Source organism: Varanus komodoensis, unplaced genomic scaffold (genome assembly GCF_004798865.1).
Source record: "Varanus komodoensis strain SLA01 unplaced genomic scaffold, ASM479886v1 scaffold23, whole genome shotgun sequence".
NCBI lineage: Eukaryota > Metazoa > Chordata > Lepidosauria > Squamata > Varanidae > Varanus > Varanus komodoensis.
The window spans coordinates 4,065,770-4,209,948 of record NW_025335627.1 but is presented as its reverse complement, the minus strand read 5'-3'; the positions used below and the strand labels follow the sequence as shown (position 1 = coordinate 4,209,948).

At 43.0% G+C, this 144,179-nt stretch overlaps 3 protein-coding genes across 9 annotated transcripts in view; 2 read left to right on the top strand and 1 right to left on the bottom strand.

Annotated features, from left to right (window-relative positions):
- Positions 1 to 22,451, top strand: part of SPATC1L (spermatogenesis and centriole associated 1 like) — a 22,813-nt gene extending 362 nt beyond the window's left edge. The window contains exons 2-5 of the mRNA XM_044432043.1: positions 10,567 to 10,863; positions 12,892 to 13,218; positions 18,417 to 18,568; positions 22,110 to 22,451. Of these exons, the coding sequence (XP_044287978.1) occupies positions 10,567 to 10,863; positions 12,892 to 13,218; positions 18,417 to 18,568; positions 22,110 to 22,436 (1,103 nt within the window). The 3' untranslated portion in view covers positions 22,437 to 22,451. The remainder of the gene's footprint in view (positions 1 to 10,566; positions 10,864 to 12,891; positions 13,219 to 18,416; positions 18,569 to 22,109) is intronic.
- A 2,608-nt stretch (positions 22,452 to 25,059) lies between these two features.
- On the top strand, positions 25,060 to 54,573 carry FTCD (formimidoyltransferase cyclodeaminase). 2 transcript variants are annotated; one of them, XM_044431911.1, is made up of 14 exons: positions 25,060 to 25,146; positions 26,511 to 26,694; positions 28,063 to 28,191; positions 30,141 to 30,229; positions 31,101 to 31,280; positions 35,971 to 36,108; positions 37,324 to 37,455; positions 41,189 to 41,250; positions 44,188 to 44,317; positions 46,434 to 46,595; positions 47,501 to 47,544; positions 52,187 to 52,325; positions 53,368 to 53,463; positions 54,288 to 54,573. In XM_044431911.1, exons 1-14 carry the CDS (start codon positions 25,093 to 25,095, stop codon positions 54,372 to 54,374), a joined length of 1,626 nt encoding a protein of 541 aa, XP_044287846.1. In that variant the 5' UTR covers positions 25,060 to 25,092; the 3' UTR covers positions 54,375 to 54,573. The 2 variants fall into 2 exon arrangements, with proteins under 2 accessions (XP_044287846.1, XP_044287847.1); XM_044431912.1 differs by lacking the exon at positions 26,511 to 26,694 and having other exon boundaries at positions 25,064 to 25,146.
- Positions 54,574 to 60,356: 5,783 nt separating this feature from the next.
- On the bottom strand, positions 60,357 to 142,634 carry COL6A2 (collagen type VI alpha 2 chain). Of its 6 annotated transcripts, none has more exons than XM_044431938.1 (30): positions 142,622 to 142,634; positions 127,748 to 127,924; positions 126,342 to 126,494; positions 124,349 to 124,472; positions 121,766 to 122,364; positions 118,496 to 118,516; positions 117,912 to 117,977; positions 116,710 to 116,763; positions 115,475 to 115,519; positions 114,198 to 114,224; positions 113,643 to 113,669; positions 113,488 to 113,532; positions 110,684 to 110,737; positions 109,200 to 109,262; positions 106,481 to 106,543; positions 105,761 to 105,850; positions 101,826 to 101,888; positions 98,431 to 98,493; positions 96,882 to 96,944; positions 96,412 to 96,474; positions 95,618 to 95,668; positions 94,446 to 94,481; positions 93,747 to 93,809; positions 86,126 to 86,188; positions 83,064 to 83,099; positions 82,687 to 82,732; positions 80,264 to 80,416; positions 78,315 to 78,767; positions 77,047 to 77,085; positions 60,357 to 61,881 (listed from the first exon to the last, which is right to left on the bottom strand). In XM_044431938.1, the coding sequence occupies exons 4-30, from the start codon at positions 124,449 to 124,451 to the stop codon at positions 61,274 to 61,276; spliced, it is 3,057 nt and encodes a 1,018-aa protein (XP_044287873.1). In that variant the 5' UTR covers positions 124,452 to 124,472; positions 126,342 to 126,494; positions 127,748 to 127,924; positions 142,622 to 142,634; the 3' UTR covers positions 60,357 to 61,273. The 6 variants fall into 6 exon arrangements, with proteins under 6 accessions (XP_044287873.1, XP_044287876.1, XP_044287874.1 ...); XM_044431943.1 differs by lacking the exon at positions 60,357 to 61,881 and adding an exon at positions 69,959 to 72,582; XM_044431941.1 differs by lacking the exon at positions 126,342 to 126,494 and having other exon boundaries at positions 127,744 to 127,924.
- Positions 142,635 to 144,179: the final 1,545 nt, after the last annotated feature.

Sequence of the window (144,179 nt, the reverse complement as noted above, 5' to 3'; positions counted from 1 at the left end):
CAAATAAAAGTTGGCACTTTTTAGCAGACCAGAACTTTGGGAAGTGGGGGGGAGGGGGAGAGCTGGATGCAGGCCCAATCCATCCTTTATTTATTTATTGCATGTCACCCCATAGCCTGAGGGCTCTCTGAGTGGCTCACATCACAAACATTCAGGCATTTTTAATGCAAAATAAGAAAAAAATGTGTACCTTAGGAGGGTTTTATCATCTCAAGTTTAACTTATTTTCTTTACTTACTTTCCTGATATTATGAAAATGAAGCAAATGCAGGTCCTCTTTGCATGCAACACTTTTCAGACCAAAGTAGCGCCCTATCAGGCTAGGCTACTGATGTTCTAATGTGCTGCTGTTGCTGCTGTTTTAATGTGCTTCTGTATTCAAATCATGACTCTGCACATTTAATGTGGTTAAACAGTTTTATACACAGAGCAAGTATAACAAAACAAAAGTCTACACATATAAAAGCTTGTTGAGTTATGCTTCAACACACTTTGCACTATGCTTAAAATTGGCTTCAGTTTTTCTACAATGTGAGCTGAGTGTGAGACCTATTTAGTAGGATGGCACGAAACAGAGAATGTGAGAGTGCAGCCCGGCAGGCAGGCCCCTCATTCCCTTTAAAGGGCTAATGCTGGGAGAGACAATACGGGTGCTTGGACCTCTTGTGTCATTCCCCCTTGTCTGCTCATTCTTCCTTCTCCCCTGCTGCAGTTCTGAGGTAAGGCAGGAGTGCAAGTTATTTCAAGAGATGGGAGGAAGCTGAGTGAGGAGGCATAGTCCAGGAAGGGTTAGTGTGTGTGGTCAGGCCTGGCAACTCCTGCTGCATTGGCACTATTAAAGGTAAGATTAGTTTCGATGCTACAGAAAGATAGGTGGGAGTAGTAGGTATAATTGTGGGAGTGCCACCTTATCAAAATATAGAAGGAAATAAATCAGAAAACAAAACCTAAGATCTCATGATCTGCAAGGCAGCCTTAATAACAGAGGTGCTAGTGGGAGTCCATTAGAACTCCATTTTCTACATGGAAAAGCCATTGCAGCATCAGCACAAGATATTTACAAGCTGGCTGCTGGAGAGGTCCACACATCCACATCGAACATACACAAACATACAAGCCATGTGTTAACTATTGCCTTTAGCTCGTGATAGGGTTCCAAACCCGAATCCAGTTTCCTCTGACTAAAATGAGAAAGGGCCATTCTATTGTTTTGCATCTCCCACAATGCAGTTCTCTCCTAGAAATGTTTTCATACTGTTCAGATGGAATTATGTCCTGTGTAAAGTCCTTCTTGGTAGAGAAAAATCAATCTCCTTGTATTTACAATTGATGCTAAACGAGTAAGCATAAATGGTGGCCCAGTCTTTGTTCCCCTCCTCCCTCCTTCTGCAAAGGGAGTTTTTGCATGCTCCGTGAGATTTTGGTCAGGTTTTGGTTTGTTTTGGTCAGGTTACTAACCTATTGGGTGAAGCCTGTCTCCCAAATTGCAGTTTTGTTGCTACTGCACAATATGCCCATTTTCTCTTTGTGCTTTTGGCAAGGTAAGATCAGGACGTGTGTGGTACCGATATTCTTAGTACAGAATTTAGAATTTATAGTTGTGGTGCCACTGGTGCAGCTCACCTTAGGTTAGGATTCAAAATGTCCCAAAGCAGTACAATGAAGGCTGCAATCTAAACTCTGATTGGGAAATAAGCCATCTGGAACTTCAGTAGAAATGAAGATAACCATGCCAAAGACTGGGCTCTAACAGGCCACTAGCAGGAATGATGCTCTGAAGTGATCCTTAATGCAATCCCTGTCATTTTTTCAATAGACAGCTTCATAACAGGATCTTCGTTTCATATGGTTTTGTATCTGGAAATGCAAGGGGCTCCAGTCTTACACAAATAGATGGAGAACTCCCCTGAGTCTTGCCTGCCTGCCAGCTGGCTTGTGAATTGCAAATAGGGTCCAAGCCCCTGTTGTTTCAGGACACCAAGTTACACCATCCCACTCAGGTGGCTGTACAGTTTCTTTTTGAATGCCTCCAGCATGGGAGAGCCCACCACCTCTCTAGGCAGCTGCTTCCACTGTGCTATTGCTCTGACAGTGAGGAAGCTTTTCCTGATGTCCAGTCTGAATTTGGGTTGCCGCAACTTGAACTGATTATTCCATGTCCTACACTCTGGCATCAGCAAGAAGAGATCTTGACCTTCCTCTTTGTGACAGCCTTTGAGGTGCTTATAGAGGGATATCATCCCCCCACCAGCCTTCTGTTCTCAAGGCTGAACATGCCCAGTTCTCTCAGCATCTCCTCATAGGGCAGTTTTCCAAACCCTGGATCATTTTTGTTGCCCTCCTGTGCACCCTTTCTAATTTTCTGCATCTTTCTTAAATCTTGGTGCCCAGAACTGGACACAGTATTCCAGGTGAGGTCTGACTAGTGAGGAGTATAGAGGAACTACTACTTCTTGTGATTTGGAAGTAGTGCTTCTGTTAATGCATCCCAAAATAGCATTTGCCCCTTTGGCGCCTGCATCGCATCTCTGGCTCTTGTTTAGCCTATTGTCCACACTTACTCCAAGATCTTTTTCTTGTTCAGTTCTGTTGAGCCACGTATTCCCCATCTTGTATCAATGCATTGGTTCCTTTTTCCAAGGTGGAGGACTTGACATTTGTCCTTATTGAATATCATTCTGTTGCCTTCAGCCCAGTGTTCCAATTTTCCTTTTTGTTTTGTTTTTCTTTTTACAGCTAAGAAAAACAATAGAATTAACACATTAACAAAAACTGTAACTAAACATCACTGATCAAACAGCACATCAACATCAGTGCTACCTCCACCAGGACCAACAACTCCAATTACTTAATGTAAGATCATTCATTCATTCAGGTTGCCCTACTTCCCTTCCAGAACTGCACTGACACTTGTGGTGGTTCACACCCCTTTCCTTTTATTAAAACATATTCAATAAAAGGTCTCCAAATATTTTCAAATTTATTTCCACTTGTCAAAGCCCTTTTCCATTTAATATCACAAGTTAACTTCTCATTAACAGCAATGTTCCAGACTCCTCTATACCAGTCAACTATATGATATTCACCTTTTGTGTTGCAATTTCTTGCTATTATTAATCTCACTGCTTTTAATACATTTACCATCATTTCTTTAGTATTTTGTTCTATCTGTTCTCTAAATAATGACAATAATGCTAATCCAGGGTCAACTTCAATATTTAAATTCAATATTTTACCAATTTCTTTAAAAAAAAAACCTTCCCCAGAAGCATTGTGCTGAATCCAATTATGCTTAATTGGTGAAACTTTTACAGTCTGTAAACCAGTCTCTTTAATTTAAACTCTTTCCCCTGATTGTTTTCCAGCATAATCTCCATCTTAGTCCAACACAGTCACAGTCACTCCCCCACAATGAGACTTTTTCGATGAGAGTTTATAAATTGAATTTATTTACAGTCTATAAAACACAGAAAAATAGAACATAGAAACATAGAAACTGAGTGACTCAGAAGGGCTTTCCCGGGCCATCTAGTCTGACCCCTGGCTCCAGCCAGCTCCACTCATGACATGTGGAAGTATTTAATAACAATACCTTCCTATTAAACTCCTCTCCATTGGTGGTTTCCTTCTCCTTCAGATCCCATCTACAATCTTCTGCTATCTCCAGGATTTTCTTGTTATTTGTAACGAGGCAGTGGGAGCTTTCTTTTCAATGGCCTCTCGTGGCCATTGAACAGCCCATCCCCCCAGCCCAGCATTCAAGTTTATCAAGATCACCCTGGACCTTCATTCAGTCTTCTAGGGTGTTTGCTATTCCGCCCAGTTTTGTAACATCTGCATATTAGATTATCTTTCCTTGTACTTCCTCATCTAAATCATTAATAAAGCTGTTGAAGAGCACTGGGTCCAGGACTGAACCCTGTGGTGAGAGGATGAGAGCACAAATATGTCCACTCTCAAGGACATAAAAGAAGATGAAGAGTTTTAGACAGAGCAGTGGAGCAGTACAGAAGCAAGGAGCGCACAAGAAACCTGAGACAGAAGAGGAGGATCTTGTGGGAAGGGAAAATGAGGAGGAAACTCCTTGGATAAGGGTGACAGCTAGGTGCAGTAGAACTAGAAAACATTTCGCACTGGCGGAAGCGGTGGAACTCCAGAACCCCTTTCGGTTACTCAGGATGAGACTGGAGGGCAGCATGCTGAGGAAGAACTGCAAGTCATCCAGTGCAACACTGAGCTGGATGCTAAAGGTCAGCCATGTAGTGGCATTGCTACCAAGGCTTCCAAGAAGAGATGAATGGGGTGGCATAAAAATGTTTTAATAAATAGATAGATAGATAGATAGATAGATAGATAGATAAATGAGTGGGAGTAGTGGGATACTCCCTATTGCATGGGATGGAAACGCATGTATGTCATGAAGACCCATGGACTCCTCAGATATGCGGTTTTCCTGGAGGATAGATTAGAGGCATAACTGAAGGTTTGTCAAGTGACACGTATCCCTATGTGGGAGCAAATGGCACTGCCAAGTGGAACTTTGAATAAATCATGTCAGACTCTGAAGCTTTAGGAAGAAAGACAAGAACTTTGGGGCCCAGATGGTTTTCTCTTCAATCATTGGAAAAGGAATAGACAGGGAAAAAATACTCCAGGTGCATGAAGGTGCTGCTGACATTAAAGATTTGGATTCTGGGACCACAGGCTACACTTCCTGGAAGACAGGCTGCTGGCAAAGAATGGGCTGCACCTTACCAGGGCTGGAAAGAAGGTGTTTGGCCACAGCATGAAGAAGTTTATCAGGAGGGTTTTAAACTGAATCTTACAGGGGAGGGAGAAGTAATAGTAATACTCTTCCAAAATCTGTAGGAAGAAAGCTAGAGTATAAAGCGTGTGGGCTTCAATGTCTATATGAAAGTCCAGAGTATGGGAAACAAACAAAATGAACCTGAAGGCTTAATACAGGAGTCTGAATACAATCTGATAGGAATAATTGAAACTTGGTGGAACAGAATGGATGGTATTGAACAACTGAAGGATATAACCTTTTCAAGAAGAACAGAAGGAACAAAAAGGGAGGCAGAGACACACTATGCATTTAATAGCCCCTGGTGAGAGCATCTGAATTACTGTGAATGGAGCAAGGAATACGGTGGTTGGAGTCTATTACCAACCACCCAGTCTAGGAGAAGATGAGGATGAAACTTTTGAAAAGCAAATTGCCAGTGTTTGAAGGAGGCACTATGATGTCATGATGAGACACTTTAATTCCCTCGGTATCTGTTGGGAGACAAATTCTGCCCCTCCAAGAGATTCCTAACATCTGTTGCTGATAACTTCCTCCAGTGAAGAGCAGAGGAAGGAACAAGAGGAACAGATATCCTTGACTTGATACTAAGCAACAGGGAAGACCTGGTGGACAAAGGGGCAGTTATAGGAACTCTGGGGGAAAGTGACCATGCTATACTTGAATTCTTGATTCTAAAGGAATCAAAAGCCAAACATGTGCCCTGGATTTCAGGAAAGCTAATTTTAATAAACTCGGAACAATGATCAGCAAAGTCCCACGGCAAGTAACTCTAATGAGAAAAGGAGTCCCAAGATAGATGGGAACTTTTTAAAAAGGGATATTGTAAAAGCACAGTTATGAACAATTCCAAGGAAAAAGAGTAGAAGACAACAGAGGAAGCCCAGGTGGCTTCACAAAATGCTTAGAGATGATCTGAAAACAAAAAGGACCTATATAGGAAGTGGAAGGAAGGCCAGGCTGCAAAGGAAGAATACGGGCAGATAACACTGAATTGCAGGGATGGTGTCAGGAAGGCAAAAGCTAGGAACGGACTGAGACTAGCCTTTGAAGGTTGTTTAGAAGATGCACCTTGTGCAAAATGCAGCAGCCAAGTTGATAACAGGGACCAGGCAGTCCAAACACATAACACCAATTCTGACCCACTTGCATTGGCTGCCTATATGCTTCTGGTTCCAATTCAAGGTACTGGTTTTGGTAGGTATATGTAGCATTGCTTTGCATTAGCACTACATGGTTCATTAACCAGAGTGGAGTGGGGGGAGCCATTAATGCCATAGACAAAATGAGGCTGATCTCTCTGCTTGAGCTATGCCCTTTCTGTCTCTTCAGCTCTCCCACCTCACCTGGAAAGGCAAACGTTCACATGACCACCCCACCCACACACACCCCTACCTTCAGAGAAGAAGTATTATTTATTTATTTAGAACATTTCTATGCTGCCCCATTCACAAAAAGCCTCGGGATAACTTACAAAACAAATAAATAAACAATCATACAACTAACCTTAAAAATCCGGAGACATCTCGGCATAAATATAAAAACCAATAAATAAATACAGTTTACAATTAACAATTAAAATAACTTTTAAATAAAAAGGTCATGGCCTGGTGCCGAAAAACAAATAACGACGGCGCCAGGCAGACCTCTCTGGGGAGTGCATTCCAGAGGTGGGGCGCCACCGCAGAGAAGGTGGCGTGGGCTGCTCTCTCCTCTTCCCTTTAAACAAAGGGAAGAGGAGAGAGAGACCTTTAAACGAACCCGTTAACAATGAAGTAAGGTATCCTGAATGAAAATACCAACATCTGGCCTTCATGCAAGTCACATATGGATTGTTTGTAAGTAAATAGACAAATGAATTTTACTTTTGTTAAAAAGCCTCTCAGTGTGGACTTTAATAGATCCAAATGCAAGCAATAGGCTCTTAAATAAGTCTGCTATTTAGTGCTTACCTCTGCTGAACCTGCATATAACTGAAGGACTCAAGGTTGATTGGCATATTTGAATACAAGTGGGTTTTGCACTTCCTGGGAACTTTAGGCAGAAGATTGCTCAATCCTTGGTCATTTGTAAAGCTTGGATTTATGGTGGCAAGGACTGGGACGTTACCAGGCTGCCTGGGCTTAATGTTGGCCAGCCAGATATCTCCTACAATTCTCCCCTTGACTCTAAAGAGTTTCAGCTTCTTCCAAACTCACCTTAAGAGGTATATCCAATTCTGTTGCTACGTTTCTGCATCTCTCTAAAGGAAGGATGGTCTCTGCATCTTGTGGTGTGCACTTTGCACATCCTGTCTAGCAGTGGCAGGCACTGCAATCCACGGCAGGTGATGGCTAGGCATGCCAACACCATCAGGGCTCCCTTGACGCTATGGGCTGCCCAACCATGGTTGAGCAGCCAGGACCACAGCCAAGGCCACCAACCTCCCACTCCTGTGTCTGGGGGAGCCATATGGGGAATGTCTAGGATTTGGTGCCCAATCTGTGTCACTAGCTTGCTGTGGTCTTCTATTTTGTGGCAGTATGCCAATGTCTGTTGGAGAAAGCCACACACATTACCCATCCATTGCAAAAGGTAATTCGGGGCCATCTTATTTTGGAGCACCATTTCATGCATCTGGTCCAGCTGCTGACTCACATACAGGAACCCTTCCCAGTTTCATTCCAAGATTATTTGGTAGTGAAGGCTGAGGATTGATCAGGAGTTCTTTAGGCTACCATACATAGGGATGGAGGAAGTTTGGGTGCTTTTCCATGGTGTATGGCCCAATTTCCTGAATCTTTTTGATGAGCTCCTTGGCACTGTGACTTTTCCTATGGAGAACTGGCATGAGAATGTTTTTGAAGCTGGCATGTATGGAAAAGGGTGGGTACAAGATAGCTAAAGAGCAGAAGCCATGCCATTGTGGGGGAAGATTCTTGTAGGCTTTGTGCCACATACAAAGTAATATCCCATCTTTGCCTCTGCCCCATTGCTGAACCAGCCCTTGTAGGTGGTGGAATCATTGAACAAGTGAGGCTTATCCTCAGCGTAGGGACTAGGAGCCACTGGAGTCAGTTTGGTGATATTTCTGCCCAGGGCGCACCCTACAGCATCAAGGTCAGGGTTGAAGGTTTTTTTGGGCAGCAGTGGCAGTCATTAGCTACCCAGGGGTCAGTGGGGGTCCAAGTATGTTTGCAAGCCAAGGACAAGTATGGTTGCATTATTGCTGCAAACTTCTTCCTTCTCCTGTGGTTGTTTCACTGGCAAAGGGCGCTGGCTGAAGCTACTTGTTGGCAGATCTGGTAGAGTCCTGGGCACATGGGCCATCTGAGAAGGGCATTTCCCATGGCGGTTCCTCCTTGTCAGGTGCTTTGATGCTACTTTTTAGCTTCTACTCTAGCTTTTGGGCCATTCAGCATCCCATCTGGTAGGTGCATCTTCTTTGGTGCACTTGAGTTCTTTGACTTTTTGCTGCTCTTCATTTGAGTAGACAGGCTCTCCCTGGCTGGCTGTTCCGACAATGAGCATGAGGGCTCCCTCCATGGCACATTGGGATGCTGCAACTTTGGATGCCAGGTCTGCCCTTCAGTTGCCTTGGTCTTCCATGCTGGATCCTTTCTGGTGCCCTTTACGCTGGATAATTGCCATCTCTAATGGGAGTAGCACTGTATCTAGGAGCTCCAGCTTCTGAGGTCTGTTCTTGATCTTTGCTCCGATGGGAGGAATCACTACTTCTTCCAGATGGTGCCAAAGGCATGGATGCCCCTGAAGCAATACTTAAAGTTGGTGTAGATGTTGGTTCACTGCCCTTTTGTCAGCTGGAGGGTTCATGTAATGGCAACACGCCTTGCTTGCTGGACCGACAGACTTAGGGGTTGTGCAGAGGTTCTGCTTCGGCAGTCTCATATTCGGTCCTCACTGCATATCCAGTCACTCTGCAGCCATTCAGAATTCTGCTGGACCCATCCTCAAACAGACCTTTGTCAGGGTCTTCCAAAGGAGTGTCACACAGGTCTGCCCTCTGGGTGCAGGCTCAGTCTAGCACTTCAGTGCATGTGTGCTCTGGTGAGTCATCAGGTGTATCGGGCAACAGGGTGGCAGGGTTCAGAGTCCCGCAGGTCTTCCAGCTGATCTCTGGGTTTTCTAGTAGGAGGACTTGGCACTGCCTTATATGGCTCTGGGTCATTCAGTTCCTGCCCAACTGCTGAAGGATGGTTTGGATGGCATGTGGGGCAGAGATCCCCATAGACTGACCCATGGGGAGTTTCAGGTTCTCCTTGCCAGGAGGGCCACACCAGTCACAATCCAGAGGCAAGCCAGCCACCCCTGCACTAGGTTCATTAGCCAGAAGCAGGAGGCCACTGGCCATTGTGCTCGTCCAAAGAGCTGGGTTAGAACTCCCAATGCCGCCCCTCTTTGCTCATGTACATACAGGCAGTGCAGCTTTCACAGGTCTGGGAGACTGAGGGCATCGACTTCTTTTTGCAGAGATAGTCACCTCCCCCTCCCAGTGCTTTAAACTCCTGGTACACTTAAGCCAAAGGGGTCCCTCTTACTGCGACCCTGACCCATCCTGCCAAACAGCTTAGCTTCTTGCCAGACTCAGCCTTACAGAGAGTCCTTCCTGGGTCCCATGGGCACAGCCTTCCCGGCCGCAGCAACCTACTCCTGATGACAGCTATCCCAGCTGTCTTCCAGTTACACTGAGAGCTCTCCTAACTGTCTTTTCTTGCGCCCTCTGCGGGCAGAAGGTGCAGTGCCTCAGCAACTGGTTGTTGAATGGCTAGAACCCTCGATTCTCTCATGCGGTGGGTGTTGTGGCTTAGGGCTGCTTCGGATTGAATCCTCCCCACTCTCAGGAGGGTCCTGACGGGCAAACAGTCTGATGCAAGCTGAGTCAGTGCTGCAGAGGAGGCTCTCATGGTTTTTCCTGGCCGCCAAGATCAAGATCGGCATCCTTAGTCCCTGCATGGTCACCAAATGGAAGGACTCAAGGGATCCAGAACTGGGGCACTCTGCCTAATTAAGCATGACATGAGTGAGAGTGAAAAAACTGCTTTTTTATTCTCAGGAATAAATTTTGATCACAGCAAATTGACAATCAACCCCAAGCACATGGCAGAGCCCCCTTTTATACCCCTGCTGGCCAGGTAGTGATGACAGTTGCTTATTGGGTTGACATTCCTGCTGTGAATGCTGCCTGGCACATTTGAATACAAATGGTTCCCATGCTTACCTCTGAGGCTGGGCTGCCTGGAGGATGGGCTGGGAGCTTTTGCTGGGCAATTTGTAATGCTCCGATTTATGTTGACAATGCTTGGGACATGACCAGCCTGACTGGGCTTACTGCCGGCCATCCAGGTATGTACTATATAATCAAATACGCATCAGGTTCCCAATAGGTTTTAACCCTTTACTAAGTGCTATCTGGCTTGGGACCACTATACCTGATGGAAGCTGCTTCCAACCACAATATATCCAGATCAAGAACTGAGGCCTGCCTCTTGTTGCCCCTCCAACAGAGGTTCAGTATGGGCTGAGACCTGCCTGGTACCACCTTTAATATATTTTTTGACTTGAGGTTAAGACTTGTACCACAGGGCATTTAATAAATAAATTTTGTTGAGCAGTTGCAGGAACTAGGCTGATAATTTTAGGAGACTATCGTACCAAACTAAATGTTAGAATTGCTTCTTAGGCTCCTGTCAAATGCAAACATGCTAGTGGTGTTCCTCAGAGTAGCTGGTAATACTGTATGTTTCTTGTTGCTGCAGCAGGTCCGTACACTGGAAGAGAAGATGCCAGTTATTGTCCACACATCATCCCCAAGGAAACCACAGCTTTGTCCTGCCCCAGTGCCCAGGCACAGGTTAAGCTGCTGCACAAGGATGCACACCCTTTTCAGCCCAGAAGTGGGGAAAAAAAATCCATGCACTTGTCGAGCATGTCATGTTCTACCATTGGAGGAAAACAGCTTGAAGCTACAGATGTCTCTACGCTTAAGAAAACTTGGTTAACAGATGGCCCTTTCCCTGGAGGTGATAAAGCTCAAACTCCATTAGCACTTAACATTGGTGAGAAATGGTCGCCTGATATTATCTATGTGGTGGTGGGGACAGACTGCAATATTCACGTGAAAGAAAGCCCTCAAGAAAGCTCAGAAAGGACCAGAAATACTCATTTCTGTATTAGGACAGGCAAATGGAGCTCTGTTATTTGAGATCTGCTGTCCTGCTTCTTCCAGAAATGAGCATTTCTACTACTTTCTGGTTCTTCCTGGAAACCCTAAATCTTTGTTGTACAAGTGGTTGCACAAAGATTTTCTTGCTAGAAACAGAATCAAGGGGGTGCCACAGAATTGGCAAATGCCCAACACCTCCACTAAATATTGTCCTAAGCTTTTTCTCAGGAGCATTTGATCACATTCAAATTTAATCCTCCGCACACCTGAGAAGAGACATAGGCATACTTTTAATCATCACTGTGCATAAGAACTTATATCTGAGCCAAATGACAGCAAGGTTCTTGTCAGCCTTTTTTCTCCAGTGCCTGAGGAATCTCAGTCATGGTCAGGAGATTTCTTTTGGTTCATGATGTGCAGAAGGTGCCATTTCTGAATGTTGCAACAACTCACATGATTTTTAGTTCTATGCAAACTGAGCAGGTTGAGTTCATGGTGAAGGAGTAATAGCTGACCTATGCCTAACAGTGAATTCTCCATTCCATCCCCTTATTTTCCATCTCTTGTTTGAGTATAAAAGCATGAAGACTTAGTGTTGAGTCAGAGCAAGGCTCTGGGCCAGCAGTTTGCTCTTACAGTGGCCAGCCAGATGCCCAGAAACAGCACTTGAGTGGAGAAGCACTTCCTGCTCATGGCTTTCAGTAATGGGTGTGCATAGGCATACTGCCTTTGGTACCGGAAGTAGTATCAAGAATAATGTCATGATTAACAGCCATTACTGGTTTAAAAACCATACAAATTGGCAGTCATCACTGCATCTTTCAGTACCAAATTGTACAATTTAAAGACATGCTGTGAGAAAAAGCACTTCTAGCTCCCACTAGTCAGCTTCATGGGATGACCTCAGGATCTGGTTTTATGACAGGAGAAAAATACCTCTTTATCTAGCACACACATCCCATTACTTGCCATTTTCCTAAGCAAAAGCCTCAAACTTTGTAACCGCTCTCCTGAAATACAGCCTTCCAAAGTTGTTGCCTCAGATTCTGAATCTGAACTAGAAAAAGAGGTGGGATGGAATTCTTAGCTGAAACATCAAGGCCAGCAGGCCCAGAGATAAACCAAGAAGCTAATAAGAACCATATCACATCTGGTTCTGTGGGTCACTCATAACTTTAGAGCCTAAGAACATGGGAACAGCCAGGCTGGATCAGAGCAAGGGCCCATCTTGTTGTCACTTCTGTTTCAAATATGTGTGAATATGAGATGTCCACATGTCTAAATAAGCATCCATATTAAATCAACTACAGTCAGCTGTACATTCGACTACAGCAAGAACAGTAAGATCTTCATTGCACTGAAGCAACACAACAAACCTATAAACCCATAAAAATAACACTTTTATATTGTTTATTGTGCTGGTTCCTAAGATGGTTTGGCTTAGAAAAAAGATGAATAAAGACAGAGTAAGACAGGGTGGGAGTCCTCAAAATTATGCAATGGGTAGAGAAAGTGGAAAAGGAGACATTTTTCTCCCTAATTCTAAAGCCAGTGGGGTCACCCCATGAAGCTGCTTGGTAGGAGATTCCGGACAGATAAATGGAAGGACTTGACACAGCTCTTAGTTGATCTATGGAATTCACTGCCACAGGAAGTACTGATGACCACCAATTTGGATGGCTTGAAAAGAGTTTGGACAATTTGGAGCATGTTTCTTTGCAACTATTGCGGCTTTCAGAGCCAACTTTTTCTTGTCCATTTGTTAATTCTCACATCATAGAAATATAATTTAAAAATACATGAGTATCTGCAATTATCACACATTTTTCAAGAACAAATGTATGTGGGCAGTAGTTTCTTGACGTGCCTTTTTTTTTTTTAAGTAACCCAGTGTACTTTGTTGTAGCTCCCTATAAGGCAGGAAGACTGCTCAGTTCAAAAGACATGCCAAGTCATTCATCAACATGGCCAGAAGAATTAAATTCCTCAAGCCCTACCAGTGTGTCAAACAAGGAGGAAGTCCAGGCACAGACCACATTTTTGAATGACCACAAAAACCTCAAAGGAAGTTCCTCCTCCCCAGGGATTTCTGAAATGAAGGCCTATCATCTTTTATGCGGTGCCCAGGATTCAAGCACAGACAAAACGCAGCTCGAATTCCAAGAAATGCCTAGGAAGAAGAAAGTCTGGTTTTCAGATGCTCCAGCCGCAGACAAGTTGAGGAAGTTTCATACATTCCACTTAAATGGTAATACTGAGATGTTGCTAGTGATTGGTGCTGAAAATGTTATAAGATGGAAAAAAACCCTCTATGATAAATGTAAATGTTCTCTACTCAGATAAGGGGGTCCTTTGGATCTCTGTGGTATGAAGGAGAATCTGAATGCACTCTGTCCGGTCCTGTATGTGCCTAAAAACATTGGTTTGTAAGAACATAAGTACGGTCCAACCAGATGAGGCATAGCAAATCTTGTGGGGGATTTTGTTTTGCTTTTGTTTGGCTAATCAGAGGCCCAAGGAACTGTTCTGAAGTGATGCTCTGTGCCTTCTAAATACACTAAAAGCAGGGGTGGGGAAGCTCATTCTCAGGTTAAAGCCCCAGTTCTTTAAGATGGTTCTTTAAAGACCACCTTCTCCCATATGTACTTACTTGTGTTCTTCATGCAACCCCTGAGGTCCTATTCCACTAGTTGTAGCCTTAGATATTACAGTCTGAGATAGATTTGCCTGAGGAAGAAGTGGAAAGGCGGAGGAGGCAGGTGACTTGGAAAGTTTCAAGGCTGCCTAGTACAGATCCTCTGAGAACCAGCTTTCCTTGGAAAAGGTGGGAGACATTTCAAAATTGGGTGGGGGAGACTGAGGGGGAGTTCTTAGATCCTGTAAAGAGATGGCAGGTGAAGTGAGCAGTTTGTCAGGATTCGAGCAGCTCCAGGGATTCATTTGGTGGCCAATACCAAAATGGCCACTGTTGTAATTGCAGGATTGAGCCCAGGCTCTGCTGGAGCTCTCAGCTTCTTGATGAATGCCAGCTGGGAAATCTGGGGAAAAGCTATATAAGAAGAAGCTCTTAAGAAGCTCTTCTCTCCAGAGGCTGCCTCAGCAATGCAAATTTTCCTGTTAGCTGTGGTGTAGTTCAGCTCCTGCATCTTGCCTGTAGCATTGTGCCTTGCTCTTTTGCCTCAGCAGCACTGGTCTGCTGTGGTGTATTTCTGTTGCTGCATCTTGCCAGTTTTGGTTCCTGTTCTGTCTTTCTTACTGCATCCTGCCTGGTAGTCTTGCCTTACCTATGCAGGTTGTCCTGCTAGCTGTGGGGTGGTTCAGCTCCTGCATCTTTCCTGACCTTGCTGTATCACTGTGCCTTGCTATCTCACCTCAGCAGTGCAGGTCTTCCTGCTGGCTGCAGTGCATTCCAGCTTCTGTATATTGCCTGATCTAGTTCCTGCCATACCTTGCTCCATTATGCCTTGATGCCTTGTCTTGCCTTGCCGCCTTCCTACCTTGCCTTGGTTTCCCCACCTTCGCTGAATCCTGTCCAGTTATCCTTCCTCAGGTGCCTGCTCCTTGCTCTTATCTTCCTGGTTCTCAGCCACTGACTTGTTCATGGCCATGCCCTTGCTTTGTCCCCTTGGTCCTTGATCAGGCCCGTTTCTTGATGATGACCCTGCTTTGACCACTACTGGCCTTATGTGTTTTGACCCTGTCTTGTCTTGAGCCCTGTTGCCCTGGTCCTAGTGTCTCAGGCTAGGCCAGGGGTCGGCAACCTTTAACACTCAAAGAGCCATTTGGACCCGTTTCCCACACAGAAGAAAACACCGGGAGCCACAAAACCCTTTTGACATCTAAAATGAAGATAACACTGCATATATCGTTTTTTACCTTAATGCTATGTATATCTTCATTATGATTTAGCTGCAGCTCTTGTTCAGTCACTAAAAACTGTTATTTTTAATCTTACGTTATAAACTAGTAGGACTCCTTTCATATATTTTCATTTATTGTTGTAAGCTGCCCCAAGGCTTCGGCGAATGGGACGGCATAAAAATGTCTTAATAAATAAATTAATAAATATTTTGAATAGGAGAACAGCTTCCTGCACAGTCAAAGTCAGTGCTAAAGGGCTGCAGCAAACCCCATAAACAGCAAACCCCATAAGTTCATTAGCAGTAAAAGCAAATGAATCTACCCACTTATCATTAAATGTTTGGTTTTCTTCAGAAACTTTCTTCCATTTATCCATGGTTGGCCTACGGGGTGGGGTGGGGAAGTCGCAGATATAGGTGTGTTTAGTGACTGATTAGCAGACAAACAGTCAAGTGATGTGAATTGTGACAGGTCCCAAGTGCAGCTTTTATTATTCAGAGGAAGGCGATTACATTAGGACAAAGAAAATATTTTCAGCAGCCTTTCATGTAACATGAGAACCTGCAGGAAGCTTGTTCCACTCTTTCCCTCCAATGTCGCAATTTACTTAACCCGCTAGCTAGCGCAGCGCTCCTGAGTGGATGCCTCATCATCACCAATTGGTATTTTGTAACTTGGAGCCTCGGCCGCAGATTGGTGGCTGTGCCAGCGCGTGTTTTGAGCAACGGAGCCACAGCAGAGGAATTCAAGAGCCACGTGTGGCTCCGGAGCTGCAGGTTGCTGGTCCCTGGTCTAGGCCCTTGCTGCCCATGTCTCAGACACTGACATGGACAATTGCAGAGTATCTGGCATTCCTGACATCTAGCCCTCAAGCAGCCAGAGCTTTAGAAGGTTTTCTAAAAAGGAGGGAAGAAGGGGAGGTCTCAGTTTGCATTCAACTCTTTTCATGGGCAGAAACTTCTCCCATATCTCAAGAAGTATGCTACTTTGATTTATACTATTCTTTAACCTGCTGAATTTTAATGAAAGAACTGTGCTTCATTGAATCATCTGGGTCTGCTGGGGAGGAAAATAGGAAGAGACCTGCTCACAACACTGTCTACCCCTGGCTGACATTTGATTGGTAGCTACTAAGAGCAGGGCCTTCTCATTAATAAAAATAGTTCTGAGGAACACCCTTTAGCCAGGTGCTTTCCATCCTGCAGGGTCATATGCTCATGCATGTGCCTGAAACCCGTGAAGTGAAAAATAGCTGCAGGGAGCATTTGGTGTTGCAGAAAAAAATAGCCAGGAGGAAACAGCTCAGCATCCATTTTTGGACAAGTGGTCATTATAATGGAAAGACTCACTATGGAGCATTTGGACTGGCTTCAAGTCTCTGTTCATTTATCCAGATGACAAAGTGACCTTTGGCAGAACACTCTCTCACTCCTTTGCATACAGTTGTGAGGATTTAAAACAAAACTGGTCTAGACAAATAAATTAATCTTGCATACTGCTGTTCAACACCCCAGTCAGTGTTATTATTTATAGGGAATGTGATGCCTTCTACAGCAAGTTCCTTGATCCTTTGTCCTGCTTGTCTTTGATTTATGAGTCCCCGCCCCACCCCACGTATTAGTAGTTCTGTCCCTCAGGCAGATCAAAGGAAATCAAATGATAATAAAAGAGGCCATAAGAAATAAGGGTCAAACAATGCCCTTTTGTGTAATCCTTCTCATGTGTAGTTTCCTCCACACACACATTTGGAGTATGGGGGCACCAATCCAGTTTGGAATCCTAGAGTGAGGAGTCCCCATCGGAGTTGGAAAACCACGTGTGCATTTTGCAACGCGAACAAGGTCCATTGAAACCTGCCCCGACCTTCCTTGTAATTCAAAAAGCAGGCACGGTTCCCTTCGTCTGGACTAGGGTCCGTAGTATGAAAAATGCTCGAAAAATGAGGAACAGAAGCTGCATTTTGCAGGCCTGATCCAACCGTCTGGACTCCACAATTCGGCCCATGGAGCCTGTGGAGTTTCTTCAGGGAGGGAATTCACTCTGCTACAGGGAATGCTCTGTATTGTGTGCTGCCACTGAGAGGGGGTGTGGCTCGCGTGGGAATCCCACTGCCCCTTCTGATCTGACTGCACACGGGACCGTGGGGAGGTGGGTTGCAGAAGACGCGGCCAGCTTTTCTCCTCAGACTGGCAGTTGCGGAGGAGCGCTGGCACCCACACGTTCCTCTGGACCTGGCAGCACGAGGGAAAGCAGCTTCTCTTCTCAGCACTGAAAAAGCCACTGAGCACAGCTCCTCCGTGGGGATACCGTGTCTGTCAGCACAGAGAAAAGCTGACATGGGGCAGAGACAGGTGACCCCAGTGGGCTCAGCCAACCCCACTTGGTCATCTGGCCCACGGAGAGTTGTAGTCCTGAGTCCCACCCCCACCCCCACCGCACCCCATGGAGGTCCCTATCTCGTTTGGGTCTGTCATTCTGGTAAGGGCACAACTACACTCAAAGGAAGATCTGTGCAGTTTAGGACATCAGTTTGGCCCTAAGAATGGCTTTGTAGGCATATAATCTATTAAAATAAAGGTGGGGGAAGACTATACCACACCATAAAGACCAGCCCCAAAGGCTATCCAAAGGATAGTGCTTGTCAAAGGCAGTCTCCTAAATGCCTGTTGGTTAAAGAGGTGCAGCAAAGTTCATTGGGCTGGCTGGATGGGACATGGATGGATCATGCACCTGGAATGGTCTTAGAGTCTGGGGTTTTAGGAATACAAATGGGACCAGCACCCAACTGTCGTGGTACGGAGTGCTCCTGTGTTATGTTCCACCCAGCATGTCAGCCATGCTCTCCTTTGCATTATATTCCTAGTCCCACCCAGTCCTCTATTTTTCGCCTGTCGGCAGTCAGTCCGTTTTTCCTGTCCACTGAGCATCCATTGTCTTTACTGGGCCATTTTGTGTCCATTCCCTGTTTGGGAAAGAATTTTAGGAGCTTCCACAGATCCTGCTGGAGTAATAACTCCCTCTTGTGTGGGTATTGTGCCCTTTTGGCTAAAACTAGGGTTGGGGTGGAACTCAGTGGAATCCATCCCTCTAGCATTTGCAGACTTACCGCTCCTGCCTGGCCCAGTCTTACAAAGAGAGCCTGCAAATATTCATTGAAAAAGGGTTGTGCAACTGGCAACAGGTGCATCAACACAAACAAAGTCTCTTCTCCTGGAAAGTGCTGTGCAGTCACAGGGCACACCCACCAGGAGCTTGGACGCAGGGCTGTGACAAAGCAGATCAGAGTCCAGGGAATTTTCTGGATACCCACCTCAAAGATTCCTCACACATCCCTACCGACCCTTCAAGAAATGAGTTCAGTATTATTTATTCATTTCATTATACTTTTAGGCTGCCCCATAACCCGGGGATTCTCTCTATAAGTAGCCCAAGGGGTGTGTATGTGTGTGTGCGCGTAATGATGCATGGAAATGATTAGCATCTAAACCACCATATATCAGAAGCAACCTCTTTTAATAGAAGTATTCTTAATCTTTCCTAGCTGATATAAAGTATTACATGTTTCTATTTTTCCTTACACTATAGATATAGAGATTGCTCAAAACAGCAAGAGAAATGGGCGCATAGTGGGAGAGATCGCCTTCCAGTTAGACAGGCGTATCCTTGCACATGTGTTTCCTGGAATCACGCGGCTCTATGGATTTACAGTCTCCAACATTCCTGAGAAAATCAAACAGGCAAGTGACTGGCAAGTGTTCTAGCATTTCGAGATAAATTTTATATTCTTATTAAGGTATTAGTCACTTAGGGCAAAAGCATCTGGCTGTTAGATGTCCAAATGGCTTTGGGAAAATTGGGAACCACAGCTCCAGTCTCAGAGAACAGCTCTGAAGCTGGAGCTGGGACCCCAAATCCAGAGTGCCCTCCCTCTAACCTCACAGCAGGAGTGTTCTTTCCGTGCTGGCGCTGGCTTTGCCTTTGAAGTGGCATGTGCGACTCTGGAGCAGGGAGATGAGGAGCAAGACTCTGCCAGACAATGAGGAATCTCAGAGGTGCCTGAGCCCCCTGTGAGATTAGTGGAATGCACTTTCTTAAGTGTTTTGGAGGCCAGGAGGAATGCTGATGTGGCCCTCACATCAGCATTCCTCCCACCTTCCATTAGATGCCCATAATCCTCTGAGCTCAGAAGGTTATGGGCAGCCATGCTGGATAGCACTGTTAGCAGAGCTCTGAAATTCAGGTACAATGCCAGCATTTTACAATGTAAATTCATGCTAAACCAGACAGAGGAAAGCACAAATAAGAGTTTTAACTAAATAATATAAAGATATAAGAAAAGCAGTGGTGGATCAAACCAGGGGCCTCATTCATTCAGCATCCTATGCCAATCATGATTATATAGATGCCTATGAGAAATCTACAAACAGGACATGAATACATCAATACCCTTCCGCCCAAGTTCTTCTCTATGCATAGGCATAGAGCAATCATGACATCACAGATAACTGTCTTTTCCACGAATTTATCTACTCTACCTTTAAAGCCATCCTTATTAGTGGCCATTAGTACATCTTGTCGTAGCAAATTGTATAGTTTGGCACTTTTGTGAAGAAGTAAATGCTTCCTTTTATTGGTCCTGAATCTTCCATTGCTGAGTTTCATGGGATGATCCTGGGTTGTAGTATTAGGATAGAGGGAGAAAAACTTCCTTCATGCCATGTATAATTTTGTACGTATCTATCGTATTTCCCTTTACTTGCCTTTTTAAATTGAAAAATCCCAGATGTTGTAACCTTTATTTCAAGGGCTGTTTGTTCCAGATGCTTGGTCATTTTAGTATCCTTCTGTGTATTTTTCCCAGCTCTACATTTTCCCTTTTTAGGAGTGGTGACTAGAATTGCAACTGTGGTTCCACTATAAATTTGTGTACAGACATTATGATATTTTATTTTAAATTCCTTTCCTAATATTCCTTGACATGGAATTTGCCTTTTTTCATAGCAGCTGCACACTAGACCAACATTATAATTTACCTGTTCATAACAACCATAAGATCCCTTTCTTAGCCAGTTAGAACATCTGCAGTTTGCGAGTTGAACCTGGTGATCTGTTGGTTTTCAGTAAAATTGGAACTTCATCTCTTTCCACAACTGTTGATAATGTCTCACAATCGTGAACTCTGTTGCTCACAAGATAAGATTCTGCTTGTTTGGTTTTAAATTTCAGCCTTGTCCCCCAAAATATGATACTAATAGGCGGATCCAAGAGAGTTACATCATTCATTAATGTGTGTGCACTCATGTGTCTGAACTGGAGTCCAACACACAGTTAATAGCTTGGCCTGTGATATGTGTAATGTGAGATAAGTCTCATTGGGTTTAATGGTGCTTACTCCCGTGAAGGTCAGTATAGATCACTACCTCAGTAGGCTTCTTAAGGACATTGGTTTTGGTCATTTTTCCTTTGAAAACAAACTTCCTTTGAATCAAAGTTAGCCTGATGAAGAAATCTTTTTAACTGGAAAGCCCCAGGGCTTTCTCTTTATTGATAAATCAAGTTTCTGTATATCAACTAGTAAGTTACTTTTTTTACAACACTGAAACTCTATGGTAAACTGAACTTTGCTAAACATTGCTATGCACACCACAATTGACTGAGTGCTGAGATATTTTAGGGGTGTAAATTCACCAGGTTTGTTTTATTTTGGACTGAGGTTGCTTATTAGCATCTTGCTAAGATTTCTAAGTACAAATGTGCTGGCTGAGGTGCAGCTATAACATAAACAATATTGCCCGGTGCTCCCACATTAGTTGTTTGGGGGCAGCCCAAGGAGCTTTCAGAGCCAGCTCAGCTCTGTCTGTTCTCAGTCCGCCTTTCTTCAAACTGTTTTGTCCAAAGACACACACCTCCTGCTGACAAGGGTGTGGGGAGGTAAAGCCGCCTTCTGGAACAGTTCCTAGCTTTGAGGGATGCTTCAGCACTTGGTTTTCTGCTTTGGCAGGGGGTTGGACTAGATGATCTTTGAACTTAGTTCCCCACTCTATGATTCTTTTTCCTCCCAAGCAAAACGCCAGCTCTTGCAAGTTATTGGCAAGTTATTGGTAAGAAAGGGAAGGTGGTGGGCCACCTGGATGGAACTGCCAACAAGTACAAGATTTTGAACAGGATGTTTCAGGCGAGGGACACTGGTAGGATCAAGAGTTTATGTCAAGAATCTGTGAACTGGAACGGATCGCAGGAGATCATACAGCCCTATGCCCAATCCCATAACAATGGAAAGTATGCATGTCACACTAAGTACCCAGTGAATAAGCCACATGGATTGACAGTTCTCTCGACACTCCAGGTACTCTTGGCAGACTATCAGACTTGCTGTGGCTTATTCTCCTCCTTTGTCCTGTTGCTTGTCCCATCAAATATCCCAGCTGCCTTTGCAGAAAACTGCCTGTGCTGGTGTGCACCATTTCCGCAGCTGGTCTGCTGGGGTTGCCGCTTCCTGAAGGAAACTCCACCTGCTCCCTGTACATCAGTTCACCGTACTGAATTAACATTATGAGCCATTACAAACACAGAATCTATGTGCCACTTTGCCCTGCTCTGGGGACTTCACTGTTGTGCAGGTCTGCCTCTCTGATATTTAGCCAAGCATCCCCATACTTACACTGATAGCTAGAAAGCACCCTAAAAAAGCTGCTATATCATGGACTCACTGTCTTCTCTCCGGTAATTCTTGGTTCCCCTCTCCCACGTTCTGCTTGTTGCTTCTCTCCATTGCCAGCCGTGTTACAGAGCAGTGGGCAGGACTGGGAAATACACGCAAAGATTATGGCAAAGCAACAGGTAGCTCAGAAGGGATGAGGAAAGATGCTGCCTCCGTGAACGAGACTGGGAGGACTGACATGGACTTTGGTTGTTCTAGCAATTCCTGGCAACCAAATGCTGAAATCACCCTGCTTGGTTCACAACCATTCGTCCTGGGTATCAATAATCCTAAAACAAGCCTGGGGATTTCAGGGTGGCTTGTTCATGAGAAATAAGCCACAATGCAGAAACTGTCCCGGGACTGCAGGACTGGACAACCCACCATGCCTGATCATTCATCGTGGGCTGTCATGTCATATGGACCAGATCAGTACATAAAATAAATTTCCTCACAAAACGGAAAACACACGCCACGTTTTCAACTAATGCTTTTCTCCTGCTGATGCCAAATGAAAGTCAGGCATATCGACCCTTTCATGATGTACTGACAGTGAATTTATATGTGAAAATACCTAGGTCTCCATGAAATCTCTAGCTGGCTCTGTGGATGAGAAAAAGTACCAAGCCATGACTCAGCGCTACCTTGACTTGACCGTCCGCCTGGAAAAAATGGGCTATCAGACAGAGATCCACCCACTGTTTAGTGAATATCTCATCAATACATATGGCATCCTGAAACAAAGGCCAGATCTTACTTCTAACCCCGTTCACAACAGCCCTGCTGACCTCAGGAAAATAGTGATTGACATTGTCCCGTCCAAGTTCCTCGGAGATACGTTGCTGTTGTTGAACTGTTTGTGCGAACTTTCTAAAGAAGACAACAAGGCCCTGTTTGCCTGGTAGTGCATACTACACCTCTTGCCCTCAAATCTCTAATAGAAAGAACACACCAACACATCTTATATGTAATAAAAGGGTATCTGCTGAAAATGGCCACAGAGTAATGTGTATGTTTTCTGTATTAAGCTACTGCTTACTAATTTGCTGTTTGTTGTGCTAAACTTGTTTTGCTTTTGGCTGTCTATTTTTTTAGCAGTTCCTGTATTTTTGTATTTGAATTGCAGCTGGTAGCAGGTACACACTCTGTATTTTGGTGATAGATTTTAGTATAAATAAAATAATAGAAGTTTAACACTCAGGTCACAAGTGCCAGATGTAGTGTTGCATCTCATTCATAAAGAGATGCCAGCCGGCCCAAGCTCTCATTTCCTCCCTCATTCCACTTATTTTGAAGCTTAAATCCATATTTGAAATGAATCCATTCCCTATACACTGGGAGATGTAGCTTTTGAAGAGCCATATCATATCTATCTATCTATCTATCTATCTATCTATCTATCTATCTATCTGACCTGGAGGACAGAATATGGACCTGTCATTACAGGGCATCCTTGTTTTGTTTTTTTTTCCTTCCTTCCTTCCTTCCTTCCTTCCTTCCTTCCTTCCTTCCTTCCTGAGCAACTGGGCATCTGCTCCAAGGTCAGTGAATGATTATGGCAAAAATGGTAGAGATCTGTGAAATATTTCCTAGCAGGATAATAATCAGAATAGTTTACATATTTGTTGCAAATCTTTGGATTGTCGTGTCCTTTTTGTACCAGAATGCATCTACAGAAACTGCCCTTGAATTAGGCTATAGCTGTCTCCACTTTTATTTCAGCACATATGTGCCACTGAGCAGGTTTTAAGAAGTCAGAATAAGCATGCTGTGGAGCATTCTTGGGCATTGCTCTGGTGGGAGTTTCTGTTCTTTGGTTCCATTTCAAAACTCACGTGGGACTGATGCTTTTTAAATAGAAGAGGACTTTACTTGACTTTGTATGACTGCTTTGGAATTTGTATACTTTAATGCCCGGCTCCTTTAATACCCAGTGTCAATTGTTACAGCTGCTGAAGCAGATCAACACCAGGGATCAGCACTATTGCCGCATTTCAACTAACCTCCAGAGGGCTCTGGCCCTGCTTCGCCTCTTCAGTGTTGCCGCTTACATGCTTCACCCACTCAATGAGCAGCAACAGGAGCAAGACGCAACCAGTTAGCTTTGCTTTGATCTCTTCTTCTGGGCAGTGATGTGGATTCGGCCCAGAGGGAGAGGGAAAGCGAATACCAGGGGATGACAAAAGTGGCAAAGAGGTGTGGCCCACTTAAGGGCCTCCTACACACTGGAGCCAGGGTTGCAACTTACATGCCTGCCCATGCAGGCATAAGTAATCATTAAGCATTTCGTAGTCTACTGCTGGTCTGCGGACAGTGGCCACTTTGGTTGTTCATCGGTACAAGGATGAACAGTCAGGCTTTACAAACTGCCGGTGATTCTATTTGTTCCTTTGTGCCATCTCCCATAAGGAAAAAAATCTGGTGATAAAGCTCCTAAGATAAACAAGTGTAGGAACAACCTGCTTTCTTGCTGAAACTCTGGCTGTCAGAAAAGGCTTGTTCTCTTATGGTGTCCAGATTCCCTCCATGTGAAAGAGCAAACGGGCAAATAAATATAAGACTGAGTCTTGAACTTCATCCTGGATAAGAGAAAGATGAAATAAATACTAGTCCATTCTTCCCACCATATATATCACAAGTATTCATAAGATCACATATGAGCTTACACATTCATAGGTGATAATAAAATGTGCAACAGCTTTCTTTTGATCATAAAATTTGTAACATCAGACGTTCCTGGGGCAACATTTCAACAATTTGTACAGACCTGTTTCTTCAGAATCTAAATTTCTAGATTGTGAGTTCTTAGCAAACTGCACACAATGTTAAATGTGTATTCACAGATCTGCAGGGATGCATGTCCTGAAAGCTGCCATGCAGCTCCTCTGTCTGAATCCGAGTGTGGTTGGAGCTTAAGACTGGCTGCGGTTCCAAAGAAAATCACCCCTTCCAAAGAAGCTATATAAAAAACCCAGGAGGGAAATGCTAAACTCTTTTATAATTAATTTAAGCTGCAATTTTATATGCTTCTGTGAAATGATTTGAGTGATGGTTAGTAAAACTCACTTTTGGTTGTAATGAATGACTTAGTTTTGCCGTAGAACTTGGTTCCATTCTTGGGCAAAACACATGCAGCCAACTATATTCCCTTTCATTCAAACAGCCTACAGTATCGTTGCTGCATACATACTGTATATTCTCTCATTTCAGTCAAACAGTCATTCTGGCATGGTTTTGATGGTTTTAGAATATTTTTGCAGTGCCATTTTACCTTTAAATGCTGCTGTTGCATCACACTGTCATGACAATGATGCACACAGCCAGATCCAGTTTCAGCCTTGAAAAACAGAGGGAAAGTACAGTCCAAAGTACCAAGCTGTTAAGGCAAGCTTGTAGTTGATGTAGTTTGGGGTAGTTAATTAAAAACCCAGAATATTAAGCAAGGCTACTGGCTGTAAGCCACAAAGTCTCCTGATCCTATAGTTACATTTTTCAGCCAGAAGGGTAGAAGGGTTGTAACAGACAGGACTCCAACACATCTAGAAAACCCACAACTGAGCAATGGCAAAATTAGTGGAGTGTGTCCCCAATTTCTCTGAAGGTAACAACAAAGAGGTAAGTTCTGAAGTATTTTCTGTACAAAATAAGTAACTGCCTTAGAGCAGTTACTTATCTCTAGTGGTTCCACTGGAGCAGAGTGCTGGATTTTTCTTCTCCAAACTGTTACTCTTCTCCCAGAGTTTCCTCTTCATAGCGTTTCCTCAAGTCAGCATCCTTCATATGTGCTTCAACCTGCTATTGCTCTTCCATCTCTGGTGTCTCTTGTTGTTCCTGCAGTACCAGTGTTTTCTCCAATAATTTGTCACTTGTTCTTATTTCACCTTTTCTTCTAATAATGCAAATACCTTGCATTTATTGCAGGTACACACCTCTTAGTCTCAGGCAGGAATGCAAGCATTGCCGAACACTTTGTGGGTTACTTCCACTGGAGACTTCTTTCCACTCATTGTGTGCTATAGAGGGATACACAGAGGGAGCTGGGAAAACACAGATTTATCAATTTTCACATGCTGCTAGGTGTGCAGGCTGCTGTCTTGAGTGGGTCAGCTGAAGTCTCTGCTGTTTGCAGTGACTGTATGCAGTGACCTCCCCTCATTTCTCCCTAGACATGCACATGGCAGGCATGTCATGAGCAGAACCGGCTGGAGCCGGGGGTCAGACTAGGTGGCCCAGGAGGTCGCTTCTGACTCACTCTATTTCTGTGGTTCTCTGTTTCCCAAAATTCCTCAGGCTTATGCAGATTATCCCTGCCACTCCCAACGAAGTGGGGTAAAGCAGTGATTTCAGAAACCAGGGAAAAACATTTTTCTCCTGCACTCTAGCTGATGGAGGACAATGTGGGTGCAGTCCTGCTGGCTTTGGGGGGCACACAGGGGCTGGCCATGGGCCACCATTTGTTCTCCCCTGATTTAAACATTGATTTACTCTAAAAAGCAGACAAAAACTCATTTTAACAGAGCTCAAGCCATTTCAAGGAGAGACAGTTCAGGTCTCTGATGTCACAAGCACCTCCAGAACAGCACTGTGAACAAGAGTCCGATTCCCCTGATCTTGGCCTTGGACAAGGAACCGCACTTCTTCTTCATGGTCTCATGGAAGGGCTGGTGTACTTGCACAGGGCACCTCTCTCAACGGTGCTCGAACCCACCTGTGGGATGGCACTTTTTATCAAGTGGCTCTCCAAGTAGTTTGAAGCCGTGCAGGGAAAGGTACATGTCTAAATTTGTCGAGGTAAAATGAATGGTGCCTGAATTTATGTAATTAAAAATTACATTCAGAGTGCCTTTTAAGTAGGAAATATTACAGATGTAGCCGATCACAGGGCCATGTTTTGCACAGAAAAGATGTATTGAGTCTTCTAGTGCAGTGCAGGAGGTGCTGCTGATCCAAGGTCTCTAACAGGGAACACTCTGGCACAGGTGATAGAGGCGATCGGCCAGGCCATCTCTCAGACAAAGGGCTGCGTGCTCCTGGACACAGATGCAGGCCCTTCCACCAATCGGACGGTTTACACTTTTGTGGGGAGTCCCGAAGCTGTTGTAGAGGGCGCCTTGAACGCAGCCAGAACAGCCTTTCAGCTCATTGACATGGCAAAACATAAAGGTAAGGACACGGGAAGTGGAGATCAAGGGAGCTAAACAGAGCTCTTGAGGGTGTCTTGGTGGTAAATAGTGCTGACTTTTTGCTTCCAAAACTATTTGTCTTGTCTTGGATATGGTAAAATGTATTTTTAAGAGCCAATACACACTTGTAAAGGCATAGGATTTGGACTTGTTGCCTCACATTTCAGGTCCTTGTAGTACTGAATTACAAGAGTTCCAAGTACCTTAGCTATAGCACGGTGGCAATAGCCACGGTAAATTGATTTGCTTTCTCTATTTTCTATAAAGCTTTGTGTTAAAAGAAGCTTGCATCACCAAATACAATCGCTACATTTCTAATTCACTATAGTGCAACAGTAACTCGTTGTTGTTAAGTGCTGTCAAGTTGTCTCTGACTTATGGTGACCTTATGAATGAATGCGTCTCTTGTCATCCACCTTCCCACCTCATCGATGCAGGTGCTGGGAATATTGCTGTTGATAGCCCTCCTGTAACTCTAATGCCCACTCTGCTCATAAGAGGTTTTTTTGTTGTCATGTGCTATCAAATACTCTCCAAATTATGGCAACCCTATACATGGATGCTCTCCAAAGTGTCCTGCCTTTCGTAGCCTTGTTCAGCTCTTTTAAATACAAGGTTATGAAACTAACTTGATGGCATGTAACAACAGCTCCTAGACAAGGTTTTTACAAAGCCATTATACCTTCTTGTTAAGAGATACTCCAGAGGGTCCAGATGTTGCCTTCTACACATGAGTTTTGCATATTTTTATACCACTTCTTCCATCTTTTTCCTTAATGCAGAAAATCTATTAAGCAGAGCAATGTGAAAAACTATACAATGCTAGCAGCACTATGTCTGAAAACATTGTAAGCTTGGTTCATTTCTGATACCAGACCTGGGATGCCTGAGGTGAATTAGTCTGGGGAAGTAATAATGTAGGGAAAGATTTAGCTCTCCCAAACCACATTTCACCCTTGTTATAAAAATAGTCCTTATTATCCTAATGTATACATGAATGTGGCAGACATGCAAAAAAATAAAAGAAACTGTTCCCATCAGATTTAACTTGGTGCTGGCTGAATTCGTGTCTTCTGTGCCATTGCTTAATTCCTAACTCATGTTTTCAGGTGTAGTCCTGAACCTGTGGTGTGTTAAGGTTTGTCTGGAGCCAGTGACCCTGAGAACAAATATGTTCATTTTAATCAGATATTTCTTCCAGAGTTTTCAGTGACTCCAGACATCAGGTTAGTCCTCAAAAACAGACTTCTGAAATTTCTGCATTTTCTATATTTTAACTTTATTTTGGCTGCCACATCTCCTTTCTAATTTTACTGCACATTTCTGAAGCCATGCTCTCCTGTTCCAGGTGAACATCCTCGGATGGGAGCCCTGGATGTTTGCCCATTCATCCCAGTGAGGAACGTTGCTATGGAAGAATGTATTCACTCTGCCAATCTCTTTGGAAAGCGGTTAGCAGATGAACTGCATGTGCCTGGTGAGCTGGTCGCAACAACAGAAGGATCCTGAATCAGAAAGTTCACAGCTGTCTGACAAGTGGCACCAAGTGAATTTTCAGCACGCGGATCTCTCTTGATCACCACTTGCCTAACTGCAATCTCACTTCTTCTAGTGGTCTGATTCACACATCACTGTGTTTTGTTATTAGTGCTCTCTCTCCCTCTCCCTCTAGATACAGACATGTACACTTTTATAAATACTCACGGGGATCGTGTCCATAGGTGCTGATCACCAAGGTGTGATCAGCAAGGGCATGCCTGCTCTGTGCCCCAGCATGTCATCTGTACAGACTGCTTGTTCAGACCTCTGTCTGTTGATATGTGTATGCTTAGGCCCCCTTAGAAATAGAGAAACATAGAAAAAAGTGAGTCAGAAGGGGCCTCCTGGGCCATCTGGCTCCAGCCGGCTTCACTCATGTAATTCCCAACATGTGGCTGCCCAGTCTTTCCTTGAACACCCTCACTGATGGGGCCTCAACTGCCTCCCTGGAAGCCTGTTCCATATCCACAGGTGCCTCCTCCAGTGCACAGAGACCATATGTTATACAGGGGGTTGTTACGTTATACTATGAGAATGGTCTGGAAGTCTCAGCTAGTACAGAATTCAGCTGCTAGATGTTGGCTTACCAGGGCTGAGGTTTGGAAACATGTGGCACTCCAGATGTGAATCAACTGCAACTTCTACCACCCTTCGCTGTTGGCTATTCTAGTTAGAGTTAATAGGAGTTCCACTCCAACAATACCTGGAAGGCTACACATTCTTGCGTCCAGTGGAGGGCAACAAAAATGATGCAGGGTTTGGAAACACTGCCCCCTGTGAGGAAAGACTGAGAGAACTGGGCATGTTCAGCCTTGAGAAGAGAAGACTGGGGGCAAGGAGGGGGACACACATGATATCCCTCTGTAAGTACTTCAAAGGCTGTCGTATAGAAGAAGGTCAAGATCTCTTCTTGCTGATGCCAGAGTGTTGGACACGGAATAAACAATTCAAGTTGCAGCAACCCAGATACAGGCTGGACATCAGAAAACGCTTCTTTATGGTCAGAGCAATACAACAGTAGAACCAACTGCCTAGAGAGGTGGTGGGCTCTCCCACACTGGAGACATACAAAAAAAACTTGGCAGCCATCTGAGTGGGATGGTCTAACTTGTGTCCTGCGACAGCAGAGGGTTGAACCCGATGGCCTTCATGGCCCCTTCCAACTCTACTATTCTATGATTCTATGATTTCTAGATTGGGACAGGTCTGCAGAATTTTTGGTTCAGTTACCAGATAGGCAAGAAATTGATGAAAGTGATGCTTTCTTTATAGCTTGGTTATTTTACACTGTGTCTTGATTGCTCTGCAACTTTTCCATTAGGATGGCTCTGCGGAGAAGGGGTAGGCAATGGGACATCATATGCGCCAGTGTGTTTCAGTGTGTTTCTTAGGGCCCACCAAGGTGTTCTATGCCTTCTATTTAAAAGAAATCACACAGTAACTGGGATTGCAGCAAAATTGGTTTCTTCTGAGGTTGAACTCTGGGTTTCAAAGGAATTGTTTAAGTGTGTTGGGGCAGGGACTTCACCTGCGCCTTGTACTTCATCTCTAAAGTACAAGTCTCTCTCTTTTGCTGTGCTTTCCATGGCAGATGCTTTGTGGTGGAGGCCAGGAGAGTTTATCAAATTGCCATAAGTGTCGAAAAAGGTTTCCCACTCTGCTATAGAATTTAAAGGAGTAGAAGCACAAATATTTATGTAAGTTAGGCATGTCATAGATTGCTTTTCAGACGTTCATGCAAAAATAAAATTTATTCATGCACTGAGGAAAGAAACCACAGATGGAATTGTCTGAGTCTTATTATAATTCAATTAATTTTAGTAATGCAGTATGTTTAAATGATGAATGAAGATATTTAAATATACTTCTTCAAATCTTTCTTTGCAGTGTATCTGTATGGCGAAGCAGCACTGAAGGAAAGCAGACGCTCTTTACCAGCCATCCGAGCAGGAGAGTATGAAGGCCTCCCCAAGAAAGTGAGATGTTGTGTTGTTTATAACAGCAGCTGCACTGCAGTGAGAACAAGGATCAGTATCACAGTCTGGGAAATAAGAAGGAACACTCAGCTTTGACTGGAGCTGGTTCCCAGTTACTATCATGGTTCTATCATGGCTGCACCTTCAAGGCCTTGCTGATGGATCTATTAGTTACTTGCGCCAAATTTCACTCAAGGGACTGGCATGGGAGGAGGGTCCCTCTCACTCCTGCCATGAAACTCCCCCAAATGACTCTTTTTATATACATTTCTTCATGAACGTTCTTCCATGAAGAAAAAGAGTCGTGTCAGAATTAACTCACAGTGTCTTTATAAAAGAAATAAAGATAACATCCAAAGCCCACAAAGCCTATCTCTAAAAATGACTTGAACAATTCGGCTTAAAAGCTCAGCTTTTATATAGCTACTAAATTTATCTCCAAAGCAATGCTGCATAAAGCAGCCCCAGGTGCTGATGTCAACAGCTGAACTTGTCCCAAACAATTTCGACTTAGATGATAAGTTTTGAGGACCACGGTGGTCTCCGCTTCATGGTCCCCACCATGGAAGCACACTGTGCAAGGTGCCATCCCTGTTTTTGCCACTGCATTTCCAGTTTTCAGACAGAAATGCGATAGCAGGGTCTTGCTGCACACACTCTCTGGCATACCAAGAAACCAGGCTCCTGACAGAAAGTACAATACTATTTGTTATTAATTGTCAACACAGAGAAGAGAAATTAATCATTTCAGGTGTTTGGCTGATTCAGCATACCAACTACCTGGCTCTGCCTCCCTCTCTTGAACACAGTGAGTATATATTTACGACTGGAATAAAGCCACCCACTTTTTTCTTTGTTTTCCCCCCACAAGCTCAGAGAGGAAGAATGGATTCCTGATTTTGGTCCTGCAACCTTTGTTCCAAGATGGGGAGTGACAGTAACAGGTGCACGGAAATTCCTCATAGCGTATAATGTCAATTTGCTGTGCACAAAGGAGCTGGCACACCGGATAGCACTTAATATTCGGGAGCAGGGCCGTGACAAGGACCAGGTATCCCACTGTTCAGGACAGAAATCACTGGTAGATCTCTCCTGCCCCTCATTCCTTTTGCTATTTGGCCCACTTCCAGGTCAAATAGATTCCTCCTCTAAGGGTTCAAGCATAACCTGGCTTTACGTAGGGATGATGTAGGGATGAGAAAACTAGCAATTTCTGAGCACACCTAAATTCTCTGAAAATCAACTCAAAGCTCATTTTTGCATGCTCCCATTTTTCTTTTCAACTAGCTTTTTGGCCCATTCAAGTGGAAAAGTATGCGTTTCTATGTCTGTGTATTTTGAAAGTACACACTTATCCTCAATTGAGAGCAGCATGAACATTTTTTTAAATGTTGCATTTCAAATTGTGCAAAGCTTGAAAAAATGTACATGTTTCAATCAGGATTACAAATTTTGGGAATATGAAATAATTTCTCCAAAAACAACACAATTTCCAAATTGAGGGTTGTGGATGGGATGTTTTACAAATAGAAATGAAATTCTCAACAACCCCAGTTTTTCTGTATGATCTGCTAGGTGGCATCCCCTGGATCCAATAGGCTTAATCATATAGGTGTGTTCCGTACTTTCTTGCCTATCTCCTTCCCACTTCACAGATGCAGGGCTTGGGAGAATCACTTTTAGTAGATGGCAAAAGAAGAAGGGGATGGCAGAGGATGAGGTGGCTGGATGGAGTCACTGAAGCAGTTGGTGTGAGCTTGAGTGGACTCTGGGGGATGGTGGAGGACAGGAAGGCCTGGAGGAATGTTGTCCATGGGGTCGCGATGGGTCGGAGATGACTTCGTGACTAACAACAACAACAACCTGTAGCTCTATAGCTCATTTTGCTGTTGTTATCTGCTGCCAAATCATCTCTACCTTATGGCAACCCTAGGAATGAATATCCTTCAGGATGCCCTGTCCTTGATAGCCCTGCTCAGCGCTTATAAACTCAAGGCTGTGGGCTCATTTATGGAATTGATCTCTTTCACAGTTGGTCTTCCTTTTTTCCTTCTGTCTTCAACATTCCCTAGCCTTCTCCAGGGAGTCTTGTCTTTCCAACTTGTCTGAAATACAGCAGCTTCAGTTTCATTATTTTTGTTTCCAGGGCAAGGTCTGCTTGTTTGTTTTTCTGCTGGTCCAGGGTATTTGTGAAGCTCTTCACTAGCACCATGTTTTCCACAGATTCGTGTTCTTGTAAACCTTCTTCACTGTCCAACTTTCACACCCATATACGGTGATGGGAATACAATGATGTGGATAATCTTGGCCTTGGTCTTTAGCGAAATGCCCTTACTCTTGATTATCTTTCTTAGTTCATTCATTGCAGCCCTTCCAATTATAATTCTTGGCTGCAGTTTCCTTTGAATTGATGAGTCAATGTATGCCAACTCTTTCCCAATTTCCATTTCTTCATTGTTGACTGTAAAGTTGGGTAATTGTCTGTATTCATGGCTTTTATTTTCTTAATGTTTAGCTGGAGTCCTCCATGAGTGTGAGTGACCACTCTATCCTATGCTTTGAGACCAGGAGAACAGGGATGAGTCAAGTACTAGGAGGTGGGACTTCACAAGAGCCAACTTTGGTCAATTGAAGGCCAGGCTGGGAGGTGTCCTTGGACAGGGCACTGGAAGGCAAGGGAGTTCAAGAGGGGTCAATGGCACTAAAAAGGGAGGACTTGGAGATGCAAGCGTTAATGATACTACTGATTAGCTAGGCAGGGAGGCATAGAGGGCACCACAGTGGATGTGAAGAGAGGGGGTAAGAGGAATAAAAGCAAAAAGGACCTCCACAGGAAATGGACACTGGGGCAAGTGGAAGGTGGCTTGATGCAGAAGGATTCTTCGCAAGGCTAAAGTTGATTATGTGGCGAGACTTGCAGAGAAAGTCAAGAGCAACAGAAGGGGCCTCCATTTTTATGCAACTAGTAAGCAGACAGGGAGACAGGCTGTGGGACTGCTTAAAAGTGAGGGAGGGGATCTATAAAGGAAAAGGCACAAGTGTTAAATGATTAGTTTCCTTCTGTGCTCTCCCCAACACAAGTTGGGGGAGGTCTACCTGGGGGGCCAGATGAGGCTGGGGTTATGGGGGCACAAATTGGAGTCACTGCCCTAGAAGTTGAGGAGCTCCTCAGGGCCTGGATGTTACAAAGGTGCCTGGTCCTGATGGGTTGCACCTGAGGTTGCTTCAGGAATTGGCAGAGGTACTCTTGCATTCCTTGGCTTTCATTTTTGAGGCCTTGTGGAAATCAGGGGGAGTACTAGAGGCTTGGACAATAGTGACAGCAGGCCCAATCTTCAGAAAGGGTAGCAGAGGAGACAAGGGGCTTTACAGGCCAGTTAGCCTAACGTCCATTCTGGGAAAGATGATGGAAAGGCTCATGATTAGGAAGACTCTGGAAACTCTAGACAGGGAAGGGGGTTCAGCAGCCATGCAAGATGGCTTCTCCAAAAATGGGTACTGCCAGATGAACCATATGCAATTCTATGATAAGGTTCCAGTGTGGCTAGAAGGAGGGGACATGGTAGAGGTGGTTTACCGGATTTCAGCAGGAACTTTGACAAGGTGCTCCATGGTAGCCTGGTTGAGAAACTGATGAGCCCCGGAATAGCTCATGCGCTGTCTGATGGATGAGGGCATGGCTGACAGTCCACAAGCAGAGAGTAACTATCAGTGGGGAATCATCAGGACAGCAGCTGAACCCCTGGGGCTCAGTGCTGGGACCAATTCTGTTCATCCTCTTTCTTCATTTATGACCTGGAGAAGGAGGTAACCAGTCTGCTGATCAAGTTCGCAGACAATACCAAAGTGGGGGCAGTGGACAGCAGAGAAGCAGGCACCCCAGATCCAAAAGGATCTGGACAGACTGTGGAAGTGAAGCGGGGAGAACAGGATGGTGTTCGATGTGGGTAAGTGCCCTTGGGACTAAGAAATAGGTGCCATGGGTACAGGATGGGGAACAAGTGTCTGGAGAGAGGTACTTCTGAAAGGGATCTCAGGGTACTTGTTGATAGCAAGCTAAACATGAGCCAGCAGTGTGACGTGGCAGTTAAGAACGTGAACTCCACCTTTAGATGTATAACCAGAAACATGGCTTCCAGATCCAGAGAGGTGCTGGTGCCGCTCTATAACACTCTGGTGCACTCACAACTGGAGAACTGTGCCCAGTTCTGGGCTCCAACTTATAGAAGAGACATAGCTGGGCCAGGATCAGTTCAGTTCAGGCTCACAAGGATGGTAGCTGGATTGGGAGGCATGACATATGTCCTGAGGGAGCTGAGTCTGGAGAAGAGGAGACTCTGAAGGGAGTTGATAATGACATATTGGGTGGGGGGGGGGTGAGGCGGCTTCTGACCTGCCATGTTTCTGTTTTGCATTTTCTTATTTCACTTTCTGAGTTTCTGCCAGCAATATGGCATCAATGGCATATTTAAATTACTGATGTATCTTTTGCCCATTTTTACTCCATCCTGTGAGCCTAATCCAGCTTTCCCTGTGATGTCTTCTGCATATAGAATGAATGGATAGGGAGATGAAATAACCCTATGCCTATGGGAAACCATCGTGTTACTCCATATTCTGTCCCAACTGCAATTTCTTATCCGCAATACAGGACAATCAAGTGCTGAGGCACACCAGGCTCCTTCGGGACCATCTGTACCTTCTCTTTCTATTGTTTTGCACTGGCCGTTCTTTTTATCTCTATGGGATAGTTGTTGAAAGTCACATTGAGAATTCTGACCCTGTGTGTCTCACCTTTTGGTTTTGTTTCTCACCTGTGCTTAGCGACTGTAAGTGCATTTTCCATTATCCAAGTTGTATTTTGGCACTATGCTTTTGTTACTTATCTTTTTCAGCTTTGCTCTGACTTTTGATATTAAGAGCTCAGAGTCACTACTACAAACTGTTCCTTGTCTTCTTTTGGTAGTAAGAATACAGCTTCTCTGTCTCTGACTTGCAGTTACACAGACTACCTGATTTCTGTACTGGCCACCTGGTGATGTCCCTGTGTATGGAGCATGGATTTGCAATAACAGATGGTTGACTTGGCACAATTCTATCATCCTACTTTTGCATCCAGTCAGCTATCTTGTTGGTGTTACCCATTTCCTCTGGGACACTTGCATAAAAGATTTCTTCTTCAGCATCTGTTGGTGGAACATAGAGTTGAATGATGGTTGTGTCGATAGGTTTTCTAAGAATTCTGACTGATATGATTCCGTTTGATTTTGCACGATAGCCCTTTAACTTCCTGTGCTACGTATTGCCTCTGTGTTGTCATTTCCAGAGTAAATTGCATTGCATCTGTCTGACTGTAAATGTCCCATTTTGGTTCACTTTAGTTTGTTCACAGACCTGACCCCTCGTTTCATAGTCTTGTAGGCTCATTCTTTCCAATACCTTTGTCTGCATACTGAGGATAATCAATTAGTGCCTATGTTGCAACAATAGGTGGGTAAGGTATCACAAAATTAATTGTTGCTGTATTGCTATGGTAAACCAACACAGCTATCCTTTTGGTATGTGTTGAAGAAATTGTATGAATTGTCTTAAAAATGAAAGTTCTTGGGAGCATTATAAAACCTTTAAAATCTTGCTTGGCTTTTGCTGGATTGGATTAAGAGAGAAAGGGACAGTGATGTTGGCATTTTAGCTGAGTGCATGTACAATTGAAATAGTTGGTTTCTGTTTATCCTTTTCAGCCTGGGCGATTGAAGCAGGTGCAAGGCATAGGCTGGTATTTGGAGGAGGAAAATATTGCTCAAGTTTCTACAAATGTGTTGGATTTTGAAACTACTCCCCTTTACATGGTTTATGAGGAGGTCTGTAGTGATGCCAAGGTGAGTTGTACAGGAATGCTGAGCAACCTGGTGCTGACATGATGTATTTGGAGTGAAATGCATTGAATACAGGGAGTTACAATCTAAAATGCTCCCTGAAGACTTCCCAAGCTATAACTTTGCTTCACTTTTAGAAACCTGACCTCAGACTTTACAACTGGTGAAGAAATGGGTGCAGTGTGGTGTGGGAAAAGAAGGAGAGTTGTCTGTTGGTCTAGGCAGCTGTGCTAGGAGCAGATTGCCTGGGACATATGTTAATGGACTTTATCTTCCCTGTGCTTCAGAGATTGCAGAACAATGTGGGAAGAAAAGGAAGTATTACCTAAGACAACCTGTAGCCTCCATGCAACATATTCTCTGGGTTCAGACAACACAAGATACCCAAGGGCTGAGTGTGGGTTGCTGTTGAACCATGGGGAGTTGTTGAATTGTGGGTTATCAAGTTATCTGAAGCCAAGCATTCTGGCTCAACGGTATGCTTGGCTTTATTAACCATTAATAAACTATGGTTATTAATCATGAACAACCCTGAGTGCATGCCATGAGCATGCCTCTCCCCCTTTCCCTTCCCAACTTGGAAGCTAATGACTTCTAAAATACAATCCTTCATTAAGTTAGGCTGGCTTGCAATAGAGAATAAACTGTTAACTAGTAGAGCTATCAAAGTAGTGATCCCTCTGGTTGGTGGAGTTAGCATTTGCCCAAGTCAGGAGTTGATTAAAAAATGAATCCCCCGCCCCTTTCTCCTCCAAAATGGGGCTGGCTCCACCATCAAGTTTTGTTTGTGGTTCACCCAGTGACTGTATTCACACATAATGACCAGCTGTGAGAGGAATTATGCGTGAATACCAGAAGCATGGTGTAACATGGCATGTTTGGTTTCCACGAATCACCACAGAGAACTTGTTGCAACCCATTTCAGCTTGTTAGACAGATCATTCTTGCGGATGGCACTGGTAATTGGGGATCCAACTGAATCGTGTTCAAAATTCCTGACAACAGGATTTATTTTCAGAAGGTGCAGTATTGATGTCAAATTATTGCCTCTGAGCTACTTTTCCAACATCAGCATGAGGCACAACCATGTCCCAATTTTGCCAGGGACTCATTGTCCCTAAACAGTTGCTTTAATCCCCAGTAACTCATGTGGGTTTGCTGGTCTCCAGATGAATAGCAATACTTTGACTGTTGTAAAATCCCACTTCTTGTTTCTAGAAATTAAATCTGCCAGTGGTGGGATCTCAGCTTGTGGGTCTAGTTCCCAAGAAGGCCATGTTGGATGCAGCAGAATTTTATATTAAGAAAGAAAATCTATTCATCTTTGAGGAAGATCATAAAGTCAGACTGGTAACTTTTCAGTATTCATATCTGGTATTTTAGAAATTTATTTATTTATTTATTTATTAAAACATTTTTATGCTGCCCCATTCGCCGAAGCCTCGGGGCAGCTTACAACAATAAATTAGAAACCACCTAAATAAAAATTAAAATATATACATTAGAATAATAATAATTTAAAAAATATACATACATATGTGTGTGTGTGTATATATATATACACACACACACACACACACACAATATAAAATAAGCTGCCCTGGCCAGATAAGATTCAATAGTATTAACATTTAAAATGCTGCTTAAATAAAAAGGTCTTCGCCTGGCACCGAAAAACAAATAATGACAGCACCAGGCAGACCTCTCTAGGGAGCGCATTCCATAACTTAGGCGCCACCGCTGAGAAAGCCCTCCTCCGAGTACCCACCCTCCTAATTTCTTTCACGGAGGGCTCCCGGAGAAGGGCCTCTCCCGCCGATCTCAGGGGGCGGCTGGGCATATATGGATGTAAGCGCTCCTTCAGGTAACCAGGACCCAAGCCGTTTAGGGCTTTATAGGTCATCACCAACACCTTGAATTGAAATTAAGAAGGATTGAAATATTTGAATGCCCTATGAATTGTATTCAGAGGATTAATTAATGTAGAATCTAAAAAATTGACTCAGAGGCTGTTTCTTAATTTCTCTCGATAACACAGATACTTCAAAGACCCATTTAAGGACAACCCACATTCCTTTGCAGTCACTTTGATTTTCCCATTGTCTCTGGACATCAATTTTTCTGATAACGTAGAAACATAGAAACATAGAGTGAGTCAGAAGGGGTCTCCTGAGCCATCTAGTCTGACCCCTGGCTCCAGCTGGCTCTGCTCACGACATGCCCACCATGTGCATGTCTAGCCTATCCTTGAACACCCTCACCAGTGGGACCTCAGCCACCTCCCGTGAAAGCCCATTCCATACCCTTGGGGTCCTAACTGTCAGGAAGCACTTCCTGGGATCTAAATTGAACCTTGGTTCCCTGAGCTTCACTCCATTGGAGCGCATCCTGCCCTCCTCTGCAGGGGAGAACAGGTCTCCACCCATCTCCATGTGACACCCCCTCACATACTTGTATGTTGCTAACAGATCCCCCCTGAGTCTCCTCTTCTCCAGGCTGAAAAACCTTTGTTCCCTCAGTCTTGCCTCATATGGCTTTCCCTGCAATCTGGCCATGATCCCTGTGGTCCTATACTGCACTGACTCTAACCTGGCTATATCCTTCTTGTAATGAGGGGCCCAGAGCAGAACACAATACTCCAGTTGTGGGCACACTAGAGTTGTATAGAGTGGTAGTAATACCTCTCTCCATCTAGAAGCCAGGCTTCTGGCTGTGCAACCAAGGGTGGCGTTTTCCCTCTTGACCACCCCATCTCACTGCCGACTCATGTTTAGCCTGTAGTCAACCAGCACCCCGAGGTCCCTTTCACAATGCTGCTCTCCAGCCTTGTCCCCTAACCTGTCCCCTAACCTGTACTTATGACACCCATTCCTATGCCCCAAGTGCAAGACCATGCACTTATCCACATTGAACACCATCCTGTTGTCTCCTGCCCACTTCCATAGTCTGTCCAGATCCTTTTGGATCTGGAGTACCTACTCCTCAGTTGTGATCACTGCCCCCATTTTAGTATCCTCTGCAAATTTAATCAGCAGACTGTTCACCCCTTCTTCCATGTTGTTGATGAAAAGATAAAACAGGATCAGTCCCAGGACTGAGCTCTGGGGGACCCCGCTTGTCACTGACCACCATCCTGATGATTCCCCACTGATGGTTAACTTTTGGTCAGTCAACCATGCTCTAATCCATGGGACAGGGCATATCCTCAGTTTTTCAACCAGGATATCATGGGGCACTTTGTCAAAGGCCTTGCTGAAATCCAGGTAAACTACATCCACTGCATCCCCTCCATCTGGCCATCTCGAAATCTTGTCATAGAATTCCACAAGGTTTGTCTGGCAGGACCTGTTTTTGCGGAAGCTATGCTATGTGGCTGCTGACTTCTCTTCCCTATCTAGCATCACTAGATCTCTTGCTATTATGAGCCTTTCCATTGTTTTTCCTACAATGGATGTAAGGCTAACAGGTCTGTAATTCCCCATGTCCCTTCTACTACCCTTTTTGAAAAATGGTACCACTGACACCACCCTCCAGTCCTCTGGAACTTCACCCATTCTCTATGAGGCCTCAAAAATGGAGGCCAGTGTGTGTGTGAGAGAACTCTTGCCAACTCTTGAAGTATTCTTGGGTGTAACCCGTCATGGCCCGGTGCCTTTGTAACATGCAGTGCCCTGAGGAGCCCCTCGACTTCTGGGGGGGACTCTAATCTGTGCCCTTAAGTCCCCGGCCTCATCTATTCTCCCATGAGGATCTCCCCCGTCCTGCTTTGGGAAGAACACAGAGGCAAAATAGTCATTTAGCCTCTGTGCCTGTTCCCTCTCATCAGTCACTGGATCCCCTTCCTCCTTATTTAGCAGTCCCACTACTTCTCTCCCCTTCCTCTTGTTATTTACATGCTGCTAGAAGCCCTTTTTGTTCCTCTTGATATTCTTTGCAAGTCTCAGCTCGTAATCAGCCTTAGCCTTGCGAAGAATCCTTCTGCAATGGACCTTCTCCCCTCGGTATACCCTTTTGTCTATTTGCCCCAGTGCCCATTTCCCACAGAGGACCCTCTTGTGACTTATCCCTTTTACCACCTCCTTTTGCATCCATGTCGGCACTCTCCTTCACTTCCCCACCTTACTAACTACAGGCATCGTCAAGACTTGCTCCTCTAAAACCTCCCTTTGGAGTGCCATCCACACCTCCTTGCCTTCTGGTAACCTATCCCAGGAGACTTTCCCCAGTCTGGCCTTCAGTTGGCCAAAGTTGGCCCTCGTGAAGCCCCAGCTTCTAGTGCTCGACCTGCTGCACGTCCCCATTCCCCTGATCTCAAGCAAAGAATGGACTGATCACCTGCATCCAGTGCTCCCCTAATCTGTACCTCATCTAGCAGCTCCTCCCTGTTGGTCAAGACCAAGTCAAGGATGTCCCCACCCCCCACATTGCCTCTCAGATCCTCTGCGTGAAAAAACCTCCCTCTGTAGCATCTAGGAAGCAACATGACCTGACTGTCACCACTGAGTGAGTCTCCCAACTAATATCCGGGAGGGTGGGGGATGTTATAGTTGAACTTCAATTCCCATCAGTTTCAGCCAACATAAGCAATGCTGAGGGTTGATTTGGTCCTCATCCCTCTCTTGTGGCTATACTTGGGGAAAGGAAGAGCTATGTTTCTAAATAAATAAATTAAAGCTGTGGGAAGTGGGAGGGCTTGAAAACTCTGTCTAGGTTAACTGTGCAAAGGCTTGCTATGTTTAATGAGGTGCAAGCTTTTGTACAATAAATCAGACATGCGCACACATCCCAACTTGGAAATGAAGCAACAGATAGGGAGATGATCTGCTATGAGCTGTTCCTCCACAAATCATTTTCTTGAGGAAACCTCAAGGTTTGATCACTTAAGTGTTAGGCAGACCTGCTGATCCGCACAACTAGAGGTTGGCCACAGGCCGGGTACCATTCCACAGAGCTGGTCCTGTCATGGCTTGCTGGCCAGTTCAATTTGAATTGAAATTGATCCAGTAAAGGAAAGTCGCCTGTTCCATATTTCAGCTTCTGTTTAATCAAGTTAGCATCTATAACCTTATATTTTTAATCTCAGGTTATCAACCGCTTGGGCCTAGATTCTTTGTCTCCATTCAATCCCAAGGAGCGCATAATTGAGTATGGACATTTTCATTTCCTTTTTGTTCTTTTTTTCCTCTTACTACTGCACATCTGGAGAGTGAGGTTGGGTTACTTACGGGTGGATCTGTAGAGGGCCACTTGTCATAGGATGTGATCCTGAAGTGCTACATGTTTTCCTCACATCTATCTGCACTGCAAGTGCAGTGGGAAGGGCTGCCACACAGTGGCTAAGAGAATAACTATTAGACTGAACTATCTCACTTTTCCTCCACCATTTTGTGAAGTGAGAGAGACCTTCACTAGCCTTCCTGAACCTGGTCCCATCAGTCAGTGGTTAGGAATGCTGGGAGTCACAATCCAAAATTGTGGCACTAGGGTGGGGAGGAATGATGTAAGGCACTCAGTCTATAGACTAATTAGGAGAGATTGGTTTTCTTTGACTTGCAGGGTATTCTCAAATTAATAGCATTTCTTCTTGGCAGAGCATTTCTTTTCGCAGTTGATGGAGCAGGCCGATAGTCTGGGGGACGGTCAGGATGATCTGGCATTAGCTGGATGTGCTCTGTCCAGCAACTGAATGGGGGAGGGGTTTCTTGATGCTGCTGCATTTGCCACTAGGCAAGGCTGGCCGAGAAAGGGATATGATGCACGGGGCCCTCTTGCTACTCAGTTTCAGTCAGAAATGTTTCTGCCACCCGTGCTAATCCTCATCTGGCACCAAAAATGCAGTCTCCCAACTCAGTTTAATTCGAGTGAAAGTGACTGGGCTGCAGGGGAGTAGCTTTGCTCTGTGACTAGAGTTCTTCATTGTGCTATATTCCTCATTGTGCTATAAAGCAGAAGTGAAGAACCTTTTTTAGTCAATGACCAGATTCCTTCCTGGCTAATTTCTCATTTTCAATGAGCAGTGAACAAGGCTGGAGCCAAGGCTGGCTACCACGGAAGCTTCTTTTCCTGTCTCTTTCCACCACCCCACTGCCTCCCCAGACCCTTTCTTCCCAGGCAGAGGGCTGTCAGGGAAGAGGTTAAAGTCTGAATTCACTGCAAGCAGAGAGCTTTTGAAATTAGGTGGTGAGACACTTGAAATTTAGAGTTAAATGCAGCTCTAGGCCTGCAGAGGAGAGACTGAGAGAACTGGGCATGTTCAGCCACGAGAAGAGAAGACTGAAGGCAGACATGATATCCCTCTATACGTACCTCAAAGGCTGTCACAAAGAGGAAGGTCAAGATTTCTTCTTGCTGAGACCAGAGTGCAGGACATGGAATAATCAAGTCAAGTTGCAGCAAGCCAGGTTCAGGTTAGATATCAGGAAAAGTTTCCTCACTGTCAGAGCAATATGATAGTGGAACCAGCTGCCTAGAGAGATTGTGGGCTGTCCCACACTAAAGACATTCAAGAAGAAACTGGGCCACCATTTGAGTGGGATGGTGTAACTTAGTGTCCTGCAACAGCAGAGGGTTGGACCTGAAGGCCTTTTTGGCCCCTTCCAACTCTACTATCTACAGTTCTATGATACTATGACTGTCCAGATGCTTTCTGAATGTCCCCAGTGAGAGAGAGCCCACCACTTCCCCAGGTAATAGTTTCCGTTGTCATACGGAATCTAGTCTAAATGTGGTTTCTTTTAACTTAAGTCCATTATTCTGTCTCCTGTACTCCAGAATGAATGAGAAGAGATCGTGTCCTTCCACTTTGGGACAGTCTTTCAGGTTCCTGTAGAGTGCTCTGTCTTCTGGAGGCTGAACATGCCTGGTTCTCTTAATCTTTCCTCATAGAACCTTGCCTCCAGTCTCCTTGTTGCTCTTCTCTGGAACCTTTCTAGATTTTCTGTACCTTTTTAAAATGGAGTTGCTCAGAACTGGACAAAGTACTCCAGGTGAGGTCTGACTAGTGCTGAGTATAGTGGAACTTCACTATAAACTTCACATGTTTAGGATGTGATGCATCTGTTAAAGCAGCCCAAAATAGCATTTGCCCTCTTTGCAGCTGCATCATGTTGTTGGCTCATATTTAGTTTGTGATCTACAGCAACCCCAAGATCCTTCTCATTTGCAGTATGGTTGAGCCAAGTGTTTCTTGTTCCTAAGTGCAGGACTTGTCATTTGTCTCTAATGATTTGCATAACGTTCTTCTCTTCCCGTGGTTCTAACCCATTGAGCTCACCCTGTATCTTATCTCTGTCCTGCAGGGTATTTGCTATTCCACTCAGTTTTGTGTCATCTGTAAATTTAATTATCTTTCCTTGTACTTCCCCATCTAAATCATTAATAAAAATGTTGAAGAGTGTTGGTCCTAGGACAGGACCCTGTGACACCCCACTTGTCACCCCAGTCTGAGAGGATACAATTGATGAGGACTCCCTGAGTTCAATTTTGCAGCCAATTGTGGATCCACCTAATGGTTGCACTATCAAGCCCACTTTTCCCTAGTTTGGTAATCAGGGTATCTTGGGGAACTTTGTCAAAAGCTTTGCTAAAGTCAAGATGGAGTATGTCCACAGCATTTCCACAGTCCATTGGGGAGGTTACCCAGGCAAAAAATGAAATTAGATTAGTTTGGAAATTAGATTAGATTCTCTCTGTTTAAAGAAGGTATTGTCCCACTCACAACAGAGCGGCAGCTGTGCATTCATCCTCCATTACCTGAAGTTTAACTACATTGACACTGACAACTGAATGTGGAGAGGCAGTGCGGTGTAGTGGTTAAGAGCGTGGGACTGGGACTCAGACAATCTGGGTTCTAGTCCCCGCTCAGCCATGGAGCCGACTGGGTGACTTTGGGGCAGTCACAGACTCTCAGCCCAACCTACCTCACAAGGTTGTTGTTGTGGGGATAAGATGGAGGAGGAAATGTAAGCTGCCTTGAGCCCTTTGTAGGAAAAAGGCAGGATATAAATCGAAAAATAAATAAAATAAAAATAAAAAACTGGACAGGTGGAAGTGATTTGATGTGTCTCCTTTTGTCTTCTGAAGGAACATGATACAGGAGAGCAAAGAGAGTGGAAACCTGTTATTGTTGCCCCTTCACACATTCGTGCAGAAAGTTGGTGCAAGATCAGCTGCTCCTGGAGGAGGATCAGTATCAGCCACAATATCATCTTTGGTATAGTCACTTGGTTTGTTCAGATAAAACAAAGTGCCCTCAACATGACACCCTAAAAACCATATTTCTTTTTGTTATGTCTTGTTTGCTGTTTTCACATGTGAGTCGTTTGCAGTCCTCAAACCCAGTAAGTCATTTAGAATTCAAATGTAAGTTGCATTGATGGTATATTGATACGATACATAGCTGGTACTGGAAATATAATCTGATGGCGAACCTTTTAGAGACCAAGTGCCCAAACTACAACCCAAAACCCACTTATTTATTGCAAAGTGCCAACGCTATACAACCTGGATACTGAGGTTTTAGTTTAGAAAAAACTCCTCACAGCCAGTCCAAGCAAATATATATACACAGTACTTTTTTGTAAAAAAAAAAAAAAAAAGGTGCCGGAACTCACCTCTTGGGGTCAGTCACTCAACACACACATAAACATAATGGTTGCCGCTGGCAGTAAGCACTCAGTGCGCGGCCACACAACTGATCCCAAGCTGAGCAGCGCCCTCACAAGCAGCGCGGACACACACGCAGCCCGCAAGCACTATTTTAATGCTTTTTGCTGCCGACCTGCTACACCCGACAGTGATTCACAATCACAGGGAAAAATCCATTAGAAAAAGGTGCCAGAACGCCGTTCCGGTGCGTTCTATGACAAAAAAGCCCTGTGTGTGTGTGTGTGTGTGTGTGTGTGTGTGTGTGTGTGTATCTCCTTGGCAGCGCAATGACCGGCCATGTGAAAGCTCAGATGAGTCGCTGCTCGTGACATCATCGCCTGGCACCACTACTCCTTTCCGAGCATGCGCATGGCCCCCGTGTGCACTGTTATCCGATGCTCGGCTGCTGGGGCGATGCTGGGGCGACTTGGCTCGAGTGCCGACACAGAGGGCTCTGGGTGCCCACTGCGGCACACGTGCCATCGGTTCGCCACCACTGCACTAGGGTATGGCCGTTCTTGCCTCCATGTCCCTAATCAAAACTTTGCTTTTCCTGGGGCTTCTCTACACAAGGCATTTGTTCGATACTTGTGATCCGTTACGAAGGGACGATTGCAGGGACTCATCATCCTTCAGGGCCTCTCCTGTGTTTCTTGCTTTTTTTTTTTTTTTAAAGAGCAAGGAAAATCAGGTATTAAATTTCAAGCCTTGTAAAGAGTCACAGCCTTGCTATATTACAGCACCACATTGTGGTTGATTGATAGAAAGGCAAAGAAATACAAACCCAGTGGGAAAAAGAACCTGTTTTTCTCCCCACAAGGAAAATGGAAGAAGATGCCTCATTAAAGCAGTGAATTAAATCCATTACATAAAGAAAGCCTCGTTTCTTGCTCAGGTGGAAAGGAAAGATCCCCAGGCTTTGGATTACCTCGAAATGGTCCTTCCCTGTGACTCCACTTGCAGGAGATTTATAGTGATGACACATGAAGCCCTTGTCCCTGTGAAGATGGGGGAGCATAAGCTGGTGGCAAGAAAAAGCAGCTGCTGTCTCTAGTGACTGCTGGGGTGTTTGTTCTTCTGCAGACTTCTAGAACAAGAATTCCAAATTCTGCTTTCACAAACAGTATTCCTCCTTAACAATGCAAGAACCCTGAGCTCCACTGGCAGGGTCTTAATATATGTTTACTCAGGAGTAAGTTGCACTCAGAGAAGGTTAAATGCAGGCTTGTCTCAGCTACTGAAAGCCCTTTAATATGATTATTTGTGGTAAAATGGACTCCTGTCAGTCATTGATGTTTATTAACTAGTTCTTCCCTTGTTTTGTATTGATTATGAATTTTTATTCTTAACTTAGCTTTGTATGTAGCTTTGGACATTTATTAGATCTGGAAAATGAAACTCAGAAATTCTGTACAGAAATGACTTTTCATTAGCTTACTATCTCAAAAGAGATCTCTGTTTAGGCTAGATTTAGGCTTGCGTGTCTGGCTGGAAGCTATGTTGTCTCATCTTAAATATGTGTGAGTAGGCAGTTGTTAATCATGGAGGCTGCTGCTGGGATGGAGAAGAAATTCTGTTTCCACATATTTCTTCCTATGTTCCACAAATGGATCCTGCCATTCTGGGACTCAGCCCAGTGCATATTCTGTACAATTTACTCTTATAATTTGATGATCTTCCAGGGGGCAGCTCTGGGCTGCATGGTGGGGTTGATGACCTATGGAAAGCGTCAGTTTGAGGAACTAGACTCAGTTATGAGGCACCTAATCCCTCCATTCCATCAGGCCATGAATGAACTAGCAGTCATGGTGGACACAGATGCCTTAGCTTTCAGCACTTACATGGTGAGTGAGATTTACAAGTGCTGTGGAATGCCTGCTTCTTTCCTTTTCTCCCTTACTTAACTTTCCTGTTCTGCTTTTCTCTGGTTTGGACGGAAAGGCAGTGGTCATGTTCACACATCACGCTAAGCCACCCAGAGAATAACCAATGGTGGGTCGTTTGATCACAAAACCACCCGGGGTGCAGCTGAAAAAGGACTGGGCTTGCTGTGGGTTGCACCCACCTTCCCCCCCTCCCCAGTCCTCCAGCTGGTATCCCAGGAGACATAATGATTAAAGCTGCCTTGCCTCCTCTGTCTGTTGTGATCACAAGCCCCTTTTGCTCGCTGTGGCCCTTTCTAAATCTTTGGGTTTTTTGCAAGCAGGGTCAATTTTTCTATGCTTGAGCACATGGGAGGGGCTGTCATGGGCTGTCAATAGGAGGTGGAGGTAGGTGGGCTGAAGCAAAGAAGAAAAAAAGGGGGGGAAGGGCTCCCAATCTTAGCAGGGACACTGAGCCAGGGACAATCGCATTGAGGTACCACCCTGACATCAGTTGAGCTAGCTGCTTCTGGAGGGAGCCAACATGAACTTGTGTCGAGATGCAACTGTAGCCAGTTGGCTTGCCCACTATTTCCTTGTACCCCTAAAACACACCATGGGTTGGCAGGGTGGCTTGTCGTTGCAAACGGGCATCCTGCAAGAAGCAGTCTGGGTTCGCACAACATAGCAATCCATGATGGGTTGTTGTGCCATGTGAAACCAGTGACTATGTTAACATTTAATTACGGAGACTTGCAGACTTGGAAAAATACAGTAATGTTATTCTATATCACTCCCCTAAAATAATAATAGGATGGGGCACTGCTCTCCTAGCCTGAGTCAGTCACTGAGCATAACTGACTAAATGTTCTCTTTCTTCTCAACAGGATGCTATGAAGCTTCCTAGGAACACACCTGAGGAAAAAGAGAGGTATGTATGAAGATGTTGCTTGACATTGCAGCCTAAAGCAACATGTGCACAAGGAACGGATCATTTTTATACAATCATCACTGCTGTGGTTTCTCCTGGAGAATCTGAGACATTATTCAATGAAATGAATGGAATTCATTTTCTAGGAATTTTCTGTTATAGCTCTCCCATAAATTCCTTTCCTTGGAAGAGATACTTTATTTTAAGCCTGTCTCAGTGTACATTATTATTATGCCCAAGTGTTCAAGTTGCCCTTGATTAATGAGGTTTGGCTATTGGGTGGTGCAGAAATAAAATTATGAATAAATAATAACAATAAATATCCACAAAAATTGTTGGATTGTATGTCTGTAGGAAAGGAGAATGAGAAATGGGTGCAGACTCATGTCCAACTATTTCAATGAAACATTTAAGTCAGTTTTCTTTCTTTATTTTTTTATTTTTTTAAAATTGAACTTACATAAGCAATTCAATTTAATATAGTAATGAACATAATTAAACACTACTGATTAACATAACTAAACAATACAATAAGAACAGTGCTACCTCCACCAGGACCAACAAATCATACTACTTAATGTAAGGGCATTTATTTATTCAGGTTGCCCCACTCCCACTTCTCTTCCAAAATTGCATTGACTCTTGTGATGGTTCACATTAAGACATGTTCAATAAATGGTCTCAAAATATTTTCAACATTATTTTACTTATCAAACCTTATTTTCCATTTAATATTGCAGGTAAATTTATCATTAATAGCTATATTCCAGACTTGTTTATACCAGTCATCTATTTGATAATCACCTTTTATTTTCCAATTCCTTGCTATAATTAATCTTACTGCTGTTAATAAATTTGTCATCAATTCTTTAGTATTTTGTCCCACTTGTAATAATGCTAATCCAGGGTCTGCTTCAATGTTTAAATTCAATATTTTACTAATTCCTTGAAAACCACTTCCCAATACTCATTTATATATTTGCACTCACACCACATATGGAAATATGTACCCACTTTCCAGTTGCATATTCAACATACTTTGGAATATTCATTATTCATAGAATTCAATTTAACCAGAGTTAAGTTCCATTTCCAAACTAATTTATAAAAATTATCTTTAATTCTTATTGACATACATTTTTAAAATGCTCTTATCCCACATATTATTCCATTTTTCAGTACTAATATTTCTTTTTAAATCTATTTCCCAAGACTCTTTAAGGGGATTATATTGGTCCTTCCCTTCTAGTAACATGTTGTAAATTTTACCTGTCATTTGTCCCATCCACATATTATCTTGTTTTAGTTTCTGTAAAATTACGTCTTCAAATTTAGTATTTTCTCTACATTTACCATCTTTCTTCAATCAATCTCTAGTCCAATGAGCTAACTGAAGTATATTATAGCAAGTTATTTTACCGTGTCCCAGTATTGCTTGTAGCATTTCTTTACGCTTCATTTTCTCTATCTAGTCTTTCAACTTAATATCATGTTTACTCTTCAGTACATCCCTCAAACTCTCTGGGAATCTTTCTAACTTCATAATTGGATATAATGGCAAAACTGATGGGATAAATATGTCCCTGTTCCAAGTTTTGACCATATTCTTAAAAAAGGGATTTCGTATCTTTTTAATAATATTTTTATTATCTTGTTGAAAAAAGATATTGAATAAGGATCCCTCTACATCCTGATATTCTAATTTACACCATAGTATCTTATCTGGCTTCAGTATAATGTCTGGTATGTGCCTCATTTGATTTGCTATATAATAAAATATATTATATAGCTAAACCTTCTCTTCTCTGGTACATATACCATCCTTTTTAATTAATTGCAAAATTTATTAATCATGCTTTGCCATTCTTTCAAATATTTCTCTGTTAAAGTAATCTTCGGTAAAATCTTCATTTTAAATGCAGCTATTCTAACAAACCATGATAAATCAAACTTTCTAAATTCATTCATTTTCTCCTTCATATCAAAATTATCCTCTTTTAAACATTGCTTTTTTGTAATATAAACAACTAAATACTTAATAATTTTACAGTTTACTTGTAAACCTATTATTTCTCCAAATTCTGTTAAATGTATTTTAATCTGATCCAAAACCTTAATAGATCCTTTATTGTTGATAATGTATCATCTGCAAATAAGCTAATTTTAATTTTCAAATCCTATACCATTTATTGAATTATCATTTCTAATACTATTTGCTAGCAGTTCTATAAATAAAGCAAACAATACCAAAGAAATAAGGCAACCTTGTCTAGTACCTTGGCCTAAGAATATTTGGTATGTTATACTATCATTCACTATGACTACTGCTAAGTTTTCTGAGTATAATTGATTTATCATAGTTCAAAATCATGGAACAATCCCAATGACTCTATTAGTATCTTTATTGTTGGCCATTCCACACAGTCAAAAGCTTTGCAAATATTTAATGCTTTTACATTTCTAGTATCTAATGCTTTTAAATACTAACTTTTAAATTTTCGTATATATATGTATATATTCTCAATTATATTTAATATTCTTTAGTCAAATCTGCCATGTGCCTGCCTATTATAAAACCATTTTGATCCACATTGACATAATTACCAATAAAATTATTCATTCACTTTGCAAATATCGCTGTAATTTTTTTTGCATCTTGGTTAATCAAGGATATAGGCTTACAGGCTCTGGGATCAGCCCAATCTTTGTTGGGTTTTAGAATTAAAACTATTGAGAGGTATTTCCAAGATACTGGCATCTTTCCTCCTTCCTATATATTATTAAATACAGATTTTAATTTTGGAAACAACATCTTCTTAAAAGTTTTATAATACTCTGGACCTCAATCATCTATCCCAGGACTTTTAACTTGTTAATATCTTCTATCTCCTCCTCTCCAGAAAGTGCCAGTCTGCATGACTCCAAGTATCTTCTTCCCATTGCCTCTATACCCCTTATCTTAACCAATCCTTTTAAAGATTTTTAATTCTTTAACTCTTTAAATGCTCAATACTATCTTTCCTATTTATACTTCAAATATTCAAAATTCATCTAATAATCATATTTAGCTTATTCAGAGTTAGTACTCTATCTTATTTATAGATTCTTCTATCTTACTTATAAACTAATACTTATAATTTAATCTTATATACTAAACCTTATATAATAATTTCCCCAGACATGAAGTAGAGTGTAAATTGACTTCTACCTCCTAACTATAAAATAAAACACCTTTTCTTCAACTCATGAAATGGTCTAAATTGGAGAAAGACCCCACCCCTTCCCCTTGCCTCTCCTTTTTTTCCTTTTCATCCTGGAGAAGCTTTCAAACTGCCTCAAGATCCACTTCTCCATAGTCAGTAGCCAAGATTGAAGAAACTCCCTAACTGCTCCATTTCCTTCTTTTGAAGGACTTTCTTGATCTTGTCTTCTAGTTTGCTTATCTTTTCAGTTTCTTTCTTGCACTGCTCTTCATCTATAAGGCTCCATTCACGCGCCAATTTTAAACCTTGTTCCAGCGACTGCATTCTATACATTTTCCTTTATGCCAGACTCTCATATACTCTGGGTATACCCAGGTACATTTAATATTGTTCTTCAACAAAATAATCTTAAATCTTTTCAACAAACATGTCAATGAAATAGTCTGGAAACATAAATCTTGAAACACTTGAACAGGTGCATCCTTAAACTTTAGTTCACCCTAATTTTTTCTCAACTTTTTCATCAGATTTTCCTTCTTATAGAAGAATCTTAACAATACATCTCTCAGAATTAGTCTAACCTGGAGTTGAAGGCCATCATGATGTATTCTCTCTATATCGTCCTCTTCCCATTTTTCATTTGGCATCAGTTCTTTAAACCATACAAACACATCACTTCTAACTTGCTTTTCTTCCACGGATGGTCATTTTGGTATGATTCTTAATTGTAAATTCCTTTTACAATATATGTCCTACAAATCAATCACCTTTTTCTCCAACTCTTGTTATTTTTTCAGAATGGCAAATTCTATCCAATATATTAGCTTTAGCTAGCACCTCTGTTTCTTTGAATTTCTTCTCCATCACCATTTTTGTAAAAGCTTTCTGATCTTCAATTTTTATCTGATTAATATCATCTTTCAACTGCTCTCTCATCCAATTCAATTCCTGAGAATTATCTTATTTCCATTCTTTCATACTTAAGTCCAGAATCTTCTTAAAAGCTTTCAAGGTCTTTTCTTCAGCCATATTGCTTCCTGGGGGTAACCTCCAATTACTGTGGGCTTCTTTACAAGAGGTATTTATTGTACTCTCTTGATTCCTCCTAGAAGTTTTCTTATTATCCTCTAGGGCCTCTCCTGGATTTTCCAAGCATTTTTGATTATCTAGTTTAGATTGAAAAAGGTCAGGAATTTTTCTTGGTGGCATCATAATTCGCTACAGAGGCCTAGGGTAGCTTTGCAATTATGCTCTGTATCATTCAGAAAGACAAAGAGGAAAATGCTGGGGAAAAAGATAAAGAAGTGGCTTCTTTAGATGTCTCATGTACATTTTATGATGTAATTTTAAGTCTAGTATATATTATATATATATAATTTTAGATATAATTTTCTGGTTTGTGTCATGTGCTCAGATTTGATATCTTTCTCTCACTTCAGGAGAACAGTAGCCATGCAGCTACAGCTGAAAAATGCAGTTGGCATCCCCTTTTCTGTGGCAGAAAAAGTTGACTCCTTGTGGCCTTTTCTAAAAGGAATGGCTCAGCATGGAAACTTAGCCTGCAAGTCAGATATTCAGGTACGAATATGTATACTGTGTATTTTAGAGATGCACAGGTTAAGAGTATTTTCAGATGGAGCGTTGTGCATCTTTTTCTTCATAATGGATTTCCAGTGGTATGGAAACAGATGTAAGGAGCGATGGGAAAACATGAGAGTTCTATAGGTGGAAGACAATCCCCTCATCAAAATGGACCCCCCCGCCAGCAAATTCTATGAATGAAGCAGCGGGATGGGACAAGAAAGCCCTCATGTGGAAGCATCTTAGCAAGGAATGTCAGCTTTAGATGTTTTGAAGCGTTGTGTAATTCAACTAGTGAGCAGAAAATCAGAACTTGCAGTAATAGTTGTGGTGTTACATGCAAAACAAGGAGATTAAGCACTAAGAGAGAGGGCAGTGTGACTGCACAGGACACAATAGTGTAAGAGTGTACACCTTAAATGTGAAAAATGGGATCAAAAGGCCTGTTCAGTCATGATGTTAGCCGGTGGCCTTGGGCATGACATTGTTATCTCCTAGTCCAATAGATAAGACAGCTGAGAAAGTAGGTGATAAAAGAATTGCAAAACATTTTGCATGCAAAAAGTGCCTTAGAAATGTGAGATAGTTACTTTTTAAAATTGATGCATGTGTTCACTTATCAACATTTTTTAGTAAACACGAAGCCATTGGGCTTTAAATTAGAGCTATCTTTTGCAATTAAAGAGTGCCTGTTGTAGATCAAGATCACTATAATTCCTTGGCTTTCTCAAATCATTTTTTCATTTTAGTTTGCTAAAAAAGATAGCATTCCCAAACTACTGGCCAGGAAAAAAAAAAAAGGCCATGTCTTCACAGATAACCCTAAACCATAAAATAGGTAATTGCAAAACTAAATAAACTTGGATACGATAAAGCCTGCATTATTTTCAATGTAACTTTCAAGAGCTACTGTGATGAGACTAGAATGCTCTCCACTTTTGCTGATTGTGGTGGTTTACAATAGCTTGAAATGAAAGCTTTTCTGATAAAGGAGTTTTAAGTTGTAGTCTAACATTTCCACCTTATACTATGTATGCAGGTGGCAGCTAAAGCTTTAGAAGCTGGTGTGTTTGGTGCTTATTTCAATGTTGTCACCAACCTGAAAGATATAACAGATGAAGGTTTTAAGCAAGAGGTAAGAAATGTTGCTTATATTTAAGTGAACCTCAAGGTGAAGGGCCTCAGGGCTAATATAATGGCATGGTGCACCCCTTCCATCTTTTCTTCCTTAATAGTCTTTCTCGTATAAGCAAAAAGACAGAATAGTGGCTGTGAGTGGAAGATGCAACCTGGATTTCCCTTGGAATTCTGTGACTGAGCCAGGTTGATGGTGCCATAAAGGCTGAGCAGGGTGGTGCAATGTGATGTTCCGCAACAGCAGGGGTTGGACTCAATGGCCTTCATGGCCCCTTCCAACTCTACTCTTCTAAGATTCTTTACTGTTTCACCAGCTATTTTAATCTGCTGCTAAGCGCTGTGCCTATCCTTCTTATTCATAATTACCCCAAGATCTCCTTCCCAAAAAGGCAACTGAGTTGCTTGAGCCACCTGTGTCAACTTGTTCTCTGAAACACCTTAAAGTCTGTGCTATCTATCATGGTTGCTTCTCAAGGATGTGAACCTTTTGGCTGGCTTTGGTCTCCCAGGCTATCTAGTCTGACCCCCCGGCTCCAGCTGGCTGCAAATGAATATACATTTTTAGTGCATATTCAGCTATTGGACTGATAGAGATTTCAGGAGAAGAAAAATGCTTCCAGGTGCCGCTTGCCTGAGGCCAAGTCACACAGCCTGCCCCTCCTGTCTGCACAGACACGAGCCGTCCAAGGCTGAGCACAGGTGCTGCAGTCTGTGTGGAGAAAGGAGCAACTGCCCAGCACCCTGGCCTGACTTTCTGCTTGAGCCGTCTTGGTTCCGGCTCAGGACTAAAGCGTGCAATTTTAATTTTTCTTTTGTGTGCAGGTGCATGGGAAAATCTCCCATTTCTTGGAAGAAGCCAAGAAAAGTACAGCATTTGTGCTGGAGCAGCTGGAGAAGCGGACAATTTGAAACTATTGCTCATCTGACAACAGATCATTATATAAAAGGCATCTGTGCGCTGATGTACTATCAGTATTATGTCGCAGTGATCCTATATATGGTCATCCTATTTTTGCATTGTAATTATAATACTGGTCCTTTGGTGGAATGTAGTCACAACAGTCTTCTTTTGTGGGAGTTGTATTAGCAAGTATCAAATAAAGCTGTAAAGAACTGCTGTTCTGATGCTGTTCCATACCATGGGCTTTTTGTATTTATTTATTATACTTCTAAACCATCCGAAAGCTCATGGGCTGACTGGGCTATTCACAAATTTAAAAACATATAAAAATATATAATCACATTTAAATAAACTATGGAAAATAAAAACAATATAGCAAAAAATGAACAACCCACAGACTCTGTAATAAAATTAATATATGGTATAGCAGCAATAAAAACACAATCCAAACAAATCTTAGCTATTAAACTAAGCTGGAACTAAACTGGAAAATAAAAAGGTTTTCACCTGGTGCAAAAAATAGAACAATGATGGCACCAGGTGCTCCTCCTCAAGAAATACATTCCAAAGATAGCTGCTACTGAAAAGACCCTTCTCTTGGTTTCCACCTCTCTTACATCTTTGGGGGGGTGGGTCCCTTAGAAGCATCTCAAAAGATGATCTTAACGGTCAGGTAGGAACATATGGGGCCATGTGTTACTTTAGATAACTTGCCCCCAAGTTTTATGGCTTCAAATGTTAACACCGGCCCTTTGAATTGGGCCTGGACTTCATCTGGTGGCCAATGCAGTTGAGAGTACTGGCGTTATATGATCATGTGAGCCAGTCCCCGCTAGTAGCTGTGCTGCCCTGTTCTGACTCAATTGGAATTTCTGAACTGTTTTCAAAGACAGTCCCACACAGAGCACATTACAGTAATCCAGGCAAGAGCTTACCAGAACAAGGACAACTGTGGCCAGACTCTGCCTGTTTAGATAGGGTTGTAGTTTGTAAATCAGCCTAGGCTGATAAAAGGGGCTCCTAGTCACTGACTCCACTTGTGACGCAAGTGACAAATCTGCGACCAGGAGCACCCCCAATCTACAAAACTTGTCTTTTAGGGAGAGTGCGACCCTGTGCAGAACAGGCTGAACATTTCCCAAATGGGCAGACAATCAACCCACCAAGAGCACCTCCATCTTGTCTGGACTGAGTCTCAGCTGATTGGCCTTCATCCAGTCCATCACCGAATCCAGTCACTGGATCCACTTAAATGAAGAGTGCTTCTTTCATTACTAGTTTATGAGCAGTGATCTCATAAACTTCACTATGAATAGAATAAATTGTAAGTTAAATTAATCGATTTGGCACCCATGTTGCTTGTAGGAACAGCTAAACAGTGGCCCACATCTCACTTGCTTCTCCCACCTGGCATTTCATTGGGCCACTGCTTTCCCACAGTACACGGGACTGGCAAGGTGCCCCTTCTATCTGGGTAAGAGTGCTGCTGTCAAACGGGAAATGAAAGGCTAGGAAAGACAATGGAAAGGCTCATACTAGCAAGAGATCTAGTAACCCCAGATTGGGAAGGGAGGTTGGTGGACATGCAACATGACTTCCTCAAAAACAGGGCCTTCCAGATGAAGCTTGTGGAATTCTATGACAAGGTTTTGAGGTGGCTACATGGAGGGGACACGGTGGATGTGGTTTGCCTGGATTTCAGCAAGGCCTTTGACAAAGTGCCCCATGATATCCTGGTTGAGAAACTGAGGAGTTTTGGGATGGACTGATGAGTGCATCAGTCCAATGGGCATGATTGACAGAGCATTTGAGAGCTCTCTTTTCTGGCTGGAGAGCAGCATTAGTCAAAAGGATCTTGGGGTGCTGGTTGACTGCAGGCTAAACATGAGTCAGCGGTGTGACGGGGTGGTCAAGAGGGCGAATGCCACCCTTGGATGCCTAGCCAGAACAGCGGCTTCTAGATTTAAAGAGGAGCTGCTGCTACTCTATATGACTCTGGTGTAACCACATCTGGAGTATGGTGCTCCATTCCCTCTTCATAAGAGGGATACAGCCAGGTTGGAATTGGTGCAGCCACAAGGATGGTGGCTGGTTTGCAGGGGAAGCTATATGAGGAGAAACTGGGGGAATTGGGTCTTTTCAGCCTTGAGAAGAGGCGCCTCAGAGGGGATCTGTTAGCAACATATAGGTCTGTGAGGGGGTGTCATGCTGAGGTGGGTTGTGACCTTTTTTCCCCTGTGGATGAGGGCAGGATGTATTCCAATGGAGCAAAGCTCAGGGAACCAAGATTCAAGGTGAATGCCAGGAAGCATTTCCTGATGGTTAGGACCCCCTAGAACCCACCTTGGGGAGAACACAGAAGCCATAAAACTAGTGGTCTGAGGGTCCCAGCTGATGTTTTAGTTCTGGTGCATGCAAGCCAGCATATGGCTGAAATGTTTTTGGCATTAGTTCTTTATATTTGTTTAGCATGCTTGTAATTTAATCTATTTATATTTGCAAATCTCTGCTTATATAAATAAAACTGATCGTTTAGAGTTATGTAACTCTCACCAGTTTGTTTATACAAGTTCTTTTATTTTAAAAATTTTCTCAGTTGGAATTACTGTCCTGTTGATGCAACCTTAGGAGCATAAGCAGAATTCCCCAAGCACTCGATTTTTTATTTTTTAAATCCCTCGATTCCATCCTTGCACAAGACTATAGAGCTCATCTCTCATTTAAACTTTCTGTATGCTATCTCTTTTAAACTGATGAACAGGAACAACCCTTCCCAAAATGGTGCCCTCCAGATGTTTTGAATTACAATTTCGGACCATTGGCCATTCTGGTTAGGGCAGATGGGAGCTGAAAAACAAACATCTGGAGAGCTACAATTATGCCGATTTTCTTTGCATTTGGAAAATGTGATTAACTAAGCTGTTTCAGATATCCCATGCATTTAAAGAAACATTTTTCTGTCTGTTGAGTGCCACCAGGGTGACTTCCAAAGTCCTGCAACAATTATTCTTCTCTTGGTGCTTCTAGATGAAGGGGCCCTAGAATTAACAATCCAAAGGCTTTTTGCATCAATTTCATTTTATCTTCTTTAGTGCATAATCTTAGAGCCTCTCAACATCATCTGCAAGCACATTATGGGGCCCTGTGACTTGCTGGAATTCTGAAGATCAAGTTCACTCTGCCCCTGATTTGACATGGAAAAAATCACAGCAGTTTCTTCTTTGAGGTCATAAATTGAGAATGAAAAGATGCATGCCATTTAATGTGGATGGAATGCTGGTGCAAGATATGGCTGTGTCAGAGTTCTTCACCGCCACACCCTGCTCCATACACTGCATGCATGTAGGACTCCATGCTTGGAGGCTCACCTGTGTTGAGGGTGGGGGACATTGGATTACATCCTTAACAGATATTGAGTTTAAAAATGATGGAAGAAATGGTGGGAAAACACAGGAAGGTGAAAACAGAAGATGTCATCTGGTCATCACGACATTCTGGCAATATGATAACACAATGAAGACATGTCTGAAGCACCCTGTATTGTGCTGACTCCTTCTGCAGAAAGACCATTGAAGCTGACCTGAAAACATTATCCAGTAAAGCATTGGTCCCCAACCATTTTGGCAACAGGGGCCAGTTTTGTGGAACACAATTTTTCCATGGACCGGGGTGCAGGGATGGTTTTGGGATGATTCAAGCACATTACAGTGGTGCCTCATACTTCGAACTTAATTTGTCACAGGAGGCCAGTTGAACTCTGAATCGTTTGAAGTCCAAAGCTATGTTCTCCATTAGAAATAATGGAAAGTGAATTAATTCATTCCCAGATCCTGAACAATACCCATCTCAATAAACTTAAACCATAAATACTCATAATTACAGATAAAAATAACACAATTAAATGGCAAATTTATTAAAACTTGAAAACAATATGTAAATATGTACAGTACTGTATAATAAAATGAAAATTGCATTTACTGTCCAATTTTTTTTTTTTTTTTTTTTAGTGAGGAGTGGTAAAGCGGAAAAGGATTGAGAAGGCAGTGAGAATGAGTGGAAAGGTGGGCAGTTAAAAGGCACTGAAAAGGATCGAGGAGGCAGTGAGAAGAATTGGGAAGACAGGCAACTAAAAGGCACTCAGAACTATCGAAAAGGGCACTCACCTAAAAGGCACTGAGAACAATCAAGAAGGCACTCAAAAGAATTGAAAAGGCATGCAGTGAAATGGCACAGATGCAACAAGAGACGAGAGACTACTTGGGCGCACAACTGATAACATTTATGCAGCAACCACATTTTTTTCTCTGTGCATGTGGTTTGAACTTAGAAGCATTGTTTGAACTTTGAAGACATTTTAAATTTAACGTTTGAACTCTGAATCTTGCCTGCTGCTCACCTCCTGCTGTGCAGCCCAGTTCCTAACAGGCCATGGACTGGTACCAGTCCACAGCCTGGACTTGGGGACCCCCGTGGTAAAGGATGCATGGTTGTATATCCTTTGTAGCTCTATATTAGGTAAGTATAATGAACTAGATCAGAGGAATTTTCTTTTGATGCAGATGATCACAAACTTCGTAGTTACACAGGGATGGAATTTATTAGGGTCAATGAATGATTTAACCTTGCAGGTCTGCTAAGAGGAAGAAGGCAAGTCTATGTGCCTGTATAAACTCTACCTTCATTTTGCTCTCTATCAGGAATGCCTGGTAAGATCCTGCTTCAGCAGCCTTACCCAACTGCTCCTCGGTCATACCCTAAACCAAGCATATAGCCATCCCCAACACCAGGTTACGCTGGTCAGACACATGCACCCTGTGATTTCCTGGGCCACATGGGCCTCCTTTTCATACAGCACCTCACTATGGACATCATATAACACCTGAAATATTCCCTGGGAAATCTGGATGCAACCACTACCACCTGGTTGCTATCCTTCTGGAAGCCATTATGAGCATCACAAAAAGCACAGGCATCATAAACACAAGTCATCATGGTAATAAGGTATGGAATAATTTCACTATTGTTCCAGCAAGTCAAGTTGTAAAAGAAGCTGCATCTTCTGCATCTTTGTAATTCTACTGATATGGGTAGGGCTGGGTTCTTAAAAAAAGGATAGGTCATTTTTCTTGTGATCTTTAAAGTGTTAAGTCAGTGCAAACAGAAATGGATTCTTCAGTTTCCTTTTCTGCATAGTGCCTCATTCATTACTTAAAATATTGACTGCAGAAACAGTAACAACCAGCAGGTAGAGACAAAACTGGAGAGGTGAAATCAAAAAGTGGGTTGAAAGCCATATGTGTATCAGAAACCACACACCAGCTGTCTTATTATACTTAAACTTATTTCTTTTTCAGCATATCCAGCAGCAGCTCAGATTCAGATGGAAGATGAGCATGAATACAGCTCTCCAACACATGAAGTTTCACTTAGAACTCTTCTGAAAGTCCTCTATATGTCTGTTGAGCAGTTGTCTACTTCTTATTCACATGTGCCATTAATTATGCAATATTTTTGTTCAATTCCTTCCAGCAAGTTTTTCTTAGATTTGCCAGGTTTGTATTGCCATGTTGACATTTTCAAATGCTTTGCCATTTTCTGTTAGGCATTCTTTTTATTCTTTAAATCAAGGATGGGCTCTTGAAATATTTTGGTCTATTAACTCCCATTATACTTCACCATTATAACTGGCTATGCTGTCTAGGACTGGTGGCAAAAACTTCTGGAGGGCCTCACATTGCCCATCTTCATTTTAAATAGCATTGATAATTTAGAAGTCCGCTCTTACAAAGCCCAAAGAGATTAGAGAACTTTGAATTTCATGGGGGTAAAATTAATTTGCACTTCTAAAACTTGCACCTCATAAATATTCCAATACACTTTTGCCTTTGATTTAATTGCTGTACCTAGGAGCTAACATATATACTGAAAACCTTCCTTAACCTGCTGGGTTTTAACTTGAAATTATACTGCAAATAATAAAAGACACTATATTTAACAGAGTGTGGAAGAATTTATTTACCAAGAGTGCAATTTTGGCTCAACTAAGGATGTTATTCCAGAAATATCAATCCCAAGAATACATTAAAATTACAAGTTCAGTACTCTTTAGTCAACATGACTTTGCATCCTGCTGACTTCAGGGGAAAGGTGCAAGAGAAATGCAGGAGAAAGGAAAACCACAGTTAAAAGCAGGAAAGGTAACATACTTTCCACAGGAAGGTTGGATACATAAGAATGGCACTGTCTTGTAGGCTGGGAACATCCCAGAAGGGAAATGGCTACCTATAGAACTGTTCAAACCCTAGTCAAGATCAACAGTGTTGCTTCTTGTTACTGAGCAAAGGGAAATAAGAGCCTGAGGTGGCACTGGGGTGCCAACTTACTCTTCTTCTCTTAACCGGATCGTTGGCAAACAACAGGGAAATAAGATGGCGCTGTGGCACAGAGCTTCATGCTCTGGCAGAAGATGCCAGAAGGCAACCCAATATGATAATCACGATACAGGCATCATGGACGAGTGGTTGAAATGGATTGTGTGGCAGCTGGAGATGATCGTTGTTTGTGCTGAATATGAATGCTTTGTTGTTGCTCATTTTAGTACCTACAATATCACAGTACAAACATATTTTGAGGCACACCAAGTTATACTTCGTAGCTCTGGATCCTTCCTCCATCTTGATTTCAGTTAACTAGTTGATTTTAGCACCATAAACATGAGTTTAATCATGAAATATAAAATAAGGCTGCAATTTTTGGCTATAAAATAAATCCCCTGCAGAGTTGTGCTAGCTGCCCTTGGGCAGCTCGCATTTGTTAAAAACCATATAACAATTCAAGAACACTAATATCTTTGGTGTCTTCCCTGCAACTACCTTTGGTACAAATTATCTTTGGTACTTCCCTGTCACTAACAAATCCACTTAATGAATTTATCAAAGAAACCAGGCTGGGAGAGGCTGGTATAGTCTTTCGCCTGGAAAATGGCTGACTGATCTCCTAGGGCAATCTTGTGCAAGACATCCATGTCTAGATCACTGCCTAAGGCTACCACTGTGGACATCACATTCTGCTTTTTCATGGCGTCAATAGCCTCAGCCAGGTTTCTGCTGCCTGTAATACCATCTGTGATGAACACAAAGGAAAGCTCAGCATTGCGCCGGGCTGCCCTCTGCCCGTCACTTTGTTTGGTTACAAGATTGTTCACGGCATAGATGATGGCAGATCCAATGTTAGAAGAGGAGTCCAAGTACTTGATCTGAGCTAAAGAATCTGAGATGTAGGTTAGATTGTGTGTCAGTGGGAAAACGACCACATGCTCATTTTCACTTCCGTACTGCAGGAGGGCGATACGTGCATTCATGTTATCGCCATCACTTCTGGCTAGCGAGAGCGACCGGGCCACGTCTTCCACAAAATGGTGGGCCTTCTGGAAGTTTTGCTCACCAATTCTTTCAGAACCATCCAGGAGGAAGACAATGTCAACTGGGCGCTGTATACACTGGGCAACAGCAAGCTCTACAAGTAAAAACAAAAATAGACAAGTCAGGACGGTAGGACACAACTCTAGATGAGGGATTTTTTGTGTGGGAAGGAGACTGTAAGGTTTTGACAGGCTGCATTCATTTTGCGACCCAGGAAATATATTTCCTGGCACTTTCAATAGCATCTGTGAAGGGCACCCATTTTTCAAACATCGTTTTTAAAATGTACATACTTGGATTTGTATGACATGCACACAGCTTTCTAGCAACTATATTTAGGGTTCAAAAAAGCAGATTGCATATCCAAGTAAGTATCCATTTGAAGTTGGCATCTATTTGCTACCTGTCCATATATCAAAGGTGTAAGGTCCTGAAGCCATTGCATTATAGGAGGTAAGTGTATATTGTGCAATATCAGTCTTTTAGCTGGCACAGAGAACCCATTTCCCCTTTGATCTGTTAAATTCCATGAAACAGGAAATAACTTTTAAAGGGCATGTATATCAGTGAATATTAATGAGTATTTCAGTACGACATCTATCTGTGTAATAATCCCTTCCCAAAAGTAGCAACTATTGGACATTGCTAAAACATATTTTAAGCAGTATTGCACCACAAGTAGTTAAATGAATCAGGCAACCCCTTACATGAAAGAGACATTGTGGTGTCCAACAGACATGAACAAAAAATCTTGCAGAAAAGGACACAGCCCAAGATCCATATAGTGCAACAGCTGGATGCCAAACAGGTAGACAGGCATGTTGTGGGGGTGCCCAAAGCAGTTTCTCAAATTCCAGATTTGAAGATTTGCAGTCCCAAGCTTAAGGATTATGTAACTAGCTAGTTATAGGAATCTAAAAGGTAATCCAACATTTGACAATACTGTAATTAGCAATTACAACGTATGTTTTAAAATGAAATAGGGAAGGTATGATTAAGAAGAGATCTTAGCTAAATTTGCATATTTTCTCTCTAATTAACTTTAGAAAAAATAATGCCTCTTGGTGTCAGCAGGACTTTTTCTTTAATGGAAATTTCCCTGTTTGTGTGTATTTACTTTTCAAAATCACATACGTCTATCTCAAAACTCCTCAATTTCTCAACCGGAATCTCATGGGACACTTTGTTAAAGGCCTTGCTGAAATCCAGGTAAACCACATCCACCACAGGACTTCCGGTATGGCGTCGGAGCACTACAGACTTGATTAACGAATCTCCGTTATCACGCTGGTAACTGCCTGGTGGTGGGCCGTGGGGGCTCAATCTAAGCCCTGTCAGGGCTAAGATAGATTGCTTGGCAAATCTCCTAGATGATGTGGAATGGCAATTCCATATTCACTGGGAGGAAATCAAGCTTTTCTCAGCCGGGTAGCACAGGTGGGAGGAAGTCCTCTACAAGCTCTCGACACATCGGGTTTTTTTAGTTTAGTTTTAGCTATTATAAGCGCATCAGATTTATTGGGAATTATTTTTGTTTCTTTCTTTTTCTTTTTTGTGATGATACCCATGGAATAAACTGCATTCCTTGTTAATTGGTACAAAGGAAAAAGAAAAACCCTTCGGATGGAGAAGGAAAGGAATCTCCCCCCCCCCCCCCCCCCCGGAGTTGAAAAGTGGCGAATTACATAAGAGAGAGACAGAGCTCTTTGTAAGTAAGGAAAAGATTTATCTTCCTTAATCTCTCCAACGGCAAAAAATTAAAATAAATATTTTACTGTGGAATTGAATGATAGAAGGATTCTTCTTGTATGTGTCTACATTGGACTACTGCCAAGAACTAACGGCCATCTTTCTCTTTGTTCCTGGGACCTCTGGACACCTGCCAAACCTTGGTAATTACTGCTACTATGGAAGAAATACAGAAGACACTCTTGGAAAGACAGACTTCTTTAATAGCTGTGCAACTATCTCAGCAGGCGATAATAATAAAACAGAAGATTGTTTTAGAGCGACTTGATGGTATTTTCATTGAACAAAAAAGTGGCTTTGATAAATTAGACACTTCTGTTAATCAGGCTTTGGGCAAGCGATTTGTACCTGAACAGAATATGCAAAATATCCAGCAAGCAGAAGGAAAATCTGAAACTGGAAAGACAACAAGCGTAATGGGAAAATTAACAGAACTAGTGAACTCGATAACTAAATCTTCATGGGATCTGCATGTTATGCTGGAGAAGGAGAAGATAGCTTGGTTACAACTCAAGACACATGATTTATTGCAGACACCACGACATCTTAATGTAATACAATCAGTGAATTTAATAAGCAAGCTTTCATGGGATCTGCATGTTATGTTAGAGAAGGAGAAATTAGCTAATCACTTAAGAGGGGTATTGTTTATGTGGCTGCAATTGAAGACTCCATTACAGATATTACGATGTTTTAATGAAAAAACCCCAGAAAGGTCTGGTAGAGGGGTAAAGAAAAAGAAAAAATAAATATGGCAGAGGTACAAAGGGAAGATAAGGGAACTTTCTTTCTTTTTATTCCAAAAAGGGGTGATTCATATAGGTTGGTATGCTCACATGTGACACAGGAAGGCTAAGCTATTATTGCTAGTGAAACATTAGTAACTTAGCTTAATGAAATTCTGTCTAAAAGGTATTATTGTTAAATGGATATTTCTGACTGTATCTGTAACTGAAAATAAGAGAACTTATTATTTAAAAAATAATTTAAAATGATTTAAATGGGTTGGCAAGTTTTTACGTGATGTGGGAAGGTTAAGCTATTGCTGTTGGTGATATATGTTAAAGACTGTAAACAGCTGGGTTTTTATATGGAGTTAACCATATTTGATTAAATGGTGTTTAAGTTAGATGAAACATTACCAATTTAGCTTAAAGAAAATTGTTTTAAAAGATATTATAAGTATTAGTTACCACCAAGTAGAGTAGTTAAGATAATTGTAGAGATGTTAAATGGATATTTTTGATGTTACTTGTAATTGTGGTAGTGAGGAACTTATTTATTATTAGAAAATTGAACAGATCTTGAATTGTCCAGAAATGTTTAGATCAAACTTTTCACTGAAGAAGAAAGAAGATATTGCAATCTTATTTAACTTGGAGATGCTTCCCTTTGACATTGGTCAAGAGAAACAGGATTTTGCAAGAAATGATGAGACTGATTTCACTGATGAAGAAGAGGAAGATAGTGACTTCTATCAAATCTGGAATTACATTTTTTTTTGGCTGGACAAACGGGACTTGGTTCTGATCTAAAGATGTTTTCAAGTTACTATAAATAGATTTTAGTATGATCATAGAATGTTAAATGATATGTAGTAGGGGGTTGACCCAGTAAATCTGGTGTGTGCGATGATTGAAGTTTGTAGTATTAGTTTTAAAATCTTAATAAAATTTCTTAAAAAAAACACACACACACACATCCACCACATTCCCTCCATCTAGCCACCTCGAAAGCTTGTCATAGAATTCCACAAGTTTTGCCTGGCAGGACCTGTAATTGCGGAAGCCATGATGTGTGGCCACCAGCCTCCCTTCCCTATCCAGCATCACTAGATCTCTCACTATTATGAGCCTTTCCATTGTTTTTCCTACAATGGACGTAAGGCTAACTGGTCTGTAATTCCCCATGGCATTTCTACTGCCCTTTTAGAAAATTGGGACCACTGATGCCACCCTCCATTCCTCTGGAACTTCACCTGTTCTCTACGAGGCCTCAAAAATGGAGGCCAGAAGGCATGAGAGAACCCCTGCCAACTCTTGAAGTACTCGTGTGTAACTCATCAGGGCCCAGTGCCTTTGTAACATTCAGTGCCCTGAGGAGCCCTTGACTTCTAGGGGGATGACTCTAATCTGTGCCCCTAAGTTCCCGGCCTCATCTAAGCTCCCATGCGGATCTCCCCCATCCTGCTTTGGAGAGAACACAGAAGCAAAATAGTCATTTAGCATCTGTGTCTGTTCCCTTGTATGTCACTGGATCCCCTTCCTTCTTATTTAGTGGTCCCGCTACCTGTCTCCCCTTACTCTTGCGTTTCACATGCTGATAGAAGCCCTTTTTGTTGCTCTTGATATTCTCTGCAAGTCTCAGCTCATAATCAGCTTTAGCCTTGCGAAGAATCCTTCTGCAATGGGCCTCTCCCCCGCCCCAGGTATATAATTTTTGTCTATTTGCCCCAGTACCCATTTCCCACTGAGGTTCCCCTTGTGTCTAAATCTCTCTAACCACCTCCTTTCACATCCATGCTGGCACTTTCCTCTGCCTCCCCGCCTTACTAAGTAGAGGTATTGTCAAGGCTTGCACCTCCAAAACCTCCCTTTTGAGTGCCATCCACCCCTCCTCAACTCCCTTGCCTTCCAGTAACCTATCCCAGAAGACTTTCCCCAGTCTGGCCTTCAGTTGGACAAAGTTGGCCCTTGTGAAGTCCCAGCTTCTAGTGCTCAACCTGCTGCACGTCCCCATCCCTCTGATCTCAAGCAAAGGATGGAGTGATCACTCGTATCCAGAGCTCCCCTAATCTGTACTTCATATATCAGCTCCTCCCTGTTGGTCAAGACCAAGTCAAGGTTGTTTCCCCCCTCGTTGCCTCTCAGACCCTCTGCATGAAAAACCATCCCTCTATAATGTCTAGGGAGCAATGTGACCTGGCTGTCACCGCTGAATGAGTCTCCCAACTAATATCCAGGAGACTGAAATCTCCCATAATTACTGTGTCCCTCCCCTGAGATATCCTTAGAATCTAATCTTTCAGGACATCATCCAGGGCCTCCAGGGGCTCAAGATGACCTGGAGGGTGATAACATACCTCCACTGCCAGTCCCTCCCCCTGTCAAAACCCCTTAGTTTCACCCAGACTGCCTCCACCAGATCCCCATCTGTGCTGCATTCTCTCTCACTGCAGCCTGTCCCTTCCTTGTCATATAAAGCTACGCCCCCACCCCTCTTTCCCTTGCTGTCCTTTCTAAACAGGTGATACCCCTCTGTTGCATTGCAGTCTTGCCTTTCATCCCACCAAGTTTCTGTGATCCCCACCAGGTCATACCGTCCTATACCCAGGAGAAATTCAAGCTCTTCCTGCTTATTACCCATGCTCCTACCATTGGTGTACATGCACCTCGACTCCTTGCCACAGCTTCCTTTTTTTGGGATCCCCAGCCTCCTCCTTCCTCCCATCTGCCCTGATACCGGTCCCCTCGTCGTAGGAGTCCTGTCCGCCCCTGAAGTACCTCTAAAACTCTGGTCCCAGAGCCCTGACCCTCTCCCCTCACTTGTCCAATCAAACTTGTCCAATCAGGACAAGTTTCTGGGGGGCCTGAAACACCCCCCCCCCAGCTCAGTTTAAAGTCTTCCAGACAAAGCTTGCTAGAGCATTTCCAAAGGACCTTTTCCCTATCCTTGTGAGGTGCAACCTGTCCCTTGCCAGAAGTCCATTGGCAAGAAACCAGGTGTTGTGGTTGAGGAACCTGAAGCATTCCTTCTGGTACCACACCCCAAGCCAGTCGTTCACCTTGGCAACCCTCCTTTCCCTGGCTGGCCCAAATCCCTGAACCAGTAAGATAGATGAGAAGGCCACTTGGGCCTTTAGGTCCCTGAGTTTCTTCCCTAAAGCGTCAAAGTCCCTGGTCATCCTGACCACACCCTAACTGGCTATGTCATTTGTCCCCACATGGATCATCAGAAGTGGCTGGTGACCCCTAGAGCGAACAAGATGCTCCACTCTATCTATTCCCTGGCCCTCGCCTCTCTTGCAGCAGCCTCCTGGCCGCATGTGGTCCCAGGCTGGGGGTCCTGCTGGTCCCCCAAGGCCTCATCAGCCCCAGCCTCCCCAAGCAGAGAGAACCTGTTTCTCAGCTCCAGATTGGCGCCAGGAGAAGGAGGAGGCCATGCCGTGGGTGACATGCCTCCCTGTCTCCCTGGCTGTTCCTCACGGGTCCCCTCCCTCGACCCTCTGTCTGGAGGGGGGCTGCTCCCGGGGGGCCTGGAGAGCTCTCTCAGCCCTCAGACCCCCTCACCTCCTCCTCTGGGAGGGTCACCAGCTTGCACTGAGGGCAAGTGTATCCCTGCCTCTCGTGAGGGAGAAGGGCGAACATGTCGCAGCTGTCACAGTGGATAGTAACACCTGTGATTCCCGCCAAGGCCATCTCCTAGCCTGACACTGGGAACCCCTCAGAGACCCTACCTTGTTCCCCCACCTTGTCTGTCCTGCACTACTCCTCACTCGCCTAGTTCTCCCAGACAAAACCCACACACAAACAAGGACAAAACAAAAATTTAATTAAAAAAAGAATTTAAAAAAGAATAAAGAGATAGATAAAGATAAAGCCTTGCCCCCAGGGAAGGGAGTCCCCAGGCTGCCCAGGCCACAGCTAAGGAATGCAGACAAGGGACGATGCCTTATAAGCCTCTCAGGCTGGTGTCCCCGCCCCTCTGCTTCCTCCTGGCCTCTCTGGCCTCACCTCCCTTGCTCTCCACTGCTCCTGCCCCCCACTCCTCTGCCCAGCTCCTACCTTGTCCTCACCAGTCCCCTGGCCACCCTCAGCACTCCCCCAGCCTCTGCCTCTGCTGCTCTACCAAGAGGCAAGAGCCAAAAGGGCTTGCAGTGGCTGAGCACAGCCTTATAAGCTTCTCCAATCTTAATCTTACTGTTAAGATTGCATGGAGTTAGGCCTTAGACCAGAGGTGGACAAACTGGAGAGACTATCCCTTGGGGAAGAGTTTCAAAGAAAGTTAACTCAGGGGAAAAGTGATAAGGGAATTTACATATGAATTGAGAGTTTACTTACCTATAGATAAATTAATGTCTGAAAAGGTCCACACCTTCAGAATATTCAACAACTTTCTTGCCCCTGAGTGATATTTTGATGATGGCCAATATCTGCTTAACAGTAGAATGCCAACAGGGCATTTAAGCAGGGTTCCCAACAGCCAGGCTCTGGTTCCCCACCTAGCGTACCTCCAGGGCCACCCTCCTGACCCAACTCTATCACGCTGACTAAGGACGCCATCTAGGCTGCAGTTGTCTCCAGTCCAACTCAGAGCCTGCTTTTGGGTCCTGGAGGCAAACACTGCAGCAGAGTGGGGAGAGGAGTCAAAAAAGAGACTTTGGGCAAGAGACTCAAGGAACTGCCAAATTCAGGTGGGCTTTTCTTTGCTCTGGCTGGTCGGCAGACGTGGGTCAACCAGGGAGAAGAGGGTTGTGGAAACAAATGACTGGCTGTGAGTAATGCTTTAGATTTGTCAAGCACAACAACTGGTTCCTTGCCAAGGGAGTTCTGGTGAAAGACGAGGTGCACCTCACTGGGATGGGGGAAAGGACCATCAGGAATGCCCTAAAACAACGATACATAGTTGCTGGGAAAATTCATTCCCTACCTAATCAATCCAGCAAATTCATTAACTATAAGGACTGCAGTTCACCCAAGAGAGAACAGAATTCTGACTGCTGTGGCAGAGGGTCTTGGTGTTGCCAGCAAGAGAGACGTGTGGCTGCTGCATCGCCACCAGGTGCTGTATTTTTAGGGAGTGTCTTGCTTTTCTGCTTCCTTAACACAGGTACCAGGTAGTTTCTCATGTATGCTTTCTTATAGGAAGCACATCCAGACACAGATGCTGTTCATGATTTTCAAAGGCATACACATTCAGATGCGTGTTTGTCATGTCTCCTCACTCTAGACAGCCTAATAGGCTATGGGGTGCTATATAAATGCAATAAATAAAATAACAAGCCATCCTGTAAGCGTTTGTAAGCTGTCCTGGATGTTTTTTTTCATACAGGACGGGATAGAAGTATTTTAAATGAATGAATGAATGAATGAATGAATGAATAAATAAATAAATAAATAAATAAAATATTTTAAGCCCTTTCCTTCCTTGTGTAAGAATTTGTGTATCCAGATGCTGATAATTTCTTACTTTTCAAAGTAAACCAGATAGAATAAGACAGAAGATGATTTGGGAATAACTGATATCTGTGGACTAGAATATCCAAGAAACTGAATATGCCACATTATGTCAACCTCTTTAATGGATATGCTGGACTGATCATAGGGAACATTATCATTAAAGTTCTACACATGTGGTCTTTTGACACTGTTTTTGACACCAGAGCCATGTGGGAAAATTCCAGCGAAGGGCAGGCACATTTGTCTCTTTACATCAAAGCTTTAATCGGAATACTATTTCATTCATGTATATTATACAATTCAGGGTATGGGATACACTGCCAGCTCTGTCTTTTATATGACTACAGCATTCTGTCCAATATAAATGATATACAACATATGTGCTCAAAGCTTAGAGTGGAGTCACACAAGCAGGTCCATTTTTTGCTAGTGTGGGAAGAAGCCTTTTTAAAAGTCTTCCCTAAGATTCCAGTCTTATGGGTGCGTCCATGTATATTCAGAGCTCAAGGCTACATAGTCCTGCAAACCTCAGAAATCATAAATACAGAATCTGTATTGGCATGTACTCTGAGTTGGTCTAGGCACAAGACCTGCGCCAGTGATATGGACAGACACCTTAAAGCTTAAAGGAAAGGAAGGTCTTTTTGTAGGGTAAAATTGGTGTGACTTCTGTCTTACTGTACTCCTCTGTTTATCTCCATGTAGCTGAAACTGAAGAAGGGAAACCTGCACAAGGCTGGACCTCGGTTTGCTGTGCTAGAATCAGACAGCCAATATGGAATCTTGCAGTTACAAATGGCAAGGACCAGGTGAAACCCAGTTGCCTGAGTGGATCCTTTGCCGACCATCTAGTTCTTACTGCTTCTTATCATTTGTTTACTAAAAATAATAAAACAAATCAATGCTTGGAGAAAATGTCAATATTTTTAGAAGCACCCTGACTCTTTTTCACTGGTCCAGGCCTAACAATGATGAAACAAGATGAAAATCCTAATACTGGATTGGTTAAGTGTCTAAGGCCAAGATTTTTAAAAATGTAGGCTGATGGGTGTGCAACTGCCCCAGCCTCCACAGCAGAAGTATTACAAATCTGATATTTCTTTGTAGAGAATGGTTTAACATCCCCATACCTCCTCTGTTACATCACATACATCTGCAAATATAATATTACACAGAAGCATAGCTTAATTCTCTTGCTAGCATTGTACAGCATATCTAGATCTGATTGTAAACTCTCGATGGATTTTATATAGATCTCAGCTCACAAAAAGTTGGCCGAACATGGAAATAATGATCACAAGGAGAAAAATGTTCCTTTTGCATTAAATATTTTACTCTTTCTCTATAACTGTCCACTTGCTGGGTTATTGGCTTCCATCAACAATTTCCCCCTGGTTCTATGGATATTACTATCTAGGTTAGAAAACAAAAATGTACAAAATTTGAAAATCCCCATGTATGAAACAAACAAAACAGAAGAACAAGACCAAACACAGAGAGTACAAGTCTTAGCGAAGCGAGGCCCTTGCACTAGAGGTGGGCAATTGATTTGGGAAGCTAGAGTCAAAGGCTTATTTTTAAGGGAAGCAAAAGCAGGGGGACTTATGGTGAAGACACACAGAAAATAAATTATTTGGGCAGGGCTTCCCTGAAAAAAAAAAAGAAAAGCCTTTGGAATGTATGGATTATGTGTTTAAAACACTTCCATTTGGGTCCTTTACCTTTAGAATTGAAGAAAGTAAACATTTCTTGGGGATTGTTGTTTCCATGCATTAGCTAGAAAAGCTATTGCAATTAAAAAGACAGACAAAGAGATCAATTTATAGCTAGTCCATAGCTAAATGAACACACATAGCTAACAATATATTAATAAAAGCTAATTTCTGCCAAACACATATGCTGGCAATGCTCTCAATTCAGGACAGAAACAGACTACAGCAGAGCACCCAGACATGTTTCCTGTGGCAACGGTAACTGCGGAGAAACAGTCACCTCTAAGTATGTGCCAAGGAGTTTCTTAGCTTATGGGATGATGAAAGACTAGAACTGCCATGCAGTTAGAGCCAGCATGTGATAGGCTTTTACATGCTATCATATGGCTGTCGTCTACACTTTTCCAGAAAAAACAAGGATAGTGTATTCTCCCTTAGATTTCTTTCGACAACCTTGGGACCACTGACAAGACATATTAGGGTTTGGGCTCTTAAACAGTTGGAGTGCACTAGGTTGGGGAAGATGTGCAATTTCATCAGCTCAGCCTGATGTCTAGGGAAGGGACTTGGGCAGCTCTAGTATTAACATTCAGTGCCTGTGTTCTCTGGAAGCATACTGGCTAGGATTCTCCTCTGCCAAGGGCCACTGCATCGGCTTGGAAGCAAAGCTGAGTATAAGCCTCAGGAGCCCTTGAGGCAGACATTTCAGGATTTTCCTAATCTAGAAGCTTCTTTGAGAGCAGCCTCCTAGCACTGATGAGCGTTCCAGTAAGATTTCTACAACTAAAGTGACTGTTCTGACAAGCTATATGCTTTGCAGGCAGGAGCAAGTCTTATTTTCAGCAGCAGTAGCACGGTTTCAGCAAAGGGCTATTACAGTCTCTGGATCACCCACAATCTCACTGTGCACCATTTTAAAGGTATCAATGAACAAGTCCATCCACTCCTGCCGCTCCTGTCCAGTGGCAAACTTGGCTTTTTCGGCAGTATAGGCCAAGGTGGCCACCAGCTGGGTGTACATGTTGGAGTCCTGGATCTCCCTCGTGGAGTTCAGGAACTGGGCGATCATAGGTTTGGTGCTGGGAAAAGTTATCTTGACTCCCTCTTCCATAGGGCGGAAAATAACTGGGTTTTCGATCCCAGGGTTCCTCCCATCTGCAAGTGAGTGCCAAAAGAATATTTTCAGGGCTTTCTGGTATGGATCTCTTATTTTGATTCAGTTTGGTTTTGTATGAAGCAGGTGTTGGATTGGCAGCATTTGATTTTAGAAATGGTGGTTCCCTGGATGAAGGTAGGGCAAGCCCTGCTAGCATATAGATTTATCCTGGCAGAAGCCACATTTGCTGTCTTTCCAGGCATCAATCCTTATTGCCAAAAGGAAAACAAAAACCAAAAAGTTCACTGATGTGGCAACCTTGTGTCTGAGCTATAGCAATTCAAACTATAGATGGGGGCTCACATGATGGAAGGCTGCTCTGTACAAGGTAAATTTCCTTTATATACAAAATTAGTATGCCAGAGAAAGAGTGAGCCCCTGGCATGCTAGTTCTCAATGAAGAAAGCCTTTCTACATACATAGATAGGCTTTGATCATGTGAAGCTTAGGATTCTTAGATCACTTTATTTCCTGCTGTTATCAGTTTTGCACATATTCATTCACATGTTCATGCTATCCAGTTTCTGTACTAAGGCTGCAAATCTTTTTAAAATAAAAACACATTTCATTTCATATACACTTTCCTTAACAGATACATTTTTACATTCAACTTCTAATATATTTTTGTACATTACCTTGCCTAATATTTGCCATTTTTGCCTACTATTTTTCATAATCCAAAGGATAACTATGTTCCAATCCCCGTATTACTCTGGAAAAGGCAAAATGTGGACCAGATGAAATTCTTCCTTATGTCTACATGAGCCTGGATCTACAGTCTGAATGGCTATAGCTCAGGCCCAGGTTGCCACAACTGTGAGAACTAGGATCTGGTCAGACTGGTAAAATTCTGCACTACATCCTGGACTGCAATGAAAAACACTAACATGGAACCCAGCAGTTTGCATCTGGAGAGGGGCAGCATCTCCCATGGCTATGTAATCCTATGGCTTCTAGACAGCATCTACATGGCTATGTGATTTTTCGAGACCTATCTATAAGGTAGGAAAACTGCTCCAGACTTGTAGCTGGTGCTCCATATTTGAGCGCCTCCCCTTCCTGGACTGGCTATGTCTGAGAGGCTGCAAAGGCAACTTCAGAAATATAGTTTGGGGGTGGGGAGGGAAGGAGACAAGTACCACCAAGATAGAAGGTATTCTGGCAATGCTTCAGTTTCCTTCCCTTCCACTTTGAAGCACCTCAACTAGATGGCCAAAATCAGAAATCTAGCTGACTTGCAGAGCAGAAGGAGTGCAGGGATGACATCCATCTCCACAGTCCTCCTGCCCTCCATTGGATGCCTCTAATCTTCTGAGTTTGCAGAGTTATGGGCAGCCCAACTGGATTAAACCTTTAAGGTCTGGGTTAGAGATATTAAAATCAGCGGAGCTATTCCATTATGCTTACTTAGGCTTAAAAATGCCTCAGTATGGATATATTTGGTCTCTGACAGGATGGCATAATTATGCTGTGCAGCTCTTGCAAAGATGATGATGATGATGATGATGATGATGATGATGATGATTTTTCATTGGTGAAATGTGTGCATAATTAAATTTGATACTGACATTACCTGCTTAAAGTAAAGGGAATTTGTAAAATAAGCATCCTAAGGCCTTCTTTTGAGAAACTAAATCAAACAAGAATTAGCCAGTGAAAATGTGTGAGAATTCTGTTTAAAGTATCGTCTACTCCTTTAGTGTCCATAAAGTGACACTAGTATTGCTGGGTCATTAACACTACATACAGGTACCCAGCCAGGAATGTTTGCAATGTGCATTTAGTAATTAGCCTGCTGTTTTCTAAAATTGCTCTTTCTACCATGGGAAGAGGAGGAGAAACAAACAGGAAAGTTAGCATTCATGAAGCCCTCCTAAAGCGGCTGATGCCAAAAAAGAAAATCTACAGGGAATTCCTAGTATCTTGTCTTCCCTTAAAGTCTCCTCCTTGACCATGTGAATGGACTAATATGTACATCAACAGAAGGGCCACACTAAGCCCATTAGCATCACTTTGTGAAAACTAACCATCCTATCAGCACAATCAGTTTGGTTTTCTTCTACACCTATTCTAATACTACACACAGCGTATAAATGAATAGTTAGTGAATGAAAACCAAAGCAGGCAATGTAGTGTAATGCATTGATGGGCAACTGGCCTCCAGCAAACCAAAGAAGAGCCCCTAGGGCTCAAACCAAGCACAGCCACATAGCTTGGCAATATTGGATAATATTCTTGATAAATTCAAAAACTTGTCAGCTCCAGCACATTCAAGTTGCACCCTTTCAGCAGCTAAGTCCACGCCTTCAGTGATGTCTGGATGACAGGACCCCCCAGGGACCAACTAGCAGAAGTCCAACTCCTGGATGATAGCTCCTGTTGGTCCCAGAGAAAGAGGGTCTCGGGGAAGGAGAACATCATTGAGGAGGAGGAAAATGATCCCTTAGGAAGGACCTATTCCTGGGAAGGCGAGTGTATATTCTCTCACATGGATACCTCAGTTGGAGGCCTCTATCCATGAGATGAATACCTCTGTCTTTGAGAGCGTCACTAAGCAGGTAGACAGGGGCAATCCAGTAGACTTTGTTTACCTGGACTTCCAAAGGGCTTTTGAAAAGTCCATCACCAAAGGCTTCTGAGCAAACTAAGCAGTCATGGAATTAAAGCAGAGAGGGCTCTTATGGATTACTCATTGGTTAAAGAAGAGAGTGGGAATAAATGGCAATTTCTTCCAATGGAAAGATGTTACTAGTGGCATCCCACAAGGTTCTTTTTTAGGATCAGTTGTTTTCAAATCTATTTATAGTGATCAGGAAGTTGGAGTAAGAGGTGAGATGGCCAACTGGCCTAAATTTTTTAGGGTGGTTAAAATCAAAAAGGATTGTGATGAGCTCCAAAGTGGGGAGAATAGGCATCAAAATGGCAAACATGGTTCAATATAAGCAAGTGTAGGGTAATAAAAATTGGGGCAAACAATCCCAACTTCAAATGTACACTGATAGGACAAGACCTAGCAGTGACTGAGCGAGAAAGGGATCTTGGGGTAGTGATGGCAGTACAATGAAAATGTTGGCCCATTGCGCAGCTACTATGAAGAAGGCAAAGTCCTTGCTAGGCATAATTAGGAAGGGAATAGAAAGGTGGGGATTGGGACTGTTGAGCCTAGAAAAAAGGCAAGCAAGGGGGACATGATAGAGGTGTTTAAAATAGTGCATCTTGTGGAAAATGTGGAGAGGGAGATAGCACTAGTTGCTGGGGTCATTCCATGAACCTGATTGGTGGAAGGTTTAGGACAGATAAAAAGAAGTATTTCTTCACACACAAATGGAATTTGCTGCTGTGGGAAGTGGTGATGGCCACCAATCTGAATGGCTTTATTATAAGGGGACTGGAAAGGTTCATGAGGGAGGAGCTACTAGCTTTGCTGGCTATGTGCTTCCTCTTTTACCAGAGATGGTATGCCGGCATACACCAAGGTTTTCAACTGATCAGGCTTATCTAATTCTTCTACCAATTATTTTTTCTGCTGTTCATTAATTGGGAATGAGCCAAGAACAACTTTGAATAAGCTAGTACTTTTGGCTGCGGAGTGCTATGCATGTTCCTTTGACGCAGATACAGGGTTTGTGCTAGCTAGACTTCAGAACCAAAGCACGAACAGTATGCTTTTTTGGTGCTCCAACAAGTTGACTTATAAAACAAGTATGGAAGACATAACTAGGGGAAGAAATGAGGTATCAAGATAGTTCAGTTTACCAAGAACTAGCAGAATTCTGTATCACTGAAACAGAAATGTTCCTAGAGTATAAGACAATTTGTCCAAAACCTGAAAAACCAACAGGACCCTAGCATGAGCATCCACCACTCTGTCTGGATTTACTTTGAGTCCAGGTTCCACAGTATAACTTTGCTGACTAAAACTGGCAGCTCCAGTACCTTCCAGCTGACCAGTTTCAAACAGATATTTTTCAGGATTACTACCACTGCTGCTACTACTATTATATTCAGAACCTCCCAGCACCATGCCAGAGATGATCTGTCTTACCTCTGTATAGGCACGATGTATTCCAAAAGAGTTTCTAGGGGTTCTTGCTTACAGTTTCTGGCCCTGCTTGTTAATCCCAGAAACGAACTGGGCTGACAGCTGTTTCTGTACTACGATAGACTGTTTCAATGCTGAATGACAGCAACATTTGCATACAACCTACAGTGTGAATGGGTAAAGTTACTTGACGCAGAACAACTGTAACACAAAAAGTATGTACCTGTGGAACAAAGAGAGGTGGTGGATGCTTGTTAGAACAAAAGTAGTGATATGAAGATTATGGTCAAAAATTATTTCTCCCTCTCTCCATTCTATTGTGTGGGCTAGAACTTTGCTTTGCTTGTCTAGAATCAGGATTCTTGTATATTATATAACAAATGGTGTATATGAAAGAATTGTACATAATTCCTGTTTTTACCTGTTTGGCAGGGCAGATCAGGGCAGACAATCTGAGGATCTGCAATGAAACATATACAAAAACAGTATGTTGAAACCATTTGAAGCAGTTGCCAAAGAATAGAACCATACCAAGCTAGACATGATGCAAAAGAAATCAGACGTCTCAACTTTTTGTTATTGTTTTACTTTTCTACAGCCACATGGATGGCGCTCTATTTTTCTGGTAGTGGAGAAAAAGGGCCCATTCAATCTTTTCCCAGCAGTCCATTGACCAATAAATATCAATGCAGAGCCTGTGTGGCAAGGTGGTTAGAGTGGTGGACTGGGACTTGCTGCCAGGATGTGGGCAGCTCCAGGGCTCCGTCTCATGTCCAGAACCAGAACTACCATCACAGTACTTGCAGGATGGGTCCCAGGCCAGCTGGAGCTCTCTGCCTCTTGAGGAGTGCCTGTTGGCAGCCCTGGGGGAAGAACTACGTAACATCAAGTACTTCCCTCCAAAAGCTGCCTCAGCAATGCAGCAATTCTGTTCAGTTTCTGTTTCTTGCATGACCTTTTCTATATAGTTGTGCCTTGGTGTTTCACCTCAACAGCATAATTCTCCTACTTGCTGTTGTGTGTTCCAGGGTTTGCATCCTGTCTGCCCTCTGTCTGTTCTACTTCCTGCCTCCCCTTGCTCTACCTTGTTACCTTGCTCTATTTGCCACACCGTCACTGCTCCAGAACCCTGTCCAGTTATCCTGTCTCAGGTACCTGCTCCCTGCTTTTGTTGGCTTCCTGGTTTGTTTGCAATCTCATCTCTGTCTTGACATTGGCCTGTTCCTTGATTATGACCAAGCCTCTGACTTTATTTTTGAACTCTGGACTATGTTTGGAGTCCATCTTGCCTCAAGCTCTGTCGTCTTGGAGTCGGCACCTTAGGCTTGACTCCTGCCCACATCCCAGACCTTAATACATCCCAGACCCTGAAAAGAGGAGGGATAGAAATAAGCAAATATAAGATAGTCGCAGTATTCTCCCTACCACTGGGAATAAAGTTTCTTACATACAGGAGACCACTGGGCTACAAGCAGAATGAGCCCTGCTAAAATTGCTTTATAGAAGGTATCATACTGACTGAACTTTTGACTACATAGATGCGCCCTTGAAACCTAGAAATCTAGCTGGTGCAAAATTTGGTTATTGTGCTCCTAATAGTTGTGGGCTACAAGTTGTAATAGGATAACAATGTTTCCTGCCACATCATATTCCAATGTTCTTGTCTCAGCAGAAGCAAAATTGACAGACCTGGGCAGAGTTCAAGCTCCATTTTATCAATGAACTCTTCTGCAACCAACTCTGTAAACAACTTCATTTTCTGGACGTTCTCCTTCTTATCACAGGCTATTGAGCGCAGGGTCTCATCTTCTTCTGGCATGTTGAACATGTCTCCAATCCCAATGGCATTGACAGTCACGCCACCAACGCAGAGCGTCTGCAAGTGGGAGTCATTATCTCGAGGATCATGCCGCCCATCAGTCACCACCACAGCAAACACTCGAGCTTTTTCTCTCTGGCTTTGTTTGATGAGTGTATTGTAGGCAAACTGAAGTGCAGAGAGGGTCCAGGTGCCTCCTGCAATCCACTCCAACTTCTTCACTGCCTCTTTGAAACTGGAGAGGGAGTCAATGCGCTTGTCATTCAGCTGGATGGCTTCAAAAGTCCCTTCATGGCTATACTGCACCACCCCAACACGGGCACCTGCCAAGGAAAGAGTATTTATCACACTTGCCTGGATTATTTCCTTTCCCCTAGAAGAAATTGGTGTTTGAGCATCACCACAGAATCATATTGTTCTGCAGCCAGCTGGCTGAAATAGAGAAACCCTTGTGTGTATTGAGCCATGGTTTCTATTTATCCTAATTAGAATTCTTCTAATTCTAAGTCCTCCTGCCAGTGCTAATGTCCTCTGGGAAGAAATTGACCAAACAGGGCAGCTACACTGAGCTCTCACTTGCACTGGAATTTGGAGAAGTTAAGAAACAACAGGTGTCTGCTGTGTCTTTTTCCGAACATCAACGCAAATGAGATGGAACCCACCTTCTCTCTTGAACCTGCTTATACACAAAGAGCAGTTGAGGAAGAATCAGAGATTTTTCTTCAGGAGGGCAAGAGAGACGGCTGCATTTTCTTATCAACTTCATACCTCAGTACAGATTACAGAAAATCCTGTTTATATCCTAACCCTGTTGCATCTGCTGGATGTCCCCATGTGGGGACAAGAGAGGCAACCATAAACTGAGGTTGCCTGAAAAGCGAAGGGATGGTCAAAGCCATCACTTTCATTTTCTCACTTTTCCTTTCCTCAGTTCATTCAGGTTTTGTTTCCACATCTTTGCTTGAAAATTTATATGAATTTTTATACACATTTTCAATTCTTATCAAAATGTGAAATGAGCAAAACTCTCTTTCAATCCATAGATGATATTTTATGACAGCTTTGAGAAGAGAAGAGTGAGGGGGGACATGATATCCCTCTATAAGTACCTCAAAGGCTGTCACAAAGAGAAGGTCAAGATCTCTTCTTGCTGATGCCAGAGTGTAGGACACGGAATAATTGCAACAACCCAGATTCAGACTGGACATCAGAAAAAGCTTCCTCACTGTCAGAGCTATACAACAGTGGAACCAGCTGCCCAGAAAGGCGGCAGGCTCCCCCCACACCCAATAAAGACATTCAAGGTGAAACTGAACAGCCATCTGAGATGGTGTAACTTGGTGTCCTGCAACAGCAGGGGGTCGAACTCAGTGGCCTTCATGGCCCCTTCCAGCTCTAGTATTTTATGATTCTATGACAATTAGTTTGTAATTCTACATGGGCAAATCACACATACAAGACTTCTGTTTTTTGCTTGGGCCCACATTTCCAAAGGAGAATACTTCCTTATTCTCCATCTGACTTTCAGGACTCTCTCAAAGTGAGTTTTGAATTATGTGTTTTGGGAATTATCAGGTCAATGTTAAATGTCCTTGGAAAATAGATGAGTGTCTTAGCATCAATATATGCTTGTCATGGAAACCAATAGATTTTCCTTCACTGAAAATTTTTAAGTCCCCAAATCAAATGGCTTATAATAAGCCTCAAGTAGTAGCTGAAAAACATATCAGTTTGTAGCATTAAATATATATCAAATAGTCACATTTGTCAAATAGATAATGTCCAGCTGTAAAATCAGATACTCATTCATGCCACTAACCTGTCTCGGATTTTGGATCCTTGGCAATAGAACCAAGCCTGCTCACCACATTGATGACAAAGTTCTTCTCCAAGGAGAAATTGGTGTAGCCAATACTCTCTGAACTGTCGATAATGAAGACTATGTCCAAGGGGCCACATCGCTTTTCACAGTCTATGGAAAGCAAAGACAAAGCAAACACAAGTCTTACACTCAAAACACCTTAAAGCTATTCCAGGAAAGGGCCAACCTGGAGACCCCCGGAGTCAACTGCATTACAAAGTATCGTTTAGAACTTTAAACTCTGGAGTTGATTTTGATTTTAGCAACATGCTCTTGGGCTAATGAACGCAGACTCCTCTGTTGCCTTTTCTCTCCAGCAAATACTCAAGCTTTTGTACAACAACAACCACTACTACAACAATGGTGTGTGTGTATTCTAAAAATTGGGCCAGGGGAACTTTTATTTATTTATTTATTTATTTATTTATTTATTTATTTATTTATTTAAAACATTTCTATGCCACCCCCATTGCAACAAAGCCTCGGGGCGGCTCACAACAAGAGCAAAATTATACAATAAAATATTAAAACCCGGTGCATCTCGGCTTAAAAGATTGAAAATCCTATAAATAGCCAATAAATTAACAATTAAAATAAGTTTTAAATAAAAAAGTCTTAGCCTGGCGCCGAAAAACAAATAACGATGGCACCAGGTGGACCTCTCTGGGGAGCGCATTCCATAGATGGGTGTGCAGAGTCCCTCTATCTACAGAAGGCAATTCATGGATTCACCTCAACTTCACTGCAAGTTGAGCATGGCTATCCTGGGGCACTTATGCACAGCCTAAAGCATGATGTAACATTATGCATGCACTCGCACATCAAGATAAACCAGTTTAACTTGAAGTGAATGGGTAGGAATGAGCCACAGGGGGCATCAGGCTTGGGTAGTCCCATTTTCCCCTCTGTTGCTTTCACTTTTACTTAACCAGTTCATCAAATTTGTCCTGTCCTACCTGGAGGAGGATTCTTCAGATGAAGCGAGGCAGCACAGTGGCCCCCAACCACAGTCAGATGCAGGGGCTGAGGCTATAGCCAATTGCCTTCCAGTAGAGAAGGTGGATTAGGCAGTGGAGTCTGCAGCTGGCTTAACTGAGACAGCAGGTTAGTTACGACAACCACCAGCTGAGCCACCTGGTCTCTGAGGACTTCATTTTCCTGAAAAGCAGCCTCCATTCTGTCAGGAATGGTACAGATAATGGGGGTGGCAAACAAGCCATCCTGCTCTGTGCGGACAAATGTCAATTCCCTGTGCTACCTTTCAAAAGACTAGTCAGTTCAGTCCAAAAGCCAACTCTGTGCACTCAGAGTTTAAATCAGGCGGGGGCATCCAAAAGAATGTCCAGGGAGCAAGCCAAAAGTCTAGGTATCCACAATTGGTCTTAAACGAAGCCAGAGAAGCTGATAACAATTCTTGTTGTTTGTCATGAAGAGCAGGCTCTGGCTGATCTAATTTATAGCCAGCTGTAAATCAGTGCAGCATGCCGTGTTCTGAGGGGCTCCATGCTCAGCCTGCTGCTCGAACGTATGCTGGATCCATGAACTCCTCCCCCTCTCTAAAGGGTGAATCCCTTCTGACTCTCACTCCTGTCCTTGAGGATTTCCATGTACTGCCCAAGAGGATCCTGGCTGCTCATCTACTGGAAGGTAGTCAGCTGTAGGCTCATCTCCGAGATATGACTGTGGCCGGGGCCTGCTGTGCTGGCTCTCCTCATCTGAAGAATCCTCCTCCAGGTAGGACAGGACAATACTGCCTACACAGCCATGTGTGCACAACATGGCATGAAGCCACAGTGGGTTTGCATGTTGTCTGAACTCAGTGCAATGTCCCAAGAAGCTTTGCACATGGCATGTGGTCAAGCAGCTACCAGTTGGTTAAAACTATACGTACAGTGCTATCCAGTATGCCTGCCCATAGCCCCCTGAACCCAGGGGATTACAGAAATCTAATGGAACTGAGGAATCATGGCAGTACAGATTGCTTCTGCATTCATCTTGTCCTCCAGAAGGCATGATTTCAGCTGCCTGGGTGAGACACTGCCAGGGTGCATCATAGCCTTCACAGCCTCCCAGATCTCCAAAGCCCCACTGGCTCTCAAGTCGATTTTGTGACTTCAGACCTGCAGCTCGCACTGAACGAAGTGTGTTGGCTGTGAGGGTAGAGAAAGGGCACTTCTCAGCTGGAACCTCGGCTATAACTTCAAAACACATCTGACCATCTGGCCTAGGATTAGTTCTTTACTCTCTGACCAACCACACCTAACCACAAAACGAGTGATAAAAACTGAGCAGAATTTTGCAATCTTAAGACAGCTGTCAAGGGAAGATTAAGCAAAATCATCATCATCACCATCAAGTCACAAGAAAAAGACTCAACTAACCACAACAGCCACAAGTCTCTCTGATGTAGGTCATCACATCACAGTCCTATTAATAAGAACAAGAAGTGTCACAACTGGCATAATGATTACAAAATTCAGTTTGCATCCTCTCATTGAAAGCACAATTGAGACATTGCTTTCTGCATAAAAGAAATCACATGTTTTCTGATTTCTTTCTGTATTGAAAAGGATGTGGCTAAACTCTGATTTTGATAATAGTTTTGTATTTGCCACAGATTTCAACAAAAATCTTATCCAGATAGCAGGAAGCAATATTTCCATGCCTTGTTGCATTGCAGAGGAAACTAGAACTGTCACTGCTTATACAAAAATCTTCCTAGTTAGATATATACTAACAGAAAGCTTTCTTTACTTACAGTTAGTCCAGGATCTCCACCAGGGCCCGGGTCACCCTATAAAATGATGGAAACATTTAAGGATATTTCACCTGCAACAGGAACACTGCTTCTAGATTCTTTCTGGTATTTGCATAATTTAAGAGCATACAGACTTGTAACACACATTGAGCCTTTAGTTAATTGAGAATGTGACTGCAGGGTAACCTGCTGTGGAAGAACTACAAGTCACCCTGGGCAACACTGAACAACAGGCTGAAACACATGTATGTCAGGAAGTCCTGTGGCCTCACCAGGTATGCTGTCTCAGTGATATAACAAGGGTTGCCAGTGCTCATACAGCCCCCAGACACTTATCCCTTCCTTCTTATACCTGTGGGAACAATTGACACCAGAAGAGGAGCTTTGAAGAAATCATGTCAGACTTTGAAGCTTTAGGGAGGAAAATCAAGATCTTTGGGCCCAGATAGTTTTCTCTTCGGTTCTTCCAGTTCTTGGAAGAGGAATAGACAGGGGAAAGATCCTCCATGTTAATGCCTAGCTATGAAGGTGCTGCTGACATGGAAGATTTGGATTCTGTGACCACACGCTACACTTCCTGGAAGATGGACTGCTAGATAGGGATGGGCTTTAACTCACAAGGCCTGGAAAGAATATGCTTGGCCACAACATGAAGTTTTATCAAGAGGGCTTTCAAGCGAATCCTATCAGGAAGGGAGAAACATAGTAACAGAGTGAGTCAGAAAGGGTCTCCCAGGCCATCCAGTTTGACCTCCGGCTCCAGCCTGGCTCCACTTGTGACATGCCTACCTGGGGGTACACCTGGAGGTAACAACAGACAAGGCTTATGCACCACTACAGAGAGAGGAGCTCCAGTAATAGTCTTCAAAAATGTAGGAAGAAAGCATGAGAGTATAAACCATAAGGGCAAGCAGGAGTTTGGCAGCAGAGTTGCAGTGGAAGAGGAGACAAAGGCAGGCAGAGGCAGAACAGTGAGGGCCTGGCCTAGCCCATCAAACAGTCTCTTTCAAGACATTCTAATGAGGGGGGGGCGGGGGGGGGGAATCCAGTGCGAATTAAAAAAAAGGAAATTCTAAAGGCACAATCACAAACAGTTCCACCAAAGAAAAAAGGTAGAAGACAACAGAAGAAGCCTATGTGGCTTCACAAAATGCTTACAGATTATTTGAAAACAAAAAGAACATGTATAGGAAGTAGAAGGCAGGCAGGTTATAAAGAAAGAATAGGGGCTGGTAGCACAGAATTGCAGGGATGGTGTCAGGAAGACTAAAGCTAGGAATGAACTGAAACTAGCGAGGGGTGCTAAAAGCCTTCTTCAGCTATGTCCAAAGAAAAAGACAGAGGAAAGAAATGGGGGTTCAGAGGCTCAGTGTGGATGTCAAAATGATTATACAAGCTGTTGGGGCTTTCTAATTTTTCCAAACTTCTGTCCCAGTTGAGTATTTCTTTCAAGTAAACTGCATATGAAAACTCACATGCATTTTTGTGCACAGATCTCCTAGTACATTTAAATACTAGAATGGTGGTCCTGAATGGTGCAACACTCCCTCTTAGGGACAAGGTCCGCAGCTTAGGAGTGCTCCTCGACCCGGAGCTTTCTTTGGAAGCTCAGGTGACAGCGGTGGCGAGGAGCGCCTTCCTTCAGCTTCGGCTGATTAATCAGCTGCGCCCCTACCTGAAGTACGACTGCCTGGTGATGGTGACACACGCGCTGGTGACTTCCCGCCTAGACTTCTGTAACGCGCTTTACGTGGGGCTTCCCCTGAAGACAGTCCGAACACTTCAATTGGTGCAAAATAGAGCTGCCAGGTTGCTGACGGGGACGGGGCGTTATGCTCACATGACTCCAGTCCTCCGTCAGCTTCACTGGCTTCCCATTGAAGCCTGGGCCCAATTCAAGGTGTTGATTATGACCTATAAAGCCCTAAACGGCTTGGGTCCTGGCTACCTGAATGAGCGCTTACGTCCGTATATGCCCGACTGCCCTTTGAGATCTGCGGGAGAGTCCCTTCTCCGGGAACCCTCCATGAAAGAAATTAGGAGAGTAAGTACTCGGAGGAGGGCTTTCTCTGTGGTGGCGCCCAACCTATGGAATTCACTCCCCAAAGAGGTCCGCCTGGCACCGTCGTTACTGGTTTTTCGGCGCCAGGTAAAGACCTTTTTATTTAAACATCATTTTAATTGTTAAAACATATGATCTGGCCAGGGCAACTTCTTCGTCCTTCTCTTTTCTCCTCCTATATTTTTATTTACTTATTTTATACTGATAATTTTAATTTTATATTTGTAACTCAGTGTATTTTTTGTATTTTTGTATTTAATGGTAATTTATTATGTTCTATTGTATTTCAATGTATTTTATTGTGTTGTAAGCCGCCCCGAGGTTTCGGCAAGGGGCGGCATAGAAGTGTTATAATAATAATAATAATAATAATAATAATAATAATAATAATAATAATAATATCCAATTTTGCAAGCAAATTTCCTATTGTGTTGTATTTTAACTTTGTTTTCACGAATGTATGCATTTTCTCCTAATATACACAATGCAGTACACATTTTTTTGACTGGAGAACTCAATTTCAAAATTTGGCAGTATGAAAATTGGAAAAATGAATTTTGGTGCCCAGATTGATCGGAAAATAGGAAAATCAGTATGTCCATATGTAAGAATTAATCACATGAATTTCTCCACCATACCTAGATAGTAATGGCAAGAAGCTCACCTGCCCAGTATGTACCTGCACATGTAAAAACTGTCATTTATACATAGAAGTACAGACATCATCAGGCCATGCTCTCTTGCTAAGGTTTTTAAAATATCAAAGTCCAAAGTTCATGTCAGACTAGTTTTTTTCCTTCACAACAGAGATTGTGCATACCAAACTCATATGATTAAATTATTATTTTTGCCTCCGTTTGCCAATTTTGTTTCATCCCCAAGTAGATGCTCATTTGTGTAATGTGGTGATGTTACACAGCCAGTTAAGTTGTTGAGTGCTAAAGAAAACGAGTGGTGGCAAACATGATATGACATCCAACTTAACACACAGCTACAGTACCTCAGGGCCTGCTGGGCCTGGTGGTCCTCTGCGTCCAGGTTCACCTGGTGGGCCAGGATCAGCCTAAAAAGAAAGAGAAACGTATTTATCTGCTTCTGTGCAAGTGAATGAGACAGGAATTACAAGTCAGATCCTGTAGGCACGATAGGCAAATCTCTAGTTGCTTAGCAAGTCCATCTAGGTTTACTACATCTCTGATATCATCAGTAATGTTGCTGTTTGACAGAATACGAAGTTCTTTCTGTTCCTCATCTCAGTCAAGGAGAAGATGAGGATGACATGTTTGCCAAGCAAATTGCCAGTATTTCAAGGAAGTGCAATGTGGTAATGTTGAGGAACTTATCCAGATACCTTTTGGGAGACAAATTCTGCCAAAAGTGGCCCCTCCAAGAAATTTTTGACATGCATGACAGATAATTTTGTTCTAAAGAAAATGGAGGAAGTAACTAGAGGATCAGCTTTCCTTGCCTTAATACTGACTAATAGCAATGATTTAGTGGATAAGGTGGAAGTGATGGCAATTCTGGGGGAACATGAGCACATCATACTTGAGTTCTTGATTTTAAGGGAAGCAAATTGGAACATTGCCACACACGTACTCTGGATTTTGAGGAAGCCAATTTTAATAAACTCAGGACAATGATAAATAAGGTCCCATGACAAGTGAACCTAAAGAAAAAGGGAATCCAAGAAGAGTAGGAGTTTTGAAAAGGAAATTTAAAGGCTCAGTTACAAACAAGGAATGCTAAAAACAAAAAAGTATTTTTCAGGTGTGTTCACCACAAACAACATGCACACAAAAAATGATGGTTCAATAAGGATGACAAATTGGTAACAAACTATGAAGAAAAAGCTCAAGTGTTCAATTTCAAATTTGGTTCACTCATTCCCCAAAAGCAGGTCTATGAGGTCTCTGGGAGAAATGAAGTACAAACCGAGGGTCAGGACTGAAGCTTGACTGAAACAAGAACACCTATTTTTTTTATTCAAATCTGCCTGATGAACTGCATCTTAAAACAATAAAGGAACTGGCTAAAGAAATCTCAGAACCAATGTCCATTACCTTTGCAAAATCATGGAGGACAGGTAAAATGGAGGAGGACTAATGCTGTCCCCATTTTCAAAAAGGCCAAAAAGGAGGATTCTGGGAGCTACCGACAAAGTTAATCTGACATCAATTCCTTGGAAAATTCTGGAGCAGATAATAAGAGAAGCCAGTCCATAAATACCTTGAAGACATTGGAGTAATTATTAGAAATCAGCATGGATATATCAAGAACAAGTCTTGGCAGACCAATCTGATCTCTTTTCTTATCAGGTAACCTCCCTTGTTGATTGTGGGGATATTGTGGCCATAATAAATCTTGAGTTCAGCAAAGCTTTCAACATAGAGTGCCATAATGTTCTGATCAGACAACTAGCTAAAAGTGAGCTAGATGGAACCACTATCCACAGTTGGCTAAAGAATTGGACTCAGAGAATGCTTCTCAATGGCACCTTCTCACACTGGGAAGAGGAAATGAGTGGGGTACCACAGGGCTCAGTCTTCAACATTTTTATTAAGGATTTGAATGAAGAGGTGCAGGTAATACTGATCAGATTTGCAGATGACACAAAATTGGGCAGGAAGGCAGAAATGAAAGTGATATGGATAAGCTGGAGTGCTAGGCTGAAAGCAACAGAATGAAATGCAATGAAGACAAATGCCAAGTTCACACCTTAGGAAAAGGGAACCAAATGCACAGTTAAAAGATGGGAGATACTTGGTTCAACAATATCACCAACAAGAAGGATCCTAGCATTGTTATAGATCATAAGCTGAATATGAGTCAGCAATGCGATGTGCCTGCAAAAGAAGCTAATGCTATATAGAAGTATCACTTCCAAATCACATGAAGTACTAGCTACCCTTTATTCACTCATCTGGAGTACTATGTCCAGTTCTGGGCACCACAGTTTAAGAAAGATGCAGACAAGCTGGAAAGGGTTCAGTGGAGAGCAACAATGATCTGGGACTGGAGGCAAAGCCCTGTGAGGAGAGATCGAAAGAGCCGGGCATGTATAGCCTCAAGAAGACTGAGGGGGAATATGATAGCACTCTTCAACAACCTGAAAGGTTGTCACAAAGAGGAAAGACAGGATATCTTCTCAATCATCTCAGACTTTAGGATGTGCAATAATGGACTCAAGTTACAGGAAGCCAGATTCCAGCTAGTGATCAGGAAAAATTTATTGACCTTTAAATTAGTACAAAAATGGAACCAGTGACCCAGGGAGGTTGTGATTTCTCCCACACTAGAGGCATTCAAGATGCAACTGGACAGCCATCTGAGTGGGATGGGGTAACTTGGTATCCTGCAACAGCAGGGGGGTGAACCCAATGGCCTCCATGACCCCTTCCCACTCTACTATTCTATGAGTCCTAGAGTGAGCAGGGGGTAGGACTATGAGGCATCTTCCAACTCTAATATTGCATGATTTTATGACAACTGTGGTATTGACTGTTGTGATATGAACGTGAGGTCCAGACAGGAACATCTGAGATATGACAATGGCCTTCTTAATCACAAGCACATGAAGCCGGGCCATAGCACTAGCACAGCCATCACTGCCATGAAGCTAAGGAGCCATTATGTCTGGCAATCCAACACAACGTGTTGCCTGCTTGGCAGCCATCTTGATAATAGCCATAGCTCATGTCTTTGGGAAATACTGCTGAGATGGACTGCAGGCATGACCCAGTGTAGAGTGTTGACTGGGAAGAAGATACAAAAAAAAAAAAAAAAAATCCAGAGTTTAGTCCCAGATTCTCTAACAAAGTGCAGGTGGCGTAGATGGAGTTTAGCGGAACAGTCTTGGTAGGTGCCACAATATGGGTAGGAGTAGACCGGGACTCTTTGGAAGTGTAGGTGGGCACACACCTACCACCATGCATTTAGTGGACATTCTAGGTGCTATAGATAATCTGAAAGACAAAACACAAAATTGGAAGGTCTCTCTTTCAACTGGAAGTGGAGGAAGTGCCTGTTGAAATATTCTATTGATACATTGAAGTAGGCATTTTCAGGCAATCTCCTTCTTGCAGAGGGGTTGTATAGTTTGCAAGGTGACCATCTGAAACTTCTTCGGTAGAATGAAGGAGCTGAGGTCTCTTCAGTCCAGGATTAGTCACAGTCCTCCATCCCACTTTGGTCCCATGAAGTAGCTGAAGAAGAATTCAGGATGAGCATGGGAGGAGGTGGCCTGCTTTATGTCTTTCTTTGACAGCAGTGATTTTCTCTCTTCAAGCAAGGCTGGAGATGGACCTCTACTCCTTATGATACTGAGGAACGGGAGGGCATTGAATTTCATATTGTAACCTCTCTACAACAGACAGAATCCAGGTACCTGAAGTTATTGCTTCCCAAGTGGGAACAGAGAGAGACAAACATTAATAAAAATAAAGGGGAGAAGAATAAGGATCAGCCCAGGGAACTAGTCAGTGCTGCCCCAGATCCTGCTTATAGCACTTCTGCCTATGTTGGTACCTATGAGTGCCATCCTTTTGCCTCAGCTGGGATGGAAAGCCAGGATGAGATGGTCCATCTGCTGAGGCTAAGGGTGTGCTCGGTCTAAACCACTTACATGTTCTTGATGGGGGAGGTTGGTACAGCCTCATCTTCCTTGCCATAGTCTGTAACTTATTGAGTCCATACACTTTTTTGTGTATTGAAGAGCCCATCCTTTCAAATGGGAGTAGGCCTCCTGTGAGAGACCAGACAAACATAGTCTTTGCATCACAGTCTACTTGGTGCCAGGTGGTATTAATCTGCATATGGAAGAAGCACATCACTGCAGACTGGGAGTGCCCCCTGTTGCTTTGGCAGGTGGTCCACAGAGCTCCAGTCTTCTCTCATAGCAAAAGTTGGTGCTTTATCAGCTTTTGGTGCCATGTTGAATCCCAGTGCTGAGGAGGAGTAGATGGACCTCCTCATAACACCGTTAAAAAACAACAACCATTCTTGTAAAACATTCAGCGAGCTTTGGCTATGAAACTGCAAAGAAATGAAATAAATCATGATAATACGATTAGCATACAGGCAGCATCCCTCCTTGTCAATCAGGGTGGGGTGCTCCTGATGCAACAACTGAGTTCAGTTTCAGATGTTGAAAAAGGAAGTTCACATCCTTCTCCTTTTCCTGCACCCTATACATGCTCTTCAGCCTTTTCCATACCAGTTCCATCATAGATAGGGCTTTCCATGTTTGCTGGATATTTTGCAGGATCCTGAGGGTCTGTCTAAGTTTCAGGGAGTAACCTCATTGAACTGTCTCCAGGATCCAATGACCTGAGAAGAGCTGCTTCCAGACCACTTGAATGGCTATCGACCAGACCCACAACCGGAAGGCATCAAGAGTAGCATCTGCCAAGAACACTGCTGCAAAGGCTGTTTGTCTGGTGAAGCCAGGGGCTTCTTTGCTGTGAGAGAAGGTGTCGACCTTCATGAAGCTTGCCTGAGCCACTATGGTGGCTGCTGTAGCCATCCTCATTGCAGAGACTCTGGCCTTGAAGGATTTGCAAAAGACTGTATCTGCTCATCTGCCATGCTGCTCAAAGGAAGCTCATCCTGCTCAGAAGTCTGGAGGGTTCTAGACATGAGGGCTGCTCACAGGTCCCTACAGTCGACCGTAGGGACTGCCAGCTCCTTCATTACTTCTTTCTGCAGGTGATGGGATTTTATGAAGTGGTGACTGGCTGGCTGTCTCAACTCCTTGTGCAGAGTTTCCATCAGGGTAAAGCCAGGGAAGTGGAGGATGAGAAGGAGGTGTTGCTGAGAAGACCACTGCTGCTCCTGTTCACTTTGTACTGCCTTGCAAGGTCGAGGGGAGGTCCTCCTGGTCCTGAAGTTCCAGAATGTTCAGACAGCTGGCAATCAGGTTCTTGAAGGCCTCTAGAGAGAAAAGGTGCCTTTGGGCTGCCCCCACTTTTGAGTTCCTCCCCTTCAGATAGTTCTCCTTCCTTGGATCTGAGGGGGAGGCATTTCCAGGGTCCTATCAGACCAGGCATCAAAGTAATAGGAAGGGAATGGTGAGATTTTCCCCTTCTTTCTCTTCTTCCCTCTCCTAGGCCCCTTTGAACCACATTTCTGAGGGAAGTCTGAACTGGACCTTCCTCTGAGGGATCAGTGAGAGAACCCCCTCCCCCCCCCTTTTCCATCTATGTCTGCTTCCCTTCCCTGGTGGCCAGGTATCCTGGCAGGAGGGGAGCACCCTGAGGAAGATTGAAAGCAATTCCATCTTCCTCTGCTGGAGGATGAGGAGGAATTAGGGTGCCTGTCCCTGGCACTCCCTCTCCCTGGAGCAGTTTCTGCCAGAGCATGCAGGGAGGGATTCTCCCCCAGGGAAGCTTGCAGATGCCCTCCTTACCTGGTCAATGGATTATCTAGAGGTCTCAAGTAAGGCTCCTCTTTTTGATTCTGAAGCCCTATAGTAGTTTGGAAACAGTAAGGGGATAGGACCTCTGGGTGGCACCTACTAAAGACCTGAAATTGAAACCACGCCAGGTGTTAGTTGTAATGAGGGGTGGTGGGGCTTTGCCTCAAGGGAGAAGCAATTTAGGGGCCTTGGATAGGGTCTCCTGAGTGAATCCCTTGCTTCTGGCCTAGCCCTGTTGTCATATGAGTTCACCTGGTTTTGTAGGCCAGGAGTCGTCTTCCTGGAGTGCTGACCAAGGATGCCCTGCTCATTGTGGCCTGTGACAATCAATGCCTGGTCTGCAAGGCAATGGTGCCTCCCAAGCGCTAGGCCACCTGTGTGACAGTGGGCAAAGCACCTGGACAGGACCTCAACATGGGGCATGTGGTCTCATTTTCTCCCTGGGATAATGCTCAGAGGCCTCCAGAGTGCATATCCATGTTCTGCTGGGGAGGCAACATATGGGTTTGTGTTTCTCACGCCTGTGAGTGGCAGTTGCAGCTGCTCATGTGGTGGATCTTCTTTGGCCCAGCTGCCAAAGACTTTCCTGTTGTCACCATAACTTTGCTCTGGCTCCTTGTTGGGATGGGGCCTTCACCAGGTGATGCCATGCTCTTGACTTTACTTCTATCTTCTCTCTCTCATCCTCTCTCCCTGCTCTTTTTTCTTTTCTTGTTGCTTTCATAGTCTTGCATTGATGACTCTGTAGTGGTCAGTACCAGTTCATGCTCTTTTGGGTGCCATTTCTTCATTGCCAAAGAGTCTGCTAACTTCTGCTAATTGGTCCTCTTGTCCAAGTGCTTCAACTTTTTAAGTGTCAGGGTTTGCCCTGTGGTTGACTATGGCAACCAGCCCATGGTTAGGACATTCATCTCTGGAGGCATGGCTTGAGGCAAGAAAGGATCCTCAGGAATTGAAGGGTGGGCTAGCTCTGGCAATTTGGTGGTCTATTCCACTTGCATTGCACTGAAGGTGGTTAGACGCGATGTTTTCTAGCTTGCTTCATAAAGGCTTGGCAGTGTGGGCATTGGTTGACCACATGTCCAGGGAGAACAAGCAGAGGAAGCACATTTGCGGAGGGAAACCTTCGATGTCATTGGTCAATGACAGAGATTGAAGTAAAAAGAAAAGAGGCAAGAGGGTATTGGAAACCGTAAGGGAAAATGACATTTCCTTTTTATGAAAGAATGGAAGTACAAGAAAGGGTAATGGTTGAGTAAATTGTTGGAAGGAGAAGGTCAAAATGGGTTGAGGCAAAAAGCAAAGAAAGAAGCACAAAGGAGGAGGGAAAAAACACTCCCCCCCCACCAAAAAAAACCTCACTGAAAGGAAGTTGAAGAAGATCTTGGGGAACAGTCAGAAACTCCTCCCATATACTACAAGCACCAGAATGGGGAAGGGGTTCAGAGTCCATATGTGTGATGCACAGAGACCATGAAGAAAAGAAGTATGGTCAGAAGGGTCTTACTTGTGATATGAAAATGGAAACAAAAACACTAAAAGATCCACTTAGAGGGACCTTTGGCCAAGTTTGTGGAAAATAAATCTAACAAATATATAAATAGAACATTGAGAACCCTGAGGCAGTTCTAAATACCATGTTTGCTGTGGAAAACACCAACATTACACTAAAGTTGTTCTCAGCAAACATATGAAATATGGGTATCATACACATGGACACTCATCTTAAGAACAATAGTGAACAGATCTAGGAAACTGGGCTACCACATGTTATCCGGTGCTTAGAGATGTGGATACACATTTCTGGGATGCCTACACATTATCTGTTCATCCAGTCCTGCTATTTCCAACAGTAATTATAATATTTTGAGCTATCCTAAGATTAGATAGGATAATATATCTGGCCTAAAGTAAATTGAATAACCTGTGGAAGGTAGGGGTTCTCCCACTGTCTCCCTGAAACATCAGCCAAAAAACATGAAGAATGGAAGTGAAATAGATTGGGAAATAGCTTTATTGTCTTCTGGGCTCACAAAATGAGCTTTTTATATAATAGGATGGCATATAAAAGCTTTTAATAAATAAATAAAAATAGATCCAGCAAGTTTAGATTGTGAATTATTTTTTTTATTAATTTTTAAGTTAGTTAAATAAGAAAAAAAGAGAAAGAAAAAGGATTGTGGAATAGTACAAAGAGTTTACTTACAGGTTCACCTTTTACTCCTTTCGATCCCGGAGGGCCTTTTGGTCCAAAGTCACCTCGTGTACCCTATTTTCAAAAAGGGTTGAAGGAGTAAGGAATTTTTTTTTCATTTTTCATTACAGCATGGCTATTTCTTTCTACCACCCTATGTCTCTGCATTATTTCCTTAAGGTTTTAATTGGATAAAACTATACTAGTGATGCTGCGGGTGAAAACTAAGCTGAAACCATGTTGCAAACCACCCAGAGAGCTTTGACTATGAGGTGGTATAGAAATAAATTAATATTTAATTTATATAAACTATATTTATATAATATGAATATTATGTTATAAATAAAATAGATTAAATATATACATAAAATATTCTAATTGTAACAGTGTGGAAAGTAAAAGGGACAGTACTTAAGCAAACTAGAAAGTGAAAAGTCATTGTGCAGACAGAATAGTCTATGTTAATACTGGATTAGCACACATCATAGCAGCACAAGGAATCCTCGCATTAAGCTACGTGCATGATTTAATCAGCATATGATAACTGAACAACGTGCCATGGCTTTAAAGTTGTTCACATGAGAGCAACAGTGTGAATATCTAAGAAATTCTCTTCCTAACAGAGGTTTATCAACAGAACATTAAAATTCAGGACATAACTGGTTATGAGATTTGTTAGCAAAAGCAGACCCATTGATGATCATACTCTACCTCTGGTCCTTGGACCCCCTTCTCCCCTTTCTCACCCTGAAAATAGAGAGAAGCTCATCAGTCTTTATTATGCTCCTGTCAAGAGTTTGCCCACACACAACATGGAAGAGGATGTTCTAAGGCAAGGAGGGTGTGTGGTTAACAAGGTATCCAGAAAAGCTCAGCACAGGTAATTTCCATAGGATCGAGAGACCAGGTGATATTGGTGATCATTGCTTCCTTGGCTTCTAGACTGGGCCAGAATGGATGTCTTGTTCACATCCATATAGCCCTTTGCTTGTAATAACATGCAAGGTGGAATTAAGGCATTTCCTCACTGAGAGTAAGGCATATTCTCTCAGGGACTCTCCAAGACTGAGGTTTTCATAAGTTATAATTGTAACCATCTTTTACAGTGATGTGGCTTTCAATATTCCATATATTAGCAAAATTAACAAGTACTCATTCATTTTTAATACAGCTATTAGCATATTCTTCCATATCAGGCACCTTAGCTTACCCAGTCCTCAAAGCTTAAGAACACATAAAAGTAGCAAAATCACCAGCATTATTATATTATTGTAAGCCATCCAGAGACGACAGTGATGGACGGCCTATAAATGTCCTAAATAAATAAATAAGATCAAAATTTGAAATCCTTTGAAAAAGTCTTTAATAAGGTCAACCAAATAGATTGAAAAACAACATGAAAGTCCCAGCACACTGCTGCTGTAGCTCCAGCCCTAAGCAACATGTTAGCGAAACAAAGAGATCTATGTTGAAAGATGCTCCAAGGAAAGAGTACACACAGCAATCTGTGATGCTACCACCAAAGACTTCTCCATGCACCCCAGATGCGTGAGCGTTGCACCAAGATGATATTGCTACAACCGAGTTTTAGTTGGGCCAGATAAGATGTGCAGAGTGTTGAGGAAGAGGTGTGCCCCCGAGGAAGAGGGCACGCCTCTTCCCCAACACCTCCACTGCTGCTCGCTTGCTTACTCAGTCTCCACTTCAGTGCTTGGGATTGCATACAAAATGTCTATTTGGCACTCGAGACCACACCCCTGTCCATGGTTTACACAGAAAACATTCATGGCTCCGCTTGCCAGTTCACCATCCTGCTTCATTTGCTATGGAGCCTTTACATGTGAGGCTTCTTAGCATAAATACGTTACATGAACAAAACATACCAGCAGTCCTCTGGGACCAGGGTAGTTAAAGCCAGGTCTTCCTCGATCACCCTATGATTATGAAAAGAAAAAAGAAATGAAAAAAAGAAAAGAAAATCAAAGCAGGATTACCGAAAGAAAGAGCAGCTTTCAAGAAGCTCGTTTTGTACCCTTCTATAGTCCTGCAAAGCACAGCTGTATGCTATACCTTTTAGGGTTAATAAACACTCACGAGCCAGTGGTACACTGAACAGTTACAGGATTCCTAATTTCACTGACAGGAAAGGGGAGATGATGGAGCTCATTTACAAGTCTGTTGCTTCTGCAGCAAATGCTCATAAGCCTCTGAACTCCATTGCCACTGTATCCGGTGCCCTACATTTGATCTAGACAGCAGGTTCGATTGCGTAGATTTAGCACCGGGGCAGAAGAGGGAAGAAAACTGGGTGATTACTGCAAACCCCGTAATGTTGTAGCCCCAGCACCTTTCTTTCCTTTCCCCTCTCTGAGGACCACTAGCCATGGACAGTGGAGAAACTGCACTGACTATGAAGGTGGGAGGAGCTCTGTCTTCAGAATATGAAGGCTGAATCTTCAGGCTTGGTCTCAGGAAAGTCCTATGGTTTTTCCAGATGTGATTGGGAAAGCCACAGAATTGTGTCCTAAGTGATTAACTGTACCTTTTTACAAATACTAAGAATCTTAAAAATAAGACTGTGTTGGCCCTGCTGGATCAGGACAACATCAGGGTGTAAAATACAACAGTAACCCTGTCTTAACTTTATTCTTTTCCTTACCTTGGTTATATGACTTACCTTTGGTCCTGAAGGTCCTGGGTCACCCCTTACACCTGTATCACCAGGATCTCCCCGTGAGCCCTGTAGGAGTGTTACAGAAAACAACAACAAAAAGGAGTTGAGGATACATGGTTCTGCACAAACATTAGGACTAGCACTGTCATGGTGCTTTCATATGGTTTCTGTATTACATTTTTCCCCATAAAGACTCATGAAAAGGAAGAAGTACTGTCTCATTGCACCCCCCCCCCCACAGCTTTCATTTACAGCCCATTTATGGTGCCCAACATCTTCACATACAATTGGACACGTTCATACAGCTGAATTGGTCTCTGTAGCAAAGGGAAAGAACCCGAAGTTAAACATTGACTGACAGTGAATTATTTGGGGTGATGAAAGTTATCGTCTCCTGCCACCCGCCTGGGAAAGCAGCAACACAGAGAGCAAGTTGATGTCCATATGCTGAAGATGAGCTTGGATAAACTTACAGTTTTTCCTGGTTCTCCCACACCACCTTGGGAACCCCTTGGGCCAGGCAATCCTCGCTCTCCCTGTGAAACACATACAAGGGGGAGAAATCAGTTATTTTTCTCATCAGAAATCTAAGACTTATCAAGATCCCATGCGTAAATGCTACCAGGTCATTACAGGTGTAAAATAAAGCATATTACTCCAATTAATTTAGCACTATGTTGGGGAAATAGTGTGAAATGACCTATCTCTTAACATTAGAATTGGTTACTTTGTTCTTACACTATCAACTTCGTGAAAGATGGAGCTGAATTCACGGGTTAATGTGTATTGAGTGTGCAGTCACCTTTTTCCTCAGATGCATGTGGACATGGCAGATGATGCTAAACCCAGACAAGGGAGAATGAATAATTTTTTTTGGACCATTATTGATTAATATGGAGGGAAAGAAGCACCTGTCACTGATGGGATTCAATATCTCATTATCTATTAGTTTTGCAGTCTTGAACTGCTCTTGAGTCCATTGCTGTGCCTATAGAATCCTAGGCTTTAGCAGTGACCAGATCTGGCTCCTGTCAACAATAGTGTATCACCATGGAGCAACCAGTTTGATTTTTTTTGCCTTTGTAACTTTTAAGCTATGCTTCCATAGAACACTCTATATGACTATCAAAGACTCTCTGCTAGCCTCCAGATTTTCCGACTCTATGATCACGAATCACTGCTTCTTTGCTACTGCTGGAAAGACAGCCTCGCATATCCATGGACCTGGCTCCAGAGAAGCCTTTGGTACAAGGTTGCTACAACCTTTCGAAAGAAGCTCCAAAGTGGTACAGAAGCATCTGCAGAGGATAACACAACACAGAGGAAAATCTACAGATCTTCCCTGTTCTGTTTCAGTTATCTAGATTGCTAAGAGTTGGCAGCAGGGGTTGGGCTTCTTCCTATCTCTGTCTTACCCTCATGCTTGACTTCTGTGTTCAGGAAAAAATTGAGCTCCAGTTTGCAAGCTCTGAACTGTGGAGATGGTTTAATAGTTTCACATAATTTAACATTCACTAACAACAAAGTCATGGGCAAGTAACAATCTTGCCATCTGCTTTAAATGGAATTCAAAGCTTTTAGCAGGGCAGAGCGAACCCTCTGCTGCAAGTTTCAGACTGGGAAGGTCAGCTGATCAAAACCAGGAGGACTGTGCTGTAGCCCTTCTGACCTATCTGCCACAGCTGCCTTCGGGCTTGCAAAGAACCTGCAGTTCTGTACTTGGTTTTCAGCACTTATTTAGGGCTGCACACTGTACCAGGTGTGGCCACCAGGTTGCCTCACTAGGAATTAGGGGAAAGTCCACCAGTTTATTTCATGTCTATACTGCCCAATAGGCAAGACTCTCTGGGTGGTTGGTTTGACACACCTGCAATTTAGACTTGGAAATGAGACAGTGGCAGGATTGTTTGAGAGTGATGTTATAGGATAGATTCCCTAGGCAGCTCTTGCAGGAGAAGAGAATGTAGCATCTACAGAGGTCAAACCAAGAGCATTTGCTGTGTTTCCATCATTCTTTCCTACCTGTCCTCCTTTGTTTCCAACTTCTCCTGGTAGTCCTCTTTGTCCTTCAGAGCCAGGATCTCCCTATGAATAAAGAAATTGTTATTAGATATTAACTGCCTTCCATCGAATATTAGGAAGTTCCTTCTTTCTTGTGCAGTAGCAAGGTATGTGAGAGAAAGGGGAATACTAGCTATAGTGGAATCTGTCCCTCTAGAATTCATGGACTTTCTCTCGTGCTTGGCCTGTTCTTGGAAAGCAAGCTCAAAGGAAGTCCAGAAACGCTCATGGATCTTAAGCTTGTACAACAGGCCACCTCCTTCTGTGTCAGGTGCATTCTTGGCAAGCCCCATGCAACCAACCTTCTTCTGCCTGAGACAGAAGAGGGATGCAGCTAGAGGTTGCATGGGGCTCAATTTCTGGTGAATCCCCCATGAAACACTGGATGCATTCACCAGGAATTTGGACTCAGAGGCATTCCAAAACAGATCAGAGAGTGGGGAGCCAAACCCAGTGAATCCAATGTATTCGCCCCCCTACCTAATCCTTCCCGATTCCTCACACATCCCTAAAGATATGTTTTGACTATTTTAGCTGATTTGATCTGTTTTAGATGATTACATATTAACAAAAGGTTAAACAATTCCATATGCTTCTTTAGGAGCTTTTCTGAGAACTGGAATAAAAGACAAATAACGAGGATTAAATAAAGAGTAGTAAAGAGGGGTTTTAATTGTCTAGATATACAATTAGACAATTGTATATCTAGGCAATTCCATGAGTGCTGGATCAACCCCAGGGTCTATTTTATCCAGCATTCTGTTCTCACAGAGCCCACCAGCTGCCCATAGGAATCCCTCAGCAGCACCTTTCCACCTGCATTCCTTAGCGCCTGGTATACATAGGCACACTTACTCTTGATACTGGAGGTAGCATAGTTCTCAGGATGAGAACGTATGACATGGCATAGCCACATCCATAAATTTGTCCAAACAGGTGGCCATTGCTCTATCTTGCACCAGTGAACTGCATTTAACAGTGCTCTTTGTGAAACTCTTCTGTAAATCTGTCCTGAATCTCCTGCTGTTCACCTTCATTTGATGACCCTTTTCTTTTCTTTTCTTTTCTTTTCTTTTCTTTTCTTTTCTTTTCTTTTCTTTTCTTTTCTTAACTTCTTTTATAACTTCTTTTATATCATTTATATATATATATATATATATATAATTTATTTTATATTATTAATTTTAATTTTATATTGTTATTTTTGTATTGTATTGTATTTTATTGTGTTGTAAGCTGCCCCGAGGCTTTGGCAAGGGGCGGCATAGAAATGTTCTAGTAATAATAATAATAATAATAATAATAATAATAATAATAAATGTTCTAGTATTATATCCACTTTCTTCACATCATGCATATATATACCTCTATCATGTCTCCCCTTACTCACCTTCTAAGCTAAACAATTTCAGCATTTGGACTCTGTCATTTCCTGCAGTTTGCACTGCACTAGTAGCCTGTCTACTCCAGGTTCAGTATTCTTTGCAAAGGAATAGGATTCCACTTGGAAGAAGCTTGTCATCAGTATAGTTCTTCTGTGTGTTCTTTCCAGATTCTCTTTGTATTCTCCTGGTCAGATGGTATGTTCCTTTCTTTGTCTGTTAGCATTCCTTCTCCAGGTTTGAATTTCTCTTGTTTTTCCTGTTTTGTTGCTCTCTTCTATTTCTTTGCACCAATCATTGTAATAGTATATTTTGTCTCCAAGTGATAGTTGCCAAAAAATTCATTCAAGAATTTTTATTTCTGTCACCTTTTCCTTCTCACCTGTTTCTTCTGTCATCCACCTAGGCTTTCCTTTTTTTGTTGCTATAGGAATTGTCTTTTGCAATTCTTCTCTAATAAAGTCTCTGGCTTCAGTCCACAGTTCTTTTGGCTCCCAGTCAATTAAGTTGAACAATACATATGTAAACTTTATGTAGACTTTAAAGTCTCCAGGGATGTTACTTAAGTTATATTTAGGTTTTTATTTTTTTTAGCTTGACTCTGATTTTTGAAATTAATAATTGATGATCACTAGCTCAGTCTGCTCTTGGTCTTCTTTTGGCAGCTAGAATACAGCATCTCCACCTTCTGATTCCAATGACATAGTATATTTGATTTCTGTATAGTAGTGGCTCTGAAATACTAATTACAACTATAATTCCCCCAATTTCCTTACTTTTTCTTAAATTTGTTTCAAAGACAGTTTTTAGTGGCACATTTGCCAATGATTATACGAAAGCAATAACTAAGATAACAGGGAAAGTACCTGGTCTGGATGAATTGCTAGTTGAATACTATAAAATATTGTTGAATTTTCTAGTTCCCAAACTTTATTGCTTATATGACCACAGTTTTTAATCTGGCCCTGTTTCATCAATTGTGTTTACATTACAGAAATTCCTAACCTGGATAGAGAGCATACCCTCTGTGCTGATTATCATCCTATTTTATTGAATAATGTTGATATTAAGATACTAACTGCAATTTTGGCTGACAGACCAACATTACAACAAGTGATCACAACATTAGTCCAACTGGAACAGGTTGGATTCATTAAAAATAGGCAAGGGGATGATAAACTTAGATTGATGGTTATCTGATTGTATTAAATAAGGCCAGACCAGACACAGCTGCCATTATCTCTCCAGATGTGCAGAAGGCTTTTGATAAAATTGATCAGAAATTTAGCTTTGCCACATTGAGAAAGGTTGATTTTCCTCCAGAATTTCAGAAATGAGTTAAATTTTTATATGAAATTCCTTGGGCCAATAGAATTTTGTCAGGGATTTTTCCTTGTGAGAGGTACTAGACAGGGATGTTCTTTTTACCCCTTGATATTAAATTTATATTTGTAACCACTGGCTGAATGTAAACTTATTCTTTGATTATCCTCTATTGTTTATTTCCAAACTCCAGTTTTCAGTCTTCTAGCCTTGATGCAGATGATTAATGCTTTTGAACACTTATCTTGTTATTCTATTAATTGGTTAAAGTCAGAACTCATGTTTATAGGAGGTAATATGGACCCCATAGAGTTATCTAAATGCACTTTAGACTCTGTGCTGAATTAATTGCTTATCTGGGAGTCCTTGTCCGAAGAGACATATTACAAATGATTAAGTTAAATCTGATTAAATTGATTAATGGGTCTCAAGGGTCATCAATAGATTGGCATCTATAAACTTAAGTTTATTGGGTAGTATAAATACACTAAAAATGTATTTGGCATGTAGAGGCAATGTGCATCCATTCACTTCTTCATTTTTAAACATTTTTTATAACTGAAATCTAACTGTAGAGAAATATGTTTCTCCAGCCCAGTATATAAAAAGTTGGGAGAAATCTTCAATTGTTTAAAAAGCTCATGAACTTACTTTTTCCCCCTTGGATCCAGGAGTACCAGCGCCCCCCTGTGTTCCAGGATCACCACGACGACCCTTAGTAATACAAACAAACAAAGGAAGAAACCTGACATTAGTTCATTGATCAGAGAACTAAACATGTACCTTTCACTTAGATGTGGCTGCCAGATTGATTCAACAAAGTGGAAGACATGCAGCAGGCAGAGATGATATATGTAACTGAATCAACTACTTGGCTATAAAACTTACTGAATCCACATATTCTCATACAAACAAACCTGGCATATAAAAGCGTGTTGTTCCTACATGTGGAACCAATTGCATAAAAATGGTTTCATAATTTTTTGTTCTGTTAACTTCTGCAAAATGACTGGGAAAGGAAGGACAGAAGAATGATGGCTATCCTGACTAAGAATTTTTCGAGAGTACACAAGAACACAGCTTATATTTTCATAAAACATGTAAGGAATTCCTTCTCATCTAGAAAGGAGCACCAGCCATCATGAGAAAGAAAAAGAAACCTGTTATGAAAATTAGTCCCTACTTCTGACTATGGCCAGACTGAGCACACTCATTTCTGCACAACAGAGCTTTTTTGTGTACCTGAGATTCCTTAAACATGGTTGTTAACAGGCTTTTTCACTACATTGTGATCCTCTAGTTTATGTCTATTATTTCACAGCACTATTAAAAGGTTTTTATTACCCATTAAATTAGCAGGATTGGCTCTCTTTTTAATTTTTTTCCTAAAAATTTTACCTTGGAGAAAACTGGATATTAAAATAGGGAAGTGCTGTTTCTATTTTTGCATTTGTGTATAGCACAGCTCCATCTAAAGGCCTCATAACAGAAAAGCAGGAAACAAAAATGGTCTTCATTAAGATCTTGGATTTTCAGTGTAGCAATTAAACAAGAAGCAGATGTAGCTGTTAACAGCTGCATGGAGAAAAACCCAGAAGGGAGCCTTATGGCTAATGGGACAGGATAAAAATCTAATAAAGATAATGTTCGCAGCAGATCTTTCTTTCCCAAGGATACAAACCAGTCCTTGAGACTGGTAAGACTCCGAACTCAGAGGCTTATATTCATCCATGCCGACTGCAAGGGTGGGGGCTCTGCATTCAGAGCCCCAGCACCCAGGTCGTAGCACTCAGGGCTGGGATTTCGAATAACTGACCCCGCACCCGAGATGCTGCCCCAAGTTAGTGGCTTTCAACCTTTCTGCAGCTGAGGACCAACAAACAGGAAAACTACCTCAGGGACTGCTGAGGCAGAAACAAAAGCACCATAATACAGTATTCTGTGTATTACCCTTTAAGCACAATAGCCCCCCTCCCCCCAAAAGAAGGAAAGGAAAGGAAAGATCTCCAAAACAACCAGAAACTAAGCAACAAAAATGTCAACAAAAGAACAAAATTCCAAAATCGGTGCCCCCCTGGAGGCACTGGCACACCCCCTGCGAATGCGATGCAAAATGAGGAAGAAGTGGTGGAGCACGGCCAGCTCCCCTGCTCTCCCCCCCACCCCCTTAGACTTGCGCCAGTCCACGGACCAGTGCTTGAAAACCACTGCCCTAAGTAACTATTACGCCTGAGGATCAGGATCACAACAGTGCTACATCACATGATGCCCTTCTTCAAAAATTTTACAGGGCATTTAAATATTTAAAGTAACATTTCACTCAGGATTTAGATGTTCTCTATACAGCTGCAATCTGCAGTCCCACAATTTTTCTTGCTTTTTCACACTTTCATCCAGGTCTTCCTAGAAATTCAGAGAAGTGTCTTATCCTCACAAGGATCTTCTTATACACAAAGAAAAGTCTGACGGGGGACTACCCAAAGCTACCTGGTGTGCTTCATAACTGAGTGCAGGTTTGAGCCACGCAGCCATACATCTGTGCTGTGCCACACTGAGCCAGTATACTATAGTGGGCTTGCGGCCATCTTATTGATGGTTGTGACAATTAATGTTCTACTGGCTCCCCCCTTCCATAGCTGACAATGGGGATGCATTAATTCATTTGAGAACTGAGGTGTACAGTTTTGTATATGAGGAGACCATCCTTCCACAGGGCATAAAATAGTAAACAGGGTGTTCAGCATGGCAAGTAATTGGGGCACTGTATTCACTTCTCTCCTCTTTCTGCCAGATAATGAAAACATTAGGCTCACATTGAAGAAATCCAGTTGAAATATTGCTTGGTCAGCAAGAAATGCCATATGCAGCACTGTCATGCAAGCATCCACAAGGCAAGATTCATGATCAAAACCTACACATGTGTTGACAGGCAACATGATCAAGGTTTCAGCAAAGAATATGCTATGCACTTTTAGGCCCAATATTTAAATGTAAATTAATTTTTTTATTGCCTCATTGCAATCAGTGAGATTTAAGAGAACTCTGGCTGGATCAGATTCCAACTACTGTAGGAATATTATCTTCTTCCCTAGTGTACTGACCAGAACCCAATCAGTTGCAGAGGAAATGCTGTTTCTCAATGATAATTTCACCCATGGTTTAACTATCAGTCTACACATTTCACAGAGTTTCATAATTCTTTCCTCCAAGTTTTGTTCTGCTTTTTAACCAAGGTACTGAGGGTAGTCTGTTCTAAACTAAAGGAGGCCATGTGGAGAGAGGCTACTCAATCCTTTTCTATCAGGTCCTCTTGCAGTTCAAACTGTTTTTTCAACAGTGAAAAGGAAGCTATTGAGTTCCCAGTGGCTTTCCTATGTGGGTGAAAAAGCATCTTAGGAGTGGTGGTTTTGAACTGGGAAAAGACCAGAACAAAGGATTAGATAGTCCTTTCCCATCTGCTTAGATTCAGATGAGATGAGCCCTCTGCTTTTGATTTGGAATTAGGCTTGGTGAAATAAAGGGTTTCATAAACTAATCCAGAAATAGTTCACTTTTCTGAGATCAGGTCAGAAATCCTTCCTCATTCCTGATGACTTAAGAGTACAATAGATTGTCCAAACCCTCCCCTCGAGCTCTCGAACACCATCTCTCATTTGCAAGAACATTACAGTGACCGTAAACAATGAAATAGCATTTTCTGGCAATGCAAGAAGCATGAATTATAGAGGCTGGAGAATTCCTTGAGACCCCTTTCAATTCAGATATGAAATACAGTGGTATCTCAGCTCACGAATGCCTCGGTTCACGACAAAATCAGGTCACAAAAAGAAATTTCCTCAGGTCGCAAACTCCTCATCGGGTGACAGTCGTGATTGTGCCTGTCTTCCCTGCAGTTGTGCTCGGGGGGTGGGGGAGGAGGGAGGGCCTCTATCTTTGCTGTTCTTTGTCACTTTGTTTCAAATTTTTGTGATTTAAAAAATGGTTACAGAACGTATTAACCTTATTAATATTGAACCTTATGGGGAAAATTTGACTTGGGTCACAAGCAATTTGGGTCGCGACCAGAGTCGTGGAAGGGATTAAGTTCGTGAGCCAAGGTACCACTGTTAATAGACATGCATGGCATAACTCATAGCTTCATTGTGCTACACAAGCCCCTTCGCCACAGCAAGGGAGTGATCCATGAAGGGGTTAACTTTTATATAAATTGATATTTCTGTTTATCCCTTGCCTATGGCTTGCAATGCCACTACAGACTGTGTACTAAATGGATGAAGATTTATGAATGGTGGCAGGAAAAGGGATGAAAAATGAATGTACATTGTTTAGGTAGTGATATTTGGATAGGGATTCTATCCAAACTGTGGGCACAGGATTCTATCCATATGGGCACAGTTTGGTGGGCACTGCAGTGAGGTTTCCCCCATGCTATTATGCAGAAGTGAGTTCACTAATTTCATTGGAACTATATCTAGATAATGTACTTAGGGAAAAAGTGCTAATAAGTTATTTTTGCCAAGCCCTGTACTGAAGTAATGCTATTGGGATGATTAGATGAAACCTGCAGGGTACAGAAACCATCTTACAGGCTCTCCTTTGGGTCCAGGAGATCCAGGGCTTCCTTTGCCTCCCTTGATTCCAGGAGTGCCAAGAGTTCCATTAACACCTTTTGGTCCCTTTGAAAAACAAAATGAAGAATACATTAGAGTAAAATAGAGGTTTTAAGAATAATGCAAGATAGTGCCAAGGAATTGCCTGTATTGGGGCTCAGCAGGAGCCAAGAAACCATATCCTTTAGGTCTTGCCATTGTGCAGAGTTCTTCCCTGTCTCTGGCCTCAACCAGCAACCACTAATCCCCAGTGCAGAGAACTAGTTCTTATGGACCCCATCTTACTCCTGGCCTGTAGCAGCCCCACAACTGTTCAGGTGAGGCAGATAACTGCTCATGGAGATCTTGCACTTTTGCTAACACATCAGTCACATCTCTCTCCCCCCCCGCCCCGCCCCACACACACATAAAGCTACTTCATGACTTAAGTTACAAATCGCACAGATAAAGTGCCCCAGACAGGTAAAATGCAAACAAAACCAATCCCCCCTTCCCACTGATGCCTCCCGCAGACGTGTTCCAAAGGGCTGGGAGAACCTCCAGAGCAGATCCGCTCTGTAGCGCATAAGGAGCTACAGAGAAGAGGCAGGGAAGAAGTCTGCTCGTTCAATACTGGCTGCAGCTGTAGGTGTGGCCCAGCCCTCACTAGGGGGCTCATCACATTCATGGCATGCCTGAAAGTATCGGGGTGCCTACCCTGGCTCCGTTATCTCCAGGCAGCCCAGGTTGTCCACTGCGGCCAGGTCGGCCAGGATCACCCTGAAATAGAAGTTAGCAAGCAATGGTTATTACTCACATCAGATCATAGATGTAATACAAGTTGCTTTTTAGACTGAGAAACGTAGACTGCACCGAAAGTGAAGTATCGTCCAAACCACCATTTGATGACTGACAATTTTGTTTTCATGTTTAATAGTTGATATTTTGTGCAGCATTATAGTGGATGTCTGTATGGGGGGGACAAGTAATGGCTTGGAAGCATAGCTCTGCTTTTTAAACCCTTTTCCCATGCACCATTTCCCTATTTTAACTAATAAAAAGCCTGCTTCCCCCCACTTTCACTGGGAAAGGACAGCAAAGAAAATGGGTCTCGTGGTCATGTTGAGAGTTTCCAGGCAGAGGGCTCCTATGGCGAACAATCCAAAGATACCATGCAGCTTTTCTGCCTTCTTTTTAAACCATTTTTATTTCCAGTAAGAACAAGGACAGGGAGCATATTGTCTTAAGAAGGAAGTGGAAAGAAGATCTATAACAGCAGTGAAGAAGGCTAATGGCATAACATATGTGGAAAAGGGAATTCATGAGTAATATATTAATTTCTTCTCAAAGCTCTCTCTCTCTCTCTCTCTCTCTCTCTCTCTCTATATATATATATATATATAGCTGGATATATATAAATCAACTCCAGAAGATGGGATGGAGAAATATATTGAAGAAACAAGGCTTGAGAAATTTACACCAGAGCAGAGGAAAATATTGAATGATACTATCACTATTCAAGAGCTATCATAAGCTATCATATACAATTACATATAATGTAATTGTATATGTTGGGAAAATAAAAATAAAAAAGAACACGGATAGGAAGCAGGCTACAGATGGAAGATGTGTGGAGTCTCTGCAAAATAGGCAATAAGGGCCTCATCTGGAATTATCCTTACGGACTTGGCTTAGTGATTGCAAGTTTGCTGTTAGGCTGCAGAGAACAGCATTTGCCATTCAAATCAGAATGACCTGGCACCTTCACATATTTAAAATGATTATAAGACATAGACAAGGAAAATCTAAGATGGGTTGAGCCTGCGTAGTCTGTAGAGAAATGCCATAGCCATGAAGCTATCTAAAAACATTATTGCTGCAAACAGGAATGTGCAGGACATCCCCCAGGAGAGCACTCAGGGCCTGCAGGACAGGGCTGTGTGAGGAATCTCTTTTCAGGGTAGGAATCCATCAGATGCCCTGGGCTCACCATCCCAGCCTCGGGTCCACTTTAACATAGCTGTGAGTCTGGCTTCTGGGTGGGCGCGCCCAGCGTTTCTGCTCACCACTGTGCAAGGCGTGTGCCCTCTGTGGCAGCCACTGTTTGTGCTGCACATTGGAAATGAAGAAGATGGCTGGTTGCACAGTCTTTGTCCCATAAGCACTTGTAGACGTCATCTCCGCTTGGCTCACTTTTTAAAACAGGGCCACACACAAGAGAAAGTGTGTGAATGCTAGAAGAGCACGAAGTTGCACGTTTGTGCAAACTTGTGCTGGTTGCACGAAGTTTTAACACATCTGTACCATAGGATACATCAGATTCCCGAAACGGAGGCTTTAGGCACTAGTGGTGTGCAAGGAATCTCTCTTCTGCAGAAAATCTGCCCGATTTCCTGCTTTTAGCTTCCTGGACTCCAGTCGACTTCGCAATGGCCCAGGAGTCTGAGTTCTCGGCAAACGTGTCCAGGGCATTTGCTAGGAATTGAGCCCCATGCATTGCTCAAGCAGCATCATTCACCTGCAACCCTTTTCCATGTGTTGCTGGCAGCAGCAGCAGCAAGTGGGAAGAAGGTTTGGCCACCAGGAAAGCTGGCCGGGGAACATTGCTGGCTGCACAACTGGGGGTTGGTGAGCATTCGTGGAGTGGTTCTGCTCACTTTACCGGACTAGGCGAAGCTTGAGAGGCATTCTGTGGATCCAGGAGGGATGGATTCTGACCAAGGGTCTACCCAACCTTAATAGGCACTCCTGTAACCTCAGGAGGGAAAATGGGCTATCTTGGCTTCCTTCTCCTGCCAGCTCCACCCCTGTGCAGCTGCAGAGGAAAGCATAACAGAAGTTGTTCCCCTGATGTTGCAGTAATGCTTTTGGAAATGCTCAGAGGAAATGAAAAGGGTTGTTGTTGTTAGGATAACATGCAGTGGAGGAGGACTATGCAAGCCACCTTGGGTTCCTCACCAGAGATAAAAAGGCAGGATATAAAAGCACTATAATAATGGTAAGTCCCAGTTCACCATGGATAGCTTTCTCCTCCACGAATTTCCATTTTCATTGAAAACTGTCCAAATTGCAGTTCCAAATTTCCTAATTTAGGTGCTGTGTGAAGGATCTTCTTCTGCCTCTCCTGAAGCTGCTGCTAATAAATTTCAGTTGGTGACCCAGAGTTAATGTTGCAAGGGAGATAACGGACTCATCACCCACTATCTGCATACCATGCATACTTGTGTAAATTTCTACCATGACTCTCTCCCTAGCCCCTGATAGATGTTGCCATTTTCCTAAGTAGGAATCGCCAAATACATTAAAGGCATTTTGATCCAGGCTGTTCAGACATTTTTCATGTTCATACAACACAAAGCAGTAGGAAAAATGAACGTGTGGCCTCTCTCCCACTTGTGATTATCTGGCGCTGTCTTTGGGCATTGTAGGTACAGACCTTTATCCCTTCATCCCCTGGTAGTCCTTGATCTCCAGGAGCTCCAGGATAGCCATCAGAACCCTAGGAAGGAATTCAAGAAAGAGATGTTTGTAGACCTTGTAACATGAAGGTGCTGTGCTGGCTTCAGCAGTCAGGGGAAGAGTTTGCTGGGAACACCAAGGGCCAGTCTTATGGGACCTGGGAGAAGGCCTTGGGGAGGTTCTTGTCCCCCTCTCAGGTTAGGGTGGCAAGAACTCTCAGTTGGTCTCAAGGTCACAGGAGATAACCAGTGACAAAACTGATGGCCAGCACCGGGAGTTAGTGGGTGAACCCCAACAACTGAGCATTAGGCAATCACCCCATGGCCACCTGACCGAGGCTGGGGGCAATGAAGCTCCAAGGGCTGAGGAGGGTTTGTTCCTCTCTTGGAGTGGTTCTGTCCTGCTGCCAACTCTCCGTCCTGATGACTGCTCTGGTATCCTGCTTCACTGTGCTGTCAGAACGTAGAGTTCTGCCTAGGCTGGGAGTGAAAATGTTTCTCGTTTCCTTGTCCAAGTGGGCCCTGGCAGTGGGGTTCTTGGTTGGCTGTAACTTTCTTTGTTGCTGCTGACCAAATCACTTTCCCCCCTCCCTTCTCCTTTTTCCCTAATTTTATCCTGTTAGACTTGTATGCTTTAGTACCCCCATCCCTGTTTTTAAACTTTTAATAAAGTTGTTTGTTTCCCCAAGCTTGGGTTTGTCATGTGCTGGATCCAGTGGTTGGTCCAGGGTTTCTGGATGGGATCCAGTTGGCCAGGGGAGTGGTGGATCCCAACTGACAGACCTGACCACAAGCTATTGATTTTCAGAAGTGTAATGAAAAGGAATGAGTTCTGGTTCACAAAACAGAAGAATGATGAAGACAGTATACTTTTAAACAAAGAGACCACTGTCCCTTCCTTCCTTCTGTCTCCGTAGGAGCTACTTTTCTGTATCATGAATTGACAGGAATCAACTCAAGGAGAGCATTAGATGTGATCTAAAGGGCTCCTTTTCTGTTCATGCACTTGATGCTATTTTACTTGCGTCAGCATTTTCAGGGAAATACTGAGTGCATTTGCATGTCACAATAAGCCAGGGTGGCTTATTTGCTGTGCAAAATAATCTATAATGGGCTCAGTAGATAATTGTAGCAGCTATCAACCCTAGCCATTGTCCAGAAGAGACTCCAAATTGTTTTCCCCTCTTCTTTGGTTTCTCTAACAGCTGTTTCTTGATGGCATGGATCTTCACACTGTATTTACAGCAACTCCTCATTTCTACCCCCTCCCCACAGCTAGCCCCCAGGGGTACAAAACCCACAGGCAGGCCAGCTTGAGCAAAACTATACAGGTTTGCATGGTATTTGCAACCCATTACGTGCAGCAACCCATGATGAATTGCCCTGTCAAGAAAACCTAGGCATTACGTTACATACCAGTGCTGCTGAAATTTATAGAGCCACAGTTGGAAATCATTCCTACCCTGTCGCCTGGATCACCTTTGCAGCCAGGAGGTCCAATACGTCCCAGTTTACCCTGGAAAAAACACATATAAAAGCAATGACTGGAGAGAGGCTAAACTGTAGTAAAGGGGAAAATATATTTTTCATTCTCCTCCTAAAAGGTCCAGTCCTTGACAACTGATTACTCATTTCTCTTTATATTGGACATTCTGGGAAGAGAAGATGTTCTAAGATGGCTTTCTGCCCTGATGGGAACACAACTGAGGAGTAAGCTGAGCACACAAGGAAGAAGGTAACAAACAAAGACATAGAAAGTTGTGGGATACAGCAGCACTTCAACAAGCATGCACTGGGGACCATGTGCACTGACTTCACTTCTGTTTGTCATTTGGGCTAGTAGGAATTACCACAGGGCAGGACAGAGCTTCCATGCTGAGGGCGTGAGGCTCTCCTGAATAATTCCAGGATACCTTGGACTAGCTCAGGTTTTCAAACTCTGTCCCACACCTAATGCATTGCAGTAACACAACTGGGAGTAACCAGAGCACTGGTACTTGTAACTGAACTATCCTTGTCCAGACAAGAAAGTAGTTGGCATATTAGTCCAAGCTGTTAAAAATGCCCTGTGCCACTGAGTCCACCTGTGCCTCTAGTAACAGGACTGGATCCAAGAGTGCCTTCAGACCATGAGCCTGATCCTCCAGTGGGAGTGCAAACCCCTTCAGAACAGGTTGACTCGCTCTCCTCCAGCCAAACAAGCCATGCACAATTGGTCCTCTTCCAGTCTGTTACAGGCACAGCCACTGACTCCCCTGGATTTCTTAATCAGGAGAGATAGAGCTATATATTAATGATACCTCAGCCCACACAGCTGTTTTCTATAGATTTTGCTCAGCATGTGGAATAAGACTGAGCCCAGTGAAACCCATTGCATAACTGCCAAGGCCCGGAGCAATGACCCCGCAGCACCACCGTCTTGAATCATCAAGGAGAAGTGGAACTACTGCAAAACAGAACCTCCAGCTCTCAACCTGGGCAGTCTATCCAGAAGGATGTTATGGCCGCTGGTACCACCACCCTCTCTATCTCCAGTGAGGGTCACGCAAAAGGGTAATCAAGGTAGTTTCTGTTCCCAAGCAAGCCCTGGAGCTTGAGTGAAATGGATCTAGATAATCCTTTTAATTCAAGGATGCCAGGAGTTGACTGGCAACCACCTGTTCAAACACAGAAAAGAAATACTGGTTATTGGCCTATAGTTATCCTCTGGGTCCAGCTTAGGGTTTTCAGAAGTGGCCAAAGTGCTGCTTCCTTTAAAGAGGCTGGTACCACTCCTCTTGTCAAGGAGAAGTTTATTACCTCCTGGACCCATCCTGATATTTCTCTTTATTAGAAGTAGAGCTTCAGCGGTGGAACAGTATCAAAATGAAATGAATCAATAAATACCCTGAAGGAGAAGGTCAAGGACACAGGTGATTAAATGGACTAGGCCAAGCACTTTGTCCACATCCTCAGGCCTCAACCTGGGCAGTCAGCAATTGAAATCAGCAATTGAAACCTCAGCAATTGAAATTCACCCAATAAAGCTGGGCCAAGCAGTGCTCTGGGCAATTGTATTAATGGAACTGCATTGATTGTGGTGTCTAATTAGTGACAGATCAGAGTGACTTTATCTTCAAAATGCCATGTACAGTTGACACAGTGTGCTACTGAGGGTTTCAACATTTTTCTCCCTGGTCCAGATTACTATAGGCCATGAACCACTGAGAAAAGGCCCCACTGACAACACTCAGCTCCTCTGTGAAGATGTGATGGTTGCAGAAAAGAGGGAGAAGGCATCTGAGTGCCATCATTTCTGATGTCTGTGTAATCTCTGCATTGTACAAATTGACCAGGGGTTCAGTAGAAGCACCAGCCATAGCAGTGGGAAAATCCCCCGGGATCTTTTGGAATCCACTGCCCTCCATTCGCTTCTGTGGGCAGAGGAGAAAGGCTGTTGGGCATCTAAACCTCAATAGAAAGCAGTCTAGCCATGGCAAGGATAAATGTTGGTTCCCTTGTTTTCAGATGGTGATCCTCCTGCCCAACTAAGGTGACCAAGGCTATGGGGAAGGGTTAGTCTCTTCCAGTTGTGCCTTCCCCATACTCTCTTCTCCAGTCTTAGCAATGCATATGAGGTCAGTCTTCTCATCCACAATTAAATCATAGCTGAGGGCGATTTGTTTCAGAGTGAGCTGACATTCAGCAGTAGTACCACCAGACCCACGGATAAGCTGGCAAGGCTGCCAAGAGCCATCTAACTGGAGGAGTAATCAGGAGGAGGAAGATGTCAATCCCCCTCTTCCTCAACTGGCTTGTTAATCCCCCAGGCCTATAGCTAGAAGCAAAAATGACAAAGCTGTGGCTATAATACGTCAGACACATCATGAGAGGGCAGGACTCCCAGCAGGAGACAGTTGTGTTAGGGAAAGTTTAAGACAGAAGCCAAAGGGAAGACCAAATATGAGTCGGATCAAATCCATAAAAGAAGCCACAGCCTTGGGCTTGGGGGAGCTGAATGGAGCTGTCATGGAGAGGACGTTTCAGGGGACTTTCATTCACAGGGTCATCAGGGGTTGAATATGAGTTGATGGCACATAGCAACGCATACCTTTCTACCCACCATCTCATTAATAGTGAGTGCCCAATTCCCCACTGGGTTATTCAAGCTTCCCACACTCATGTTCATTTTAAAACGTTAATATAAAGGAGAAAGGCTCAGCTGTCAGTACAGCAGCTAACATGGAGCAGGTGAAGTTTACAGTTGCATCTCTTGAGTAACATTACCTTCTGTCCATCAGTACCATTCCTTCCAGCCAAGCCAGAAGATCCCTGAAATAAAACAACCAGAGCTTTAGAAACAGCTTTCTTTGAAAAAAATAAAAAAAATAAAAATAAAATAGAGCCGGGATAATGGGTAAGGTTCAAAGAGTTGGCTTTACCTTCCTTCCATCTCCTCCAAACTCTCCCTGAGAAAGACAAAGGGGGAAAAAGACAAAGATGAATTAGGCTTATTTAATTAAAAACAATCACAATGGTTTGGCAGATTAAGAGATTATTTAGGAAACAACAGAATGAACTGTAAAATTCTGTGTTACTGAGTATTATAAAACAAACTCTTTGTGTTTATGCCTCCTACATCCACTGAAAATAGGTCATGCAGTCCATCAAGCACTGACCACACAGTATATAGGTAGTTCAGTAGGATATGTGCATATGGGAGGCCTCAGTCTTGGATATCCCCACAAAGAATTGTTTCCATTTCTAGACCACTCAGTGGAATGATCATTATTTTGAATTCTTATTACTCTGATAAATAAGCACAAGCAAACTGCACTTCCAAGTTTATACAAACTTCCTTGATTTCCATATAGTAAAATCCTTGGTATACTTGCAACATTTTCTTGAACACTGAATATGAGATGCACAAGTATACTAACTGTCTGAAAACCCAATATACTTCCCAAATTTTTCTAAGTAGTGTATGAATACTTTACCTTTTCTCCTTTTAGACCACGAATACCCTACAAAAGGAACCAAAAAACATATTAGAATTTGTTGACAGATATGTTACCAATTTTATTTATTTATTATTTATTGCATACATTTATACCCCATCCTATTGCTTCAAGCACTTAGGATGGCTTACAAGATATAAAAATACAATAAATATAAAACTACTACACTAAACATTAATTATTAAAACAATATAAAACACATCACTATAGAAAATGCAACTGGGAAAAAGTGGGGGGGGGATCCTAAAACGTCTAAAAGCATTAATTGTTAAAATAATAATCGAATAACAAGGTCTTAACCTGGTGCCGGAAAGAATATAACATCGGTGCCAGGAGGACCTCTCTGGGGAGCAGATTCCATAGTCTGGGCGCCACTGCAGAGAAGGCCCTCCTCCAGGTAGACACCCTCCGTACTTCCTTCAGAGAGGGTTCCCGGAGCAAGGCCTCCCCCATCAATCTTAAGGGGCGTGAGGGCTTACAGGGGTGGAGATGTTCCTTCAGGTAGTCCAGACCTAAGCCATTTAGGGCTTTATAGGTTAATGCCAGCACCTTGAATTGGGCCCAGACTTCAACTGGGAGCCAGCGTAGCTGATAAAGGACTGGCGTTATGTGAGAATAACGACTGGTCCCCGTCACCAACCTGGCAGCTCTATTTTGTATCAATTGAAGTATCTGGACTGTTTTCCAGGGCAGCCCCACGTAGAGCACATTACAGTAAGCCAACTAGGAAGTTACCAGGGCATGGATCACCATTTCTAGGCAGTGCTTGTCCAGGTAAGGACACAGCTGATGAACCAGCCGAAGCTGGAGGAAAGCACCCCTCACCACTGCTATCACCTGGGTTTCCAGGGACAGCTCTGGGTCAAGGAACACTCCCAAGCTGTTGATCCTGCCCTTTAGAGGAAGTGCTACCCTGTCCAGGCAGGACCAAAGTCACTTACCTGAAAATCTGAACCGCCCACCAACAGGACCCCCGTCTGATCTGGATTAAGCTTTAGAGTTCTGTTTGACATGGTACTATGACCACACTGAACCTTCCTCAATACTGAAGGCACCTTGTCATTAGTTCTTGCTCATTTTGATCTAACCACCAAACACACCTGGGCCAAATTCTAAGGCCTTCCACAGTGCCACTGATCTGATAAAGTCTTAAACTGGATTATTGATAACCTGCTATGGCAAATTTGCAAAATGGTATCCTTTCTCTTATTTGAGACATACACACATGCTTAAACATGAGACACAAAATCATTTACCTTGGGACCAGGATATCCAATTGGACCTTCAATTCCTGGATCTCCCTATATTTAGAGCAACAAATAATATTGTTAGTTATAATTCAGCAGGGCTTAATTCTGAGTAGACATGTTTAGGATTACATTACTAGTTATTTACATACATTGTTCCTGATAGCAGCAGTCACATTTATAAATAGTGAACTGAAATTGCTAAGCTACTGAAAGTTGGAAACAAACAGCAGCTTATAAGAGATGAAAACAGCTTGAAATGAGCTTTGTATCCACCTGTGCAGATATAGATCTTTTATCCCACTATCACCTCAGCCAAAAATCTTCATGATCAGAAGCAGATGGGGGGCAAATGCACACTGCATGTACAGTAATGTTTCTCAAACTGCCTTCAATGTAATCCTCAGGTATGGGGAGCCCCAGTTTGGACTGGGTCACTGAGGAGGGAGGGATTTCTTAACTCATCACTCCCCAATGAAGTCATGATTTGGATTGAGGGCCCTGCGGCCACTGCCCGCACTTAAAAAACCCTTTGCACAATTGGTATTTGTGTGGATGGTGTCATGCTTAGACTGGCCTTGAATGCTCAGAGTGGGGGGATGAAGGTGCAGGCCAAGGGCCTTTGCGAAGGACGTGCAGCGAGGCTGAGGCCAGCACCGGGGCAAATAAATGGGGAGGGAACGTTAAGTGGACCTCTGCTTCTTTCTGTTGAAAGTGTGCTTATTAAAAATGATTTTGTATTAAACGTGTACTGACAAGACTTTCTCTCAAGTGGAATTTGAGAGCATCAGATTCCTCAGGTAAGGATAACCGTCTATCTGCCTAACTTGAGGGTTAAATACTAACCCCCAAACTGGTATTCAAATGTGAATATGACTGAAAATGATACTGAGTATTCGAATACCCCTTTTCCCCTGCAGTGGAGGGCAGGACACATTCCAATGGAGCAAAGCTCAGGGAACTCTGGATTCAAGGTGGATGCCAGGAATTACTAGGGCATGGAATGGGCTTCCGTGGGAGGTGGTTGAAGCCCCATTGGTGAGGGTGTTTAAGGATAGGCTGGACATGCACATGGCAGGCATGTCATGAGCAGAGCTGGCTAGAGCTGGGGGTCAGACTTGATGATCTAGGAGGCCCCTTCTGACTTGCTCTGTTTCTCTGAATATCTTTTGCCCAAAGTGGTCTGTGCATCCCAGTTGTCAGCAGATACATGAATTCAGTTCTCACTTTTTTCAGTTACTCACCTGCCGTCCTTTCAGCCCAGGAGTTCCTGGGGCTCCCATGTTACCCTTTGCACCCTTGAAGCAAATAAAGAAATAAAAAAGATTAGAATGGCACTTCTTGAATTGCCCCCACAGCAATAAAATGACAATTTATGCAGTTTGCAGTATCTGTGCTAAGCAATATATTAGAGACATAGAACAAAGATCTTGTTCTATCTAAGTTCAATCATATCAGATTTGACATGACACAAGAAGCTAAATAATTACACAGAGGGTCCCAACACAGAAGGGACCGACCCTGAAAGTAGAAAAAGGAAATCAGCGGTCATATGCCCTTTCATTTTTAAAAGGACCATTAATGACTAGATTGGGTATATACTTATAGAATAGTAGAGTTGGAAGGGGCCAGAAGGGCATCAGGTCCAGTCCCCTGCTCAGTGCAAGCCTCCAAGTTAAACCTTCACTCTCAGATGGTTGTCATGTATGCACACATGTATCTATTAGGCTAAGCAAAGGAGCTTCTGGGTTTCAATGCTTTTGGACATACTTGTACTTATAGCATTTCTAACCTCTCTCAAAAATGCAGCAGACAAAACCCCACTTATAGCACAATCAGATTACTAGAAAGTAAGCTGAATTCAACCAAGCTTATTTTCAGGAAAGTGGGTACAGGAGCAGTTGGTGTGACTTTGATATTACTCTTACCGAACTACCTTGGCTGCTTCAAACACTGTTATCTGCAGAGCACGTTATAACTTCAGTGTTACTGACAGCTGGTGACGTCCTTCCAGCTAGAGCAGAGCTAGAGTGTGGGCAACTTGTGATCTCTGAGAGGTTCGGGCTTACAGCTCCCATTCTCCCTCTCCACTGGCTAGTGCTGATACGAGTTGCAGGCCCAAACACCCTGAGGACCACAAGTTGCCCATGCCTGGGCTACAGAGCTCTCAAAGGCAGAACATCTGGTCTGGGCCAGCCTTCAGTCTCTTTTACTCAACACACAATGATTATATCTTGTTGAAATGAATCACTGAAATATATTTTCCCATCCTACAAAGCGAGAAATGTTTCCTTTTCAGTTCATGAAAATTTTCTCCTGTGGTACAGTATATGTGGGTAGATATACCCACAATGATCTCCTGAATCCATTATGTTTTAGGTAATTCAAAGATATTTTTCCATTTAGTTCCTTGACAGGCAGATGTCATCCGTTGTTTGTTTCTTACCTTTTGTCCTCGAAAGCCCTTTGGACCAGATGGGCCTTCAATTTCTAGGCAGCTCATTTTATAGCACTGAAAACAATTACAAAGAAGGTTAGATGAAGCTTTCATAGCGAAGAGCTATCCTTATACTCTTAAAAAAGGGCCTTCTAGCTAAGAAGCAAGCTGTCATTTAAGTGGCAGGCCTCCGGAATCAATCCCATCATTCTATTCAATTAGCCTTAGGTTTCCACCCTTGCCCTATCAAAGCGTTTAGAGGTGACATATATTCTTTTTCGGTTTGAGAACTGTGCATCCTTATCCTATAATTTTGCAATATTAATTGACTACGTACTGAACTTGGTTTTGTGAATTGTCTCTCCCATTTCATTCATAGTTAAGAAGTCTATAACAAGCTGATCTATAAAATGGTTAAGAAAGACACAGTCAAATTTGCAACTCAGTTCTAAACATATTTTATCAGAAATAGGCCTCACTGAGCTTAAATAGAATTTTCTCCTAGGCAACGAAAATCAAATCCGTAGTGCTATTGTAAATCCCAATAGCTGTGTATCCCCCAGTTGTTGCAGTGCTGTTGGTCATGTACTTACCTCGGCAAAGGCTTCATGTTTCTGTTTGGGAAAGAATAAAAAGAAATCTAGTTCAGTAGTTAGAATTATTAGTTCTTGTAGAAAGTAAGAATCTATTGCATATTCCTCTGCATATAAGTTTTCTCCTCTGTCTACATGCCTGACAGCCTATTATCCCAGTGTCCTCCATATAAATTTTATTTTATTTTATTTATTTAAATGTGGGATTTAGCCCTGAACTTGGCACCCTGGGCATCACAGGTCTCTCAGGCCTTTTAACGCAAGTCTCTAGGCCTTATGAGCTGTGTGGAAATGCCATGTGGACTTTATCTGGCAAAGGATCAGCAACCAGTGAAGGAATAGAGACATTTCAGTGATAATGGGAGACTTAGCTCCTTGTTTCTTGCCCCCAGATATCCTAGGTGCTTCTGGCCTTCCTTGTTATCAAGTATCCACCTTCATGTCCTTTCTTTACTTTGCACTTTGACACTGCACATGCTGTTAGGAAAATCCCAGTGCTTCCAGAAATGTGAATTTTGGCAGCAGAATAAAGTCTACAAAGTGAAAGGAAATAGGGCAGAGCTGAGTGGTAGGCGGCACATTTATCTATAAAAGGCCCCAGCTTCAATCCCGATCATGCCTTTTAAGAGAACTCAGGTAGCAGAGTTGGGAAAGCATCATGTGCTTAATATAGGGTAAGCATAGGTCTGGATCGACTAAATTTGCACACTATAAATTTCAGAACGTGAAGATTATGTGAGCATTATAAGTGATTCAGGCATGCCATAGGAACATCTTTGAGGACCATGCGATTCAGTATTTGGTTTCTTAAAGTGGGACAAAGTTTCTGTATTTTATATCACCTCATGACAAGGCTGATGAGTGTCATGATCCTACACAGTCTACATAATAAAAGGTGCTAATGAAGGAGGACTTCCTAGAAATGAGAGGCAAGACGTATACATTTCTCCTCCCTTTCAAAGAAAGGAAAGCTGCTCACTGAACACACATAGCAAGCTGAATCTCCCTTTTACCCCTCCCAAACTTTCAAGCTCAGGGGAAGGGCAAGGATTTTGCACAATTCCTAGCTGATGAGCAGAGTTTGGGCATGCACGGGAGGACTGCTATACCACGGAGACACCCTTGCCCGTTTGGGTCTCGGACATGGGCAGCAGAAGATCAGGCATAGGCATCAGGACCAGGGTGTCTGGAGCAGAAGCCAGCACTAGTTGAGGAAACCTCAAAACTCCTCGTGCTCTCCTGGGAAGTGAGGGGGTTGCCAGGGCACAGAGCAGCATAGGAGGCAGGACTGTATTGCAAGCGCTACCAGCAACTCCTGCAGGGTGCACACCTGGGCCTGCAGGGCTTGAGTGGCGCCGCTCATCCCTGCACTCATGACTCATGGTCAGGGTGCAAGGCAGCCTCAGCAAACTGGCAGAGTCCAGGACATGGACAGTGGGGAAAAAAGACACAGGCACACAGATCTGGGCAACCAAATCAGTGTCCAAATGTTAAGCTTAGTCCAGTTCAACAATTCAAAGTCATAGCCAGGAAGAGTAGAGATGTGAGGTCCACACAGTCCAGTGCACAATAACATAATCAGGACAGGCTAGAAGTCAGAAACTGAAGCAAGGCAGCAGGAGGTGAAGGAACTGGGGGACCAAAGCAGGAGCAGGTACTCAGATAACAGAAAACAAGTCAGAAAACCTCCACTGCCAAGGCAGCTTTTGGAGGGAAGAGCCAGATCTTATATAGCTCTTCCTGCAGGATTCCCAGGCGCTGCTCATGAGGACCCTGGCAGCTGCACGAGATTGAGGGAGTAATCGTGCAACTACCAGGGCTGCTATGCCTGTCCCTGGCCAGCAGAGGGAGCCCTGAAGCTGCTTCAGATCCTGACACTGCCAGGCATTTCAGCAACACCACTGTTCCATCGAGATGGGAACTAGAGCTAGGTTGTTTCCCCAGCCACTGTCACCAACCGGAAGAACAGCAAGGTATGGATAGATGTTCCCATATGTGTGTATATTTAGGACAATTCCCATTCAGAATTGAAGATGACATCCTGCAATACTGGCATAATGTGTGGCTACCAAAATCATGTAGTCACTTTTGTTCCAACTGTGGTTGACATTGCTCAGTTATGAATTGTGCTGAATAATACTGTCAGATTAGGGGCTTTAATTGTGGTACACTATGCTGTGTAATTACATTAATTTTATTCTTATGGAATTGTGCACAACTTTATTTCACAATTTTTCTTTATATTTTATAGAATGGCCTTTTGTACATGTTTGTAAAAAGAAAACGTGTACAGATACGCCCCTATGGGTAATTCTGCAGTACTCATCATCCTGCTAGTTGCTGGTGCTATACAGACTGGGATGGGGTGTGGGAAAGTAATCGTTTCTTCCCCAGAATCTGAAGACGATCTTGCTTGCGTATGCTAGCAAGGGGAGTCATAATGTAAAAATAAAGTGGAACACTTTACCACAAGAAAACGGAGGTGAATATTTGGGAATCCATAGGCAATGATGCTTCTGCTTCTGCATCCTTTACTATATTTATAGGTGTTCATCCACAACTGTTCACCTGATGGGTAGTTCTGAGTTGGTCAGCTTAAGTCTGCCCTGAACCAACACGGATTGGAGGTGAGAGCTTACCTGGTGGAGTGCTTCCCCACACAAAGAGCACAGTGCAGAAAATGAGTATGTAGAGGAAAAAGTTGGGCTCCAACAAGCTCTCTTCATGGGCCGATTTTATGTCTTTTTTTATGAGTGAGGATTCAAACACATGAATTCTATCTGTAGTCTGAAGTGGTAGAGTCCAGACATAGGATTTACACTGACGGTGAGAATTTATTTATTTATTTGTTTGTTTGTTCTGTTTCTGTCTTGCCTTTTTTCCTTCAATGAATTCAAAGAGGTTGATATAATTGTCTTCCTCTTAAACTTATCCTGTTTGGCATGTTAAAACCTTAAATTTAACCATAATTGGATCTCAGCTAAAGATTATACAGCGCCCAAAAAGGATATTTACATTACATTTGAGAAGCACAAAAGTCTCGTGGTTGAGTTCCTAAATATGTAGATCACAGCCAGAATCAGGAAAAAGAAAAGTAATTCTATGGAAATTGTATAAATGGGGAGCATTTGCATGAGAGATCTAAGGTTCCAGTACACAGATGACCAGTTTCAGTCATGAACAAGAAACAGCTCAGCCCTTGTCACTTGAAAGCTTAGGGGGAGGGGGAGCCATTAATTTTGTTTTCTAAAGGAACAGATCAGTTCTTACCATAACTTGGATGATCCTCTTAGCAGTGCTGGTATCTACATCAATACCATCTTTCTGTGTGGTGGTATAGTTGTTACGGTAAAGTTCAAGTGGGGAGCTGGCAATCTCTCGGAGCCCTTGTTCATAGATGTTTCTGCTGGGGGCCACCGCAAAGAGCTTGATTCCTGCATCTCGTGCTCTTTCAGCTTGCAGCTTCATCCCTCCACAGGGGCTTCCTGTCACGTGGCCATCAGTGATCACAACCGCATAATTCACCCCTGGGGCTGTGTTGGAAAGTATCTGTGCGGTCATGTTAGAGAGGGCACAGTCTGTGAATGTGCCTCGGCCGATGTACTGAATATCATCCAACTTCTTGAGGTATGCATTCTTGTCATTGGTGAAAGTACTGTAGATTTTCACCACATCGGAAAAGTGGAGTCCCCCGTATTGCCAAGTCATGGACACTTGACCCTGATAGAACTCATTCTCCAGCATTCGGATGAATTCATGAACAAAATTCTTGGCAAGTTTCACCAAACTCTCAATGGGGATCGTCTGCAGGGCAACGCTCTCAGATGTGTCAATCACAAAATACACCCTGATGGGGCAGTCAGTCTTATCTGAGTAAAAAGAAAGTGAGGAAAATGGTACTTCAGTAGATCTTGATGCAACTATATCAGTAGTCGTTGGGCCTGGACACTTTAGGCCTGTGCCCGCTTTGTGCCATTATTAGAGCAGCTAAGGATACGCGTAGCATTTCTTGCGACCGCTGCCACTGAATGCCAAATAAGTGAAGCAGTAAGGGTGGGTGAATCTGCCAACTTCACCTCTATTTAGTTCCTCATTTGTCCAACCCTGCCCTCATTTAGGCCCAGTAGCCTAAATGAAAATCTGCACAAAAATATGCAGTCATTTTGGTGTGTACTTCCCCAAAAGGGATGTGCACTTTTTGCTAATACACCTATTTTTGCAAGCTATTTTTCTAATGTAGGGTATTTCTTTGTACAATGTTAGTATTGTACACATTTTTGTGTTTACTCTTCTTTGATACACGTATTTTTCTACACTTACTTCTTTTGAGAGGGGAGGTATATTGAAAAATTGGAAATGGGAGGATTTCAGTGTACAGTTGTGTTCCAGTTTGCCTATTTTTTTGAGAGGTGCAAATTGGATAAATTCTCATAAAACATCAGACTGAACAAATTTCTCACCTTTCTCTAAATGGCAGACAATACCAAGCTATGATTGCGCCAGTGGGCAGTTTGGTCTGCACTGTGTCTGCTGCTCAATCAGCAGCTATGCACCAGCACGGTGCTACTAACCAGGCTGTCCCCTGTCCACCACTGCCCCCTTCCGTTAATCTGACCAATGGTGAGGCACACGCCCTGCCCTTCTTCTCACTTCTTCTGTTATCCACGTTCCTTTATGGAGACAGTTTGAACACAGAATTGTGTCACTGTGACAGACAACTAAGTGTGATCATCAGCATTTTGTGCTATATGCCCTAAAAGTGGAATAATATTATACATGCCAGCAGTCACTAGATTTTGGACACTCTGTGACATTTTTATGATTTTTCCTAAAGTGATTTAATAACTATTTACACATAACTTTTATCGGTTGTATACCTCATTTATGCTAGGTGAATATCATAAATCCAGAAAAGCTGTGGAAATCTGAACCTTCCAATTGTGTAAATACAGTGTTAATATATCGCACAACGTGCAAGAACATCTACGCAAGCAGTGCCAAGTAACATAATTTCTGAAACAGCAATTTCCATCAGATAATTTGCTTCACAGCTTTTTCAGCATTTACTTACGGTGCAATGCTATACATATCTGCTTGGAATTTCAATGGTACTTACTGCCAAGCAATGTATATAGGGGTACAACCTCAGTCATGCTGGCTGACATATAGTAGGTGTTGCGTGGCTTTTTCTCTGTCTCAGCAGACACAGGATTGTACCTTTAGGATGCTGACATCTTCCATGGCAGATTTCCTGAAGCCTCCTCACTTGACCTGTGTCTCGCTGAAGCACCAGGGAGGGAAGGAGGCTAGAACACTGAAAGGAAACTCTCCTCCCAGACCCCAGAGCATAACCCTCTTCCGCCTCTTGGAAGCCCTGTTGCATCCTTGGAGAGGCCGATAATGCAGTTCTTTCTGTACCAGCGGCGAGGGGGTTGGGCAGGGGTTCTGGCTCTAGAATTTCAGATCCAAGGCTGCAACACCTTGGTGCCAGGGCTTCAAGTAATCCCAGGTGCCTCCAAAGATTAGAGATCCTCCAATCTTAGGAAGCCATGGGATTGCTTCTTTAGTTGAATTTCCTGACATTAAATTTGGATCTTGGAAACTTGAAAGAAAAAAAAAAAGCTCAATTAAGTTTTCTTCCTCTTTTAGGGAAACACATGACATTTGACTTTTTAGAATGTAAAAGAAGGTTGGGATAAGGATCACCCTTATGTGTGAGGCATAACCTCATGATGTATAAATACAAACAGCAAAGAATTTTCCATAGATGTGAAAGAAAAAGGGTGGAAGGGTGGAAGGAAAGGACAACAAAGCAAGTTCTGAAATAGTCCTTTTTTAGATTTGTGATTTTACCTGCACAGGAAGAAGCTCCAGGAATTAGGTCTTCATCATTTTGAGCATGGAGGGGAATCAGAGCTGTGCAGAGCAGAATAGCTAAAAACACTTCCGAGGACATCTTGTTTTCTCTCTAGGTAGACTGGAAGTAAATAGTCACAGTAAATGAGAGGCAGATTGACTAAGACATGGCGTTCATGGTGCTACATTTCAACAGGATCTACTTTATTTCATGGCCAATCTTACTGAAGAGCCTGGAGGAGCAGCCTCAACATCTAGACATTAGGAACGTCTAGCCTAGATAAAGAGAGTGTCCACTTTCGTACAGTGTAAACCTGGGGGCATAATTTCCCCAAACAGGCTGCTCTTGGCTGGACTGTTCTGCTGAACCCACCAGAGCCCTTCCTAGAGGAAGGGTCACTCAGTTTGAAGCGCTCTGACAGGTGGTGGAATATAGTAGGGGTGGGGAATGGAACTGCCTATCTATTAGTAATGAAAGCAAAACAAATGTTGCATGTAGGAGACAAGCAGCCATCTGAACATGCATGCTGGCGTAGATGAATCCCCTCTGCCTTGTCTGGCTGAGAAACTATTTGGCTAATTCTATGCAAGATGTGTTGATTACTTCTAGCTATCAAACAAATTAGTTCAGGAAGTTATTTATTTATTATATGTATATCCTACCTTTCTCCCACTGTAGAACTTAAGGTGGTTACAAGCTCAGGCCAGCCCCAAACCTGCTTAGCTTCCACATGGTGGAGGCCTTATATGCCTTCAGACCATTCTCTGGGCCTACTAAATGATGCTTGGTTTAATCCTACACTTTAGCCTCAAGGTTGGGTGTATTCCTGCACATGCCTGGGATTTCCTGTTGGGGAATTCTGCTAGTCAATCTGGGAAAGGTCCAAGACAGCAGAAGTGGACAAAAACCTCCTATCAGGAATGACAGCATCATTTATATATAACTCATTTGTCACTAGTCAGAATGGATAGGAAAGTTAAACTTTCCTAGATAGGAAGTGATGGACAAATGAGGAAAATAATCCAGTCTTCTAGATATCTAGTTGCTTTTTGCCTTGCCCAGCTTTCCAAAGATATATCAGAGTGAAAACAAAAAGTTTAAAAAATGAAAATGTAAAACTAAGGGAAATTAACACTTGTGGTCTTCCCATAAGTACCTTTTCAGCCCACAGATAATATTGTCATCCCTGAAAGGACTACGCTTCATATTCCCCTCTCTCTGTTCTTTTCCTTGCCTATAACCAAAGGCTTTTTGCCTCAAGCTTGGGCTTGAGGATCTTGACTTTTATTAACCCTGGAACTGAGGTGGATCTCAGAGAAGATTATGAGCAACATGCTGGCATATAAATTTCAGTCTTCTGGCATAAATGGTATCCATGTCCCTCAGTTATGTTTGGTTGACCTGTGCTCACATTTCCTTAACATTAAACAAACACTGTTTTCACGTCTGCACATTAAGGGTCCAGAAACCTCTTCTTTAGACCTCTAAATTCATACCTCCTTATCACACTAGTTTCCTTAAACTATATTAGATTGTATTCAGATTTATGTTGAAACAACTTCCTGACAGGAGTGGCTTTCTTCCACATCCCCACACCATCCCGTCCAGTCCCATGGAGATGCTACAGAAAACCTGCTGAATGGGGTGAGCTGTGGTATATGGGGGAGGGGAAAGCTCCTCAAAATGGGATGGAGGGACTTTGCATGAACATAGACCTTCTTCCTCTCACAGATGCCATATCCTGTAGCTAACCCATCGTTTCTACACCATGGAAACAGTTTCCACCAGAGTTTGCTCTGCTTCACTAATGCTGGCTTAACAGTAAGGCTGACAATATTTCAGACAAATGTGTACATTAAAACACATACACACACCCCTTGTAGACAATCCTAAAGCTGTTATAGAATAACATGGCTTTTTCTGCAGAGGAAATATACTGTAAATATAAAATATGGGTTGTAGTGGGTGCCTCAAATGGAGATCCTCTACCTGTGTTTTCCTGCCAAGATCTGTCCTTGAAGCTTTTTCTTGACTGCAAAACTGGAGTCTGGAATGCTTTCTCTAACACTGTACATTAAGATTTAAGTTCTGTTTCAACTTTCCATTGCATTTTCCCCCAGTGGCTCTTTGTGGGAATGCTCCCTAGGAGAACAAGACATTTTCTTTAATGAAAAGTTCCAGTGTAATCTCCACTATTACCAAGATCACTCAGCTGTGTTCTCATCATAGGCAAAGCATTTTCTGCTGCAGATCTAGAAACGCCCCTAAGTCACAGCCAACCATAAGGAAATAAATAAAAGGTCGGGGAACTTTTGGAAAACACCTATCAGACAGTGCTCCCCCTTCTCCCCAAATTCACTGTATGGCTTCTCAGAGGAAGAAGCTACAGATTAATTGTTTCTTCATACCATCATCTGTGAGCCATGGTGAGGTTCCTAGAATGTAAACTGCTCTCCCCTAAACCTCCGGACCCCCCTCCCCATTTTGGAATGCGGCTTGTAAGCATCACAGAAAGTATCTCCTCCCGTGAAGGACAACCATGCCCCAAACAGCTGGCTTGGCTAGAGAGATGTCAACTCTGTTTTGCAGAAACACAAAGGAACAAAACCAGATGTGGCATATGCAATAGATGAACGATTGCTGTTAGTCTTCTGCCTAACATGTCTTCAGATGTAACATCAGTGCACAAACAGAAAATACATGCGCACACACCCAAGTTCACCTCTGAAAATCACAACATGCTATTCAAAGGTACGGAGCAGTAGTTTAGTAAGGAAGAATCAACAGAGCAGTTTATGTCAATCTGTGAACTCTGTGCTGTCTTAATAAACCATGAAAATTGATAGAATTTCAGCGGTGATATCAAACTTCCCACTCTTTAAGAGCTAAACTTAAGCATATAATAATATTCATAATTACAAAATGGAAATTCAGTGATGGGCCAAAAGTGGTGGAAAGTGTTGTTCCTATAGCTCCTCATCATTTAGCAAATTTAAACCAGAGGTTTTTTTTTTTTTTACTGCTGAGACTAATCCAGTGATTACTTGAGCTAATATAATCCCATAAGTAGCAGAATCAATGTTATTATACTCTCCACCGGTAATATCACAAATGGCATTCCTGGCCTTGTTGTCCAAATAAAAGGCCCCCCAGCTGAGATGCTCAGTTTTCCAGAAGACACAATAAAAAACAAAAAATGAAGGCTTCATGTGAAAGGCATTTACATTGTAACACAATTTTAAGAACCAGCTCTACTCCCGTATAAGCAGTGCATGTATTAAAAGCACAGCACAATTCACATTTAAAATTATCACAATACTGTCCTGTCCTATATGTAATAAACAACTATTACATATTCCTTAAACTTGCTCTACTCTGGAATATTTACAACTTACTTGTAAAATAATCAGATCATCAGAGTTCCTTTGGGAAAAATGCAAAATGAAGAAATGTCTTGCTTTCCTCTGATTTCAACAGGGGTTTTGCATCTTCTTGGAGAAAGAAATATTTGTCTTTTCTTAATTTTTGAGTGAAGCGAAGGACCCAATCAAGTGTGGCAGAGGTTTCTCTGACTGAAAGCCTCTGTTACTTCTCTGGAAAAAAGTAACTGCCTACCGCAGAATTCTCCTCCTTCAAGTCTTTCTTTGAGACAGATCCAAGCAGTTACTACCTCAAACAACCACAGGGTGGTGCTATGGATCTACCAATCCTGCGTTAGGAAAGGGTGTGCTGAAGGATTCCAGAAGGTGGTGGTTGGACGAGAATGTAGGCAAGAGGGGTGGAGGAAAGTTATAATTAAAAAAAGAAAAAGAAAAAGAAAAAACCAAGATGGCAACAGGGATCTTTTTCATGAAGTTTGTTTTCCTGCTTATTTATATTTATTTATAAATGTCTACTTATTTCCACCCCATGGAACAAAACACTGTGTAAAATTGTTCTTCATATTTCAGCTTGACTCCATATTTGCAAACTGAGTTCTTAGTTTCTATGCATAGTTCTACCTTTAATATTCTATATTTTATAGAAGCCTGCCACAAAGGAGGCGAACAAGGAGTCTAGTAGAAGGTGTGGGTTTCTTTATACCAGGGATGAGCAATTTGTGGTCCTTCAGATGTTCTGGCGTATAACTCCCATCATGCTAGCCAACAGGGCGGATTAGGCTAGAAAAGGTGATCCACTGAAGAAGGAAATGGCAACCCAATCCAGTACCCTTGCCATGAAAACATCATGGACAGTACCAAAAGGCAAATAGATATGACGCTGGGCTATGAGCCCCTCAGGTCAGAAGGTGACCAATGTGCTACTGGGGAAGAGCAGGAGCTAGTACTAGTAGTGCCAGAAAGAACGAAGCAACTGGGCCAAAGCCAAAAGGACACTCAGTTGCGGATGTATCTGGTGGTGAAAGGAAAGTCCGATGCTGTAAAGATCTATACTCCATAGGAACCTGGAATGTAAGATCCATGAATCAAGGCAAGCTGGATATGGTCAAACATGAGATGACAAGACTGAACATCGACATCTTAGGAATCAGTGAACTAAAATGGACAGGAATGGGTGACTTTAATTCAGAGGACCATCAGGTATATACTGTGGGCAAGAATCCCTCAGAAGAAATGGAGTAGCCTTCATAGTCAATAAAAGAGTAGGAAAAGCAGTACTGGGATACAATCTCCAAAATGACAGAATGATCTCAGTTCGAATCCAAGGCAAACCATTCAACATCACAGTAGTCCAAGTTTATGCCCCAACCACTGGTGCTGAAGAGGCTGAAGTTGACTGGTTCTATGAAGGCCTACAACACTTTCTAGAATTAACACCAAAAAATGATGTCCTTATCATCATGGGGGATTGGAATGCTAAAGTAGGAAGCCAAAAGATAACCGGAATAACAGGCAAGTTTGGCCTTGGGAGTACAAAATGAAGCAGGGCAAAGGCTAGCAGAATTCTGTCAAGAGAATACGATGGTCATAGCAAACACTCTTTTCCAACAACCCAAGAGACTACTCTACACATGGACACCACCAGATGGTCAACACAGAAATCAGATTGACTATGTGCTCTGCAACCAAAGATGGAGAAGCTCTATACAGTCAGTAAAAACTAGACCAGGAGCTGACTGTGGCTCAGATCATGAGCTTCTTGTTGCAAAATTTAGGCTTAAATTGAAGAAAGTAGGGAAAAGCACTAGGCCACTCAGGTATGACCTAAGTCATATCCCTGATGAATATACAGTAGAGGTGACAAATAGATTTAAGGAATTAGATCTGATAGACAGAGTGCCTGAAGAACTATGGACGGAGGTTCGCAACATTGTACAAGAGGTAGCAACTAAAACCATCCCAAAGAAAAAGAAATGCAAGAAAGCAAAATGGCTGTCTGAGGAAGCTTTACAAATAGCTGAGGAAAGAAGGGAAGTGAAAGGCAAGGGAGAAAGAGAAAGATACACCCAATTGCATGCAGAATTCCAGAGAATAGGTAGAAGAGATAAGAATGCCTTCTTAAATGAACAGTGTAAAGAAATAGAAGAAAGCAATAGAATAGGGAGGACCAGAGATCCCTTCAAGAAAATTGGAGATATGAAGGGAACATTTCATGCAAAGATGGGCATGATAAAGGACCAAAATGGCAGGGACCTAACAGAGTCAGACGAGATTAAGAAGAGATGGCAAGATTACACAGAGGAACTATACAAGAAAAAGTTTAACATCCCTGATAAGCACGATGGGGTGGTCACTGACCTCGAGCCAGACATCTAGGAATATGAAGTCAAATGGGACTTAGGAAGTCTGAGCAGCAACAAAGCTAGTGGAGGTGACAGTATTCCAGCTGAGCTATTCAAAATCTTAAAAGACAATGCAGTAAAAGTGCTACACTCAATATGCTAGCAAATTTGGAAAACTCAGCAGTGGCCACAGCATTGGAAAAGGTCAGTTTACATTCCCATCCCAAAGAAGGGCAATGGCAAAGAATGTTCAAACTTCCGCACCATTGTACTCATTTCACATGCTAGCAAAATTATGCTCAAAGTCCTACAAGCTAGGCTCCAGCAGTATGTGAACCGAGAACTATCAGAAGTACAGGCAGGATTTTGAGGAGGGAGAGGAACTAGAGATTAAATTGCCAACATACGCTGGATCTTGGAGAAAGCTAGGGAGTTCCAGAAAAACATCTACTTCTGCTTCATTGACTATGCTGAAGCCTTTGATTGTGTGGATCACAACAAATTGTGGTAAGTTCTTAAAGAGATGGGAGTACCATTTCATCTGATTTGTCTCTTGAGAAACCTATATGTGCGTCAAGAAGCAACAGTGGGAACTGGACATGGAACCACTGATTGGTTCCAAAATGAGAGTTTGGCAAGGCTGTATACTATCACCCTGCCTATTTAACTTATATGCAGAGCACATCATGAGCAAGGTGGGACTAGAGGAATCACAAGTTGGAATTAAGATTGCCGGGAGAAATATCAACAACCCCAGATTTGCAGATGATACCACTCTAGTGGCAGAAAGTGAAGAGGAACTAAAGAGCCTCTTGATGTGGGTGAAAGAGGAGAGCACAAAAGTTGGCTTGAAACTCAACATTAAAAAAAGTAAGATCATGGCATCTGACACTATCACTTCCTGGCTAATAGATGGGGAAGAAATGGAGGTAGTAACGGATTTTATTTTCCTGGGCTCCAAGATCACTGCAGATGGGGACTTCAGTAAAGAAATTAAAAGACACTTGCTCCTGGGGAGGAAAGCTATGGCAAATCTAGACAGCATGCTAAAAAGCAGAGACAGCACCCTGCCCACAAAAGTGCGTATAGTCAAGGCTATGGTTTTCCCAGTTGCAATGTATGGCTGTGAAAGCTGGTCCATAAGGAAGGCTGAGCTCCGAAGAATTGAGGCCTTTGAATTGTGGTGCTGGAGGAGACTCCTGCAAGTTCCTTGGACCGCAAGGAGATCAAACCAGTCATTCCTAGAGGAGATCAACCCTGAGTGTTCTTTACAAGGCCAGATACTGAAGATGAAACTCAAATACTTTGCCCACCTAATGAGAAGGAAGGACTCACTGGAGAAGACCCTAATGCTGGGAACAATTGACGGCAAAAGAAGGGGACAGCAGAGGATGAGGGGGCTGGATGGAATCACTGAAGCAGTTGATCTGAGCTTATGTGGACTCTGGGAGATGGTGGAGGACAGGAAGGCCTGGAGGAATGTTGTCCATAGAATTGCGATGGGTCGGACACAACTTTGCAACTAACAACATGACATAATCCTGAGAATATCCATACTGAGCCCTGTCCTATATATCTTCCTTGGAAGGCTCATAAAAGTTGGAGCAAACACTGAATAGCTTATTTCTGGATACATCCATCCCTCTTCGAAGTCATGATCTGATGCTTTTCCATTGCTGAGCTGAGCAGGGTTGTCAAGGGTAGGATATTTTGGAGGGCCTTCATTCATAGGGTCGCCATAAATCAGAGATGCCTTGATGGCATTTAACAACAATTTTTAGCTTGTTGTATTTTGTTCTAGTCCAGGTTCTCACATTTACCAAGGAGGGTGTTTTCTAGGTCCAGGGTATGACTTGAATATGCTGAGGTGAACCTGGTTAGGTAGGGTGGTTGTGGGCTCTCCCACACTGCAGGCTCAAGATCTGTAAGGGATGCTTTAACTTGGGGTCCTGCACCGAGCAGCAGGTTGGACCTGGTAGCCTCATGGGCCCCTTCCAACTCCACTATGAAAAAGAACTATGGAAAAAAATCTATGAAGTCAGAATATTTGTCATAGGCTGTTTCCATTTCCGCTGCTTGCTTTGCCAGATAAGGACCCTTGGTCAGTGTGGCATGAATTGATCTGGTTCTTAATTTCCTTCCCCTTCCTTCATGTTCATTTATTCAGAGAAATGGGCTTGCATCCCTCTCTTTTGCTCTCTCTTTCAGCCAAGCTTATTCTACAGAATTATTGTGATGCAACAGTGAAAGTCTGAATTCATTGGAAGTATGATGAAAGATGCTTAAGACAGATAAACAAACGAATGCCTATTTGCTTTTCCGTAGCATCCTGGGAGTATCCTACTCTTTTATAAATCCTCAGATATGTTAATTGTTTCTCAGTAGAATCATTGGCGGCTTTCCTTGCTATGAAGTGCTGCAGCATTGCCAGATAGGGCTTCAAAGGAAAGAATGGAAAATAAATCATTTTCTCATAACTGAAACATCAGTTATCCTATTGCCAAGGCACTCAGTGTGTGTGTGCTATTGGTTCGGAAACATCTGAGCTAAAAACATAGGAAATTGCCTCAGTGTTATGCCAGGACAGGCCACTGGTCCATCGAATTTGGCAGCATCTACACAGACTGCCAGTCACTCTTCAGGATATCAAACAGGAACTGAACCATGGACCTTGTGCTCTGCAGCTGAGCTGCAGGTTCCCCCAAACCAAATAGGAGCAGCTATTTTAAAATTCAGCATCTTTGACCGCATTATAATGTACTTCCCTTGCATGAGTAGAAACATCCTTTGAGGGAGCAACCCTATATTCAGACTGCACTCATGGGAGATGCTGAGACTTAGCAGAAGCCCTGCTGTGCCAGCCATTCCCAAGGCAGGTGTTCCTCAGGTGCTCTTCCCTGGCTCCCACTTGGGTCACTTTAAAAGTCTCTTGTGACCCATTCATTCATTCTGGAGCCCAATTTTGTATCCTACTCTTCTGATGGCTTCGGGAGCCTTTGATACTGCAAGTGCGTATTTTTAGAAATAACAATCAACTTGTGCTTAGGTGAGGATGCCGGACATGTAAAATGGAAAAGGTGACATGTGAGCTAATGCAAACTGCTTTGACCAGTTAGTCAAGGTGTGGCGTGTTAATTTAAAGAGATCCTTAGTGGAAGTCAAAGATTCAACAGGGGCCTGTATTTAAAGCAAATGTACTGGTTTGCTGCCTGCTATCCTGGACCAGTCTGGGTCATAGAAAGATCAGCTGCACAGCTTGGTTGGTCTGGTCTTTAGCTTTGTCAGAGTGGACAAACTGATCATGCACAGTTATGCTTTTGTGAAGGAGAAGGAGCAAGACGATCATCTTACTGAGGGGTGGGTACACTGTTGAGATACTGATCCGAAAGGAAGACAGAGTTGAGGATTGGTGCAATTCAGCTGTCCCTAAAGCAAAAGAGTCTTTCGCCCAAAGCATGAGGGCTTCAAATTTCTCCTCAGAAAATAACTGGCAAACAAAGCCAGAGATGCAAAGTTACGGCTCTTTTCATCTGACCCAAATCTTTCTCACTGGTGCTGCTTTTTCCATGTGCATCAACTGGGTCCAAAGCCTGCCACAATTGATACCTCCTTGTGCATGACCTACCTTTCTTTTTGGCTGGGTGGGGGGCACAGGATGAAGAAGAGAAGGAAGTGTTCCCTTGTACAGAGTCTGTTGACAGAGTACCTAAAAGAGTGAGTTCCCCAGGTTCACATGAGTCCCTGCCCAAACTTCAGCCTTGCTTTTCTGACCACAAAACAATCCATTTCCTTTTGGGGTGGAATGAAAATATCCTTACGAAACTGATGGCAATATATTTCCACACCCACAGTGCAGACAGAACTGAGGGTCTTCCCACTAATCACTCCCACTGCAGGCCTTTTACCGTTACTGTCATTCTATTGTTGCTTGCTTTTGAGTTTTGGCCTACTTTCTCCTCTGCAAAGGTGGGGGACCCATTAGGATGGCTTGCCCCCAGAGGCTAGTGGATCCGGCTGCCTTCCAGAGGGCTCTGACGTGCCCACTTGTGCCATGGAGACCTGTAGGGCTCTATTATATCCCATGCTTCCCCCCCTTTTTCTTTTTTTTTAACATCATAACATAACATAACATAACATAACATAACATAACAATACAAACAGTTGAGATACATATATATCAAAATATATCAATAATATTAACATCTACAGCACAACTGTTAACTAAAAAAACCCCAACACAAAAAAACATCATGAGCCCACTCCCCAGGAGACCAGTTTATATCTCCATTTTACTTCATAATATAACAATTAACAATATATAGTATACTTTAGTTATACCCATATCCCCTCCAAAAGTTCCTATATTCTTGATTAGGCTTACAGCCTTTCCCTTCCATCAATACTGCTTTTACAAAATCTTCCCATATTTCATTATATTTATTTATTTTTATTACCCCCTTTTTAATTTTTATTTCTGTTGTCAATTTAGCATTAACAATCCTATTCCATATTTCATTATACCATTCATGCCTTTGCATAACCCAATTCTGTTTCCAATATTTAACTATCACTAACCTAGCTGTCATTTTCAGATTCAGGATCAGTTCTTTCTTAACTTCATTTATATCTTATTTTTCAATCAGCAGCAATAATGCAAATCTCCCATGCTTTTTAACATCTACATGAAATTGTAATGATTTACAGTTTATTGTAAGCCGCCCAGAGACATACAGTAGAAATACCCCTAATAAATCAAAAATTAATAAATAAACTACTGGGATAAGCCATCCAGAAGTTTGGGCTGAAGTGTCACCAATGTGCGGACGAGACTGAGCAATACCTCTCATTTTCAAGGGGCAGTGGCTGTCCTTGACTGATGCCTGGGCTTGGTAATGGACTGGATGAGGGACAATAAGCTGAAGCTCAATCCAGACAAGATGGAGGTGCCGTTGGTGGGCAAACCATCCATTCAGCTGGGAACTTTTCAACCAGTCTTGAAGCAATTGGTTTTAACATTGTTTACTTTCTGTTACTGTCTGCCTTGTTGTAATTTTGCCAGTTGCTAGTTTTTGCATTGCTTTAATTAGATTTTATAATTTTAACTGTTATATTACTGTTTCTTCTCAAGGAAGCCACCCAGAAAGTCCATTGGGCCATGGGGTGGCATATAAATACAGTAAATAAATAAATAACTACTGCACCTCAAACCCTTGACAGAAATACTTTCACCCAGAGCCCAAGGGTTTCAACATGCATTGATATGCATGGCCCTTTGAATACCCCTTCAAAGGATGACCTGGTGGATAAAGTAGCAGCCATGGGACCACTGGGGGAAAGTGACCATGTGATACTTGAATTCTCAATGATAAAGGAGTCAAAGGGTAACTGGAGCAAAGCATGCACCCTGGACTTCAAGAAAGCCAACTTTTATGAACTCCGAAAAATGATAAGCAAAGTGCCGTGGCAATGCACCCTTAAGGGGAAAGGTGTCCAAGAGGGGTGGGGAATCTTGAAAAAGAAGATTCTCCAAGCACAACTACAAACAATTTCACCAAGAAAAAAGTGTAGAGGACAACAAGGGAATCCCACGTGATTCCACAAAAAGTTAAGCGACAACCGGAAAGAAAAAAAGAACATGTTCGGGAAGTGGAAGCAGGGCCAGGCCACAAAGGAAGAAAATAAACAAATAGCAAGGAATTGCAGGGACAGCTTCAGGAAGGGTATGGCAGGAAATGAACTGAGAATAGCAAGGGATGCTAAGAACAACAAGAAAACCTTCTTCAGATACATCCAGAAGAAAAGACATGAGAAAGAGAAGGGTGTCCAGCTATTTAAATGGATGGTAGAGTGATAACAGAGGACAAAGAAAAGGCAGAGGCACTGAATTCCTACTTTGCCGCAGTCCTCACCCACAAGGAAATCTGCAATCAAGAGGAAGTTCAAGCTGAAAGTGAGAGATGGCAGCCCAAGATTGACAGACAAATGGTCAAGGAATACCTAGGTGGAATTAACACATTAAAACCCCTAGGGCCTGATGAACTGCATCCCAGAGTCATAAAAGAGCCAGCGGAGGAACTCTCAGAACCACTGGCTATTATCTTCAATAAATCTTGGAAAACAGGAGACGTGCCAGACGACTGGAGAAGGGCTAACATTGTCCCTGTCTTCAAAAAGGCTTAAAAAGATAAACCTGGGAACTACAGATGAATAAGTCCATCATCAATCCCTGGAAAAATTCTGCAGCAAATTATTAAAAACTCTGTCTTCAAGCATATTGAAGAAAATGTGGCGCTTAATGGAAGCCAACACAGATTTATCAAAAACAAATCCTGTCAGACTAATTTAATCTCATTTTTTGACTGGGTAACTTCCCAAATGGACAAAGGGAGCATTGTGGACATAATCTACCTAGACTTCAGCAAAGCCTTCGACATAGTGCCCCATGAATAGTGATCACCCTAGAAGATAGAATGAAGATCCACATGATCTTGATAACCTTGAACATTGGGCTAAAAGCAATGGAGTTAGATTCAACAGGGACAAGTGCCAAGTCCTCCACCTAGGAGAAAGAAAAATACATCAATACAAGATGGGGAGTATGTGGCTTAATAGATTTGTACTAGAAAAAGACCTTGGACTAATTGAGGACAATTGGCTAAATATGACACAACAATGTGATGCAGTCCCCAAAAGGGCAAATGCTATTTTGGGATGCATGAACAGAAGTATGACTTCCAAATCACAAGCAGTGGGAGTTCCCCTATACTCCTCACTAGTCAGATCTCACCTGGAATATTGTGTCCAGTTGTAGGCACCAAAAATGAAGAAAATGCAGAAAAATTAAAAAGGATCAAAAAGGGGGCAACAAAAATCATCCAGGGTTTGGAAACACTGCCCTGTGAGGAAAGACTGAGAGAACTGGGCATGCTCTCTCCTTGAGAAGAGAGGACTGAGGGGGGTGGCATGATATCACTCTATGATCCTCAAAAGCTGTCACAAAGAGGAAGGTCAAGGTCTATTCTTGCTGACACCTGAGTGTAAGACATGGAATAATCAGGTCAAGTTGTGACAACCCAGATTTAGGCTAGATATCAAGAATATTTTCCTCATTGTCAATGCAATTATTATTATTATTATTACTACTACTACTACTACAAGCATTTGTTTCCTGTCCTTCTGCACAAGCGCTCAGGATGGCTTACATAGTATAAAATTCCGAAAGTACAATAATAAAACCACACTTATTAAAACATCTAAAATTGAACATTATAAACTAAAAAATAAGAAAGGAAAAATAAAATAGGAAGTGCAACTGTGAAAACAAAAAGAAAACAAAAAATCTTAAAACATCTAAAATCCTTAATTGTTAAAATGATGGTTAAATAAAAAGGTCTTTACCTGGTGCTGGAAGGAGTATAACATCAGCGCCAGGCAGACCTCTCTGGGGAGCGCATTCCATAGTCTGGGCCCCACTGCGGAAAAGGCGCTCCTCCAGGTAGACACCCTCCGTAAAAGAGGGTCCCGGAGCAGGGCCTCCCCTGCCGATCTTAAGGGGGGTGAGGGCATGTAGGGAAGGAAGTGATCCTTCAGGTACTTCAGTTGGGAGCCAGTGTAGCTGGTAGAGGACTGGCGTTATATGAGAATAATGACCGGCCCTCGACATTATTTTGTACCAGTTGAAGTATCCGGACCATTTTCAAGAGTAGCCCCATGTCGAGCATGTTACAATAATCCAAGTGGGAAGTTACTAGGGCATGACGTATCACAGTTGCCAGGCAGTGCTTGTCCAGGTAAGGATGAGCCAATACGGCAATGGAACCAGCTGCCCAGAGAGCTGGTGGACTCTCCCACACTAGAGGCATTAAAAAAGAAACTGAATAGCCATCTGAGTGGGATGGTGTAATGTGGTGTCCTGCAACAGCAGGGGTTGGACCCAATGGGCTTCATACCCCATTCCAAATCTTCTATGATGAAAAAGTGCTGCAGATAAAGAAAGCAGTTCAATCCAGGTCAGAATCACCTGGACACCCTGCCCCCCCCCAACACACACACCCCATAAGACCCTCTGGATTGAAGCAGGTAGATTGCCCAAAGAACTCCCAAAAAGACAAGCCTCAGAGCACATCTGCTCCTCTAATTGGCCAGAATTGGAATGAGCTGACAAATGAGCATGCTCAAAAGTGGGCCTCTCCATCACATGAATCTTGGCTTGGGATTGGCCAGAATGCTGAATAGGCAGGGATTTTAAACCTATCAGAGTAAGGAAGGTGCCAACAGAGACTTTCTTTAAAAAAAACTGTGGGAAAGTCACAGAAAAGACTGAAAACACTAATTTTAGCTTTTTTTTTTTTTAACTAAACTCAACACTGGGTCCCGACTTCAGGTTTGAAGCTCCTTGTCCTCAGGTACATCACCAATGTAGAAGGTAGATCTGTGGAGCTGTTCCACCAGGACAATATGCTAGCAGAATTGCCAGATGTGACCCAGTCCTGGATGGGACTGGAGCAGCGGAAGGGAGATGTGCACTTAACACAATATGCTGTACACGTGGAAGGCCGTGACCACTCCTCAGTGACACAGCAGTCATGGACGCGGCACGAAGAATTGCCTCAGACTGACTTCCACAGTAGGTGTAGTTTTGTTTTAATCTGCTCTACTCGTATCACCACAACAGAATATACAATATGGTATAACATAGCATGCTACTACAGGAATAGGAATACCACTACAGAAATATCATGCCTGCCCCGAGAAAACACAAATCAGATGTCAGGGTATACAGCATGGGACCTTATCTTTCTGATCTGTGGTCAGAGCACAAAGTTCTGAAGGTGAAATCAGGGTGATGGGAAATTATTTGGAAATTTGAGGGTTCATGTTGGCACAGAAAGGTTTGATTCTGCTTCCAGAAGACTGAAGAGACTCTTTCAAACTACTGATAGCTGATCTGTTCTGTAATGGTTGGATTGAAAGCTTTGGAAGACCTACCAGAAGAACCTTTGCAACAATATGAATGAATGGATGGATTCAGCCTGCGTGGGCCCCACTTCCAGGGAGGAACCAGGAAGTAGTGAAGGGCAACACTCAGCGTTCTGGCTTGAGGGGAGAGGCCATTGCCTGAGCAAGACCAAGGGTTGAAAAATCCTGAATGTGGGACCTATTAAAACAATTCAAGCTTTGTTTGAATAAAATGTGTTGCTGTTTGGGGCAGGGTGGGTGGGTAGAGTCTGTGGGGTGAGGTTCCTGAACGTTGAAACATGGTGGCAGTGCTGACTGAATCCAGGGCAGAAGCAGAATAACAAACTGTGAACCGAGGGAGGGAGGGAGCAAATGGAGAGCCTGGAGCCATCAGGCGAACTAAAACTGCAAGCTGCAATGGCAGATGAAGTGGAGTCTGGGAAAATGAAACCGTTTTGATATTCAACTGGAGAAAAGCAGGGATGGGGGAATAAGAGAAATAGGGGAAGAGATTGTGGAATTTTGTGCCTGTTTAATGATGCTAGCTTCCAATTGCAGTTTTGCATATATCAAAATTTCCTTAATAAGAGAACTGGTAGTTTGTGGAGTACAGGACACTCGAGCATTAGTGAGATTGCTGAGGCTTAGAGAAAAGTGTAAATATTTACGGTACATCTGAGTCAACCAAATACAGGATTAGGGCCTTGGAAAAGACAGATAGTGGAACCTATCTATATAGAAGAGAGAAAAAAGGAGACATTAGATGTAAGGTCAACAGTGAAAACCATAGGCCAGTGCAAGGGGAATGCATCCCTATTCAGGACAGGTTGAGCATCATCCATCCAGTTAGAGGAACCATGTCTGAACAGTATCACAGTCTTGTCTGGACTGAGCTTCAGTTTGTTATCCCTTCAGTCCATTGCAGACAGACAGCACTTAAACCTCATCTGCTGATGATGAAAAGGAGAAATAATACATACTGATGGCAATGTACTCCAAAATTCTGGATATCCCCACTCAGTGGTTTCATGTAGATCTGAAGTAGCATAGGGGACAAGACTTACTCCAGGAGACCCTGTACCAGATAATCCACAGGGCCAAGCAATATCTCCAAGCACCTCCTTCTGGAGATGACTTTCAAAGGAGGAGCAGAACCATTGTAATGCAGTACCTCCTGTTCCCACCTCAGACAGTTGCACACAGAGGATACCAGACTCAGTGGTATCAAAACTGGATGAACAGGGTTGCACTCCCTGTCTCTCACTTGGTTTAGGTCATCCTGCAGGGTGACCAAAGCCATTTCTGTGCCAAAACATGGCCTGAGGTTGATGCAAATAACCAGTCTCATCCAAGAGTGCCTAGAGCTGTTGATGACCGCCCATCTAGGCCCTTGCCAGGAAGGGAGCATTTGCCACTGCTCTAAGATTATTTGCATCTTCTGTGTCCAGAGAGGGTTTCTTCAGGAGTCGCCTCAACACCTCCTCTTGTAGTCTGCATGGGACCACTTCCTTTCATTGAGGGACATTGAAGGCAGATTAAAAGTCCTGAATGTGGGACCTATTAAAGTGTTTGGTACCCCTAAGTAGCAAATGGGGGAAGGAGCTATCCAGAATAAGTAGACTGACTTCAACCTGGGGGTGCCAATGCATGTGCTGACCACAGCTCCTTGCTGACCCTGTGATTGGTATTAGTCTGAAGGAGGGGTGAACATGTAGGGTTAGGGTTCATAAGTTTCAGTTGGGTCAGCTCAAGAACGCTGCCAGAGTGCTTGGAAATTTTCATGCAGCCACATCTGTCCTGGACCCTTGCCCTATCGGCTTATTCAAATTAGCAGGAAAAGAACACCCAGCTGTGCCAGGAATGTGAACAAAGTAAACTTCTGCTTTATACTAACCCTTGTTAGCAACTCAAAGACAGTTTGAGCTAGCAGATATGCAACAGACAAAGCATAATTTTGAATCGCTCGTGTTTCTCAGTTGATCAAGGCTCAGTTACATATATTCAAAAATTCACACCATCTCCTTGAAGCTTCACCAGCTTCTTTTTAATTTTTTTTTATTTTGAAAGCAAAAAAAAAAAAGCTTTAATACAGACAGCAAACTGAAATAGACAAAATTGCCAAGGGAATTCGATACAGAACCAACTAGTACAATCAGCCCTCAGAATCTATCCATCAACACTCCATAAAAATGTAACACAAAAAAAAAAAAATCCTCAGTCTGTACGACAACAGAGTCTCCAATCACTTCAGATCCTCCACAGCTTTCCCTGTATTTTTTAAACACCTCGGATCCACTTATCCCGCTGCACATTCCTCTCACAATCTCCTCAGCAGCACCTCCACCAGTCCATTCTCCATCCTTCAGTCGTTGAGGGCTCCCAGAACCAGCTGCAATCCTAACTCTGACATTTATTCCCTGACATGCTCTCTGACACTGTATTTGTAAGACTCATGAAAAACTGCTTTGAGTCTCTTAAAAGAAAAATTCAATGCATTGATGTTAATTGATAATATCTCCATTCTCTCTCTAAAACTCAATCTAAGGAGCTCAGACGACTATCTCTTTTCAGATCTGCCATCAGTTTTCCAGCGTCCAGTTCAGATTTCTTTCTTGCATTATATCTTCTCTTCTCTTCTTCTCTGCTCCTCTGCACTTCCACCTCTCACATTTCTTCATACCTATAAGTAAACTACAATTTGACAGTACAGCATAAAGCAGAAGAGTTAGGGGAGGAGACTCAACAAAGAAGGAAGGAAGGAAAAAGACAAAGAAAAGATAAGAGGGGGAAAAAGAGAAAGAAAAAGGACAAAAGACGAAAGTGGATAATGCTAGTTAGTCAGCCTTCTAAATATTAGAATTATTAATCCATTTCAATCTCTATTAAAATATTAGTTTGAATTTGTTTGTTAAGAAGAGACATTGTTCCAACTTTCATAGCAATGAAGTGGAACGGTATCCACCATAATTCATAGATCATGAAACTCACAGGCTCTGGGAGAAGAGTAAAAATTAGATATCTCTAAGAGTCCCCAATTCTGCAAATCTCACCAGAACAAGTTAGTTTCATAATGAGATGTGCATCACTTTCCACTTGCTTTTCAGACCAACCAATATAAAGGGTGAAATGGGCTGGAGAGCATTCTTAGGAGGATCTGGCTTTTCGTATGAAGTGTTCTGTGTATAGGTGGAACAAACAAGCAGATAAAGTACATGATTGTGTGACACCTTTGCCTATAGGAAACCATTATGTTTAGAAACATAGAAACAGAGCAAGTCAGAAGGGGTCTCCCGGGCCATCTAGTCTGACCCCCAGTTCCAGCTGGCTCATGACATGCCTACCATGTGCATGTCTGACCTATCCTTGAACACCCTCACATCAGGCCGAAGTTCTTCCTGCTTATTACCCATGCTCCTAGCACTGGTGTACATGCACCTCAACTCCTTCCCACAGATCCCTTTCTTTGGGTCCCCTGGCCTCCTCCCTCCTCTCATCTTCCCTGATACCGGCCCCCTCTTCATAGGAGTCCTGCCAGCCCCTGCAGTATCTCTAACACCCTGGTCCCAGAGCCCTGATCTTCTCCCCACACTTGCCCCATCAGGACAAGTTTCTGGGGGCCTGATCCCCCCCACAAGAGCATTTCCAAAGGACCTTTTCCCCGTCCTCGTGAGGTGCACCCTGTCCCTTACCAGAAGTCCACTGGCAAGAAACCGGGTGCTGTGGTCGAGGAACCCAAAGCGTTCCTTCTGGCACCACACCCTGAGCCTGACGTGCGCGCTGGATCAGAAGGGTCTTTAGCGCACGTAGGGGAGAGGGAGACTTCCTGTTGGAACTAGACTTTGTTGCAGGAAGACATTCCAGAACTCCTTTGTCTTCACTGTCTGAACTCCCATTCCCATCAAAGCTACAAGCAGGTGACACACTTTCTGGCAGCTTTTCCCTGTGTGCATGCACACCATGGTTTTGGATGAAGGAGTTGTCCCAGCTTGGGGAGACCTGGATGGGGGAGATGGGAGAAGCTGCGCTCTCCCAATTGTGCCCACCCAGGTACTCAGTACAGTGCCAAAATCACCTGGGGGTTGGGGAGGGGGAGTGGAGATAATACTCTTCCCATTTTGTTGGAAAAGTTTCAATTACTGAGGCCTGAGGATGTGGACAAAGTGCCTTGACAGGTTCAGCTGACCACTGGCATGTTCAACCCTTGCCCTTCATAGATGATCTTCCAAGCCAATGAGGAAATGTGTTCATGGTTCCAGAAGATTATAAATGCCTCTCTGAAGGAGGGGCTTGTCCAGCTCCTTTAAAGGAAGCTGTGGTCAGGCCCCTCCTGAGGAAGGAGAACCTGGATCCAGTGGATTCTAACTATAGGCTGGGGGCCAACATTCCCTTATTGGGTAAGGTGCTTGAGAGGGTGGTGGGTGGTCAGCTCCAGGCACTCTTAGATGAAATGTATTATCTGGACCCATTTAGATCTGGATTTGGAACAAGAACTGCCTTGGTGGCCCTGTGGATTGACTTTTGCCAGGAGAAAGACAAGGGGAGTGCATTCCTGCTAGTTCTCCTGGGCCTTTCAGTGCCTTCGATATTATCAACAATGGTATCTTTCTGGATAGGCTGGCTGAGTTGGGAGGTGGAGATCCTGCCTTGCAGTGGTTCCATTCCTGCTTGGCCAGCTGATTCCAGAAGGTGATGCTGGGGGATTGTAGCTCTGGGCCACAGCAACTGTGCCATGGAGTACCGCAGGGTTCTATACTATTCCTCATGCTACTTAACATCTACATGAAGCTGCAGGGAGGGGTTATCCAGAGGTTTGGCTTGCAATGCCATCAGCAAACTCAGCTCTACCTCTCTTTCTCATCTAATCCAGGTGAGGCAGTGATGGTACTGAACCAGCATCCGACTGGATGATAGGCTGGATGAGGGCTAGTAAATTGAAGCTTAATCCTGACAAGTTACAGGTGCAGTTGAGAGAAGGGTCCTCTGCTCAGATAGTTGATGTCACACATGCTATAAACTGCAGGAATTTCCTTTGTGCCTTTTCCAGAGATGCCTTGAAATGTGAACTTCCTCTTAACACTCTTTTGCTTCAGTCAAGCTCATCAATGTACATCTTCTCTCAAGTAATATTTGTGCATTTTCTTTACTTC

Bases quoted from the DNA above. Each gene is read 5' to 3' on its own strand.
- FTCD (XM_044431911.1), top strand. From the start codon at position 25,093: ATGGCAAAATTAGTGGAGTGTGTCCCCAATTTCTCTGAAGGTAACAAC. The intron at 28,192-30,140 runs GTGAGCTGGTCG...CTTTCTTTGCAG, and splicing joins AGATGAACTGCATGTGCCTG to TGTATCTGTATGGCGAAGCA. The intron at 37,456-41,188 runs GTAACTTTTCAG...TTTTAATCTCAG, and splicing joins AAGATCATAAAGTCAGACTG to GTTATCAACCGCTTGGGCCT.
- COL6A2 (XM_044431941.1), bottom strand. From the start codon at position 124,451: ATGTCCTCGGAAGTGTTTTTAGCTATTCTGCTCTGCACAGCTCTGATT. The intron at 117,978-118,495 runs GTAAGTACATGA...AATTGTTTTCAG, and splicing joins AACATGAAGCCTTTGCCGAG to TGCTATAAAATGAGCTGCCT. The intron at 101,889-105,760 runs GTAAGATGGTTT...TGTATTACTAAG, and splicing joins CTGGACCCAAAGGAGAGCCT to GGTCGTCGTGGTGATCCTGG.